The sequence below is a fragment of the Petaurus breviceps genome, unplaced genomic scaffold (genome assembly GCF_028583685.1).
Source record: "Petaurus breviceps papuanus isolate PSGF00001 unplaced genomic scaffold, PetGlider_PUasm1.0 209, whole genome shotgun sequence".
Taxonomy (NCBI): domain Eukaryota; kingdom Metazoa; phylum Chordata; class Mammalia; order Diprotodontia; family Petauridae; genus Petaurus; species Petaurus breviceps.
Window position 1 is genome coordinate 3,244,446 of NW_027185854.1, and position 144,179 is coordinate 3,388,624.

Sequence of the window (144,179 nt, forward strand, 5' to 3'; positions counted from 1 at the left end):
AATCTAATGGGGGAAGACAACAAGCAAATATATACAAACCACCTATATAGAGGATAAATAGGGTATAATTAAGAGAGGGAAGATGCTAGAATTAAGAGGAGTAGAAAAAGCTTCCTGAAAAAGATGAGATTTTAGTTCGGATTTGAATCCAGGTAAGTCAGGAGGAGGAGATGAAGAGGGAAAGCATTTTAGGCATGGGGAAGAGTCAGAGGAAATGCCTGGAATAGAGGAAGCAAGGAAGGAAAGAAGGAAGGAAGGAAAGAAGAAACCCCACAAATTAACATTATTTATGTTGTATTGAAGTTTTTTATTTTCTTAAACATTTCCCAATTACATTTTAATCTGGTTTGGACCCCACTCAGGAAATCAGTTGAGCCAAGATCTGCCTATTTGTAACTTCCACCCTCTGGTCTTAATTCTGCCCTTTGGAGCCAAGCAAAACAAGCATATTCCTGCTTCCATATGATGTTTCCATAAAGGGAGGGTATCTGAAGGAGGCAAGGGGAAAATGTCATAGAATAGGACAAAGACACCATCTATAGGATCCACTTGGCCTCCTGTATAAATGATCCCAGGAAAGATTTTTTTCTCTGCCTCTATCTCTATCTTTCTCTCTCTCGCATGCCAACTTTTCATTTGGGTCAGTTCACTCCTACCATTGCTTAGACTCTCTCTTCTAGTGCTGTTCAAATTACTCTATGCAGGAGCTCTACAGGTTGCTTCTGTAATTGCTTTACCCATGGGAAGCACTGCTACTGAGACCGAAGTCACCTAAGCATTTCCAGTTCTCACACATTCTAGACATATTAAAAAAGAGGCGGCCCCATCCCAGGCATAGGTTTTACCAATGCAGGTCAGAGGACTGCTTCTGCTCCCCCCACCCCATACTCTAGAGCAGCAGTATCGAACTCAAATAGCAATGGATCTCTATGGGTTGCATATTGACTTAGAAAACCACAAATTAACATTATCTGTGTCATATTTCATTTTTATTTTGTTAAACATTTCCCAACTACATTTTAATCTGATTTGGGTCCCACTCAGGAGCTTTGTGAAGGGACCTCAGAAGACATCGAGCCTAATACTCTCATTTTACAGATGATTGCACTGGGATCCAGGGAAGGCATCTTGCAGAGGACAAGAGCTTTGTTTATCCTCTAGCTGACAGAACAGAGGATTGATTCCATTTGGATGCTTTTTTATATACCAGCAGTAGAGGGAGCTAGAGAGCAAAACATGTTCTATTTCCATTCTTATTGAAACAAACAACATGTTTTTGTTGGAAAGGTGTAATTTTTCATCCAGTCTTCTTAATGGAAGGGTTTTAAAGCTAAACTGTGGCAGAGCTGTCAGTCTTGCTGCCTATGCACCGGAAGTGGCCTGCAGAATTTCCAAGTGCAGACTGACCCAGATTAAAATGTTTAAATAAATAAAAATACAATGCAACATGAAAAGCATTAATTTGTGATTTTCTTTTTTTCCCACTTTTAAAATTTTAGACAAATACGAAAACTTAAATACATAATAAGAAAAGAAAAAGAAACATTATAAACTTAATATCAAAGAAATATAAAATAAAAAAATAAAAATGTCACACGCGCTGCTGAACATAGGAGAGGACTCAGAATATATAGCAATACTTATCATTTCAAGGAAACCTATATGTTCAATACTGTGCCTTATGTTGAAAGCTGTTCGTCTTCTTTGCTTCCTTGTAGGTTTTCTCATGTTCTCTGTTGTATACTTTTTACTTTGTTCTTCCCCCCCTCCCAAGGCTACAACTGAGGAATATATTTATATGTAGGTTTTGATATATACATATACATATATAAACATATACTTTCCCTGAGAGATTCTACTCCAAATCTAATTTTTATGTTTGTGCATATCTCTTTTTTCTTTTTTCCTATCTCCTCTACTTTGCTTCTACCTGCTACCTTGCCTTCCTATTACTTAACCTACCTCCACTCCAGTAATCCCTCCCTTATCCTCCCATTCCCCTAAATCTAAAGACCCTTCTACCATGTTTCCCCGATAATAAGACACTGTCTTATTATTTTTTTTGGACAGAAAAACACCAGAGGGCTTATTTTCAGGGGAGGGCTTATTTTAATGAACATTGACAGCAATTTTAATAAACAGGTAAATGTGAACAAAAAAATGTACCTTTATTCAATAAGCAAATCACTGGGGAAGAACAGGATGATGCGCTCACTGCTGCAGCTCTGATTGGATGCAGCTTGGAGCGCGGCGTGCGTTTCGTGGGGGGGCACGGTGCATACAGAGGGTACCGTAATGTAGCGTGTAGCGCAGGGGATCACCTTCACTACAGCAGCAATCTCAATAGGGCTTATTTTCGGGGGAGGGCTTAATTTAGAGGAATCTTACACAGTAAGGAGAGGGCTTATTTTCGGGATAGGTCTTATTATCGGGGAAACACGGTACATCCCACTTTTAACCTATTCCCTCACCCTCCCCTCTAAAGATCCCCCCTTCATCCTCTCCCCCCCATCCCATTAGAGTTTTATTTCTTTCTAAATTTAGAAGACTCATACACTTCTAAACGTCTATGTACTTTCCCCTCTTAAGCCCATTCTTGATGTAAGCAGACTTCCAGAATTAACAGCCCTCCCTCCCCCATCTAATTCCTCTGTATCAGTTTTTCCTTTTGCACCTCATCTGTATAAGATAATTACTCTTTTAGCCATTCTTGAATGGTTTTACCTTTTGAAGTTATATCACACTCAGGTCTACCCCAATCTTTCTTATAAGCTACCTAACTACTAGTAACAATCTGAGACATAAGTTTTCCATTTTCCATTAAAAGGTAAACTTTCTATCCTTATTTAGTACCTTGTATTTCTCTTGGCTCTTGTATGGTATTTCAAATCTTCTATTGAGTTCAAGTTTTTTTTTTTTTAACAGAATCCTGAAAGTCTGACATTGATCATTCAGAACTATGCTTAGCTTTGCTGGGCATGATATTTTCAGCTGTCACCCCAGTTCTTTTGCTCTTCAATTAGTGTCACCAATGCTAGGTCTTGTGTGATCCTAATTGTAGCCTCATCATATGTAATTTTTTTTCTTGTTGCTCGTAATATTTTGTCCTTGATCTGGGGGCTTCATAATTTATAATATTTCTGTGAGTTTTCCTTATAGGATCTCTTTCAGCTGGTGATCAGTGGATTTTTTTTTCTATTTCTCCTTTCCCCTCTTGTTCTAATGCTTCAGGACAATTTTCTTTAATTGTTTTTTGCATTATTGTATTAAGATTATTTTTTCGAGCAGAAATTTGAGGTAATCCAATTATTCATGTTTTCTCTTTTTGATCTGCTCTCTAGATCCATTATTTTTCTTATGAGATGTTTCACATTCTATTCTTTTTCATTCATTATATTTTGTTGGGTTTAAAAAAATTCTTCATCTCTTATAACTTCACTGGCTTCCCCTTTCCCAATTCTGGTTTTCAAGGAGTCATTTTCTTCCTTAAGATTCTGAATCTCCTTTTCTAATTGGTTGACTTTCTTGTCACAATCTTCTTTTTCTTGTATTATTGTTATTTTTCTTTTTAATTTTTCCTCAGTCTCTCTCATTTTATTTTTAAAGTCTTTATTAAGTTCTTCAATGAATTCTTTTTTGGGCAGGTGACTCTTTGGGGTAGAAGAGGGTTCCTTTGCTTCTGTATCCTCCTCTGAAGATGAACCCTGGTCTTCCCCATTGCCATAGTAGCTCCCTATGCTTGGATTCTTTCTCCTTCACCTGTGCATTTGGGTAGGGGATTGGTTTGTTTTTATAATCCCCTCTAGTCCTGGGGGATGGTGCCTCTGGTCTTTGATCATCTCTCCCATCTGACCTTGAACTCAAACCAAGGCATCCAGCCTCCTGTAGGTACCCGCACAGCCTGGGGCTTTCTGCCCCACTGCTTCTGCACACACTGGGCATGCGCTGCTTCCTTCTTGCCCCCGCTGCTCTTGGCAGCACAGCTGGGTCTGGCGCTCCTGGGCAGCACAGCTGGGTCCGGCCCTCATGGGCAGCAAAGGTTCTTCCATAACCAACTCCCGTCACTGTCCCAGGGGCAAATGTTCCTGTAGCTGGGGCCGAGGTAGCCCCTCAAACCAACTGACCCCAGGGCTTGCTGCTTGTTGTTAAAGCAGACGCTAACCCAGAGGTGTTTACTCTTCATGGGGAGTAAACCTAGTCCTGGGATTTTCCTTCCAGTCTTCTCAGATTGTCCCAGCAGGACCCCAGTTCTGCACTTCTCTTATTTGTTTTCAGTGCTCTATGTTCACCCAGAGGTGCTATCTTCTCTCTTTTGTGGAGGAAAATCTCGAGAACTTGAAGCTTTCTGACCTACTCTGCCATCTTCCCAGAATCCTCTCCTAATTTGGGATTTTCTAGGTCAATATGTGGACCCCAGGATCAGGTTCTATTAGCGATTGAGACCTCATCATTTGCACTGGCCTGAATGGGAATAGACATCTAAACAAATACAAAAGAAATAAATAAAAGCTGGCATTTATATGGTTCTTGAAGATGGCAAAGGCTTTACAAACATGTAATAGGAATGCAAATTTGGAAGATCTTCCCTGCCCCTAGGCTAAAATGCACCTGAAGCCTGGGGAGGGAGGCTTGTTTTTCAGTAGATACTTCTTGATTGGCCAGTGAGTCAATAAGGTTGTTATATTCTCTGAGCCAGGAGGCTATATAAGCCCTGATGTGTAGCTTTGTTTTGGGGCTCACTTTGAGAAGTGTTCTGTGATTTGATCTGAATTCTGGGAAGCCGTTGTTGAGAGTCCCCCGGCTTTGAAAAACCCAGATGTGGAAACCCAGATGTTGACTGGGTATGGATGTAATGGTTGGACAGTTTGGAAATCTGTCTACTTGATCTGTTTCTGTCTTGATAATTCTGCCTGTATACTTTGAAGTTTGGGGTGTTGACCTTTTCCCCTGAACAAGGTAAACGATATATGTCTGACTGATTAAAGTAAGCTTGTTAACCCATTTTGAGTTGCTTTCCTTTAACAAAGCAGATCCAAGAACCTGTATGGGCGGCAAACCCTGAGGACACTTGGGGTGCTTGCTGCTACAAAACATTAACTCATTTAATCATCACAATAACTTTAGGATGTAGATGCTGTTGTTATCCCCATACTACAGATGAAAAGGCTGAGGCAGGCAGTGCTTATGTGACTTGCATAGTGTCATTTAGTTAGCAAGAATCTGGGGTTGGACTGGAACTCTGATCTTCCTGACTCCAGATTGAATTGAATTCTACCTCCCAGGGTTGTGATAAGGATGACATTAGATACTATTTATTTTGCAAACCTTTAAGTGTCATATAAGTGGTGATGATGATGGTAATGTCGAATTGTCAAGCGCACTGACCATAGGGGACATATAATAATGGATATTTGGAAAATGTGGCCCTTTTTCTTCTGTCAGACACTCAAATTCCTCCAATTTAGGGATATTTTGGAGGCAGCTTGTATTGGCTTAGGAGACCAATGGCTAAATTTTCAGTGTGTGCATTTCCACCTCATTAATTGGCACACATTATAAATCAGGGATTAATTTACCGTTTTCTTGATTGTTTAGGCTTTAAAAAGTGCAGAAGAAAATGTTGATAATGTGGATAAAACTAAAAAAGTGTGTTGTGAATACATTTCTTCCAGAGAGTTGGTTGTTAAATATTTAGTAGCACACCACTAAAGCTAGTTGGGAGGAGAAAAAAAAAAGATAAAGAATAGCCAAGAAAAAGAAACGTTACCTTCCTTTTTGATATTCCAGAAGGAGATATCCATCCACTTAATATTCAATCAAATGAAATTCATTTCTGAAGAGAGGAATGCTATACTATACTATATATTATAGTTAATAGTTATAATAGCTCATCTTAACTTTCAACTTTAATGGCTTAAATCCAAGTCTCTGAGGACACCCGTTATCAAAGAGATTGAACATGGGGGTTGTTCAAAATAGTCAACCAGAGGATAAAAGGAAAGAAAAATATTAAATAATCCACAAATTGGATCAACACCTGAACATCCAAGCAGGGATACATAATGTTAAGTCATGTATTGTATACATTATGTATGTATGTGTCCCACAATGACACACATCATTTTATTCAGCCAAGACTATTAAAAAATGAACTTCAAAAACTTTATAGAAAAACAAAAAAAGCTTTCCTGATTATCAAAGTCTACATTTACAACTTCTGAATAATCTATAATTTTATACTATTGTATACATATTATAATAAATAGTATATACTATAAAAGATATAAAAGATGTATATCAAAGTATTATACTTTTTGTTGTGCAACTTAAATATGCTCATTGCCACATACTGAGAGTCTACACATATTTGTCATTTTTAATATTTAGAATTTTAGATCTATTATGGCAGTATGCTATCATTTACATGGAAATGTTTGCAAGTCTCCTCTACGGAGAATAGCTATTTCTGTGGCTGTTGTATTTTTAAACTTCAAGTATAACATACCCTTCATCATGATGGTATCGTGAGTGCAAATTTTACAAAGATGAATTGACGAGCAGGATAATCATTTGACTATCAAGGGATGCTGTAAAGGGTGCATCGAGGGGGAAGTTATGGACGTGGAAGAAGAAACCTTGAAGTCTAGTGATTCAATGAAACAAAACAAAGCCAACTTCTTTCAACATTTAATCCAGTTTTATTTTTTCATTATAAATGCCAACTTTTTATTTTTCAGAAAAGAAACTTTAAAAACTCTTAAAGAATTTATCAAAATACTACTGTAGTTGGTGGAAATGGATTTCCACCAAAAATCAGGTTTCCATCAAAAACTTGGGGTGAGGAGGGGAGACAGAAAGATTGTCAAACCATTATAAAATTCATCTTTTTTTAAAAGAACTCATTAGGAAGAGATTTCACACTAGATTAAAAAAAATGATCTTCAACTGCACATTTTCCAGAGGTTTGGTTTTTGTTTGTTTAAAAAGCAAGAGATGCTGGCAATCACAATATGAAGAACGCAGCCAAATGAAATTTCCTCCCAAATTGATTTCTTAACATTGGTGCAGTATTCATTGAGGAAAGTTCATTGGAGTTTTTAGAGATCCTCTCCAAGGTTTAGGCTTTATACATTTCTTTACACACACCCACCCACGTTTGCACCCTTCCAACTGTAGTACTGCTCTTGGGACCAACATACAGCACCCAAGGGTCATCAGTCACTTCCTGTGCCCACCTCTGAATTAAATAACGCTGAGTTCTAGAACTTCTGGAGAACTCACGTGCAAAATGCATCATCCAGGTTCCCTCTGGCTTCCACTGCAGCATATGCTTGCTCAAAAACTTCCCAGGGGCTTTCCCTATCCATGACTTTCTATCTTCTATTCAGCATTGACTCAGGAGTGCTAATGGAAGTTATTATTTTTGTTGTACAGTCATGTCTGACTCCTCGTGACCCCATGTGGGGTTTTCTTGGCAAAGATCCTGGATGAGGAAACTTAGGCAAACAGGTTTAAATGAATCGCCCAGGGTCACACAGCTAGTAAATGTCTGAGGCTGAATTTGAACTTAGATCCTCCTGATTCCAAGCCCAGTGCTCTATCCACAGTGCCACCTACCAGCTGAAAGTTGCTTTACTGTATTTCCTCCTAGTGAACACTAACAGGACAGGTGGAGAAGCAGGAATAAGCCAATTAAGTGAGGTGATGGTGGTGGTCTTTTCCATCCTGCTGATTTGCACACCAAGTGCTCGGAAGTCTTAGCTTTAACTCTAGATATCTGACATTGCTCATTCACATATACCCCAGCAGATCACTTAACCCTGTTTGCCTCAATTTCCTCATTTGTAAAATGAGCTAGAGAAATGGCACACTACTCCAGTATCTCTGCCAAGAAACCCCAAATGTGGTCATGCAGAGTTAGACAAAACCGAACTACTAAGGTAACAAAGCCTTAGGTACACTGTCTCTCTGATCCTCACCATAATCCTGTGAAGTAGGGATGACAGGCAAAATTACATATTCATTTTACAGATGAGGGTACAGACTTAGAGAACTTCTAAGTAACTTGCTCCGGGTCACATGGAGAGTTGGCAGCCATGCTAGATGGTAACCTGGGTTTTTTTAATTCCAAACCCAGGGCTCTCTCCTTTCTACTGGGCTACCTTCCTTGTTTATCATAGGAAAGCTTCTCAACTTGAGATTTCATTTCAAATATTTTACAGGAGTCCTCTAGCACTAATGGAACATATTTAAAGGGGATTTAAGGAGTGCAGGAAAGGTTACTGGCCCCCATAACTTTTTGGACCAATAACATTTAACATTATTTGTGACAGAATATTTGGAGTTTGTTGGGAGAAATTGACAGATGGAAGGAAAATGCTGGGAAATTTAGAAAGATAAAAGACAGCAATAAGGTCACAGCGTTCTCATCCAGCCATTTTAATAACTTCTGAACCAATCACACAACATTCAGTATAATTACACGAAATTCTGAATCATGACATCATAGAAATGGACGGTCTTTCTCATCAAACAAGATCCCATGCCAACAAATCCTCTGTGGTTCACACTCCTGAATCATCCATCATTTGGGCTATGAATCTCTTCAGTTGAATCCCTGGGGAAATCAATTCATCCTGTTTCACTTCCTAAATACATGTTAATGTCCAGTGACAGTGCAGAATCTGCTTAACTTTCCCTTTTCTGCATGTTGTCTGAGAACAGAGACTAGAAATATATGGTTTACAGAGAAGAACTACAGATGGCATCCTGTAAATGGTCTAGGAAAGTAAACTAACTTCTTATTAGGAAGCTCGAACTATCCCATGTGCAATTTGAATGCGTTTCAGTATTTACCTTCCCTTCAGTTATGACTGAGGAAATGAAACACTTCGACATGAGAGATCATGGTGAAAAGGGAAATATTTTAGAATAAATCTACTCATTTTTGGAAGGAAAAACAGTTAGGAAAAATAGAAGTTAGTTATATTTTGATGAGGTTATCTTTTAAATGGAGCAAAACCATTGATGAAGCCACATGTCTTTGTAAAAAGCCATACTTTTGGCTGAAAATATACGGTTTTACAATTTTTAAGTAATTTTTAGTTTTAAAAAAGATTTTAGTGGCTACAACAGTTTTTAAAGTGTATTTTAACACACTTTCTCCCAATATTTAGAATTCTCTTAAATTAAGTTGGTTGTAGAATAAAAGCTTGCTTTTAAAATGATCTTAAAAGTTCTTTCTTCACCAACCTGTCAACCAGTAGCTCAAATTTAGTATAACCATATTAAAAAAATTTAATTCTGCCTACACATGAGGATTATAAGTGTGGACGACACCTTCTTCTGGTGGCACAGATAGCACTGTTCTAATGCCAGGATATTGCCAACTGAGTTACCTCGCCATATCCTCCTGCTGGTAACTTCTTTCCTGAAAGTTAGTGCAATTGGGGGGGGGGGGGAGGGGGAGAGGGGACGGGGGTTTGCATAGATACAGGATCACTTGGAGAGGACATTAGCTATCCAGGTCTAGTTGCATTAATTCAATCTAGTAGCTTGCTACTCACTAAGAGCAAATCAAATCTGGTTAGCTGGGTTGTAGAAAACTCACATTTCATTAAAGAAAACCTACTTCCTATTTTTTAGTGGGGTGGAGGAAATAAAAGTATTATCGGCTAATTTTTGTTGTTCAGTCATCTCAGTTACATCTGACTCTTCATGACCCCATTTGGGGCTTTGACAAAGATACTGGAGCAGTCTGCCATTTCCTTCTCCAGTTCATTTTACAGGTGAGGAAACTGAGGCAAACAGGGTTAAGTGACTTGCCTGGGGTGTTTGAGGTCAAATTTGAATTCAGAAAAATGAATTTTTCTGACTCCAAGCCTGGTGCTCTATCCATCATCCCATCTAGCTGCTTTTATGTGCCAATTATGCTATCTGAAAGCATTTCTACAGCTCCCCAAGAGACTGAAAGACAGAGAAAATGACCAAAAATTGGGGTAAAACTTATGATAATATTTTTCTATTAAAAAAAATTAGATTCGGAAGGTTTTGGTTCCATATTACATAAATAGTGAGTGTGTGCATATATATATATATATATATATATATATATATATACACATATACATACATAGATATATGCACTTATATACACATGCAGCAAATATCTCTAGATCACCATATTTGCCTATGATCTATGAGTTGGGTTATTATTTTTGATCTAGACCTGGGTTTCATCCATTTGAGGGTAATCCTGGAAACTCCCTCCACTGAAACATCAGTAACTTATAACTTAAGAGTCTCAGAAAATTGCCTAGGGTTGCTGGAAAATGGAAAAAATTGCCCACAATTACAAAGAGTGAAGTGTTTGGGACGAATTTGAACTTGGATCTTCCTTTTCACTAAACCATGGTGCTTGTCATTGCTTATGACTGGAAGGCATCTATCTCTATATAACTCTCCCCATCTATATGTATTTATCACTATTTGGATATGTATATCTGCATGTGTGTGCACACATGTATATATGTATACACATATATGCATGCATGTACATTTGCACATATCCATACACACATATCCACAGAGACATATGGATGGAAAGTGTGTTATACAGATATATACATCTTTTGGGGATGGTATGTCTACTGCCTATGAGTTTTTTCTAAAGTCTCAGAACAAAATCTGACCACCCTCTGCTTGGATCCCTGAGAATGTGAATGCCCTGACTGTACGGTTTGGGTAAGTCTGGGTATGGAGGGATATTTCACACTGTTTGCCTAAGTAGCTCTAAGGAACCTTGCTCTTATCCTCTGGCCATCTTTTTTTTCTGGCCCCCACCCCACCCTAGCCCTTCTGTTATCTGTATCACCATTTTAGAGAAAAATAAATAAAATAAGTAGACCTTTCCATGACTGAATGACTAACTTTTCACTATTTGGCAAATTAAGAAAAACAAACCAAAACCCTATGTTTATAGTGCTCTAGTCCCAAAATGTTTTCCAGTCTGAACAAAAGACTATATAGATTAGGTCCTCAATGAGGCATTTTAATGCCATGTTACATTACAGAAAAAGACTTTAAAATGTATACTTCCTGAAAGCGTGCCTATCAATTTTATTATTTATTTTTGCAATGTTGCATACAACAGAAGGCAAAACACAAAGTTCTTTATAGGAAGAAGCAGATATATTCTTAAAGAACTAGATAAAGATTAAGATAAATTTGTGTTTAAGTGACATATTTGCAATTTTGAGAACTCATCGTGAGCAAACATCAGGATATGGCAGAAAATTTTTATGTCACTAACTACAGATCATGCAAAATGGAAAAATTGAATGTTTTGAGTTAACAGTTACTAATTTTTCTGTATTTAATTAATTAAATTAAGATTAAAAAGCTCAATTCTGTACCTCCCTTCTCCCCTTTCCCCGAGTTTTTTTTGTTTTGTTACATATTTTTTGCAAGTAAATAAAGAGTTTGTACCCGTACAATAGTTCAGCAACTGGGGAAGAGGTAGACTTTGAGGATCTCTCTTCTTAGATGCAGGAGTCACTAAATAAATACACCAGGGGTCCCCTTATCCCCTAATGAAAGACTAACCATGCTCCTACCAACAGTAGCAGATGAAAGCAATTGATTATAGACAAGTAAAACACTGGTATACTGAACACAAAATAGACCTGAGAATCCCAGTAAAGAAGCAAAAACAGGAACTATGTTACTAGCAGGTGCTTAAAAGAAATAGGAGATTTCCCTAGATCCTCTGTACCTTAGAAAAACGAATCTCTTTGGATTCGGAGTCCCCAGTTACGTGATCTAAAACAATTGTACGCCATACATTCCATGAATAGAAAACTTTGGGGTTGATTTTTAAAATGGTGCTTTGGGGGAAAATGGGAAGAAGGGAAAAGATTTTTAAAGAGCATGCAAGTTTTTCACCTCTCCCAAATACCCTGTTCTAGAGTTTGTGCAATGGCCTAAGGCAGGAGATTTGTCAGTCAATGTTCCTCACTTATTTCCTCCCACAGTGAAGAGTAAGGAAGACTCAGTCAATGAAAAGAAGTTAGTGTTAAGAGGGGAAAAAAATCCACCTCTTCAATAATGCATCTGGGTTAATATGTTTTAAGAACATGAATCAAAGTTGGTGGTGAGGATATTTCCAGACACTTACTTGATGATCTTGGTCTGAAAGGTCAAAAGGGAGTGAAAGCCATTTAAAACCAGAGATCTCAGAGAGCTAATGGGGAAGGGGAGGGAAGGGGAAGACCACCACTCAACTCTTCCAGTTCCAAAGACAAGTTGGGGATGGTTTCAGTGGCTGCCTCTCCCCACATGACCATGGACATGAGGAACAGCTCAGTAAGTTAAAGGTGGTCACTCCCAGAAAGCACAAGCTCTTCATTGTTACTCTTTTTTACCCATGGGCTTTAGGGCTAGCTGAGGCATTGTGTATATATGTCTGATGCATAGATCCTCCGCTCAGTTTTTCCTCTTTTCAACTCAAAAAAAAAAAAAAGGAATTAAAAAAAAACAACTTTTCATTCAAAGTCCTAAGGAATATTTCTTTCTCATTATTATTTTGAGATGATGCATCTCCATCCTTAGCTCAACATTTATCCAAGCACGTCTGAAGCCGTTCTGCGGTGGGAGGAGACAGGGTGTTCAGCAGGCTTTCTTCCACAAGCACACAGCTCCGCTTCAGCGACGGGCATGCTTCCAGCTCTGGAGGGAGGGCCTCCAGGTGGTTCCCAACGAGCTCTAGCTGCACCAGGTTCGTCAACTCCCCAATGAGGGGGGGCAGAGAAATCAAGCTATTCCTCCCCAAGAGTAAGGTCTGCAGCTTTTTGCACTGAAACAATCCATTGGGCAGCGTCTCGATCTAAGGAGAAATAAAGAGAACATGGAAACTGAAGGCTCAGCTCACAGAGGGAGAGTCTCCCTTGCTCTAGGAAAGACGCCACCCAGACCAGCCCCTAGAGTGAGGACCTTAACCTAGGGTCTGGGAACTTTCTGAAAAAAACAAATAAACAAACAAACAAACTTCAATAGCTGAATTTCGATACAATTAATTAACTTTGCATTTTACTTTATGCATCTAAAAACATGCTCACGGGAGTCCATGATGACAAAGGGTCTCTGCCAGCAGTCTTTCCTCAAATAGGGGTTGAGGCAGAAAGCAGAGGGGCAGGCTTGTGTGTTAGTAAATATGTGGTAGTCAGGAACCGAAGGGCTTAACTGAACTCACACCTGGCACTGATTCCTTGCCTCATCTTTCCATATTTATTGCATGTTATTCTCCTGTTCATGTACTGTGTTCCAGACACAGGCCAGACTTCTGGCTAACTTCCCATACAAGGCATTCTACTTCCTGCCCCTGTGCTTTTGGAAGCCTGACCCCCATTCTGGAATGTACTACCTCTTCACCTCTCTCAGAGTAAGAGTAAATAGCAATGGTTTCTATTCTGGCCAGAAACCCTGAGAGTCTTCCCCTCCCATGTGACTTTTTTTTTTTTGTGACTAGTTAAAAGAGGTCATTCTTTGCCTCATTTCTTACCTAGCCTTAATCACTGAATGGGTGTTTCCTCAATCAAACTGAGACCTGGAAAGACCTTCGTTTAAAAAAGACCAAGGGACCATCGCCAGTCATCCTGATCTATATATCTTGCCCCTGAACTCAGATGGTTCCAGAGGAGAGAATGAGGCTGGTGACCTTGCACAGTCCTCCCTCACTTAAATTCAATTCACATGCAAGTCATAGCATCACCTTCATAGTCGTCTTCAAGAATGAAGGACAGATAACACCACCTCACCTCTGTCTTTCTTCAAGGCTCAGTTCAAATGTTCTATGTTCATAGAACTTCAGTTCTAGGAGTCGATCTGTCTTGATCTTTCCCTACCCCAGCAGTTACTGATGTCCCACCCCATCTCAAAATTACCATAAATCAGGCTTAGAAAGGTACTAGAGAAACCTGTGATGTCATTAGGGAAAGTAAGGAACTTCCTCCACCAATGCCATTAAGGGCTTTCTCTGCCACTTGGCCTCAGAATTAGCTGTGGCACTGAGGGATTAAATGGGCTAGAAGCAAGACCTGAAGAGAGTCCCTTCTGTCTCTGAGGCCAGCTCTTTACCCATGCTCCCTCTGAACTATGCCTGGGCTAGGAAAGTCCCAGCTTTCACTCTGTTTCCATGAGATTCTGCTAGCATCTGCAGAGGTAAAAAATTTGTTCCTCCTTCTTTCTTCTCCATACTCTCAATTTTATCCACCCCAGCCCTGCCTTTCCAGTCAACATCCTCTTCCAGACTCCTTCTGCTTTGTGTACTTCAGAACTCCTGGACAAGATCCCCATCATCCAGCTAAGAAGAAAATGGCAAAAACACGCCAGTATCTGTGCCAAGAAAATCCCATGAACGAAAGTCCAGGGGGTCATGTAGAGTCAGTCATGGCTGAATGACTGAACAACAATGTCCAATCCAGCTTGTAGTCAGTCATTTATAGACCTGTGTCATTCTTTTTCCAGAGAGTTTGATGCCTGGATCACACTCTTCTTTCTCCTCCACCTTAAACCTTATGTTGATATTTGGGATGTCGAAGGGGCATCAACACTAATCATATCCACCCATCAGTCCCCATGACCTCAAGCTTCACTCCATGCTCACAACCCGGACCTCAACATTACTAAGCTGTCCCCTTTCCCAGACTTGCCTATCTCTATCCAAGGCATCACCATATTATCTTCCTCTCTTTGCTCTCCTTCATTCCACGTACCCAACCTGCGGCCAAGTCTTGCTGTTTCTCCCTTTGCAGCATCTCTCAGATGAGACCCCTTTTCTCCCCTCATGCAGTGACCACTCTAGTTCCAGCCCCTTCCACTTCTTGCCCAGATTATTCCAACAGCTTCCTCCCTCTGCTCCAGTCCATCCTTCACACGGATGCCAGAGGAATTTTCCTTTCCTGCAGATCATGATTCCTCTACTCAATTTACCCTCAATGGCTATCTATTGCCCCTAGGGTAAAGTAGAAATACCTCTACCTAGCTTTTAAAGCCTTTTCTGACCTGGCCGCAACATGCCTTTGCACCCTCACTGGATTACACATTGTGTGATCCAGACAAACAGCCCTCCTCTCTGTTCCTCCTGAAGGACATTGCATCTTCCATCTCTGCACCTTTGCACTGGCTTTCCCCCCATGCCTGCAGTGCACTCCCTCCTCTTGGCCTCCACCACACAGAATCAGTCTATTCCTTTAAGACACAACTCAGGCACTGTCTGCTCCATAATGCCCTCCCTTCCAAACTATCTTGTGTTGGATCTATTTATATTTATTACATATTTAATATCTTACCCATTAAAATGTAAACTCATTAAGAGTAGAGATTGTTTAATTCTTTACAGATACCCCCAGAACCTAGCAAAGAAAATGCTTCATTAATATTTGTTTCTTGATCAATGATCTGAAACTCTGCAATTCCTCTATGATTGTAAACTCCTATTTGGGCATCATTCTGTTGAACTTATTCTTCCCAAACACAGGTGAGACTTGGCTGGAAGGGGGCTGTGGAGGCCATTGAATCCAAGCTCCACATTTTACAGGTAAGGAGGCAAAGCGACTTATTTAGCATCATACAGCTAGCAAGTATCAACAGCAGGATCTGAGCCCAGGCCTTCCTAGCTGCAAGCTCAGAGCCTGATCCACTGTACCAGGAGGCCTCCCACTGACATGATCTTCATCTTCCCCATGGCTTCCAGTCCTTCTCCTCATGCATGTCTTCTCCAACCACATCCCACCTTCTCTTCTTGAATCTCTCGGCCCACTGTCCTTCTGCATTTCCTGCCTTGCCAAACCCCAACATTCAGTCCTCTTCCATTCTCCTACTCAAATGCTGTTGAACACTGCTATAGAAGCTGAGTAACCTCTCCTACTAAGTTTGTAATGGATTTACATTATTTAATTTTAATAGGGCCGTCACTGCTTCGTGACCAGCCCTTTATCTTTCCCTGGCTGAACTCTGCACAACACCTATTACAAATCTTCATCTTCCTTATTCCCTACCGCATGGTTCTTTTCTCCTAGAAAAAGCTGTCTAAACTACTTAACCCTTTCACTTCCAGACCTCCCTCTTAGCCCCTTGCAATCTGAATGTCTCTAAAGCACTTCCAAAGTCAATATGTCTGGCCTTCTATAGTGCGGGGTGGGGAAGGAGGAAGGGAGGGAGATAGTGCAGAACTTAAAATGCAACAAAAATAAATGAATAATTTTAAAAAAAAGCAACAAATTCAACACATCCAAAGCAGACATCATCGACTTTCCTACTAAACCCACTCTCCCAAACTTCCTTATTCTTGCTGAGGGCACCATCATCCTTCCAGTCACTCAGGTTTGCAATATTGCTGTTGTTTTCAATCTTTTATTCACCCCCTATATCCAGTTTCTGGGAGGAGGCAAATTGTTGGGTTTTATCTTCTTAACTATCTGGTCATTCTTGTATATTTTATTGGGAAGTTTAATCCATTGACAAAGTTATAACTGTTGGATATTTATTTTCTTCTACTTAATTATATTGTATTGATTTTTCACTTTCCTAGGTCTCTGTGATTAGCTTTGCTTAGGATAATTTGATTCCAGTCTCCATCTCCTGGCTTTTCCTATCTCCCCCTCCTGTTTCTTGCTGTGTCCCAAGTTCTTGAATTCACTTAATTTTTTTTATTTATTTATCCTTATAGTCTATTTCCTTTTCAACAATACAGCACAATTCTGAATCCTTAACATCTCATTCCATCCCCACCCCAGCCAATCATTCCTTTTATACTGAGTGACATTCACTTGTGGCATCCTTTCCCAGTAAGTATTAATTAACTTCTCTGTGTTTATTTCTTTCCACTTTGGTCTAATCTGAAATCTAGCTTGCCATTCACAGCATCATGGGACCTTTTTTAGAGCTTACTCTGAGAAATGTGTCTCCTGAGATACATACCCCCTCCCCCAACAAAATGAATTTTTATCTCACTCTTCCATATTCCCAGGCAGGTCAAGGAATCCAAAGGATAGAAGAGACTGGCTTTGTCCCACTTCCCCTACAAACACAATGATGCATTTATAATGTAATGTAGATTTTAGTGCCCAGATTATTAATTACATTCTTTATCCTTTGTGTGGCCTGATTCTTTTAAATAGTTGTAATGGGAATGTAAATTTTAAAGATCTTCCCTGCCTCTAGGCTAAAGTGCACCTGGAGCCTGGGGTGGGAGGCTTGTTTTTCAGTAGATACTTCTTGATTGGCCAGTGAGTCAATAAGATTGTTACATTCTCTGAGCCAGGAGAAGGCTATATAAGCCTTGATGTGTAGCTTTGTTTTGGGGGCTCACTTTGAGAAGTGTTCTGTGATTTGTTATGGAATCTGGGAAGCCGTTGTCTGGAGCGCCCCCCTCTGCCCCCTGCTTTGAAAAACCCAGATGTTGAAACCCAGATGTTGACTGGGTATGGATGTAATGGTTGGACAGTTTGGAAATCTGTCTACTTGATCTGTTTCTGTCTTGATAATTCTGTCTCTATATTCTGAAGTTCAGGGTGCTGACCTCTTTCCTCTGAACTAGGTAAATGATACATCTATGGCTGATTAAAGTAAGCTTGTTAACCCATCTTGAGTTGCTTTCCTTTATCAAAGCAGATCCAAGAACCTGTGTGAGCAGCCACCCTGAGGACGCTGGGGTGCTTGCTGCTACAATAGTCCTCTTAGATCTTTTCTCTCTCTCAATAGTGGATAGAGCACTGGACCTGGAGTCAGGAAAACCCAAGTTCAAATCTAGTCTCAGACATTTACAAGCTGTGTGACTGACCTAGAGCAAGCCACATAACTTCTGTCTGCCTCAGTTTCCTCAATTATAAAATGGGGATAATAATAGTACCTACCTTGTAGTATTGACATGAAGATCAAATAAGGTATTTGTAAAGTGCTTAGCACAGTGCCTAGAACACAGCAGTGGCTATATAGATGTTTACTCCCTTCTCTTCCTTTCCCTTTTCTCATTAATTCTTCCCCCATGTAAGAAAAACTCTGAACAATAGCCTAGTCTTGATCTAGAACCACGAGTTAACTTTCTTGCTTAGTCCTTCTCTGTTGATGGTACTTACTTAGCTTTCTTATGTTTCTCCTCTTTAAAATGTTTACATGCTGAAGTCTGTTCACCTGTGGTCTCTTTCGAAGGAATGACCTATTTGTTGAATGTCTATTTTCATTGGAAAGAATATTCAGCTTTAAAAGATGTAATTTTAGCATGCATCTCATCTTTGGAAAAAAAAATCATTCTGAAAATTAATCCTTTAAGTTGTTATTTCCTTGTAGATAAACAGGTATCTTGGATTATGCATATTTATTTTCTTAATAATTAAGGGCTATCTTAATTATTCATAATACTTTTCATTTTGACACAAGTATAACCACTGTATTCCCTAGTGACTGAACCATAAGGTTATATTCTTTAGGTGATTTGTGGATTTTGTGAATCAGAACTTTTCTTTCAGTTTTCAACATTTCTGGGCAATTGTCTTGTATTTTTCTTGTACTTAGGCTCTCTACTTCATCCTGTTTTTTTTTTTTCCATGAGACACAGGTCTCATGTTATTTCTGAATATACTATCCTCAATGTTGGTAACTTTGATTAGAAAATGCATGTAATTCATCCAATTTTATTTTTGCCAAATCTTCCTCTGAAAAGTATTTCTGAGAACTATAGTTGCATTTTGTCTTCAAAGTCTCTGTTTTGAAAACATCTTCTGCTATATGTTCTAAATTACCTATTATTTGCATTTGTCTTATTTTTCAGATTTCCCCTGCTATGACATTCCTTTCCTTCCCTATCTTGACCTTTTTTTCTAGTAATGTCTGATTCTTTGTGACCCTTTTGGAGTTTTCTTGGCAAAGATACTGGAGCGATTTGCCATTTCTTCTCTAGCTCATTTTACAGATGAGAAAACTGAGGCAAACAGAGCTAAGTGACTTTCCTAGGATCACACAGTCAGTGTCAGAGGCCAGATTTGAACTCAAGAAGATGAGTCTTCCTGACTCCAGGCCTGCTACTCTCTGCACTATGGTGCCACCTAGCTGTCTAATCTTGACCTTACAGTTAACTTCACCCAGTCTTTCGCTCTTGAATTTCTTGCTCTCCCTTTCTTAAACTCCAGCCCATATGCTCCTCCACTCCTGTAATCACATGCTGAATCAAGCCAGAAGTCATGAAAGTGTATATACTTGGTGTGCTACAAATCCATATTCATCCAACTTTGACTGGGTGCCCTTAATACAGCAACGGAATTCTCCCTAATTGATTTGCTGCTTCAATCCCCAAAGATGCTGTATAACATCTTTTTTCTCCTTTCAATTACTGCACTCAGGTAAGTACCTCACCTTCTCTTCCTCTTCCTTAGCTCCTACTTCCTCTCCTCGACCCTTTTCGTTCTATTTTCTGACCTCATCATTCAACTGAAATGCTCCTTCCAAAGTTATTTTCTCTCAAGAATTAACTAATAGTATTTTCTCAGGTCTCACAATTAAAAAACCCAAAATTTCTTCTATTTTTCCTGTTCTCCCTTAGTTCTAGTGCATTCCCTTTGAGATGACCTGCAACACATCTTGTATGCACCTAATTATTTGCCCATTGCTTCCCCATTAGGTCGTGAGCTCCTTGAGGACAGGGATTATTTCCATATCCCCAGCACTTAGTACCTGGCACATAGCAGCTGCTTGAGAGATGCTTGCTGATTCGACTCTGCCCTAGCAGTTGGGGCCCAAGGAAGGGTGGGTGAGGAGTTGGAACTGGGACAACCTCAATGTCTACTAAAGCAAATTCCAGAAGTGAAGGTTGGTTGTTGATTGGTACAGAATGATGGAGGGTGTTCAGGTGCTTCAAGTTACTCAGGGAAAGCTCCTCAAAGAAGCAGATTTTGAGCTGATTTATCAAAGATGAGAAGAGTGTAGCAAAGTGGCCAGAAGAAAATTGGCTTGGTTGGGGCAGTAACGCCGACTCTGGAGAGGAGGACAGCAGTTAAACTCATAGGAAGAATGGGAGAGGGATGCCTTAAAGAACCATTGACTCTGCACATATCTAGTGTACATTCAATTGTTTACATGTTGTCTCCCCCACTGGAAGGAGTTCCTTGAAAGCAGGTTCTGTTTTTGCCTTTTTTTTTTCATTCATCCAGCGCTTAACCCCATGCCTTGGCACACACAGTAGGTGTTTGGTAAATGACTGGTTGACCAAATGACTTTGTATGGACATATCTATTCTATTTCTCTATATAGCCTCCTTCTTCGATGATAGTTTCTGAGGCAAGAGTCAGACAGTAAATAATCTGAGAGCATCTCATCAGCCCTATGACTCCTACAGGCGTTTTCCAATTTGAATCCATAAACATTTGTTCAGTATTGATTGTATGGGGGCCCTGTGCTCAGTACTGGGACTGATGCAAAATCACAGAGAAAAGGTGTCCCTTGTCCTCATGCAACTGAAGGGTTTACATATGGGGACATGACACAAATACAAAAATGCCTATAACAAAAACACTACACCATTTTTCTTATGGTCATTTATGGTCCGCAAAGCACTTGGCAAACACCTCAATAATACCAGGAAATGAAGTGCCATTATCTTCATTTTTCAGAAGAAGAAACAGAGGCTAAAAGGCTGACCTTCCAAAGAGCACACAGAAAGCAAGTAGCGGAACTGGGGCTCGAACTCAGCTCTTCTTATTTCAAATCCAGAGCTCGCTAAGTTATATGGGAGGTGGAAACAAAATGAGATATGATGTCAGAGGGAGAAAATTCATTAACAGTTGGAAGGCAGCATGATGCAGTGGGAAGAATATTAAATATGGAGTAAACGTAGTCAAATCCTGGCTTTGCCATATCTCTCTGGGCCTCAGCTTCCTCAACTGTAAAAATGAAGAGGGCAAACTAGCTGGCCTTGTTTTAAGGGTCAACAGACCCTATCATCAAGGAAGGTTTTACGGGATCAGATGGCATCTAAACTGGACTTTGAAGGAGAAACATTCAATGACTGGAAGGTGGGGGGGGGGGGGTAGGGAGAGAAGAATATTCCAAGCATTCAAGGCAGCAAGACCAAAGTATGAAGGTAAGAAAGCTCAGGGTCTAAGTGGGAGAGGGAGGGTGGAAGGTCATGGGATCATCTCCTTGGAGAGAGGACATACAAGCAACACTGCATCCATTTTATAGAGGAAGGAAAGTGTGGTTGAGAAAAGGAGATGAGTTACTGACGGTTGAGTGTTTAGTAAATGTCAGACCTGGCCCTCAAGCCTTAATCTTCTGGCTACAGTTTAATTCTTTTCCCTTCTTCTAAAATAACCAGTAATCACTGGGTGGTAATGCCATATAAGCCCACATGTTCCTAAGGAGAATTCTGCCTTAGGGGATCAGTTATTTGGACAAATGAAAGTACACTTGAATGGAAGAGCCACATTTGTTCAAGGTACTTTTTTTTTAATGAATATATGAGGATCCTATTCCCATGACTTTCTCATAGAACATAAAAGCACATATTCTGATGGCCAATTCAGATTTGAGTCTTTGAATTTCCAAGTTTGGCAAATGTCAGTTACTCCATGGGCTAAATTCAGCCTAGGCTCAGATAACAAGTAAATCAATTGTAATTTATGAGTTCTGCCCTGATGACAACAAATTCATGTTTTGGTGAGTTTCTTGTAAAGTCTCTCTGAGATCCCCTTGGGAAGTGGTGCATATCTAGACAGAAAGCCCCTGAATACTTAAGCTTCCTTGGCTGGGAACCCCTCTCCAGGCCAGTCCTAAGGAGCTTTAGAACCCTGTAATCTTTTAAACTCTTGAATTTTCCTTCTATTTTCAGAACAGCTTTGCTCTTTCTTTTTAGAGGACCAAAGTGTCAAAGGGATAAGATAACTTATCTTGCCTGAAAAATCAACTTTAACATTTGCCTTCCTAATTTTCTAGTAAATCTCTTATGTTTCATGGCATTCTCAAATTAACTGCATGGGGATGATGCACAGAAACACAACAGAGGTGGCTTAAAAAGGAGACATTTTGGAAGACAGAGCAAGGTGCTTCTAGTGACGTTTTACAAAAAAGGCAAAACAGTCATGATCATATGTCAGGTCTGGGATCCTTTTGATGTAAGAATTGTAAGAAGAATCCTTTGATTCTCCTACTGAAGGACAGACCTGAGCTCAGAATACTTTCTACAGCATGTACTCTAGGCTGCCACTCAGCACCTCATTGCAATGAAGAGAATGCTGGTCCTGGAGTCAGGAGGCCCCAAGCTCACATCAAAGCTCAGACACTTACAAGCTATATGACCCTGGGCAAGTCACTTCATCTCCGCCTGCCTCAGTTTCCATATCTGTAAAATGTGGATAACAGAAACACCTACCTCCTATGGGGTTGTTGTGAAGCTTGTAAAGTATTTTTTTAATTAATTTTTTTTTTTTTTGCTTTTTGGAGGGCAATCGGGGTTAAATGACTTGTCCAAGGTCACATGGCTAGTTTTTGTGTTAAGTGTCTGAGGCTGGATTTGAACTCAGGTCCTCCTGACTTCAGGGCCAGTGCTCTATTCACTGCGCCACCTAGCCGCCCGTAAAGTATTTATCAAACCTTAAATCACTACAGAATTGCTGTCACCAGCTCCTAATGCAACAGCTCTCAAATTCAAAGTATCCAAAACACAGCTTGGAATCTTCCCCTCCCTCCTTTCCTACTCCTAACTATCTCCACTATGTCTGTTGAGGGCATCCTCAGCCTTCCAGTCACCCAGGTTTTCGACCTTGGGAGTCAAACTCCCTGACTCTTCCCCTTTCTCTTCACCCCTCATATTCAAGCAGGTGTCAAGTCTCAGCAATTCTACCTCCATAATATATCTGTCTCTTCCCTTCTCTCCTCTCATATGGTCACCACCCTCTTTCAGACAATTATCTGGTCTACTGCTATGATATTCCTAAGAGACTCTCCTGAATGCCATCTTCTCTCCCCCCCGCTCCCCACCTTTCATTTCGTCCTCCAATCCAATAGTAGGCTGTTATTCCTAAAGCAAAAAGTCGGATCATCTCACTTCTCCTGATCAAGAAGTTCCAGTGCCTTCCTATAATGTTAATGGAATAGGAAGATCTTCCCTGTCCATTAACTGGCCTATGCAACCCCACATCAATCACAGATGTCTTCCTGCTTTCACAGCTGTGATACATCCTGAGTCACACAGAGCCCCTTGGGGGAGAAGCTTGCTTGGCGGGGCGGGGCTTGCTTGCAGGAAGGCTTTCACACCTTTTGGTACAGAGCTAATTAGGCACTGAGCCACCTTGGGTTGTGATGCCTTCTGGCTCTGAGCCTACACTATATACTGGAAGGTTGGTATTTTACTTTGGGGAGTTCACTTATGAGGACTTCTTGATTCCCTGGACAGGACCCTGAGTAGCCTTTGTTAAAAGCTCCCCCCAATTACTCAGAGGTTTGCGCTCTCTCAATCTGGTGGTGTATGTAGGTGGTTGTATTAACTTTGTTCAGACAGTAGGAGCCCTGCTTGTTGAATCTTTGTGCTAATTTCTCTGCTTGTATTTTCTACTTATCTATAATTAAAGTAAGATCCTTAATCCCTTTAAAGCTGAATTTCCTTTAGCAACTTGTATCAAGAACCTGTGCTAGCAGGCCATCCTGGGTGTGCTAGGGTGCTTGCTAATACATATTAATATATAATAATATAATATTAATACATATTAATATAAATATAATATATAATACATATCAATAAAACATTAAATTAACTTATTATTTAGTTTATTCAATTAAATTATTAATTAATAATATGTATTAATAAAATATTAAAATGTATTAATATAATATATACTACATATTAATATATAATAATATAATAATAGCATTTCCCCCTTTGGTTTAAGGGTCTGCTGTTGTTTTTGTCTGGTTGTTTTTCATTCTTTGTGGCCCCATTTGAGGTTTTTTTGGGCAAATATAATGGAGTGGTTTGCCATTTCCTTCTCCAGCTCATTGTACACATGAGGAAACTGAGGCCAACAGGATGAAGTGACTTTCCCAGGGTCACACAGCTAGTAAGTGCCTGAGACCACATTTTAACTCAGGTCTTCCTGACTCCAGGCCTGGCATTCTAGCTGTACCCTCTATGAACTTGATGGTCTAAGGCAAACAGGTCTAAATGTTGCACCTTCCAGATGACATTCCATCTCCTCCCTGGCCCTTTGCCTAGGCCACCCTTGTGCCCACAATATAATCTGTGTAGTTTCACCCTTAGCTTCCTTCAAAGCTTAGCTCCAATGTCACTTCCTAGAGAAATTCTATTCTGATCCCCTCCCTTATTAATGAGTGTCCCCCACCCAGAAATCACCTTGTACTGTACAAATTCTAGCATGCATGTTCATGCTGTTTTCTCCCACAACTAGTATGCAGTAAGCATGTAATAAATGCTGATTGAAAGACTCTTCTGGAGCAGGCCCAGAATTTTCACATCCCCTCACTAATATATGTGCGTGGCATTCCTCCTCCACCTTTTGAAATTCTACCCTGATTCAAGACCTAGGCAATGATACTTCATTCATAAAAAGGGATCTCCCCCTCGGTTGGCCTCAGCACTCTGAGCCTTTATCACACTCTGTCTGGCATCACCTTTGCACAAGCCCCCTTCCCAGAATGGAGGTGTCTTAAGGCTGAGGCTTAAGTCTAAGGCTGTATCTTCTTAATGACAACAGCTTGCATTTATATACATAGCAATTTAAGGCTTGAAAGTCCTTTCTTCACAACAATCCTTTGAGCCAGGTAGAGTGTTCTCCCCCATTTTATATGTGAGAAAACAGGCTCTGAGAGAAGCCCACGGCTATACAAGGTTCCAGATTTTAAGTCTCACACTTTCTTGTCTAAGCCATGCCCAGCTGCTACTCACTGATGCTCATATCCCCACCAGGCACAGCAGCAAACACAGGAAGAACCCAGGCCTTCCTGAGGGCCAGGATGTCCACCCCCAGCTGGAGCTCACAAGCCAACTGTGACCCCATGGATAAAGCCTGGGGAGCTGCTGGAAGCACATAAGGCTTAAGTGACTTAAACACAGTCACACAGTCAGTGGCAGAAGTGGGGATTTGAACCTGGGTCTTTTTGGGTCAAGCCCAGCACCCTAACCCCTGTGTCATGCTGCCTCGATACCCAGGACACATCTATGTACCAGATATCTGTTATTTCATCAGTGTGGGACACTTCAGGTGAAGAAACTTCCTCTAGACAGAGCTCTGGAATCTCTGGGTGACTCAGAGATATCCGGGGTTAAGTGACTTGGGCAGGACCACAGAACCAATGTATGCCTGAAGGAGGACTTAAACCCACATGTTCCTAACTCCCAGGGTCTGCTCTTTATCCATTATGCCACTCTGTTTATCAGCTGGCACTGTCTACCTACCTGCCTACTTTTCTGTCAATTTATTTGCCTCCCTCCCCACCTATCTGCCTCCCTTCCCAAATATCTGCTTCCCTTCCCAAATATCTGCCTCCCTCCCCACCTATCTCTTTCCCTTCCCAAATATCTGCCTCCCTCCCTCCCAATCTTCCTCCTTCTCCACCCATCTGCCTCCCTCCCCACGGATCTGCCCATCTGCTTTTCTGCCTACCTCTCTACCTGTTCACCTGCTTAACCTATCCACCTATCTATAGTGCTGAATACCTTCCCTGGTCTTACAAGGACACTGGTTAAGTGGTGGAAAATAATGCCAGAACGCTGGGAAAAGGAGTGAGCCAAGCCACTTACATAGTTGTCTGTCACTGCAAAATACAGCAGGTTGGTCAGGAACTGGATCTCCTCGGGGATGAAGGTGAGGTTGTTGTAGCTGAGGTCCAGGTGGGTCAGTTTGGTGCAGAGGAAGAGCTGCAGCGGCATGTTCTCGATCTTGTTGTGGTCCAGGTACAACTGCTCCAGGTTGGCGAGGGTGCCGATCTGGGCGGGAATGTAGGCGATGTGGTTGTGCCACAGCTTTAAGCAGGAAAGGTTCTGGAGATGCTGGAAGCTGATAATCTCTTCGATGGTTTTGAGATTGTTTTCTTTCAAGTTTAATTCGTGCAGATGGATGAGGCTGAAGATGGAGTGAGGAATGCGCTCCAAGTCACAGTTGATGAGTTCCAGACTTTTCAGATTTATCATCTTTTTTAAATTATTCAACACCACCAGCTTGTTTCCCTCATTGTCAAGGGACAATTTCTGCAGCGCAGGCAGCGTGTCGGTGATCACCTGGGGGATGCGGGACAGAGTACTCTTTAGGTAAAGTGTCCTCAGGCTCTTGAGGTCCTGAAAGCCCTGGGAGGGGCTCTGTACTGGGCTCAACGGGCTCAAGGTGTCAGATATTATGTAGCCGGAGAGATAAAGTTCCTTGAGGTTTTTAAGGTGAAATATCCAACGCGGAATCTTCCCCCTCTCTGTAAATTTCAGGCGCAGTATTTTCAAATTGTCTTCCAAAAAGTTCAGCGCAGGGCGGTCCACCAGGAGGGAGGAATGGTAGAGGTTGAGCTCTTTGAGGTTGACCAGCGTGGAGATGGAGGGCGGCAGCTTGACCTCGGGGATCAGCTCCAGGGTGAGCACCTCGATCTCGGTCAGCTCGAAGATGTTGTCGGGGAGCCCGCTCAGCATGAACAGATGGAGTTCCACCTTGTCCTGGGCGTTCCGCACCAGCTTGTTTTTCAGCTTCTCCATCGTCCATTCGTTATTGAGGTTGATCTGTTTCAGCTTGTTCTCACTCACTTCCGAGAGAAAGATGGAGAAGCGCTTGGAGTAGAGAGGGTCGTATTGGTCTGCCAGGTGAAGGATGAAGGCGAAGTCATTCTTGACATCGGGGATGTCGCTGTAGTTGCTTTTCTCTCGCAACGCCTCGAAGGAGTATTCCTTGAGGGAACTCCTCAGCATCCACCACAGGCTGTATGAGGACGTGAGACCGTAGAAGATAACCATGATCACGTAAAAGGAAGCGAGTACCTGGAATATCTCCGCTAAGGCATAGACGCAGTGGTAGCGCTTATAGCCCGTGAAGGCCTGCATGTCAATGATGCAGTCGATTTCTAGGGTGATATAGGTCAAAAAATACGGGACATAAGCTATGATGATGATGAATAAAATGACTTTGATAATGATCTGCCTCATGTACACTCTATAGATGACGTCCTTCTGTTCCACGTGAAGTCGGAACCTTTTTACTTTTTCAAAGATGGCTTTCGCCTGCTCCCCTTCTTTTTTGTCCAGGACGCTGGAGGTTGGGCTTTCGAGACCCGACTCCATGCTTGCCTGCCCGACCAGTAACGACTGCTTGCTAGTATTGATGTTTGCAGCTAAGCCAGAGGTTGAAAAGAGACCCCTGGACTTTCTGAGCGGGACACTCACAGACTGTTCAGCTACGGTTTCCGAAAGGGCGCGAGTGGTCCAGGGAGAGTCGAAGCACTTATGAAGGATGGAGACGAAATGCTCAATTCTGGAACTGGTGCTGGGGTAGTGAAGCCAGAAATTACTGCACGCGGCAAAAATGAGGGTGTGCAGGAGCACCAGGTAAGGGAAAAACTTGGCGAACCAATGGAGCTGCTTCTCGTAGCACACGGCATCAATGTAGGAGTACTGCTGCCTGTGAAGGTCGTTCTGGATCCGGATCGGCGGCGTCACTTGGGACAGGGAGCTCGAGGGGGTGCTGTTGAGTTTAAGCACATCCAAAGGCACTACACAACGATTGTTGAATTCTACTTTACAGGGAAGACAGCACAAGATTTTGGTATCAGCAAGCTGAAGAGCTCCAGACAACACCGCAACCAGCAGCATGATTAGGGTGAGATAGTACCAGAAGACGTCCCACCATGGTTTCAGTATGTGACAGGAGGACTGGGCGTCTGCTATGTATTTGAGCTCTGATAGTGAGAGCATGGCGTTCACTTGGAAGGAGACAGCAACTGGAAAAGAAGAGCAAAGGAAAATCAGCGCAGCAGGGATCTCCATCGCTTCCAACCACATGAGGTAATCATGGACCTCCATAACTAGCTATAGACAGCCCTTTAAGGTCCACAGGGCGCTTCACAAAGATCATCTCGCTTGGTGCTCACGACAAACTGGTCTGTACGTGCTATAATTATTCCCATTTTTGAGATGGAGAAACTGAGGTTGAATGACACAAGGTTAGGATATGTCAGAAGCTCAAGTCTTTCTGGCTCCAAATCCACCAGTCTATCCACTGGGCCACCTAGCTGCCATAATGATAATTGATGATAATAATAATAATAGCATTTATATAGTGTTTTAAAGTTTTAAAAAAGTGCTCCAAAATATTATCACCTTTTATCTTCATAACAAATTTGGGAGAGAGGTGCTATTACCCCCCCCCCCATTTTGCAGATGAGGAACCTGAGGCAGGCAGAAATGAATTAAATGACCTGCCCAGGGTCACACAGCTAGTAAATGTTTTGAGGATGGATTTGAACTTAGGTCTTCCTGACCAGGGCCAGAGCACTCTGTTCACTGTATCACCTACCCCTCTCCTCCTCTTCTTTTCAGTTTTTTTTTTTTCCAGTAACGTCTGACTCTTCTTGGCAGAGATACTAGAGTGGTTTGCCATTTCCTTCTCCAGCTCATTTTACTGATGAGGAAACTGAGGCAAACAGGGTTAAATGACTTGCCCAGGGTCACACAGCTAGGAAGTATCTGAGGTCAAATTTGAACTCTACCCACTGTATTATCTAACTGTTATTATCAATCCCCTACATCACCTACCTGCCTCTAAATATAATCTTTACATCCCAAAAGGAGATGATGGGATAGCTAAACAAATTTTTTATTAAATACATCACCTTTTTAAGAAGGAATAAGTTGAAGGCAGGTGGATGGGTTGACTAGCCAAACCACTTGCCTGGTTTTTACTGGGACTCTCTCAAGGCTGTCCTAGGCAGGTCAAGTCCTCTAGAAAGAAGAGGCCAGACTTGGCTTGGGGACCTTGGGAGAGAGCCTTCTTCTTACATGACCAGATCCACACCTGAGCCTCTGGGCAAGGAGGAAAGGGGTGGCACTTGATAACGGACCCTTTACCCTCACCAAATTCTATTCACAGTTGAGCTTCTAAAGAAACACAGGCCAAACTTTTTTTTTTAATTAACAGTAGGTACGTTGTTCTCAGAACATTTCCAGTCTATTTTCTTTTCCTTGAGGAGTCTGAATAAAATCCTCAGAATTTGGGGTGTGTTATCCCCCATGAGCCTGACCTTCACTCAACCCAGGGGATCTCCTCTGCCACACACAGCCCTGTGGAGCAGCAATTCTCAAGCTGGGGCCCAGGGACAAAGTCCATAGAAAGAATTCAGGGGGGTCTGTGAACTTGGATGGGAAAAAATTACAATCTTATTTCATTACAATCGGTTTCTTTGACAATCCTGTATATTTTATTTTATATATTTAAAAACATTTTTCACAGAAGGGGGGCCATGGGCTTCACCAGGTTGTCAAAAGACATCCAGGCCACAAAACTATTAAGAATTCTAGCTCTAGAAAGCTTCCTCCCAGCTTATCAATCCACTTAGCACATGGTCTCATTTAAACTATACTTAGGGAATACATCACAGTTCTATTCTCCTCTGAGCAAGTGATCTTTGAACATTCTGGTTCCACGTCAAACTTCAGAGTCTTTGAAAGCTTGGAAATAACAGGGTCAGCCACCAGAAGGGATGGAAAAGAGTGACCTGCCCTGAACAAATGGCTGCACTCTGAGAAATGTCTCTCATGCACAAAATTGTCTGCAGCTTTGAAGATGAGACCACTGCTTCTGAGTCACAGATTTTGACAAATGATTAAGTGCTTGGCATAGCTGTTATTTAAGTGGTGTTTTCTCTTTAGGAAAACAAACTGGATTTTCCAGCCCAAAGTTAGAAAGTTATTTGTTCAATACAGAGAAGAAAATGCTCCTCCCCCTTGTTCTCCCTTGCACTCATTACTAGCTCTTCCAGAATCATTCATTCCTCAAGGCTAAAGACCACCACTCACTGGCATGTGGAAAGATCAATAAAGTGGAACATGGGATGCCCAACATCTAAGTCTACACATGCAGCCCCAAACTGACCGCAGTCCCACAGAGTGGGTCAGTGAAAGATGTAGGTTTGGTAAGAACTCCCATCATAACTGTGTTCTCAGAGGATGGGTGGTTAGGGAGGGGTTGAGATTTGCACCGCAGGAAGGCACATCCCCACGGATGAGATCTGAAATCCCCTGGAGTCCTGGACTGCTACCATTGATGTCGGGCTAAAATTGCACTAACATTTTGTTTTTCTGTCTTCACAGATACTGAGGGCTCTTGGATGAGGTTTAAAATGTACAAAAGAATAAAGGAGAAGCAACGCCGAGGCCCCAAATGCCCCAAACTGGTATTAGCCTATGGTAATACTGCCAGGAAGGCAAAAGCCTGCAACGAGGTAAGGCTTGTGAAAACAAGAAAAACGTAAAGGGAACCAAGAAGAGGAGAAGTGAAAAGACCAATGGCCAGAGAAAACAGCATGCAGCATAGACAGAGAAAACAGAAGGCCAACTCTTATATTGCTTGATCTTCCAAATGGGACAAGGAGGAAATGAAACAAGTATGTCTATGTGCTAGGCACTGGGCTAAGATCTCTACAATTATTATCTCATTTGGTCCTCATAATGACTTTGGGGGGTAGACACTATTATTATCCCCATTTTACAGAGAAGACAGCTGAGTTAGAGAGAATGTTAAATGAATTGCCCAGGGTCATACAGTTAGCAAGAGTCTAAGGCTGGATTTGAACTTGTCTTCTTGATTCTAGGTCTAGTGTTCTATACTTATTAACATGAAATTGAAGCTTAAAATGGGAGAAAAGAGGGTGTCCAGCCACTTTAAAAATGCCCAAATGTTTAATAATAGGTGGCATTTCTATTGGACTTTAAGGTTTGCATAGCTGTATATGTGTGCGTGTGTATACATACCCCCCCCCCAACACACACACACACATTCACACACATTTCCTGCTGGATATACAAAGAAAAACATGAAATAGTCTCTGATCCCCAAAGTACTTATCTTCATTTGGGAGGCATCAGCATATACACATACAAGTACATACAAAGGAAATACAAAGCCATTTTAGTGGGTGGAGAGTGCCAACAACTAGAGAGGTCAGGAAAGGCTTCCCATAGAAGGTGGCACCTGAAAGGAGCCAGGAATGGTGGGAGATGATGGTAAGCAAAGGAGAGTCCCCCAGGCCCTAGGGACAGCCTTTACAAAGGTACGGAAGTGGGAGATGGAGCTCCCACTTCTGTGCAGCATGCATGCCCATGTTTGTACCCGTGCGCACACACACACACACACACACACACACACACACACACACGGCATCCTCAGCTTTATAAGACTTTTGGGATACCCTATATGACCTTACTGAATGTCAAACCCAAATGACTCGGTAAAGATAGGAAAGACATCTTTAAGGGTTTGAAGGACCGTCTCCTAGAAGAGAGGTTAGATTTATTCTGCTTGGTCTTACACCATAGAATGGAGTGCAATGGGCAGCAGATGTTGCTTGTCCTTCATTCTCTAAGAGGCCCATGTAACATGTAAATGAACCTACTTGCTTCTCCCACATGGAAGCCCATCTCCTACTTGCCTGGGTCTTGGCGGCTTTCTTTCCTCTAGGTCATCTTCATCTCTGACCATCCCTGGTTTCCTTCAGGCTCATTCAGATACCCCCTCCTAGAGGAAGCCTTTCCTGACCTCTCCAACTCTTAGCACTCTTCACCCACTGAAATGACTTTGTATTTCTTCTCTGTGCACATGCTGACACCTCCCAGAGGAAAGCAAGATCCTTGAAGACGGTGGACTTTGTTTTTGTTACGCAGTGCCTAGCACAGTTTTGCCAAGTGCTCAATAACAGGTGCCCAGTAAATACCTATGGAGTTGAGGGAAACCTTTCTACCTGAGTTATCTAGGTCTGGTAGAGCTGGCTGCCTTTAGGGGGTTTCTGTGCAGTTGAGGTTTTCAAACCAACATTGGGTTATCACTGGATGGGATGGACAAACAGCCCATCGTAGACCCTTCCAACTCCATAATTGTGCACTGTATCCTGCAAATGGGACAAAACAAAACCAACTGGAATATGCCATCATATGGTATTTGGAGAATATGGTAATTTGGAGAAAATTAGAGAGAATGGGAAAGATGTAGTTTTGCCATTCAAGGAATGTCAAAGGAAGAGAGAGAAGATTCCAGAAATTTTAGAATGGTAGTTCTAAGATTCATTTCTGGAAAAAATTCTACAAGGAAACAGAATTAAGTTGACTAGGAACATGACATGCCAAATGAATACCACTGGCCCCTACTCTAATATCCCATACTTATGGCATGGAGGTAACCTAAAAAAAAAAGGGAAAAGGAGAGTCCAGAAACTTGAGAGTGGTAATCTTGAGATCTGCCTCTAGAAAATTCCAGAAGATGCTGGAACAAACTGATTAGAAGATACCATGCTGTGACTTTTCAAAGCATGAAGTCTCAGTCTGAGATTCTAGAAGGCTTTGCCAATGGAATTTCAGCGAGGAAGGTTCTTAGTACTTTATGACCTAGAACAGACTGCGTGTCTACTATCTAAGGAGCAGCCTAGCCATATTTAGAGAGGTTAGCTGCAAAGAGATGGCTTTTTATTTTGGCCATGCAACTCTTGAAGGTCAATGATGGCTTGTGATCCTTTACTGAGGGACAGAGGATCCCTATTTTCAATTCTTCAAGGATGGGTGATTTTGGAAATGTGGGTAATTCTCCTGCTGACCCTGATCAAAACTACAAGTAGCCTGGTAGATTGTAAGAATGACAGAGATGCAGGGCACTTGATTTAAACAAGACCTAGGAAAATGTCATGGTTTCTTTGTGGGAAAAGATGGAGAAATGTAGGGAAGAGAAGGCAAGGCAAGAAGAATTTCTTTATTACCTGTGGTGTTAAGTACTTTGCAAATATTATCTCGTTTGTAAAAAGCACAATGTAGACTGGATGAAAATGCAATCAGCTGGATCTGCTGCTGCTTTACTCGAAAGAGGGCTGCTTAATGGACTGATATAAGTCTGGAGGGCTGTGGAGTTCTAGGGCTCTTGTCTTGTTTATCATTTTGTTGGATGAATCACATTAACCAAATTTGCAGACGAAACAATGCTAGGAGTGGTAATGAATACAGTAAAAGAGAAAATGAGTATTTAAAAACTTGGGCAAGCTTGAACAAGCCCAGAACAACAAGATGGATTTCAACAGGGATAAATCAAAAGGCCTGCATGAATTCTTTAAGTACAAGATGGAAAGGCCTGAACTGGACATGGGAAAGAAGCCTCTATGATTTAACTGAGTCCATATAAGCTGGCCGTGTGATGTACAAAAGCTGATGCAATTCTAGAAAACAAAACAGAAGTGGAATGTTCAGGAAAAGGGAGCATACACTCTACATTGGTCGGGCCACAACTGGAGATGGGCATCCACTTTTCAAGAGGGTCACTGACAAACTAGAGTGCATACAAAAGGAGGACCCCAATGGGACTTAGAGGATTCCCAAAGACATCCTCCATGAAATAATTGAGGAAACCAGGGTTTGGTGTGGAGATAACAGAGCTGTCTAAGCATCTGAAAGGCTGTTATGTAGAAGGAACCGCAGGCTTATTCTGTATTGAAGTGCAGAGGGTACAAGTCAAAAGGGAATGACATCTCTAAAAGAAACCAAATAGCTTTAATACTGATGATGGCATATACCACATATTAACTGTTCAATAGTGATTTTACTAAGTGTCCTCATACATTATTGGAGTATAGGACAGCACAGATGGAAATGGACAGAGTTTCAATAGTTATACTTACTATAATGGTAAAAGGGAGAAAAGCAGGTGGACTACTCTTCAGTCAGGAGGTCTACACCTTTTGAAGTTTCTTAGGCACACCATCTCTGCCTTTGTCTTCATTCTAGATGGAAAAAAATAGAGACGCCTTGAAGTGGTGACAATTGGAACAAATTTATCATTTTTATTGCAAGGCATCCCCTGCAAGCCAGGCTGTAGAGAAGAGAAGTTCTTCTAGTTTCATTTCATCTATACATGACACACCTTTTGGGAAAGTTGTTTCTCCAGAAACTTTCCCTGACTTCCATTGCACACCCATAATCAATGTTTTCACATGCAAGGTCAATTTCACTTCAGGATCCTAACATTCTATACATGAGCTTTCTGCTTATGTCAACAGTGATCATTTTCCCCCCAACCCCCCATTCATTCCCAAGTAAATTACTTGACCCACAATAGTTTTTGAATATGTGATCAATCCATACAATCTGAGGCCCTCCTATGGGGCACACGCATTAAAATCCATCACCCAGGGAATTCCTAATTCACCAGAAATCCTTGGCCTTGAGTATTTAACCAAGCACTTCTTCCTTCAGTCTGGCTTCTGACATGGAGGAGACATTACTAATTGGAAAAGCCTCCTGGAGAAACTTTTTCAGATTCAGAAAATGGAAGCAGGGACCAACTTCTGCTCAATGAATAAAGATGTTACTATCACTTCTTGTGTAAGGGAGCCCTTAATTTTTTTTAATCAGTCACTAGGTCAAGAAAGAGTTTCTAGACCCCTAAATATAATTTTTATATTGTCTGATTCAATTAAACAAGTACTTATACTATAAAGCTATTTTGAAAAAGGCACCAACCATGCTATGAGCTGAGGGCTGAGTTAATAGGGATCTCTGATTATGTCTGGTCCATTCCAAATGGGAAGGAAAATTCCAAACATTGATATGGCAGTGGCCTATGGACATTTGTAGACAGAGCGCTGAATCTGGTTAGATCTGGCCTCAGATCCTACTAGCTTGTATGACCCTGGGAAAGTCATGTAATCTCTGTCTGCCTCAGTTTTTTCGCCTGTAAAACGGGAAATAATAACAGCACCTACTTTCCAGGGTTGTTGTGAGGATTAAATGAGAGGATTTTGTGAAGTGCTATGTAAACCTTAAAGCATTGTATGAAAGTTAACTACTGCCCCCACCACCATTACGTTCAATAAAGTACTCAGTGTCATTTAGACTTAAGTTGAGAGACATCTCCATTCTAAATGTTCATACAGGCCTTTTGTGCCCAACCTGTGGCAGAGCTTTCCAAGCTTATGTTGGTCTTATTAGACACATTTGGACACACTGTCCATTGACCTTGACATAGTGATACCATTTTGGCCCTCTTCAATTATGAAGGACAACAACTGGTATCATTTAGAGGTAAGAGGATAGATTTTCTGCCCAAACCTGATGTCTAAAGTGAAGAGTTTTATAATGCAATGATTGTTTTCTCTCTTTAACACTAACTTGTGCATTTTCTCTGTCCCAATCTACTAATTGCCAGACTAGGAGTGTCTAGAAAGCAGAAAGTCCATTTTCCTGCCTTCCCTCAACCCCATCTAAACCCCAGGGGCCAAGGGAGCTGGCCTATAACTTGATCAAACGTTTTTTTTCTTTTGTGTGGCCATCAGGATTAAGTGACTTGCCCAGGGTCACAGAGATACTAAGCATCAAATGTCTGAGGTCACATTTGAACTCAGGTCCTGCTGACTCCAGGGTTGGTGCTCTACCAACCTACCACCTAGCTGCCCCGATGAAGCATTTTTTAAAGGTAACTTTAGCAATTCATATTAGCTTTTCATATTTGTAAACATTTCAAAGACTTAAAAGTGACAGTCATACCATTTCAAGCAATAATACCACAAAGTCCTACCCCTGGATAATGTAAACAGAAATATGTTAAACCTTTTCTCTTCGTTGGACAGAAATGAAAATAGCTCCTCTTCCTAACAGCATGAACAAGTCAATAAATTTGAGAGCAGAGCTCTCTACTTAAACTAACCACCCAGTGCCATCCTTGAATGAAAGCTAGATCATAGGACAGTACTGAACGGACAACAGCAGCTAAGGGCCCTCACAGAAGCTGACATTAGCAAGCTCTTGTACTCAGTTATCCTGACCCTGTCAGCCTCAGTTCTGTGGTCTTCAGGTAGGACACAAGACTTCCCAGTCACCTCCCAGGCTGACAGAAGGCTGTAAAGATTAGATATTATCTAGAAAGCACTTCAAGAGTTGGTCCAGAAGTCAATATATGAATGTATATACCAAAATAATACTAATGCTCAATTAAAAAACTTTATTAAGCCCTTTGTAGGCACTTAATAACTTTATTGATCGCAAAACTTTCAAGAAACTCAAAGCCCTTTGCAGTGAGGCTAGCTAGGAAATTTTCAGGCCATTAAAAAATATTGATTTTCTTTAAGTTATATAATTGAGGGAAAAAAAGAAATCAACCTAGGCAGACCATGTCAGAATTAACTAGCTGGAATTGATTGCTAGAATTAACATCACCTAGTTGACTTTGAGATCTTTAGGTCATATTTTTTTAGACTTAGAACAAAAAGCACCTCCTTGAAAAGGTGAAGGAATTAGACCTGCCTGGTTTTTTTTCCTCCCAAAGAGAAGCAAGAGAGCTCTTTTAAATGAATCTTTGTAATGAGCTGTGTTTATCTGTCTATCTGCACCCCCACAGAGACTGCCTTGGGGCTGATGATGTTTCCTTTGGGAACAGACTATTGCTTCAGTATGGTCAGCTGGATTCTGATAATTCCCTTGGTTGAGAATGACTGAGCCAATGTTAGAATTCAATTCAATTCAACAAGTATTTATGAAGTGACTTCTATGTATGATGCTGAGGACTGAGAATACAAGGACAGAAGGAAAAAAGTCTTTGTTCTCAAAGAGCTTACATTCTACTGGGGAGGGAGGAAGAGAAACAATATTTACATGGATTAACGATAATGATAGCTAGCATTTATATAGCATTTTAAAGTTTGCAAAGCACTTTATAAACATTACTTTAAATAAATAAAATAAACATAATCTAATTTGAGGAGGCAGAGTTCACTAAAAACCATGGGAGAATCTTTCAGAGGTGTTGGCATCTGCATTGAATCCTTAAGAAATCTAAAAGTTCTAAGAGATGGCACATTCCAGATGTGGCAGGCACAGTCTAGGCAAAGGTCCTGAGGTGGTAGATGGGAGAATCTGCTACAGAGCTGGCAGAGTTTGGGGAAAAGCAGTTTGGCCATATTGGTTGCACTATTGAATTTGGAATAAGGAGTTGTGTGAAATCAATATGGAAAATAAGGCTGGAGCCAGGTTGGAACAAAGAGTTTTTGTACCTTTTCCTAGAGGTGAGAGGGTCAGTAAATATTGTTCTTAAACAGAGGAGCGATGACATCAGACCAGGGCTTGAGGAGATGGATTTTGACAGCTATGTAGAGGACAACTGGAGAAGTCAGGCAGGCAATAAATATTTATTAAGTACCTACTATGCATCAGGCCCTGTGCTAAGCACTTAGGACACAAATACAAATAAAAAAATAATACTTCTGCCCTCAAGATGCTTATAATCTGAGGGGAGTGAGACAATACACAAAAAGAAACTGAAAAGGGGGAGGGAAAGAAGGTCCCTGAGGTCTCTGGGGGCATGTTGAAGTCCAAAGAAGTCCTAAAGCAGTGGAACTGGTGGGAAAAGGGGAGAAGATTGGGTTAAGACCCTTCTTTAAACAGAGGACCTGGAACCCATGGCCCTGCCTATCAGTCAGAGTAGCAGAAGGCGCTGATAAGCTGTGAGTACAAACAGAAGATGAAGAACCAGAACAGATGCAACATGGAGTCTGGTGAGATCGCTACTGGAATAGTTCAGGTAATTATACTTTTATGGCTTGTGGCCTCGTTTGCAGCCTTTTCATAGAGCAATAATATTTAGGAGCAGCTATTGCTAATAGTCTCCTGTTCAGGTATTAACTATGGGAAGTTTTACTTTCTATTCATAGAAAGTAAGACTAAAATTTTCTAGGTTTTGGTCCTACAAGGATGACTAACCATAAATTCTAACATTCAGATAAACTAAGTGAACAGAACCATGAACTGACCTCATTTCACTGCCTGTGAGAATGACCACAGAAATAGATACACTTAGACACACTAACAGTGCTGACTGCTACAGAGGATGCACTTCAGACATGGGCACCCTCCTTGGGCACATGGGAAACTTCGGAATCTGGTATAATGTAGCCTTGGAGGGATTCATTAAGGCAAATAGACTATGACTTTAAAATTCTTCTTTTAAAAATGGTGAGTGGCAAAAGTTCTAGTCACAAGTAATGCTTTAGCAACAGAAAAACGATATGGGCATGGGGGACACTCAATTCACGTGTTTCCCCTAGAGGGGATCATGTTTGGAACAAACAGCCCACAGAGTTTTAAGGAAGGAAAAAAACTGGTCAGGGCATTCACCATTTCCCTAATTAACACAGGAGTAGTAACACACCTCTGACTATCTGAGACCACTACCAAGAAACCAAAGAATGGGATGAAAATGACAGCTTTACTCCAGCTACAGCCTCTCATTCTCTTGCTGAAATCATCTATACAAGGTGCTATGGATTCCACAACTATGCACCACCCCAAATAAATCAACATCATCTATATAAAAACCAGGTTGTTTTATTACTCTGAAAACCCTCCTCAAGACCACTGTCATGGGGCTGTGGTCCTCACAAGAGGGAAGAGATGTTGGTTATGACATGCTTGAATGGTATTAGCTATCATTTCATGGAATTAGTTTAAATAAAAAACAATGTCCAATCATACGCATGTATGGAGTGTGTGGCAAAGACATTTTGGAATGGGAACAGTTATTGCACATTGAGTTCCATAATGGAGACCAAAGATAATTAGTGCATAAATCTAAAGTCTTATGTCTTATTTGCTCTTTGCTTTCTTCAATATATTTGCTTGAAATATATACTTTCTCCAAAACATGATTCTCTCTCTCTCTCTCTTTCTCCCTCTCCCACCCCAACACAACCTACACTAATAAGAGGGGAAAATGAGCTCCTAAAAACTGGTGATATTCTCAAATGATCTTAATGAGATCACACTGTAAACTGATCTGCCAGGGAACAGGATAGGAACAAAAAACCCCGGGGGATGCAATCTGAGCAGTGACTTTCTCCAAGCTTTCCTTTCACCAGGTGTTCCGTGTTAAATGTGTGTGTGTGTGTGTGTGTGTGTGTGTATGTGTGTGTGTGTGTATTAAAATAAACTCCTACATCTGAACTCCCATTGACATGATCCTTTATCGACCATTGCACAAGATACAGCAAAAACCCAATGTAAATCTCCCCAAGGTTCTATAGGATTTTAGCCAAATAAAGTGTTCCACATATGCAGTCATGTGTAGAGTGCACCTCTCTCATTAAAATAAAGGAAAAGTGTAAAAATGCTGTCATCCTTGTGACTCAACAACCATGTGTAATGGGAATGCAAATTTGGAAGATCTTCCCTGCCCCTAGGCTAAAGTGCACCTGAAGCCTGGGGTGGGAGGCTTGTTTTTCAGTAGATACTTTTTGATTGGCCAGTGGGTCCAAAAGGTTGTTATATTCTCTGAGCCAGGAGAAGGCTATATAAGCCCTGATGTGAGGCTTTGTTTTGGGGGCTCACTTTGAGAAGTGTTCTGTGATTTGATATAGATTCTGGGAAGCCGTTGTCCAGGGCCCCCCCGGTTTTGAAAAACCCAGATGTTGATTGGGTATGGATGTAATGGTTGGACAGTTTGGAAATCTGTCTACTTGATCTGTTTCTGTCTTGATAATTCTGCCTGTATACTTTGAAGTTCGGGGTGCTGACCTTTCCTCCTGAACAAGGTAAACGATATATGTCTGACTGATTAAAGTAAGCTTGTTAACCCATTTTGAGTTGCTTTCCTTTAACAAAGCAGATCCAGGAACCTGTGTTGGCAGCCACCCTGGGGACGCTGGGGTGCTTGCCGCTACACCATGGCATAACAGGTTTTCTACTCCTGGAGGAAAAAGAATTTGGATGTTGTATTTCATGTGTTATGCCCATTAATACAGGTGGCCTTAGTAGGTAAGAGTGTTGGACTTTGGAATCAGGAAGACCTAAGTCCAAGTCCTAACAGTAGATACTTATTAGCTGTGTAACCCTGAACAAGTCACTTAACTTCTGCCTGCCTCAATTTCCACAACTGTAAAATGGGAAAAATTCTAGCTGTGTGACCCTGAACAAGTCACTGAACCTCTGCCTGCCTCAGTTTCCTCATTGGAATTTACCTTCTAGGTTTGTTGTGAGGATCAAATGAGATATTATATTGGAAAGACTTTACAAACCTTGAAAGCTTTCCATAAATGCTGGCTATTATTATTAGATTATATAGTATGCTCTACTTTCTCAGTGTAGAACCACTATTTTACCACAGAATTCCACAATTCTTCAGAATTAAGATTTTATTTAGAATTTAATACTGTGAAGAGCAGGGATTTTGTTGGTTTGGACACTCCCTTTCACCAATACAGATCATCTCCTGCTAGGGGCTTGGTAAAAGGTTTTCAAGAGTCAGCTTGGCTGAAAGTTTCCTATTCCTGAAGATGACCTGGCAATGAGCTCCTCTGACCTTTGTTAGGTCCTTGGACCACAGAGATATAATCTCTTGCCAGGCCCTTACTCAAGGCTTTTTGAACTTGGCACAGACTGTCAAGGCCTTGTGCTCTTCTTCTGACATAGACTTTGAGGTGCCAAGGCTTTCTTCTAAGCCATGATTGGGCATCAACCCGGATCTTCTGTAAAGTCTCCAAGATTTTAATATTTAAAAGGATGTCCACCCCAGCTGGATCTGATGCTAGATAACAAATCTTAGAGACCTCTGTAGTCTATCTGATGCTTGTTTCTCATTCCAGCGCTAGTTGGAGAGTATTCCAAAAATACCCTTTTCTGATCTTGCTGCAGTTATTTAGTTCCATGTTTTTAAGGCACTCCCCCCTCCTTCCCAGCTCCCAACAATATCTTAGCAAGCCACCAGGATTCAGTCCAAATCAGATCTTGATTGTGAATATATGAATGTACTAAATCAGATCAAAGAAACAATGTGAAGCGAAAGGGGTTTTGTGGTCTTAATCCTATTCCCTTTACTTTTTGTCTTCATTATAAAGCCATAAAAGCTTTTCAAAGTAACATGAATGCATTTGGCAGTCTCACCCCTCGTCTTTCAAACCAGAATAACAACAATAAAGCAAGGCATATTTATGTCCCAGTAATCTGTACTTTACAGTAAAAACTCTCTAAAATAATCAAAGAAAAAATACACAAATATGAACTACAAGTATTTATATTCATAAGATCCCAAGAGCTTAGGGCAACTTCAAAGATCATTTAAGTCTCGGACCCTGGTCTCTAGTCAAGGCTTCAGCAAAACAATTCGAGGTAGGTAGCATAATGGTTACAGTGCTGGACTTCTGAGTCAGGAAGACCTGAGTGTGACCCTGCCCTCAGACACTTACTTGTTTGACCCTAGGCAAAGTCACTCAACCACTCTGTATGCACATCGGTCTCCTCATCTGTAAAATGGGGGAGTTGGACTCAATGGCCTTTAAGTCCCATCCAACTCTAAAACTATGAACCATCAAAAGCTGTTTACTCTCATCTAAGGTTCTTAAAAGATTTAAAAGTAAGAAGCTTACTATCAAGAACTCTTCTTGTATCACCTTATTACATTTCTCTAGACCATTCCCTTAGCCCCATCCCTCAATAGATCTTTCCTCTTTTCAATAAATCTACAAGTATTCTGAAATCCATGCAATCTTCTTCCCCTCCTTCTTGCTATGATGTCTCTACCCATCTCTCAGTTATTCTCTAACCTTTCTCCATGACTTCTGGATTTGGATGATGGCTTTTCCTCACCACCTCATCCATCCCTTGATCCCTGTCCTTGATGGACCCAAAGTTTTCACATCAATAACCCTGCTCATATCCTGACCAGAAAGCTCAAATCTAACCACCTCCTTTTCCCATCTTTCTTCAGCAATTCAGACGTGATCATATCTATCTTAAAGTTCACCCTCTCACCTCCAAGATCCAGAATGCTGAGATGTCACTCTTCAAATGCAATCTTCTCACAGTTTCTTCTCTCCCACATTCTTGCCTTAAGCTTGCTCACTCTTTACCCTTTCCAGTCTAATCTCATACTCTGGTCTCTATCCCAGCTGGCTTACCTTTTGACCTCGGAATGCATAGAGGGCTTTCCCATCTTTATATATTATTGCATATTGTTCTTTACCTTCGGTTCCCCCTAGTCCCCTAAATTACTACCCATCCTTCAAAGCTCAAGCCACATGCTGACTAGCTACTCTATAAAGTCCAAAGCCTACTTCCACTGAGATAAAGGCATCTACCGAACTTATGGCCTTTTGGGCAGAAGGATGGCATGACTGGAGTGGTATATTCAGTGGGTTGGAATTGGAACAGACTGAAGGCAAGAGGACCAAACAGGAAGCCAACAACAGAAGAGCAGAGTTCCTGTGTTTGATAAGCCTCGAGTTCAAAATTTTCCTTACATCCCATCCAAATTCTCTCCTGAAGAAAATGAATCACAATCCTTTCTGTTCAGTATTTTGTGGAGACGGAGAGCAACAGCAAGTATTCTCTCAATAGACTTTCATTTTCTTAAATGTCATTACTCAGTTATCCTTGAGGAACTTATTTCTCATCTCTGCTAAAGACCCTTCTTGTGGCATGGATGGGACTCCAGTTTTTCAAAGGTTTATAAAAGAAAAATACACATTCTTTTTTTCAGTTCAGATTAAGTAAGACCAGAAAGAAAGTGACAAATATGTATCCATCCCCTGAGGCCAAACTCAGATAGGAGCATCAGGATAGAGGTGATCATCAGATAATAAAAGGACCAGGGGCAATTCATTTCACTTGCATGGGCCTCTGTTTCTTCATTTCTAAAATAAGGGGTTTGTAACAGATGAGCAATGCAGCCCCTTCAAGCTCTAAATCTATGGTCCTATGAATTTTTTAAAATCATAATTCATGAAAATCATCTACTAAGATATAGAAGTATTGTTATTTGTAATCACAGAGAGAGTACACACACCTGTAAAATTATAGTTCCTTTAAAATGGAATTTTCTTATGCAGATATTAGAATTAATATACTAATTAATTTGCAAATACAGGCCTATTAGTTATTCCAGATAAGCTATGTACCCAGAGACAATACATTGGCTCGATGTGTGAATTAACCAATGACCTGCCCAAGTATTGCCTATAAAATTTAGTCTTAGGAACTGGCGATGATCCCAACCTTCTGGAAATAAAGTCTGTCCTAAAATACATTTCATAAGATATGTACAAGCCTGAGTCATATTTGAATTTTCCTATTAGAAGCATGGTCACGATTTCCAAAAAATAGAAATAATCAAGCTGCACACAGTTATAGAGAAAACCCTAGAAGCTTTCCAAGGTCTGTTGGGTATTTGCAGGCCTTCTTAGGAGTTGTGTATTTGAAATAAGGTGCTCCCAGAGCTCGGAGTCAAATCAGGCTTTTGATGCCCAATATTTTTCATAAGCTGTTGGCACTTGAACACAATTTTCCAAAATGTTTGAAGCCAATGTATAAATCATTCATCATAATAAACTATAAACTTTTGTAACAGAATTAAAGGAAAGATTCATCTTTCAAAACTCTAAAAGCAAAATAATGCTTTAAAGAAGTAAATCTAAATGACCCAGGATTTGTACCTTTTCCACACTGTCCTCTACAGCTGGGGGAAAGCAAACCAATAGTTCTCAGACAAAGAGCAATGCCCTTAAATCATGAGTCATGATGATGGGAGAGTTGGTTCAGGCCCTTCTGACGTTTTAAGTTTCCCAGCATTTTAAATCTTTTAAAGCAAGTTTTCAAATGGAATGACTTTTTATAAAGTAAGGTCATATAGCTGACTTCTTTATTGAAACCTAAGTAGATGATTTTTTAAAAAAGCAATTGGGGTTAAGTAACTTGCTCAAGGTTACAGGGCCAGTTATTTCTGGGTGTGGTGCTGAGTGTCTGAGCCTGGATTTGATCCCCAGGTCATCCCGACGCTGGGGCTGGTGCTCTTACTCGCTGTGCTACCTGGCTGCTCCGAGATGATTTTTTTTAATCCCAAGAGGTTTATTCAAAATCTCTTCAAAACAGCAATAACAACTATTAACTAACAGTAATAACTGAATGGTAAAAAAAAAAAAAAACAAATACAACTAATCAGTGACTTTGTATACCATGAATTCTTTCAAATATCATAAGCCAGTCCTCACACTAAGATTACAGAATATTAAAGTAGCAAGGATACACACACACCACAAAGTAGAATGTAAGAGAGGTAACAAAGAAGTATAGCAGGTGAGGGTAACCAAAGATCGTGTGTGCGTGTGTGTGTGTGTGTGTGTGTGTATGTGTTGGGGAGGAGCTGAGAAGTCAATATCAAGGAAGTTTTCAGGAAAAAGGCAGCATTTTAGCTGTGTCCTGAAGGATTATTTCAACAGGCAGGGACAATAGAGAGACTATCATAAGTTAGGGCACAGCTAGAACAGGGCACTGAGGCAGGAAAGCAAAATGTGATCATGGAATTTTAAGTAATCTAGTTTGGCAATTGTGTGCCAAAAGACTTACTATTTTAGGTAATAACCACCATCATCATAACTGACTTTTATAATGGAGAGGCTGGTTGTAGCCAGACTGAGCATATCCTTTAATGCCAGGATAAAGAATTTATACTTTATTTGGTGATAATTAAGAGGTAAGGTTATCTGCTTGGAAAGCAAATTTGGAGGTTCAACAAGAATGGAAAAGATCTGGAACAGTCACTGTGAAGAACGCATTACAGAGTCTATAAGAACAAAAGCTTGTTTGAACAACAGTGAGGGCCCAGGGGAGACCAAGACAAATTTTCAGACAATCAGTTTCAGGGCAGGTAGGTGCAGTGAATAGAGTATCAGCCCTGGAGTCAGGAGGACCTGAGTTCAAATGTGACCTCAGACACTTAACACTTACTACCTGTGTGACCTTGGACAAGTCACTGAACCCCAATTACCCTGCCTTCCCCCCTCCAAAAAGACAAAAAAAAAGAACCAGTGTCATGACAGAGTTACAGAGTTGAAAGGCACGATCATTTAGAACAATATCTGTGAATGAGTTGCCTCTATAATATTCAACAACTAGTTCCCCAGTTTGTTCTTGAAGATCTCCATGGAGGGGATACCCACCATCATCTGAAACCTACTATTCCACTTCTGGACAGCTCAAAAATCTTTACACTGAATCAAAATCTATCACTCGGTCAAACTTCTACCCTCTCTGGCTCCTAGGTCTTCCTTCTGGAGCAAATTAGGATATAATCCTCCCACATGACAGTCCTTTAAATACTTGAAAACCATGACCAGATTCCCCTAAAGAACTTTATTCTCTAGGCTGAACAAAAAAAGGAATAATTCCTGACCCTAAAGAGCTTATATTCTGGCCAGGAAAACACATACACTTATAAGTTGATATTAAAAATATACAAAGTAAATATAAGATTTTTTTCACTCATATAGATGATGGTGCTTCAGCTGACCTTTGAAGGAGGCCAGGGATTCTAAGATCTGGAGATGAGGAGGTAGTGTATTCCAGACATGAAGGACAACCTGTGAAAGGACATGGAGAAAGAAGATAAAATATACACTAGTGACAGCAAGCAGGTCAATGTGGTTACACTGTAGAATGTATGAAGGGTATATCATAAAATTTGGAAAGGCAAGCAAAAGTCAGTTGGGAGAGACTTTTGAATGTCAAGCAAACACATTTTTATTTTGATCTGAAGAGCCAATGGGGGCCAGTGGATCTTCTCAAGCAAGAGAAGAACATGATCTGATATGTGCTTTAAGAATATCATGTGGCCAACTATGCAAAGAATGGATTGGAGAGAGGAGAGGATGGAGGAAAGGGGACCAATCAGGAAGCCATCATGATAGTCAAGGTGAGGTATTCCAAGGGCCTGAAGTAGGGTGGTGGTTGTGTGAGCACAAAAAAGGAGAAAGATGTGAGGGATGTTGTGAAGAAATGAGACAACTTGACAACTAATTAGATGAAAGGGTTGAGGAGTGTGAGTTGAGGATAATTCCAAGGTTACAAACCTAGAAGATCAGAAGAATGGTGCTGCCTTCAACAGAAACAGGAAAGCAGGAAAGAGGAATGAATTTGGGAGAGAAATATGTGGAGCTATTTTGGACAGAGTGAGTTTGAGATGCCTGGATAACATCCAGTTGGCAAAATCCAATAGGCAATTGATGGGGTAGAACTGAAGCTCAGAAGAGATTGGGCCCAGATACACAGCTCTTTGGGGAACATCTGCACAGAAGTGGTAGTCGGATCAATGGAAACTGATGAGATTGCCATCAATTGAGAGAGTGTAGACAGAGAAGAGGTCCCAGGACAAAGCTATGGGATGTGCCGACAGTTAGTGGGCCTTAGCTGGATAATGTTAAAGCAAAGGAAACTGGGAAGGACTGGTAAGAAAAGCAGGAAGAAAATCAAGAAACAGTGCTGAAAAAACCCAGGAAGGAGAGAAAAGCCAGGAGGGTTATGTGGCCAACAGTGTCAGATGCTAGAGAGGTAAAAAAAAGAATGAGGATGGAGAACAGGTCATTTGATTTGGGAACTATTCTATTGGTAACTTTGGAGAGAGATTTTTCAATTGATTTATGAGGTTAGATACAGTTTAGCAAAGGGCTGAGGAGAGGAAATGGAAACAGTGTATATTTTCTTCCTGGTTTTAAAGTGAGGGAGTAGAGATGGGATGGTATCTGGAGATCTGGCAGGTAGGATCAAGTGCTTTTTTTTTTTAATGGGGGGGGGGCGGAGACCTGGTTGGTGTGCTTGCAGAGAAGGAGCCAACAGATAAGGAAAAACTGGGTCTCATCTTCCCCATTAGATTATAAAGTCAAGGAAGCCAAGGACATGCTGATCCTTGTGTCTCTCTCCAAGTATCTGCCGACCTCCCGGCTAAACTAACACCTGCTTTTTGCTGTATTTGTGTGCTCATACGAGTGGGGGTGAAGCATACATTTGTATTTCCTTGTTCTTTTTCATGGTCAGTGAGTACAGGGAAGTTAGATAGCAAGTAACTACGTAGGAACATTAACAGAACATTCCCGAACCTGCCGTATATTCAGGAGGCTTCCTCCTAGGCAGACAGTGAGCCTGAGATTACAGAACGGGCCAATGAGTTCGATCTAAAACAAAAAAAGGATGACTTCATCCATCTCAAAAGGCGGGGGGGCGGGGGTATTTTGGAAGGGAAAACAGAATTTCTCTTCTGGTTCACAAGAGATCCTGACACTGGGATGTCGGACTTCTGACCCACAGAAGATATTGAGTGAAGCTACATCTGGGGAACTTGGGCGAGGCAGACTTGGAAAGTTTATCTACCTTGACGTAGTTTTCCTGTATATGCACATCTAATTACCTTACCAGGCCATTCCATTTCTAATTTGTTTTTGCAAATAAAATATAGCAACACATTTCTTATGATCTTGAGTGTGTGGTCTCAGGGGATAGGCGAGGATAGAGATACACAAACTGAGTACAGACTTGCAGGGGCAGTGGTGGCAGAAGGGGGGAGCTATTGGGTTTGTCAGCTCTCTGAACTCAAGAAGCTAAGCAGACCCAGGGACCACAAGTTTCAGGAGCTCAGACTCCTCAAACTGGGGTTTGGCAGTAACGGCGAATTTGGGAAAAAAAAGTGAAAGGCAGATGGCCTTAGAGTCCCCTCAATGATAAGCTGTGGATTCCTTGAGTAAAGGGGAATACTGTATCTTTGTAACTTCAAGCCTAATAGGCTGCCTTCTATACAAAAGATACTTATTAAAAATATCTGTTGAATTTAAAGAAATCTCAGAAAGTTGTCTTTCTTTAGGCAAGGCCTAAGGGGCAAGACTAGATCCCTCCCAAAAGGCTTTTTAGTTTGCATTTCCTTATTTGCATGTGCCTAATCTTCTGCTATTAAAAGGTTTCTTTGACCCTATTGGGGTCCAGTTATTGATCAGAGACATATAGGAAACCAGTAGACAAGATATAAACTGGGAAAAGTCAGTGACTGATTTTTATATGTTGGAAACTCTGGAACCCTAGAGATTCTACTGGGGGGTGAAGCTAGTAATGGATTACTCCAGCAGGTAGGCAAAGTTGGGGGACCTGTGAGAAACAAGGTTCTGGTGTAAGTCTGGGGCTCAAGAACAAGGAATACAATTTCCCTTTCCCTCACTGGGATCCAAGTTCAGTCTGCTGGACTTACCCTCTGAATGTCGTTCAGCTAGAACCTCAACAATTACAGTTTCTGCTGGAGGAATTCCTAAAGAGAAATCAGAGGCATGTTGTTATATTTTCTGTATGCAGTACAAATATCAAAGACAATCTATTTATCTGCCTATACAACAGCTTTAATTGTGATAAATTCATAAACATGTACAAGTGTCGGATTTTAAATTTCCACTATTTCTAAAGAGCTCACTACCTCATTCTATTTTTAAAAAAAAGCTTTTGAAATGATATGAAGGGTGTTTCCCTAAATAAGAAATCATTGAATATACTATGCTAATCTAATTCTGTAGGAATTTTGAAGGTTTTATCCTCAAAAAAGTTGAAATAAGACTAGATTATTCATGTAGAACATTACAACTAATAAAGTATGCATTATGCTCCTGAGGCCCAATCCATTCTGAAACTGCAGGGTCCAGCTGCTGTGCTCTCAGACATTTACCCCTATCCACAGGGACATTTTGCTGGGAATATATGCATAATGAAGGCTTTCTCATGGTGTTGATAACCCATCATCCCAGCTTCCGGATATTACTCTCCAATGGCAGAAACAGTGAAATGTGGCTCCATTTTCCAATTAAGGTTAATATTATACCATGTGGCCTAATTTTAAAATGTCTTGTTGGTGCCTTTTGTCTGTACATCATTGTCATTAGGAGGAAATCTGCTCTCCACCCCACCCTTCACACACAGACAGACTAAACTTCCCCCTTACTCCATAAGATAAAAATAATTAAGGAGAAATATCTGATACAGTAACCACATCTGTCTGTATAACATTCGGCCCCAGTTACTACCCTGCTTGCTTTAGCTTTGAAGAATATAAATGCCAGCTATATGCAACCCACTTTCAAAAAGCCACAGCAAATCATCACCCCTCTCTTCTTCCCCTCACCAGTGACACACATAAAGTAAAAAGAAAGGAAAATTGAAAAGTCTGCAGATACTTGTGGTCACACAAGAATGAGAAAAGAATACAGCGGTCCCAACAGAATCAGTTGCCTATACAGTCTGCCAGAATGGCTATTCTGTTGCCTGAATGCAATACGTTGGAGTCAAGACTGCAGAAAAACTGACTTTAGCCAATTCACCAAAAGAAATTAGGCGAGGGAGGGAGAGTTTGTTTTGTTCAGGGCTAAGAGGCAATATCCCAAATGACTAACTAATATTTATACTGGAGGATCTGTGACTGATGATCAGAATGCCACCCTTTTCAACATATTACCTGTTGTTTTCAAGTTGCCAAATGACACCCCAAGGAGAATAGCAATGCTTTGCATTAGCTAAGGATAAGAAGGCCACAGGAGGCTAATCTGCTTTTGAGTAGAACACCAGGCCCAGGTACCTTCATCGGGAGAGCTGAGAGATCTGCCTTTGACACCTGCACCTGCTTTTTTCTCACTGGCTGAGATCCTATGAACTGACAAAACCTCCTGAAACCCAGCTCCACATCTTGGAGAAGGTTCTCCAATACTAAGCATCTGTCTTTTAGTTTAAGTTTGGGAAATCTTGCAAGACGGAGGGCTAGAAGGCCCACGAGAATGCCAAAGAGGTCTGAATGCCAAGTGAATGGATGGGTCTCTCCCCTCCATCTCTTCTGTCTGGTGTAGAATGAACAATCACCTAGAGTTCACAAGCTCTTCTGGGTTAACCAAGGGGGCTAACCAACTTACAGGGCCATTTACTGGCCTTTAAAGGTTTGCACAGTGTTTTCTAGGAAATAATCTTCATGGATAAATAACAAAAAGATTCCCATAGTAGCTCTATTAGATTGTTAGAATGAAGAGTTGAACTTTGAGTGGAAAAAAAACTTGGCTTAGTAGAGGAATTTTCTTTGCTGGAAGTTCCCTCTACCAATAAAATCAGAGGTCTAGTTAAAAAAAAAATTACCTGTCATGATGATGAAATAAGGTGAGTCTCTAAGCTGTAAAACTTAAGAGTTCACTAGAAATGTCCACCTCTCTTATTAGTGGGTAAGCTGACTGCCTGCTCTAGGCCAGGGTCTTGTACACCACAGCTATTTGCCAGCTACTCATAACTAATTAAAGGCAGTTTTGTTGTTTGCTTAGACTGCATGGGTTTTTAACCTGAGGTCCATGAACTTTTTTTTTTTGCTTTTTGGAGGGAAAAAGGCAGAGCAATTGGGGTTAAACGACTTGCCCAAGGTCACACAGCTAGTAAGTATTAAGATTTGAACTCAGGTCCTCCTGACTTCAGGGACGGTGCTCTATTTACTGTACCACCTAGCCACCCTGTCCATGAACTTTTAAAAAAATGTTTTGATAACAATATTTCAACACTTGGCTTCCCATATAATCTTATTTTATTTTATGTAATTGAAAATGTTATTCTGAAAAGGAGTCCATAGCCTTCACCAGACTGCCAACAGGGTCCATGAAACAGAAAGCACAAAAGTTAAGAACCCACAGCTTAGAGATGTTTGTTCTTATTCCCTTCCAAAACTCTACAGGAGTAGGATAAAGGTGTAGTTAAGACCCTAAAGGAAGGCAAAAGAAAGGAAACTTGGTGTGGTTGCCAAGGTGCTAAGGGGCCAAGAGGGACAATGACAGCTGATGACCCACCCTTTCCCCCCATACCCAAAAGAGCAGTTTGTTACATCAGTCCATAGGGGAGTTATTAGTGAAGACAAAGAAAAAGACTGAGGGTCTTATTTTCAGCAAGTATGGAGAGCACAGTGGATTCTGTAGGTATCTGCATTATGTGATGCTAGTGTTTCTGATATGGTCAAGTAACTCATGGATATCAGTGCATTGATGTGATTCAATGGAAAGAACATGGAATTTGGAGTTGGAAGATCTGAGTACTCCAGATCTCCCATGTAATGCTTGTGTGATCTTTGGCCAATCACTTAAGTTCTGAGGTTATAACTGCTGTGAGAAGCCCATTCCCTCACCTAACAAAAGAGGAGCTTGGACTAGATGACCTCTAACATACTTCTATAAGTCTATGATACTGTGACTCTCCCCCCATAAGAGACTATGATGAGGCTCAAGGATCGGCCCTTGCGTCTGAAGATTGCGAGGGAAAGTGAAGAATTCCTTAAGTGAAAACCAAAGGGAAGCAGGAAGCGTTTCAATGTGAAAATGAGAAGAGATAGAAGGGAATCCTGACCTGTGTGAAATGGGGTGAGTGTGTGTGTGTGTGTGCACACATAGGCATGTGTGTGTATACACACAGGTGCCCACACACATCATAGTATGTACTGGTTTAAATAAGAAAAAGAAAAGCCTTAAAGAAGAAATAAGAAAAGATGCCCAGGATCAGAAACAATGGGGAGCAGTTTTTCACTCAACAATTATTTTGCCTTTGTTTCCTGTCAGGAAGAATGATCTTTGAACTGGAAAGTTAAAAATGACTAATAGGCAGCTGAAACTCAAACTAAGTAGGGAGATGGTAAGAGAGCACTCAGTTGCCATAGTAAGGAAGCACTTAGTTGCCCCTGATGAGTTCTGAAGTCTCCAGATGCAAATAAAATTACATCCTTTGGTATTAAAAGAACTGGTGGAGAGATGAGTGCTGAGCCATTCCCTGGGGATGCTGGAAGTACTGTCAAGAACAGGAGAGGGACTGAAGGATTGGAAATGGGCAACTGTCCTGATTTCCATCCCCACCCCACTCCCAAAAAGGGCATGGGTGGAGTAAAGAAGAGATTCTAGGGGCAGCCAGGTGGCTCAGCAAGTAAGAGCACTGGCTCCAATGTCGGGATGACCTGGGTATCAAATCCTGGGCTCAGACACTTAGCACCACACCCAGAAATAACTGGCCATGTAACCTTGAGCCAGTTACTTAACCCCGATTGCTTAAAAAAAAGAAGAAGAAGAGATTCTACAAACTAAGATCAATGAGTTTGATTTCAATTCCTATTGGTGGGTCCATGGGCCAAGAGGTCCAGTAAGGATCAGGCCATTATAAACTTTTTACAAAGGGTGGGAGAATACAAGCACTGCCAGCCTACCTCCCATGGCATTATTTCCCACAGATCTGAAAGGATACAACCTACCAAATTCAGTACCAGTGATTCCAGTAAGCCAATGGGCTGACCTATACATAAGGGAAGAGATGCCAGGACATTTGTGAATAATCTGTATAACCTTAGCATGAAAATTAAGATTAGGGAAATCCACTGTCAGAGCAGCAGAGCAGATAGTGGCACTCTAGGGCCAGGAGTCAAGAAGACTCTTTGTTCCTGAGCTCAAATCTGGCCTCAGACACTTACTAGTTGTGTGACCCTGGGCAAGTCACTTCACCCTATTCACCTCAGTTTCCTTGTCTGTAAAATGAGCTGGAGAAGAAAATGGCAAATCCAATGTCTTTGCTAACTCCAAATGGGGTCACAAAGAGTCAGATATGACTGACCAATTGTCAGAATAAACATGGAGGCAGCATTGATCCCACATCCCAATGAATCATGTTTTGACTAACTGGCTTCCTGAAAGTTCCAGCTAAAATCCCAGCTTCTAAGAGAAGCTTTTCCTGATCTCCCCTAATGCTATTGCTTGTCTCCCCCTTATCACCTCCAATTTTTCTTCTAACTTTTCTGTATACAGCTGTTGCTTTCATGCTGTCTTCCTCATTAGACTGTGAGTTCATTGAGAGCAGTTTCTGTTTTTTTTGCATTTCTTTGTATTCTCAGCATTTAGCACATAGTAGGAGCTTAAGAAATGCTTACTGACTGGTAAAGTGCCCAATATCTCTTAATAAAGTTATTAAGTTTATAATAAGACTGCACGTGGTTTAGCTTGGTGGTTCAGTGGATAGAGTGCCAAGCCTGAAGACCTGAGGTCGAATCCAGACTCAGGCACTTACTAGCTGTTTGATCCTGGGCAAGTCAAAAACCACTCCAATGACTTTGCCAAGAAAAGCACCAAATGGAGTCGCGAACAGTCAGACCCAACTGAAGTGACTGAACAACACGTAGAAATGTATAAGACAATAGGGGATTTGGTTTTCTACCTGACTTAGCAACTTCCATGCTGAGATTCTGACACAATTATTTCTAATTCACCTTACAAAATGCATAGTGTAGGCAGTTAGTGTTTGAATTAAATGATTTCCAAAGAGCTTGGCAACATAATCCACAGTGATAGAAGAACAGCCCTAGCTATGTTGAGGCTTCATTGTAAAAAGGCTGGTGACTAGGTGATAAAAATTTAGGCTCCAGCAACTCAAGAAACTACCTACTAAGGTTTGGAAGAATTTTAGGTGGAGATTATACCCAAAGTTGTAATGAGGGTGAAGTGATTAGGGCTTTGCCAGGGTAGGGTGGAATATTTCGATGGCTCCAATGGTACCATCTGAGGAGTTCTTCCTTCACTGACAGTCCTGCCCCAGCAGCTACTTTCCCCATATTCCGAAGCTCCTAGTTAGAGCTTTAATGTATATGTATACATGAATGCAATCTCCCATCTTTACCCACACAAAGACCCACGTACATCCCACGTTCCCCTAGAGCCCTGCACCAACCCATTGAGATTACCTTGGTTTTTCTAGGGCAGTCACAGAAGGGTTGAAAACTGGCAGATCATATCAAAAAGCGGGAGTCAAAAGAAACATCAGATGTCATCTTGTCCAACCCCTATAACATTCATTACAAACAGCCATCTTACCACTCTCATTCCTTCCTCTTCTCCCTCCCCTCCCCTTCCCACTGCTTAAGGTCTTATTCATTTATAGCACAGTGCTTGCCACGTAATAGGCACTATATAAATGTTTATTCTCTTCAATTCCCCTATATTTTAAACATGGAGAAGTAAACTTACTGCCTCACGAGTTAGCCCATTCTACTCTGGACAGCTCCAAAGGTTACATCCTCACCTTTGGATCCTTGAATGTGGGTGTTTCCCTAAAGGTCTGTTCTTAACCCTTTCTTTCTCTATTTTTCATGGCAATTCTGTTCTTCCCTCTTTACTACCTTTTCCTTCCTTTCTTCATTCTTTCCCTCCCTCTTCCATTTTCTTTTTGAGACTAAGTCCCCCCTCCCCACCCAGGCTAAAATGTAGCAGTCATTCATAGGCCAGTTCCATCACTGACTGGCACAAAACTTTGACTCTTTCCAATCTGAGCTGGTTTATTCTACCTTAGGCAGCCTGGTTCCCCCTTGTCTGCCTCCTCCTGTTTTCCCAGATTCTCATCATATCCATACCAGAGACTGAGTATAGATGCCTGATTGACTTTGGTCCTGCCACAACTTAGAACTCTAGAGTTCAAAAGATCCACCAGCTTTAGCCTCTCCAGAAGCAGGGATTATGGCTGTGGGCCACCATTATTGGCTATGGCAGTAGCTTTCACTTGCCATGGTCTCAACTACTACCCTACTGCAGATGACACTCAAATCTTAACCACAAGCCATGACCTCTCTGAGCTCCAGGTGGTTTCTAAGACATATCCACCTAGATATACTATAACTCCTTCAATTCAGTAACTAAAACCAAGCTCAATAGATTTTCTACCAACTCTTCTCTTTCTCCTTCTCAAATGACTATTTCTGTCAAACAGTGAAGGCAATAATCTCTTAATTTTCCATGTCTGTATCCTCAAGAGGTCATGATTGTGACCCTTCCCTTCTCTCACTTCCATTCAACAAATATATATTAAACACCTCTATTTAAAGCATGTCCAATCAATGACCAACTCTTGGTTATCATTTTCCACATCGGTCTTTTCCTTTCTAGTCCTATGTCCACTACCCCAAAAAAGGCCTTCATCACCATCTGTCTATGAAAGAAGTTTTCAAACTTTTTGGTCTGATGACCCCTTTACAGGTTTAAAAATACCAAAGCCCTCAAAGAATTTTTGTTTGTTCAGGTTACATATATTGATATTTAAAATGAAAAAATTTAGTATTATTATGAAAACAATTTTGGCCTTGGAAATCCCCCAGGAGTCCTCAGACTTACTTTGAGAACCATTGACCTAGATTATTGACTCTTTAAAGAGCTTCTGCCTCAGTTCTCTTCCCACCCACTTCCAATCCATCACTCATCAGCCTAACAGGCCAAGATGGCATAAGCCTATATCTGATTTTGTCAATGAATGTTTGAAAAGGGATTATTAAACACTTCTGATGTGCCAAGTATTCTGCTAAACTCTGGGATACAAACAGAAAAGGGGGACAGGCCTTGCCCTCAAGGTCCTTATGATATAATTAGGAGGCAACACATATAATAGTTTAGCTGCTGAGGACCAGAACTTAAAAATTTTGTCATTTCCTATTAACAATCAAGCTAAGTTCAACTTCCTTTCCCTGGCATTCAAGGCCCCTTGTGATCTAAAACAATTCTACCATGGATCCCCTCCAAACCCTCGACATCCAGCCAAACAATGACTTTGCTCTCTCTTACATTCCTGTGCCTTTATTTACAGAGTTCCTTTTTCCTAGAATTCCCTTTTTCCTTCTTCACTTGTTGAATTTCTATCATTTTTTTTGGGGGGGGGAGGCAAGTGGGGGTAAGTGACTTGACCAGGATGACACAGCTAGGAAATATCTGACACAGGATTTGAACTCAGATCCTCCTCTCTTTGGGATTAGTGCTCTATCTACTTAGCTGCCCCCCATCCTTTAAATTTGAATTAAAATGCTATCTCTTTCAGGAAGGCTTGCTTGCTTCCTTGGGTCAGTAATAACTTTTCACTTCGGACTTCACATCACACACTGCCCTTCTCTCACACTTACTAAAGCTGGCTACAGCACTGGGCCTGGAGAAAGGAAGACTTTAATTCCAATTCAACCATATGTGAGGTCTAGTTACCAGCTATGTGACTCCAGACAAGTCACTTCATTTCTGTCTGCCTCAATTTCTCCATCCATTAAACAGTGTTAATACTAGCATCTACTTATCACTGCTGTTGGGAGGAGAAGAGGTAAAATGCTTTCCCAACCTTAAGGTGCTACAGAAATGCTCCCTCTTATTCTATGTGTGGTGCAGTGAATACAGCACTGAGCTTCGAATCAGGAAGACTCATCTTCCTGAGTTCAAATCTAGCCTCAGACATTACCTACCCATTTGACCCTGGGCAGGTCACTTAACCCTATTTGCCTCAGTTTCCTCATCTGTAAAATGAATTAGAGAAGAAAATAGCAAAACACTACAGTATTTTTGCCAAGAAAACCCCAAACGGGGTCATGAAGAGTTGGACATGACTAAGACAATTCAACAACAAATTCTAAGACAGCGATAGGTAACTACTCCCTCTATTTAACTGTAAGCTCCCTGAGAAAAAGGATGTGGACTTCTCCCTTGCTCTTTGGACAGCACTCTCTCAGAATAACAAACATTTGTTGTTATTTATTGTATGTCTTTGGTGTTTCTCCAAAACACCCAAAACCTAACTGCGAAACATCAAATGCTTAACTACTGTTGTTGAAAAGCATGACTTCTTGTGCCCATCCACCCAATGGAAATGGGTGTGGAAGAGGTTAATTCCCAAGGGCAGCACCTTAATAGGTCCTTGTCTGGCAAAAGGCCCCCTTTGAAAAATAGTTTGAACAGGAGATTGTCTATGACCTTGGGGATTTATCTTGAAAGGAAAGAAAATTGTTTAGAGAATGAAATTTATTTTCAGAACTTGGTCTCCAAAGAAGACAAAATAGCTAACATCTCAAGGTCAGTGTCATTCTCTAGCATCTAAACTCTTAACCGGAGTCGAAAGAAACCTCCCAAGGGTTTAGCCAGAAAGAGAAGCAGCTCCTTCTTTCACTGTTAAAATCCAACAATTTCTGGGTCATTCTGCTGCTCTTCAGCCCACTTATGCAGGGTAGTCACAACAGGCCATTATTTTTCTTAAATGTCATTTCATTCAATCAGATGTTTTTAAATCCCCAATTTTTCTGGCTCCTATCATCAATGTTTCATGCACTTGTCAAAAACGAGTATTGGCCAGTGGCTCTTAACTACACCAGAAAATCAAAGTGACTTTAAAAGCATTTTCCTGAAAAAATTGCTCAAACCGATACTTGCACATTAAGTTGACCAAATGGGAATGACATATTGGCCAGCATTGTACTGGAATGGAAGTCAGAACCTGGGTTCAAATTCTTCCTCTATCACTTCCTAGCTATGTGACTGACCTTGGGCAAGTCACTCAAACCCATCTTTGGGTTAAATAAGAGGGTTGGAAGAGATGTCCCCGAAGGTCTCTCCTACCTTCAAACTGGTAATCTGATGACATCAGCAGGAATTGCATAGGTCAAGAGGGCACATTGGGGGGGAGGGGAAGCCCCCACAGAGATGAGCTCACCACCTCATCAAGGTATCCAAGGATGTTGTTCATGAGGTAAAACCAAATCAGGCCCTGCCACTTCTTTACCATTTCCCAGAAGGAAAAATATGGAGAGGTTCTGGGTATGAGCACTGGGTTAGAAATAGGTCACCAAGGAGAAAGTATGCTTCTATGCCGGGTAAGCTTTTATCCTCTTCTAAGCAATCAGTCAAAGCTGCACAGCTATCTCCTCTCTGCCTAATGGACTGCTTCACTTTGTCAAAATCACTGGTTCTCACATTACTGCTCCTGCTGGGTCAAGAGTACTTCTGGCTTCTATAACAGTGAGGCTAGGTTTTTCTTATACAGAGTTTTTAACATGGCATTATGCATGAAAATTGCCTTATTTAAGAGTTCTCTGAATTCAGAACAGCTGACTCACTGAGATGTGGTGAATATGGCACTGGACTTGGAGCCAGAAAGGCCTGAGTTCAAATCCTGTGTGCTCTTGGATAAGAATCTCTTTGTGTTTCAGTTTCCTCTAATGTAAAACAAGAAGGTTGGACTAGCTGTCCCCTATGGTCTTTTCCAGACCTTAATCTAGGACTCTTTAATCAATCCTATTCTATAAACTATTCTTTTTAAGACCACATCCAGGTCTCCCCAATAACTGCTTAATATCTTCAATTATTTATTTATGTTAACTAAAATCTGATCTCTCAGAAAGGCTGGAAGATGGCAAACACCACAATCGCTAAGGTATCTGCCACAACAGTTTACTCTCCTCCATATTGACTTCCTTTAGTGTTCATCTAAGAATAATACAGGGAAGGAGACATAGGAACATGCTAGAAATATCCAGGGTTAGTTCTATGGAATTGTTTGGGATAGAACTGGTCTGACCTGACAGATGGGCAGAAGGATGTTCAGTTCATACCAGGAAAACACAAGTAATTAAAAGAAGTCAAGGGACCAAACCCATTGGCACTGAGCATCAAGTATTTGGACAAACTCTTGGATCTCTCTGCAGATGACTCCCAAATCTATCTGTCTCACCCATATCTCTCTGGTGAGTTCCAGTCCCACATCTCTAACCGTTGGCATGACATGTCAACCTAGATGTCCCATTGGCATCTCAAATTCAACAGATCCAAACAAAATCCAGCATCTTTATTGTAAGTTTCCCTCTGCCCCCTAAGTGCCTTCTTTCTATCCAGGTTGCCACTATCCTTCTAATCACTCAAGTTTGCAACCTTGGAATCATTCTTGACTTGGCACTTTTAATCATCTCCACAACCAATCTATTGCCAAGTTTGCCGATTCTGCATCCATAATATCTCTTGTATCTTTCCCCTTTCTACTCTACCACCCTAGTTCAACCCCACCCCCTTCACCTGCACTACTGCAAATAGCCTCTTAATTGGTCTCCCTCTCACTAACAGTCTCTACTCAGCTGCCAAATTCTTATTCCTAAAGCCTAGACATGACCATGTCACTCTCCTGCTGACAAAGTCTTAGTGACTCACTCTTGCCTCCAGACTCAAGAATAAATTCCCTGAACATTTAATGCTTTTTACAATATGACTCCAAACAACTTTTTCCCGTATAATTACATATCACTTCCCTCATGAACTCTATGTTCCAGCCAGATTAGCCTACCTACTGTTCTCCATATATGACATTCCACCTCTAGCCTCCACAGCTTTGTCCAGGCTGTGCCTTATGCCTGAATTGGTCTCCAACCTTAGGTGCCTTGAAGTTTATAAGTCACTTTAAGACTCAGTGCAAATTGTACCTTCCACCTAAGGTTTGAGGGAAGGGGATTAGAGCAGCAAGTGGTGGTTGGAATCGAGTGACCCACACTGACTTCATTCAGTTCTGGAGCTAGCTCAGTTCTCCATTCAATTATGGGTCTAGTTCAATTTCTGTCCTATGAGAAAAGTTTATTCAGTTGTGGAAATTGGAAGAAAACCCTATAGCATTGTTTGAACCTAGCCCCTGTTTGGCTGGGAAACTGCACCACCTTTCTCTGCTGTTTAGAGACCCTTGACCAAGGACACAGGTTATGCTGACCAGAAACACATTTAGATCCAAAGACTGATTCAAGCAGTTTTCTCACAACTGTACATCTCAAGCAATCCAAATGGCCTGCACTGATCAGTTATCCCCAGCTCCTTCAGTCATCACATGGCAAAGGTGCTAGTCATCATCCTGGTCACCCTCCTCTGGACACTGTCCATGTAGTCATTGTCCTTCATTCAGTGTGGTGCGTGGAGCTGAACACAATTCTCCAGAAGCGGTAGAATCACAGTAGAGTATTCTGGGAGAATGACTGCCTGTGGTCTGGATATGATGCCTCCTTAAAGGCAGACTAGAATCTCAGAAGCCCTTTGAGTCTCAGCGAGACTCCTGCAATGACCTTCCAGTTGGTCTATCTCACACCAACCCATCCTCAACTCAGCTGCCAAAGTGATTTTTCCAAAGGGGAAGATCTGATCATGCCACCCTACACCCCCCCATTCAATAAAGTCCAAATATAAAATTCTCTCTGGTCTTTACTGCCCTCCACAATATGGCCTGGTCCCTTTCTGTCTTTTCAGCTTCTTCATGCAGTCCTTTACTCTTAATTAAGTCAAGTAGTCCTTCTTCCTATTGCACACATTCTCATTCTGTCGCCCTGTGTTTAGTGGACATCCACCATCAATGGACTACACTCGTTCCTCCTACCTTTCTACCAACATTTCTTAGAAATCCCTTACTTCTCCAATACTCAGTCCAAGTACCACCTTCTGTACAAAACCATTGTGATCCTCTCTCAAAATTATCTCGTGTGTGTGTGTGTGTGTGTCTTCCTATGTAGAATATAAGCTCTTTGAGGCCAAGGATTGTTTAATTTTTATCCCTGTATTCCCCCAACATTAAGCACATAGTATGTGCTTAATAAATGCTTAATGGCTGACTGGCTATCTGTTAAGCCTAACATCAACTGACCACAACATATCATGGCAGGTAGTTGGAAAAGGGTCCCTTCATTCTGAGGGCCAACCTGGGAGCTATGGCTGTGGAAGGGAGCGTAGAGGAAGAGTCTCTCCACTTGCACAATAAGTTTGGGATGACCTTCCCTATATAAAACCATCTAATATAGGCGTTACCTGGAAATATAAGCACAGGATTTTGGAATCAGGGCAAGGTCGTGCTGTGGTGCAGTGACCCAAATTAAGACATGGAACACTAATGACACAACTCTGGAAAATAATTTATCTTCCCTGGGAACTGATGCCCAGTGATTGCCTAGGAAACAGATGTGTGAGGAATGGGAATTTTTCCCCCAAATTGCTATGACATACTTCCTTCTGTTTTCATTTGTCTTGACTGTATAATCCATATTCAAGAAATATTTTTCTATTTATATTTGAGAACACCATCTGTTTCCATTCTCCTTCTCCCAGAGGAGGGCATTGGCTGTGGAGGGTCGGCTTCATCTTTACGGGCTGAGCTGGTGGGATAGAGCTGTGTGTGTTAGCCCCAAATGTAGCCAGAATCATAGCACCAGGGGATTTTAGAACTGGAAGGACCCTTCCGAGAAGAGCTAGCCTAGCCTCCCTCATTTTACAGACAAGAAAACTGAGTACTCAATAGATGAAGTGCCTTGCTCAAGGTCCCCCAAGAATAGAAGGTTGAGTGCAGGATTCAAATCTAGGTCTTTTTGACCTTGGATTTCATGCTCTTCCACTAACCCCGGGGTGGGGAACCTGCAGCCTGGAGGCCACATGTGGCCTTCTAGGTCCTCAGGTGTGGATTTTGACCAAGGCCAAGTTTTACAGAACAAATTAAGAGGATTTGTTTCATGAAGTTTGGATTCGGCCAAAGGGCCACACTTGAGGACCTAAAGGGCCACATGTGGCCTCGAGATCACAGGTTCCCCACCCCTGTGTCCAAAATTGGAATGGACTGGGTCTCAGGATGTAGCAAGTTTTCCATCACTGGAGATCTTCAGTCACTGAAAGGTTGCTTGCAGCACAAATCCTAGAATCACAGAATCAGACACTGAACAGCAACACTTACTATTCTGTGTTGAGTGCAGCAATGGGGGAGAGACAAGAAGTCAGTAGTCAATAAACACTTATTAAGCTCCTACTAACACACACAGGGCTTAGTTCTCATAAGACATTACCTGACATTATGGAGCAGAGGAATGCAGGATTGCAGGTTAGAGCGAGAACTCTGAGGTAGTTTAGTCTAGCTTAGCCCAGTCCAGTCCAGTCTAGTCTAATCCAGTCCAGTCCAGTCTAGTCTCATCCAGTTTTCTTATTTTACAGAAGAGGAAAAGGGGGCCCAAAGAAATAAAGGGAGCTGCTCAGCGTCACACAGAGGCAGATCCAGGATTAAAACCAAGGTCACCCAGAGCCTCAGAATGCAGGGTTTCTTCCAGTGCCACTCTAGTCTGGGAGGGTGTAATGATAATGGTAATTTGAAGATCTTCCCTGCCCCTTGTATTCGCAATCAAACAGGTACTTAGCCTTTTGTTCCAAGTTCATGATTATGTCAAGTATGAAGACCCAGAACTTGGAAATCCCACAGTGGGATGGACTTGTTGACATAACAGGAAGGGTCAGAACAGGGAGGAGCTAATACCATATATAAGGAAAAGCCCAAGGGAGAGAGGCCAGAACTTCTAGGAGCTTGTAAGCATCTGGAGGCTGCGTTGCTATTGCTGGAGAGAGAGAAGAGAACTGAGAACTGAATTGAGAAGAAATGAGAAGAGAAATGAGAACTGAGGACTGAACTGAGAATTGAGAAGAATTGTGAAATGAGAAGAGAGGAGAACTGGAAAAAGGCACAGCTGTGGTGCTAGAACTTTGTCTGGCTGTTTTGATGTTACTTTGTCAGATTCGTCTCCTGATAGAAGATGGTGCTGTTGTTAGAAGCCCTGGGACCTTGGTGCTGATTCAGAAGCCCCGAAAGAGGCTTTTCTTGTTGTATGTTTATAGAAATCCTGGAGGAGGGTCTTCCTGATGTTTTCAGGGGCCCAGGAACTATACTGATGATTTGTATTGATTCCTCAGACCTTGTTGTTGGGTCTATGTTGATTTCACAGGCAGAAAGTAAATTGATGAGGATGCCGGCAAAGTATATGAATGTTATTGTGGATTTGTTAAGCTTTGTCTTCCCAGGAATAGAAACTGTGAAGGACTTGAGGTGGACCAGACACTGTGAGCTTCAGTATGGAACAGGAACTGAAAAAGAAGCTGGACAAGGAATTGAGAGCTATCTGCCTTTGAATCCAGGTGGCAGTTAGATAGATTCAGGCAGGAGCTGGGACCATGGAAGAAGAACCATGGAGGCTGAGAGCCTGCCTCAAGTCAAGATGAAAAGACCTCTCCTTGGGTATTTAATGCAAACTGAGAAAATCGTGACTTACTGTGGCCTAGGGGTGGAGAACTCTGACCTTTGTACTTTGTGTCAATTAAGGAGGCAAGCCTCCTTAAGGATGGTTGAATTAAGGACTTACTAAATGAATGTTATCTTTTGCTTAAAACTATGTGACCACTTTGGTGAAAACGATGTGGCTACTTTAGTAATAAGTTGTTAAGTTATAACATTGTGAATGCTGTACTTTGATTTCTGTGAATGTTTTGTCTTAGTTTGTTACTGAATAAATAGAGAGTTCACTACACTGCATAATCAGAATCTTGAAGCTGTTCATAGCAGCAGTACTCTGGAAAGCTGCCGGGTTAATACACAAACATTGAGGGGAACAGAATGCACAGCCCTATGTAAATGAGGGTGTTACTGCACCTCAGGGATAATGGAGAAGGTCCTAGGTTACTTAACCAGGAAGGAGCAGTCAGAAAGGTGGTGGCTTTCCAATGGGGCTTGAAAGGAGGAGTAAGAATGCAGCAATTAAGTGACTCAGAGCAGGGCCTGGAGTCAGGAAGACTTATCTTCCCGAGTTCATATCTGTCCTCAGACACGTACTAATTGTGTGACCCTAAGCAAGTCACGTAACCCTGTTTGCCTCAGTTTCCTCATCTATAAAATGATCTGGAGAAGGAAATGGCCAGCCACTCCAGGATCTTTGCCAAGAAAACCCCAAATGGGGTCAAGAAGAGTCAGATGCAACTGAAAATGACTGAACAACAACAAGAATTCAACAGATAAAAGGAAGGAAGGAGTCTTTAATTTAAAATGGCTGACAAGCAACCTCCTGGTGCTAAGCCTGGAGGATGCAAAAAGAAAAGTGAGGGCTTCTGCCCTTGAGGAACTTACATTCTAACCTGTCTAGACCCATAAATCTCTTCAGCCTCACTCCCCAGCTGAAATATCTATGGCCTGCCCACAGAGGAGAAACTACAAACTGCTTAACCCGACATTGAGAGCCCTCTACAATCTGGCTCCAGATTCCATGACCAGCTGCATTTCATCCTCGTCCCCTTCATACAGCAAGACTAGGCTACAGGCTACTGTCAAAACTGATTAAATTGTTAACATGATGTTAAAATGTTAGAAGTTGGGAACTCCTGCTCGAGACAATCTAGGTTATAGATCGGGGGAGGGGGCTGGATGTCAACTGGGAGAATATGGGAAGGATTTCAGGGAAGAGAAGATGGGTCAGGTTTTGAGAGATGGTTAGAATCTGGGTTGTTGTGGAGGTGGTGGTTGTTATTATTATTGTTCATCCCTCATTCTCCAAGAGGACAATGATATCCGGGAGGTGATGCCATGACAGAAAAGGAGGAACAGGGGTACAGAAGATCTCAAACTTCAAGGCATCTTACAGACCCTCTAGAGAACCACTGCTCTTTATTGATGAAGAAAACGAGGCTTAGACAGGTTCAATGATTTGCCTCGCATCACAGGGTAGGATTTGAACCCAGGTCTTTGAATCCAAAGTCATTATTCTTCCCAATGCATCATGCTGCCTTTCCATAAAGGCCCAAGGGGTATTCACTTGGCATCAAGCAGGACAGTTGGTTAGAAAAGGGTTTCTTGGGGGTGGCTAGGTGGCACAGTGAATGGAGCACAGGCCTTGGAGTCAGGAGGACCTGAGTTCAAATCTTGCCTCAGACACTTAACACAAAAAACTAGCTGTGTGACCTTGGGCAAGTCATTTAACCCCAGTTGCCCTACCTTCCCCCCTCAAAAAAAAAAAAAAAAGAAAAGGGCTTTTACAGAAAGGAAACAGGAGATATGGTTGGAAAGAGTGCCTGGGGTCAAATACAAAGCTTAATAATAAACGTTTGGGACTTTTTTCTCCTTTTTTTTTTTAATCTTTAAGAGATGGAGCTCTAGAAAGGAAAGGTTCTCTGTGCTTCTTCATTGAAAAAATGTAGGTGACATAAAAAGCAAAAGATAACAATTAGGAAAAAAATTAAATTTTTAAAAGTAGATGCCTATTCCTTGAGGAAGGTTTCAACAAATTATGGTAGAGGCACAGGATGGAAACAATAAATACAATGAAATTAGAGAAGCCTGGGGAAACTTACATGGACTAATGTAACTAATAAAGTCAGCAGAACCAAGAAAACAAAATGTACTGTGACTATGGTGATGTCAAGGGAAATACCACCATAAAACAAATCAGTTAATCGATTAACATTTAAATAAATCATCAATAAACATTCAAATAAATGTTTATTGACTGATTGAACAAATGAAAATGCATGTTGAAAAATTACAAAGAATTGGAGCTTGGCACCCCGATGAGATTGGAAAAGATAACTGTCCTATTAGCCTACTCTTTTGCAGAAGTGGAGGGGTCCAAGGCTATAGAACAACCACACAGAATATCAGATGGTTTCCTTCCTTCCGGCTTTTTGGAGGGCAATTGGGGTTAAGTGACTTGCCCAAAGTCACACGGCTAGCGTGTCAAGTGTCTGAGGCTGGATTTGAACTCAGGTCCTCCTGACTCCAGGGCCAGTGCTCTATTCACTGTACCACCTAGCTGACCCTTTTCTCTTTTCTTTAAAAAAAAAATCCCTTGCTATATAAAGGATGGCTCTCCAGGAAAGGAAGGAATAAGCATGGGTTTTGTTTGTTCTTTGGAATTTTTTTTTGGAAGGGGGAAAGCAACGCAATTGGGCTTAAGTGACTTGCCCAAGGTCACACAGCTAGTGTCAAGTGTCTGAGGTTGAATTTGAACTCAGGTCCCCCTGAATTCAGGGCCTGTGCTCTATTCACTGTGCCACCTAGCTGCCCCAATAAGCATGTTTTCAAGTGCCTACTATATGTACTTTATGTACACTGTGCTAAGCAATTTACAAATATCTCATTTGGCCCTCACAACAACCCTGGGAAGTAGATGCTATTGTGATCCCCATTTTATAGTTGATTAAACTCACCTGGATAAAGGTGAAGTGACTTGCCCAAGGTCACACAGCTAGTAAATGTCTGAGGCTGGATTTGAAGTCAGGTCTGACTCTAGACCCAGAGTTCTTAACCACTGGGAAACTTAGCTGCCTCATGGGAAGGCATGGGGTTGGGAATGAGCCACAGAGGTAAATTTAGGTGATGTTAAGAAAGAGATAACAATAAAATTTATTTTTAAAAATGAAACGAAAGGTTTTAAAATGAATTACTGGGAAAGTCTTAAATGTGATGCTAAGAAGCTTGGCTTTTTCCCCTTTGGTGATAGGAAGCTATTAAAGGCTTTTTAATATTGGGGCAGTGTGACCACGCATGAGAAAGATGAGCCTGCAGGATGGATTTCAGCAGGTAGAGACTGGGGGCAGGGAAGAGGCCATTACAGGTGTCCAACTGAGAGATAAAGCTCAGAAGATCAATAAAAATGACAGTCTTCAAGGAACCCCTGCAGTTTAATGTCTGTGAACACAGCAAAACAGATGTGCTGAAAAAAGTAAACTTTCAACAGGATCATGAAAATAGAAGGGTGGAAATAGGGGCTTTTTTTTTTCTTTCCAAAAAAAGAGTATTTTAAAGCATCGAGTCCTTCTGATGCTTCCTGCCTGTGTAATCTTGGGTCAATCCCTTTTAACCTCCAAGGGCACCAGTTTCCATGTAGTTCTAAGTCAATAAGCACATGTTAAGGGCCTATTATGTGCCAGGCACTGTGCTAAACGCTGGGCATACGAAGAAAGGCATAAGATAGTCCCTGCTCTGAAGGGGTACACACAGTCTAATGGGAGAGACAATATGCAAACATCTTTGTACAAACCAGATAGAGACAAGATAAACTGGAGATAATCCAAAAGGGAAGGACCAGAATTAAGGGGGACTGGAAAGGCTTCTTGTAGAAGGTGGGATTTCAGCTGGGACTTGAAGGAAGCTGGGGCAGTCAAGAGGAAGAGATGAGGAGAGAGGGCATACCAGGAAGGGGGCACGGCCAGAGGAAATGCCCAGAGTCGAGAGATGGAGAGCCTTGTTTGAGAAACAATAAGGAGGTCTTTGTTACTGGATTCCAAGAGTATACGGTGAGGTGTAAGGTGTAAGAAGAAGGGAGGGGCCTGTGCATGGGGAGGGGGAGGGAGTGACAGCTGTGCTTTAGGAGGATCACTTTAATAGATCATACAAGGATGAACTGGAGTGGGGGAGAGACTCAAGGTAGGCAGACCCACCAGCAGGCTGTTGCAAAAGTCCAGGATCATTGTGATGAGGACCTGTCCTGCACCAGAGTGGCAACAGTGTCAGTCAAGACAAGAGGGAGCATCGGAGAGGTATTACAAAGGTAAAATCGACAGGCCTTGGCAACAGATTGGATATAAGAAAGGATTGTTCCTGGCTACACAGTTCTTTGATACATGTTAGAATTAGGTATCTTGAACCCTAGCTTTCTTGACTCAACAGTCAACACTCTATGCCCTATGGGGCCTATGCCAACCTTCCTTCTGACTTTTATGTTTACTTTAAACCCCTCATAGAGGGGAGGCTAAGTGGCGCAGTGAGTAGAGCACCGGCCCTGGAAACAGGAGGACCTGGGTTCTGATCTGGCCTCAGATACTTCACACACACACACACACACACACACACACACACACACACACACACAAACTAGCCATGTGACCTTGGGCAAGTCACTTAACTCCAATTGCCCTACCCTCCCCCCTCCAAAAAAAAACCACTCATAGACCTGAAACAACACCCCCTAATTCCAATAAGTACAACACCCTCTAATTCCAATAAATACTCAACAATAGCAACACATAGGTCACCTTTGTTTACGCATGGACACTCTGTCACCATGAAATATCCTTTTTCACCGTTGCCAGGATCAAGTTATAGACATTGTAATTAGGTAACCAACATTTTATTAGTTTCGGCAACTGGTGCTTCATCTAACAGCTGTTTGGAGGAAGTGATGGTGATTTTACAAAATAAAAGTAATTCACTTAAGGGCCCTAAGAAGAGATTTTTTTTTTTGATGATGGATTGGGTGGTTCAGGTTATCTGAATGCTGAATTCTGAAAAATTATTGCAAAAGAAAAAATCCACTTTGAACTATTTTGAGAAGTGAAAAACAGTTCCCTTCATTATCTCACATTTCATTTCTCAGAAGGCCTGGGGTGGGGTGGTGGGGGAACCAGGAAATGAAAACAGAAAAGTCTATCCATTGTGAAAACCAAGTCAAATGAAAGAGGGTCTTTTGAATGAGCTAAATCACTGTTAGATTTCATTTTAAAATCCATTTCCTTGGAAATATCAATTTAATTAAGGCACTAATAAGAGGGATTCAAAAGACCAAGGTTTTGTTTTGTTGTTTTGGCAAATCTCCTATCGCTGAGAAGCATCCTTGCAAATTCTCTTTTCCCCATAGCATAGAAGGAGTCTGCATGACAGAATTCCTTGGCTGTCCTGGATGTGGCCCTACATGCCATCTTATTTGGTGATTCTATTGTGAATTTCCATGAGAAACCAATTTTAATTAATAACCTAATAATAATACAGGACTTCATGAATTTGCCAAGCATTTTCCTTAAGACAACATCGATCACCATTTATCAATCCCTGCCTACACTGGGGCACTGTGCTAAGTGCTGGTGGAGGCAAAGAGACACAAATCAAAAAGCAAGCACAAAGACAGCATAATGTCACCCAGAGGTGCACAAAGTAAATATGACCGGCATTCATCCACCATAAAGACACTTCAGGAAAAGAGTGCAGAGTCAAAGAAAAATCTAGGGAGAAATACTGGTACATCACCCGCCTGCCCCTTGTCACACAAGCTCCCAGCATACCTCAGCACTGTCTACTTCTGAAAACTAAAGGAAACAATTTCCCTGTCAAACCAGCGAGCTCCTTACCGGAAGAAAGACTAAAGTTAATGATGAGAGCTAAGGAATTACAGTCAGTTGTGCAGTTGTTTTCTTGCAAGAGAGATCAGAACACAAAACTCATCTCACTAAGGCTAGAAAATTAATCTTTCCTTGCTCAGTCTTCTATTGCCGACTTACCTCACTTTATTGTGCTTCACAGACAGTGCAGTTTTTTGTTTTGATTTTTTTTCCAAATTGAAGGTTTGTGGTACCCCTACATTGAGCAAGTTTATCAGCACTATTTTTCTATTAGCTTATGCTCCCATCATGTCTCTATCACATTTCAGTAATTCTCACAATATTTTAAACTTTTCCAGCATCATATATCTGTTGTTGTGATTTGTGATCAGCAGTCTTTGATGTTACTACTGTAACTGTTTTGGGGTGCTGTGAACTGCACCCACAGAAGGCTCTGAATTGAATCAACAAATGTATTTGTTCTGACTGCTCCACCAACCAGCCCACTCCCCCATCTGTCTCCCTTTCCTCGGGCCTTCCTATTCCCTGAGACACAACAATAAGGAAATGAAGCCAATTAATAACCCTACAATGGTTTCTAAGTGTTCAAGTGAAAGGAAGAATCAATTGATGGGGCAAACTTCATTGCTGTCTTATTTTAAGAAATTGCAGCAGCTACCACAACCTTCAGCAGCCATGGCCCTGAGCAATCAGCAGCCATCACTGAGGCAAGACCCTCCACCAGCAAAAAGATTATGACTCACTGACAGTTCAGATGATGGTTAGCATTAAGTAATAAAGTATTTTTATTTAAGATATGTACATTTTTAAAGATACAATACTATTATACACTCAATAGACTATAGTGTAAATATAACTTTTATATGTATTGGGAAACCAAAAATTTGCATGACTATCGTGATATTTACTTTATTGCAGTGGTCTGTAACTGAATCTGCAATTATCTCTGAGGTATGACTATACTTTGAAGCTGATGGTTATAGAATTTGTTGGGGCTGGCATATAAACTGACCAAGATTATAGATATGGGGGTGACTAGGTGGCACAGTGAATATAGCACTGGGCCTGGAGTCAGGAGGACCTGAGTTCAAATGCAGCCTCAGACGCTTAACACTTACTAGCCATGTGATCTTGAGCAAGTCACTTAACCCCAACTGCCCTGCCTTACCCCCTCCAAAAAACAAAACAAAAATAAAGATTATGGATATGGTCTACATTGGCCAATTATATTCATCAGGAAGATGGCTTCCAGTCACCCTTGGTTTCATCTTGATGGGACAGTCCCTCATAACACTACATTCTCATGGCAAAGGTGGTAGAGTCTAGTGGCAGGGAAACAGACCAATTAGGTGGTCACAAAGGTGTAAAAGAATGGCTCTATTATGACCAATGGGAGTTGCAAGGAACCTTCAGTATCACTTACATTAGTCCCTGACTCCAAATACAGAGCTCTTTGCATTATACCAATTTGTGTCTTCACTCTGGGCTATGGTGGTAGCTGTGGGAAGAGAAAGGAAGGCGAAGGATTCAAAGAGATATGATGAAAGAAGATTTGGAGATAGATGAGAAACTGGTTGGTGAGGAGCAAGGGAAGATTTTTTTTTAAAGAATGACTCCACAAAGTTTTCACCTTTAATGACCAGGAACATAAAGACAAATGTTAAAAAAATAAATATACATAATACATACATGTACATATATATGTCAGGAAAGGCAGCGACTTAGTTCAGTTTTAGACACTATAAATTTGAGCTGGCAACAACACGTATAAGTGGAAAATACAGAGGGAATTTGGCATACTGCTGTGCTAGCCTGCATAAAGAAAAATCATGCAAACCAGGCAAGAGTTTGGGGGCTCTGGTATTGAGTCAATGGAACTATGGACTATGTGGGCTATACCTTTAAGCCTGGCCAGCCTGTGTGCAAACATGTACCTTGGAACATAGGGGAAGAACCAAGTGAAGGATTGTGGATAAAAATCTATAATCGTTGCTGGGGAAATGACCCCAAAATTCAGGTTCTATGGACAGTCTTGCTGTCACTGGATAATATAAAGGAGGAAAGACAGGACAGTGGTTGGAATGAGCAGTGGACTTGTCAGTAGAAGAGAACCAGCTCTTCCATTTAATTAGCTTGGTGACAAGTCACTCTTAAAGCTAGAAACTTGGAGGTCATCTAGTCCTGCCCCCCATTCTATAGATGAGAAAACTCTAGGAATCAAGGTCACAAATGACACAAGTAGCAGGGGTGGGAGTTGAACCCCAGTCTTGGAAAGGAAGAAGAGTGCTAGCTTTAGAAACAGAAGATCTGGATTCGAATCCTAATTCTGACAATATTTGTCTGAGCCTCAGTTTCCTCACGTGCAAAAGGAGGAAGTTGTACCAAATGGCCGCCAAGACCTCCCTATCTATGACCCTATGTATTACCCTATATAAACCAGGGTTTATATTATTGCATCCCAGTCACTTAAGTTCTTTAAGACTCTGTTCCCTTAAGTGCCAGATGGATATGATTATGTGGTCATTATTTGGAAAGCATTTTGTTAGTTATAAAATGCAATGTAAAGATGATTGTTATGCAGGAAGACACTTTCATTTTGTTCTTGGTCATCAGGGAAGAAGGATTTTTGCACTCAGTTGCGCTATCAATATGGTCAAGCCAGGAGAATGATCCTGGATGCCAACTAAAGGGTTCACATTTGAAGCAACAACTCACCATTTTAAGCCCTGTTCCCATTGATGTTACTTCCTTTCCTCCCTGCCTGTTTTGGCCTTTCTACTATCACGGTTACAGGAATCAGAGAGAACTCACCTTCCACACTGCCTAAGTTCTGGGACTACAGGACACCAGAGGTAACTCTAGATCAGAAAGAAACAACATTTGATGGCCCCGAGAATTGCTGACTGTCAAGCCCCATAAATCTGGAGAAAGCTATCAAATCAAGGCAAGTCAGGAAAGGAGAGGCTGGGCGTGCTAAATTCTATTTCATTTTTTTTAAAAAAGGAAGTTCTGTCCTTCTCATCTGACCCTCTGAAGCAGATTCTGTAGGAGTATCTCACTCTTAGCAGGCTCACCTATGGGTCCTAACTACATGCCCTCCTTTCCTTGGCTACATAACCCTTGCTTCATCATTAGGTCCAAGGAATCTTGTTTAGGTGAGGGTGTGTGGGTAGGGGTGGGTAGGAGGGTCATAATCTAGAGGCACTCCTGGGGAAGACTTCCTCTAGGTCTGGGAGCTCTAAAAGAAAAGTGGGTAATGACTTCTTCAGAGACACTGAGTTCTCATAAGACATTTTAAAATGACTCCAAATCTTGAGTTTGTGACAACACCAGGGAAAGAAAGCTTGTGCATGTGGGTGATTGGGCATGTGCAAACAAGTATAGCCTAAGGGTGTGAAAGGTACTAGAATATAGCTCAGACAGATTTCAATGTCCTTCACTTCAGATTCTTCTTTCTAAAGAAGGAATTGTCTCTCTCTTTTTTTTTTTTCTATCATGGATCCCTTTGGAAGTCTGGTAAAAAAAAAAACAAACACCAAAAACCAAAAACAAAACCCCAACCCCAAATTTCAGAATGTTTTTAAATACATAAAATAAAATATATAGAATTACAAAAAAAGCCAATAATATTGAAATATTTATCAAAATATTCAAAGTTCAAATTCATTGATCATCTGCAGATCTCATGGGGATCCATGGATCCCAGATTAAGAACTTCCATTCTAGGATATCTAATCATGGTCAAGTCAACAAGCAATTACTAACCAAACAGACTATTTGACAGATTTGGGCAGCTAGGTGTTGTAGCAGATAGAGCACTGAGTCTGGAGTCAAGGAGATCTGAGTTCAAGTCTCCATCTTAGGCTCTATCCCCTAAACATAAAAAAAAAAAAACCCAAAGGGGGGAAATGGGGGGGGGGGGGGGGGGAGAAGGAATCACTAAGCTGAAACTTTCATGAAGCTATGCTGAGCCATCTGGGACACCACCTGTTTCTATATGTGATGGATTCAAAGTGACCATAACTTCATTGCTTACCAAAAAAAAAAGGCAGTAGCCTTAGTCAAAAATTTCTTAGGTACTGAACCAGATTTCTACCTCCTGTTCACTGAAATTCTGCTGCCAAAATCTTTCGATAAGATCTTATCATTCACTTTGGAAGCCATTATTTTCTTAACTGGCTCACACAAATGAGTCTGGGTTGCAAAGCCTGTTTTCTCATCAAATAAAATCAGGACATTGCTATGTTCAGTTTACCATTCCATCAGGCAGAGGAATCAAGCTACAGACTCCCTAGGGTGCTGGGAGAAAAAAAATGTAAAAACCAAAACAAACTAAGAAAACCAACATTTTTCCCCCTTCTTTGCAAAGGGGATCGGGGTGGGGAGAGTCTATCTATGTATGCAACCCCAGCAGCGCTAGGCAGGAAGAATGAAAGCAAGTTACTGCTCAGCTAGCCGCAGCCACTCGACAGCTGTGAAGCCCTCGGATTTATTTTCAGTTTAGCAGAATTGAATCATTGCCAAAGGAAAGGAGCAGAGCTAGGCCAGTGGGAAGTGTGGCTGTCAAGAGAATTGTCTTCTGTGCAGATGGCCTTATCCTGCGCCAACGACTGATGGGTCTGGAAATGAGTCAGGCTATAAATGAAATTAAGGCTCCATCGGAGGGACTGAGGTCATAGCTTAGTTTACATACAGTCCAGGTTTTCAGAGAACATAGCAGGGCAACAGGTCTTTCTAATTAGATGTGTGGGCATCAGAGATAACTGGAATGCATTCCTCCTATCTTATCAAGTATAATCAGTTAACTGAATGGATGTATCTTTCTCTAACATTCTGTGAGTCTATTTCTTGATATGAAACTCATCATATATGTAGCTTTCCATCCAGAAAAATTAGCTTCTTTATATAGAATATAAATTCTATTTATATTTACCCATATAAATTCCAGTTACCTAAGCAAAAAGCATGCTGGGGAAGGAATGGGATACTCCCATTTTACCAGATAGGAATATAATAAAATTACTTGCAGTGGTGAAGAATCAGGGCAAACAATATCCTTTGAGACAATGCATGTCTGTGACAGAGAGATCCGAGACAGTCATAGAGATACATGGATCTTGTACAGGGGATGCTTCCTGCTCAACAATTATGGCTGGAAGGTAGGGTAATGTCCACAAACAAGAATGGGAGAACTCTACTGTCAAGCAATGAATGGAACATCAAGAGTTGTGTTCAGGTCACCAGGATGGAGTGAGAGAGAAAGAAATCAGGACAGGTTAAAGAAGATATATAACCAGAAATGAGGTCAAGATCACTGGAGGTTAGAGTTCAGAAGGATAAAGGAAAGACCAGCACAACTCAAAATAGATAGAATATGACTTGTTTTTCAGTCTTCATGACCCCATTTGGGGTTTTCTTGGCAAAGATACTGGAGTGGTTTACCTTTTCTTTCTCCAGCCTATTTTACAGATGAGGAACCAAGGCAAGGGTCACACAGCTAGTCAGTGTCTGAGGCCAGATTGGAACTCAGATCTCCCTGACTCCAGACCAGCACTCTATCCTCTGCACCCCTAGCAGCCCTCATAGAATATGAAAGGATCAGAGAATTAAAACAAGAGTAGAAAAACTGAAGGTTCTTCAAGACCTGGCTGCTTCAATTAGCATCTTCCTGGTTTGAAGGTTAAAGACTGTGTGCCTGGCTCTCCTCATACCCTGTAGGGTGCTGACACTGTGAGACACAGAATTCCTTTACAAGACACGAACAGAAACTACAGGAGGTTATTAGAAAGCAGCAAAGGAAATGAGAGTGAAGCTCTAAAGGTCATTTGTGTTCAAGAGAGACAGCTGTAGTGGAGTAGAAAGAACCCCAGCCTGGGAGCCAAGGGAACACGTTTCTAATTTCATCTGGTCACCAGGCTGGGTGACCTTGGGCACTGCACCAAGTCATCTTGGGCTTTAGAGGATGCGATTTCTAAATTCCCTTTCAGTTTTATGGTTCTCTAAGTCTAACTCATCATATATATATATATATCTAGTTGAGTAGGGGTGCCCTAATTGATACAAGAAGCCACACTGGATTAGGGGGGAAAGTCTGATCTTGGATTACCTAAGAATATATTTTTTCAGCTCTTATATTATGAAAGAGAATGCTGCCAATTTTAATTTAAAAAATTTTTTTACACCCACAAATGTACAGACTGAATTTGAGATTCTGGAAAGTTTTCTAAAAACCTAGTAATACAATTTATCTTAAGTACACTTTGTAACTTCCCCATGCTCTACAAACAGCAGGGCTTAATAAATGCCTGCTCTTGTGGTCTATGTGAACAGCCACTAAAATGAAAAATACGACATGGTGCCCTAGAGTCATTATGATAAAGACAAACTTCTCAGTCTGGGATCTAAAGCCCTCCCTAATCTAGCCCCCACTTACCTTTCTAATTCTTTTTTTTTTCTTTTCATTTTATTACAATACAAAGGACAGAGTCAGGAAGACCTGAGCTCAAACCTCATATGTTTCTTAATTGTGTGACCTTGGGGAAGTCACTGAACTGCTGTCTACCTCAGTTTCCTCATCTGTAAAATGGGGATAGTTCTAACAGCCCCTACCTCTCAGGGTTGCAAACTTGAAAGTGTTAAATGATAACAGTTATGACTGATGATTCCCCTCCAGGCCCTCTTGGTTTGGGTCAAACTGATTTGCTGTTTGTTGTATGCCCCAGACATTACATCTCACCCCCACACCAATGTGCAAAGGGTCCTCCATGTTTGGAACGCTCCCCCCACCCATTCTCACCTCCACTCCATATGATCTGCGGGTTCCCCTCAAAACAGAGCTCAGGCCCTGCCCTGCCCTGCTCCGATCCCTCCCTCCCCCCCCCCCCCCCCCCGCTTCAGGAGGCTTTTCCCAGGTGTCCCACTTGCTAGTGTTTCCTACCTCAGGGAACTGCTTCGTGTCTGCTTTGGTTTGTCGTGCAGAGAAAATGAGAATAGAGGTAGTGTTTTATAAACTCAAAGGTGCTGATAGCATTTATTGACTTCTGTACATGTACATCCCTTTGGTAGAATGTAAATCTACTCCTGGAGAGCGGGAACCTGTAATAATAGTGATAATAATAAAAATAACAACAATAACACTAACATTTATATGGCCTTTAAGGTTTACAAGGTACTTGCCAAATGCCAGCTCATTCATTCCTCTTGACAACCCTGAGAGGCACGTGCTGCTACTATCTCCATTCTACATATGAGGAACCGGAGACAGATAGAGGTTAAGCGACATGCTCAGGGTCACAAAGTGAGCATCTGAGGCTGGATTTGAACTCAGGCCTTCTTGATGTCGGGTCTGTCGCTCTCGCACTGTGGTGGTGCCCCCTAGCGGCCTTTATCTGCCTCTACACCTGTCTCTTTCTCTATTCCTCAGTCATGTTTCTACATGAGGGAAGGAAGCTCCAGTGTGTATGTATGTATGTGTATGTGTGTGTGTGTGTACATGTCTATACTGCCTCAATACCACAGGTGTCAAGGTTAATATATTTTAATGCCTGTGTACATATTTACACTAAGAAGCAAAGGAAAATCGATTCCCATTGCATTATGCTTTAACAAAAATGCTGCATTTACAATAAATGCTGGATTTTTAAATACTTTGTATTTCTCCTGTTGCTTCTGGATCAAGCTCAATCCAACATCCCATTGTTTATTATCCTTTGAGACAGAGCACATTACACAGCTGATGCCCATCCCACTAAAAATAAATGATGCGACCGACGTCAATAATCTTTTTTTAAAGATATGAGCATATAACTATGTTACCAGAGCAATAAACGAGGAAAGTTGGAAAATATGAAGAGTTAATTGTTGTAACCAAGTGAAACTCACACCAATGGTAATCTCACATTTTGTTGCATTGTAATTGGGCATAGATAATCTCATCTCATAAATTACAATAGGTCGTTTAAAAGTAATGCTAAAACAAGAATTCATTGGGCTTTTTTCTCTTCTTTTAAAATTTTCCCACTTTATAATCAAAGAGAATACTGGGGAATTTCCCCTTAATACCTCGTATACACTCAGCTACATAAAGTAAAAGATGATAACAATAACAATAAGCTTTTATGTGGTGCCTTACAGTTTGCAAAATGCTTTAATGTTATCTTATTTTATCCTAACAACCCTGAGAAGTAGGTGCTATTATTATTCCCATTTTACAGAAGAGGAAACTGAGTCAGGTGGAGCTTAAGTGACTTGCCCAGGGTCCCACAGCTAGTAAGTGTCTGAGAGGGGACTTGAACTAAGGGTCTCCAGAATCTAGGCCCAATGCTCTATTTAAGCCAACTAGTCACAAAGATATAGGACTTAGATCTAATATCTGAACATCTGGGGTCCGCTTCCCTTTCAGGGGCCCAAACACGAGATTTCCTGTCAAGACCAGTGAAACCACAGATAGAAGGTACTTTGCAAATGACTTGGTCCCTCCCCCTTATTTTTCAGCTGACCAACATGACTCACCCAAAGGTCACATGGGTAAGAAGTCACACAGCCAGAATATGACCCTCGGCTCTCTGACCCACTCTAGTGCTTTCTCTCCTCCAGCCCAACACTTTTCCCTTCCCCTCCCACACCCACCAATCCCCAGCCAAAAGGGAGCATGGATAGCAGGAGGGGGCTCTTAGGGTCCAGGGCTTAAAATCCTATCAAAGCCACATCAGATATGCTGAACTATCAAGCCTGGCTCAATGTGGCCCAAATTCATTTCATTTCAACTGGGAGAAGAAAGGAGAGCAGTCATTCAACAAGCATTAATTAAGTGCTGACTACTCCTCCTACTACCATTAGTACTGCTGCTGCTACAGCTGCTACAACTGATATTTATTGTGTTTACCAAGCGCCAAGCGTTGGTGCTGTTTGGGGATAGAAAGAAAGCCAATAACATGGTCGATGCTTTCAAGGAGATCAATCTAATGGAGGGAGACAACATAAAAATAATATGTACACGCTCCATATAGCGTAAATATGGGAGGTCATCCTAAGGGAAGGCTCTAGCAGGAGCTGGGGTGGAGGGAGGGATGGGAAAAAGCCTCGTCCTGCAGGAGAAGTGGGAGAAACCAATGGGTGTTCCTTTCTACAGTTAAAATCAAAACTTAAAATGAAAACAACTCAGGAAAGCTAGCCCACTGCAGGAAATGTCAGTTGCTGGGTCCTTGCCTCTCATAATAATGAGGAGAGTAAATAATGGAAAGGTATTAACAATCTGTAGGGGCAAGGGGAGGGCAATAAAGGAGGAAACAGGCAGAAAATGGGAATGTTTTGAAAACAAATTGCTTACTTCAAAACATTACTGTGACTTCAAATGGGTATTAATGGTTTATCTTCAAATAGGTATTAATAAATATAAAATATCTCCCAATACAACTTCTTTCTAGAATACTTATGCTTTCTGGAAGGAATTATGGCTGTGATCACAGGAAATTTATTGCCAAATTTGAATTATTCAAGGAAAATGTTCAGGAGGGAGTGTTCTAAAACCATCTCCTCAGAGATGGAGATGCAGGTGGAGTTGTATTTATTTATTTTAAATTAACAGACAAAACTTCAGACTCTTTGGCATAGCTGCCTAGGAGCCAATGCTGACTTCACGTCTTCAGCAGGAAAGGACAATTAGCAAACCCACCAGTGTTCTGTTTACATTTCTATTCCCAAAACTAATTATTTCATAAAGGGAAGCTGCTTTATTTATAATCATTAGTAATTTACAGTGTTTTCATTTTCATAAATTTTGCATTTGACACCAGAAAGTCAGGGCTTAGATCAATACTATTATACTTTTCCAGTCTAATTTTTTAATCTTTCATTTTTATTGTTTTTTAGTTAACAAACATTTATTTTCTTTCCCTCCCACCCCACCCCCAATTTATATGAAAATAGAAAACAAAAACCCCGTAATAAGTATAAAGTGGCTTTTCCAGTGCTCCATTTGCCTAACATGGGGGTTGCTGTCTCCTAGCACATGAGTGGGACAGTCTGCTTTCCTTGGCTGCCCGCATCTTAAAACTGGTGAGGCGGGGTCAATCATTTTTAACATCTTTTGAACAACTCCACCCTGCCTCTCACACAGGGTAGGGCTTTCATGTCCACCAATGAGGAGAGCTTTCCATATCAATGGGCCTTGGGATTGGGGTTACATTCCTCCCTCAAGCAAAAACTCTTTGCAATCTCTTGCAAAAATCATCTGAGGAAAGTCCCAAATCTGCTTTGGGCTCTGGTTCCAGGCACCCTGGCTTCTCAGGTTTTCTATGGGGCCTAGCTGGCTGCACCACCCATCCGGCAATGCTAGCTTCAAGACTGCCACGACTCAAACTCCCAGTTCCCATGGGGATCACCTCCAGCACCAGAAACTGAGGACAGCAGAACAGCCAGAACAGAAACAACAACGTCCAGACCATTTCTTGGAGCCTGGGTAACAGTGGGAGACAAGAGGACAAGTCCCTCCTCCTTCTCGTTGGTTCAGTTCATGGCTTCCATGCTGGGCACAGCAGCTGAGAGCACAGCCCAAAAGATGGTGGAAGACAGAGAGATGACCAGCTCAGTCTCAGCAGTATTAAAGAGACAACTGTTTTTCAGTCGTGTCTGAGTCTTTGTGGTCCCATTTAGGGTTTTCTTGGCAAAGATACAGGAGTGGCTTCCCATTTCCTTCTCCAGCTTATTTCACAGATGAGGAAACTGGGTTAAGTGGCTTGCCCAGGGTCACAGAGCTAGTAAATGTCAGAGGCTAGATTTGAACTGGATTTGAATCAAAGGAGGTTATCCCATTCATGTATGGGGACACACTGGGCTCCATGCAAACTGAGTGCACTCAGAGCCTAGTTATACATGTAAGCAGTCCAGCAAAAAAAAAAAAAAAACAAACCCAAATTTCCATGCCCCAAAACATGTCCCAATCTGCAATTTGAGGTCATCACGTCTCTGGCAAGAGATCGGTGGCACACCATCAGATCTCTGGAAACAAGCTTGGTCATGCAGGAGTCACAGTTCTTAAGTCTACCAAACCCAGTGTCTCTAATATTAAGGCATATAGCTTTCAACTCATAATTAGTATTGATTATAGGAAAATGAAACAGAGACAGAATTGTGAATTTGCTCATTATTCTTTCTTGTTTTGGCTCCAGTCTTGGTCTATGTCCTCCAGATAACTCTCTTTCAAGATTATAACTTGTGGAATAGTTGCTGTTCTGAAGTGGTAGAGGGAGTTCCCTCAACAGGAGTTCCTTATCTTAGGTCCCCAGGAGGAAACCTGCCTCTAGGTCCTCAACAGCCCTTTGACTGAATTCAAACTTCACAGAACAAATTGCCTTAATAAAAGGATTTGTTCATAAAACTTGGACTCACTCAAAAGGCTGCACCCAAGGACCTAAAAGACTAGACTATGGATATTCGTCAACCTTTCCCAATAGACAGCATCCTAACAAAACTCACCTCTCCCTTCTCCCTTTTTGGTATCACATCAATTACCGTAGACTGTTAATTTTTCCTTCTTAACGTAATTTGAGTTTTCCAACCTTTCCTTTCCAATCTCAATGTCGTCAGGCCAGTCTGGGCCTTCAATATCCCACCCAGTCTTCCTGCCTTCACTCTTTCCCAGTCCCATGTGTACTATATACAACCACTGCATTAATTATCCTGAGATATTTTCAATATATCCTTCCCTGCTAAAAAGTCTATGTATGGTAGCTCCCCATCATCTTCTGAATTAAGATGATATTTTTATGCTGGCTGGGCCCTACACAATCTGCACAACTCCTGCCCCACATTATCTGGACAAGCTCTTCTCCTGCTCTTCCATAGTGTGAATCCTCCCTTCAAACCATATCTCTTCACAGAGACATCAAGCTAAAAAACTACCTCTCTCCCTTTTTGCTTATGCATTTCCCAACCTAGGATGTTCTCTTTCCTCTTCTTTGCATATCCAAATCCTACTTAATCTTTACATCCAATTTTATAAAGCCTTCCTCTATCTAAATCCAACCACTTTAGCAGAGACTGGCTTTTACCATCTTGAAAGACTATTTTTAAGTGAACAAGCATTCATTAAGTTCCTACTATGGACAACCATTGTGCTATGGCACAGGTGGGGAACCCATGGTCTCAAGGCCACATGAAGCCCTCTAGGTTCTCAAGTGCAGCCCTTTGAATCCAACTTTCCTTGAATGAATCCCCTTAATAAAAGGATTTGTTCTGTAAAACTTGGACTCAGTCAAAAGGCTAATCCAAAGACTCAGAGGGCCATATATGGCCTTGAGGCTGCAGGTTCCCCACCCCAGTTAAGGGAGATATAACTATTGCTGCCTGCCCTCAAGGAGCTTAAAATCCAGTGAGAGTGGTTATATACGTACACATATACATTTAATACCTAACAACTACTGGGAACTTCTCAGCCTTTCTCCTTAGAGCAATCTCCTTTCCCAAATGACAATGACATTTTTTTCTTTTAAATGTCATTAATGTTTATGTTTTTTTAAACTAGTCATTTTCAGATTTCTGTCTCTTTCCTATACAAAGAAAAATCAAAATCAACTAACACAGAGAAGTATGTTTCATTACCATGTCCTCTGGGAACAAGATTTATAACCATGTAATAATAGGAGAGCAAGGAATTGGAGTTCAGTTGGGTCCCTTGGTCAATCTGCCTGGGGGCAAGACTAACCCAAACTGCCACGGATCAGCACCAAAAATTCCTCACATGCAATTGATATAGCTGGGGTTAGGAGAGTATAAATGTGGATGTGATGGGTCAAGAAGAGGGGCTACTTCCTATCTATCTGATTTCACCAATATCCTGACCCACAACTGATTCCTATTGGACATCAATTCAAGATGTACACAAGGCAGCTGGTGATATAAGACTGGAACTCAGGAGAAAGCCCAGGGTTGGAAATAGAAATCAGAGCACCATCTACATAGAGATAACTAAAACCATGGGAGCTAATGAGATCACCAAGTGAGATGGTTCAGAGTGAAATGAGAAGAGGGTCTAGGTGAGAGCCTTGGGGGGAACCATCCACAGTGCATGATATGGATAAAAAGCCAGCAAAGGGGCTTAAGAGGGCATGGTCAGACAAAACTAAGAGGGAGTAGTGTCACAAGAACTGAAAGAATCTCCAGAAGGCAGAGAAGCCAAGGAGGATGAAGACTGAGAGAAGGCCATTAGCTTCAGTAAATAACAGAACATTAGTGACTTTGGGAAAAAACAGTTTCAGTTGAATGACGGTGTTGGAAGCCAGACTGCAAGGGGTTTAGGAGAGGGTGAGAGGTAAGGAAGTGGAGGCTTAAGTATGGCCAGCTTTCTCCAGGAGTTTAGCCACAAAGGAGAGGAGGATGATCTCTAGCTGGGATGAAGGGGGTCTAATGAAGTGTTTAAGGTTGGAGGAGACATGAGCATGTCTGTAGCAGCAGAAAAGGAGTCAGGAGAGAGGGAGAGATAAAAGATAAGAGTGGTGATGAAAATGGAGTCAACCTGCTATAAAAGACAAGGGGAATCAAGATAGTATGTAGAGGGCCTGGTTCTAGAGAGAAGAATGGAGTGAAGGAGGAGATAGTGGTGGGGAGGGGGGAGATGTTTGAAAGATGTGAGATGAAAATGAGGAGAGAAAGGAGAGATCTCCATGAATGGTCTCAATTTTTGCCATGAAATGTGAGGCCAAGTCCTTAGCTGAAGGGGAAAGGGGGGAGCATGCCATGGGAGGCCTCAGGAAAGAGGAGAAGATTTGGACCAGTCAGTGTAGGGAACAAGATAGCAAACAGATTGTGATCTGCATTGGCAGGAGTTCCACATGCAAGACAGTGTGTATTCTCATATTAGCCTGGTAGATGAGGGTCCAGGGAATATATTTTAATTTTACATATCATTAATATATATTGATTTCAGCAACATATGTAACAAAATTTCTCACGATATCTTAATGGTTAAGATGGACAAGAAGAACAACTAGATGACAGCATAATTGGTGAATTCATATATCGTTATACATCTGTGCCCAAAGATTGGGGATGAATTATTGACTGTTTGGAGGGAAGGCTCTAGTCGCCAAAGAGGTTTTTTTTTCCTTTTTTTTTTTTTAAAGCAACAACCCTGAAGATATAGAAGACATGTAACTAATACAAAGTTGGGGGAGAACAAAATTATCAAGATAAAATTTGGATAGGGAAAATTTAAAGTCTCTCGTTAGATTAAATGCCTACGTTTAATAGAGAGGGAGATCTGGCTTGGCAACTCTTCATGTGAAAGGTGAGGGTTTTAACAAGATCTCCTTAGGGTATAAGTCCAATAGAAGCATTGCTGCTGGGCAAAAAAGGTTAAGTTTAGGGACTTTGGGCACATATTCCAAATTGCTAGGCCAATCTACAGCTCCACTAAAAGTGTAGCAGCATTTGCTGATATATTTTAAGAAGGCCATTGACAAACTGGAACCCCTACAGAAGAGAGCAGATGTGAGCTCTGGATGAGATCTGAAAGAAAGCATGTCATGAAAGGAATGGGTGAAGGAAATGAGGGTGTTCGACCTGAAAAAGAAAAGGCATCAAGGCGTGACAGCTGTCTTTAAGATTTGAGAATTCTGCTGTGGGAAAGGGTTTGGGCTCTTCAATCCAAGTGACAAGCTAGAAATGATGGGAAAATAGACAGCATTTGATAAGTATGAAGAGTTCCAAGGATAGCAGCCCCTCCCCCAGCTCTCAGATCATCAGCCCAGCCCCCACAGCCACAGTCCAGGGAATCAATATGCAATTGTCTTTGCAGGGGTTGAAGCCCTCCTCACCTAAACATCCAGACGACTAAGAAAATTCTCATTATCAAAGTCCTTGACATCATCAAATGATTGGACATTAGAAAGAGATATGAATTTGTCAATGAAAATGACTTTAAAGATGGTGGATCATCATCTGCTTTGCTGCTGCACCCTAAGGGCCACTGGGCCTTTCAACTTGCAAATGAAAACTCTTACAAGTCTGGTCTCCCTGTATTAGAGTATGAGCTCCTTGAGAGAGGAATTGTCTTGATTTTTTATGGGTATTCCCAGCTGGGGAAACTGAGGGAAATGGGGGGATTGAAACAGTAAGTAGTGGTAGGACTCCATCTTGTGACTCAATTCTGGAGCTAACTCAGTTCCCTTTTATGGGTCTAGTCCAATTTCTGTCTTGTGAGAGAACATTTATTCAATTGTCGGAATTGGGGGAAAAAAAACTCTGTTGCATTGTTTGAACCCAGATCTGTGTGGCCAGGAAGCTGAATCACCTCTACCTGCTGTTTAGAAAACCTTAACCAAGGACGTAAGTTATGTTGACCAGAAACTCAGTCAGATCCAAAGAGTGATGTAAGGAGTTTTCTCCCAATTGTACTTCTCAAGCAGCCCATATGTCTTATTTGAAAACTGTTCCATATTGATCAATCAGTTATTTTTCAATGGTCCTTTGTTTACAGACACTTTAGGGAGTGGGACACCTCCTTTTTTGAATTAAGGGAATGGCACCTGTTCACTCTTCTCCCAACTTGGAAAGTCCCTAATCTTTCCTCCAATTAGAGATCAGATTAGCTAATATTATATTTTATTTCCTTCTAATTAATTGGTCTTATCAGATTAATTATTTTTAATGTGTAACAGTTTGTCTCTCTCTGTATTTGGGGTCCAGTGCCAAAGCTGAGGAAGGTACTGGCCCCAATTTGTTGGGCAGTTGTCATGTGTTGCTTAATAAATCAATATGTCCTCAGTCATTTCATCTTTTACTCTCCACACAGCACATAGTACAGTGCCTAACACATAGTAAGAACTTAATAAATGAGTTAATTTATTCATTCATGGGCAGCATAAGGACTAACAATGAAAACTGAATAGACTACATCATTAAATAATGAACTTCTGGGCAGGATCTATGAAAACAGAGAGTGGATAATTACCTTTCAGGGACACTGCTGATCCCTGAATGGGGAAAGGTGGGATTAGACAGCCTGCATGGACCATTACAACTACATTGTAGTTTCTATTAGTGATGCCCCAAATCAAAGACAAAAGCTAAATAGTCTACATCATCAAGAAACCTAAATTCTAATGTGGAGTCCCACATTTATAAATAATTGAAGAAATAATTGGGGAAATTGGGGAACTATACAAAACACACTCGGAATAGTTGAGTTCAACATGAATATTGAGACCTAGAGGAGGTCGGAGAAGGTAATCCTGTTGTCCTTTCAGGCGAAGTAAGTCTCACGTCTCTCTCGTTCACACCCAAACTCCCACAAAGTTTTTTATACTCACTGCCTCCATTTACAAACTTTCACTACTTCTCAACCTTTGAAATTTGGCTTGGGACCCAAAATGACTGAAACTGTCTTCTCCAGAGTTGCCAGTGGTCTCAACCCTCCATCAAGTGGTCTTTTCTCAACTGCCCCCTAAACTTAGATCCTCTGAATCCAGGGCCAGTGTTTGTTCCCCTGTGCCTACTATGTATATTCTGTTCCCCCCAACCCACCCCCAACAATATTAGCAATAACTCAAGGGCAACTACTAAATTGTGTATTTTAGGGGGGGGGGAGAAGAATGTTGAAGGGGATAAATACCATCCAGCACCAAGTACAATCCTAAAAACAAAGGATCATATAAGCAGAGCTGGAAAGGGACTTAAGGTTCCTGCTAATGTAACTCATTCACTTAAATGAGGATAAGAGAGGAAATGACTTCCTGTGACAGTCAGGATTTTAATAGGGACTCCCTATTAAAGCAACTAGCCCAATCAAACAAACACACAAAAAATCCTTGGCATTCCCAGAACAAAGATCTCAGCATCGACATCTTTTGTCACTTCTATGAGACACCCATCGAATCATTCAATTTTATTTTTCCTAATATTATCATTGCTCATATGACTGGCTTTCCTGCCTAGATTATAAAAAAGTTCTTTGAGAGCAAGGCTTTACCTTATTTTCTAATATACCTAATTCTGAGGCCACTGGTGGCACAGTGGATAAACAGGAAGACTTAAGTTAAAAACCAGCCTCAGCCACTCACAAGTTGTGACCTTGGCCAGGCCATTTCCTTCCCTTCCCCTTATTTTTTTCATCCATGATCTGTCTCGAAATGCTGGTAGCTGCTTAATACACTTTCAAATTAACTGCTAATTTCTCCAGGGTTTAGATCAAATACAGCTTTTTTTCTTTCTCAAATGTGATACTAACATTTTTAGGGAGAATCTTCACCAGTCATCTGTGCTAGAAATGTTTCAAGAGAGAAACTGGCCTGGCTGTTGGCCTTGGAACACAGGGGTCTTCTATTGCTTTGGGCTCCCCAAGTTTCAGAAAAGCAAGAGTGAGAGTATCAGCAGAAAAGAGTGTCAGATGAGTCTCCCTATTAGTCAGGACTTAAGATCTACAATGGTAACAGCAGGTTTCCTAAGTGATCTTGGGGCTTCAGAAGGGAGAACAAAGGGACACACATAAGAAACACCACTCTAGACAACTATTTGATGCCTGGTGCACCACAAATTATACAAAATGCAAAGTTCCTCAACAGCTGACTCCCATTTTCCCTAACATATTAGAAACAATGCAATTAGCATCCCCGAGGCATTTTCCAGTTCTTTGACTTTCAAACTCTATTCTAACATATTCACTCTCTTTTCAAAAGCAATCCATTAATATCAAAATACAAAATATAAAAGCTGCCAGGTGATGCCTTCATCTAGGAGAGAAGACAAGAAATAAGTTTTTCGAAAAAGCTTTAGAAATCACATTGGAGTGGTTTGTATGGAAATTAGAAGGCTGGTTGTCTTTCAAAATAATAATAGCAATCATAGGAATAGGCTTTAAGGCTTGGGAAGCACCCCAATGTTATCTCAGCTGATCCTCATTAAAAATGCTGTGAGGTGGGTGTTGTCATTACCTCCATTCTAGGAAACTGAGGCTGACAGCCTTTAGGTGAATAGCCTCGCCCATCATGACTCAACTAGTAACAGGTCAACTTAAAACTCAGCTCTTCCTGACTCCAAATCAGCACTCTATTCACATTGCCATTCAGCTGCCTCAAAAAAGAAAAAGAAAAATCATAGATGGTAGATTAAAAGGTGGTGGAAGGGTCTCAGAAGTCACCTACCTCTCTCCCCAATTTTATAAATGAGGAAATCAAGACCCAGGGAGATGAAATGACTTGTCTACCAAGGTCCCACAGATATTCAGGTCTTCAGACTCCCAATGCCCTATCCCTAACCACTGCACACCACCTCTTATCCTCAAATTTTAGTAATGCTCTTCTTATAAACTGGAACAAAAATGCTCCAAGTTGACAAAATCTATTTTGCAATTATTTTAAAAATGGGAGAAGCACTCACATGTTCTAAAACAAAACAAAAACAACAACAACAAAATCCAAACCATAGCTATTATGAGGCTTGAACAAGATGATATTTCAGCAAAGAAAACTGGTGGAACTGAATACCAAAGAGAAAAAACAACAGCTGTTTGACCAGTAAAGTCAAATGATATTAGCAGGTCAAAAATGAGAAAAGACACACGAATGTCAAATTCCCAGGATGCTAAAAATCCAACGATTAAAATGGACTCTCATGAGTGAAGGAAACACATTGTTTAGGGAAGCTGGCATCATATTTTATCTTGCAGAGGGCTTCCTCTAGGGGAAAAGTACACCAGGACTTTTTCCAAAATGGTCCTTCCCTTGATTATATGCTGAAGGAGCAAGTACTCTTGAAATACACTTAATACAAAAGTCAGAGTTTCTGTGAAATGTGAAAAATGGTTCTAGGCTCTAAAGTGATTAGCGGCTTTTTTAATTCATGTCTGGGATGGCCATTTATTTTAATGTGTCCTAAGTGTTCCTGTTAGGTCAACAATTAAGCATCTCTAACTTTTTACAGCACCAAGTAATTTGGCCACACTTCAAAAACAACCTAGGAAGATTAAATAAAAGCATGGTTAAAAAAAAAAAAAGGCAGGTTCTGAATCGAAATAAGTAAATCCATGAGAACTTGCCCAATAAGTCAGGGGTAAGGTATGTGCCGGAGGAGGTGAAAACAAAATCAGTCGAGGATTAGCATGTACATCCAAAAAACATTTGATGAGAATCTGAAAGAATCAAATAATCCCATGTTTAAAGGGCCACCCTCTTAAACAAATGAACTCCCCTCAGGAACGAGAGTACCATCATTAATCAAAAGATGATACAGTAAAAGGAAGGCTGGATCTGAAGTCAAAAGCCTCAGTTTCAAATCTTGTCTTACAATCCTTCTTTACAATAGGTGTGGAATTAGGCCAGTCATTCAACTTTTCTAAGCCTCTATTGCCTCAGGTGAAAATGAGGAGATTGGGTTTTAGATGCACATAACAGTCCTCCCTTCCAGACCTAAAGCTAGGACCTCTATGGGACAATTTGAGGAAAGAAGGGCAGAATCTAGACCACAGAACCTAAGAGGGTCCAGAACAACAGGTACCTAAACAAAAATCCCCATCGACCCTGGACACTAATCACCCACCAAGCCTTTTTTTGAAGGTCTCCAGTGAAAGGGCAGCACCATGTCCAAGTCAGCCCATTTCACTTGTAGACAGGGTCAGAATGTTAGTAAGTTTTTCTTCCACAACAGCAAAAACATGGAGGAGCATGTTCATGTCTCACAAGCCAAGACACACACTAAAGTGAGTCACAGGAAACAAAGGGAAGAAAAGCAGCCCAGGGTCATGTTATGGGAATGGGAATCTAAGATCTTCCCTGCCCCTTGGCCCATTAATAGGCTTAAATGACTCTGAGAACCTTCCTTGATTTGAAAATATACTCTTCCCCCTAATAGGTTGAATGTGGTCACATGAAGCCTTGTTTTTTCAGGAATGCCCTTACCTTATTACTTTGTGATTGGGCAGTGGGTCAAGAGGGTTGTGACATTCTCTGAGCCAGGAGAAGGCTATATATACCCTGATGTGAGTTTTTTGCTTTGGGGCTCACTGAGAAGAATTGTGTGATTTGACCAGATGAGATTCTGGGCAGCCATTGAGCCCCCCCGGCTTTGAAAACCCGGATGTTGGTGCTTCCCTCTCTGGTAACTGACTAGGTATGGATGTAATGGTCAGACAGCTGGAAGCCTGTCTGCTGATCTGTTTCTCTGTCTGTATTTTTTGTCTGCTTGTAACTTTTGTCTGTATTCTCTGAAGTTCGGGGTGCTGACTTTTTTCCCCTGAACTAGGTAAATGACATACATGTGTTTGATTAAAGCAAGATTGTTAACCCATTTTGACTTGCTTTCCTTTAGAAAAGCAAATCTAAGAACCTGTGTTGGCAGCCACCCTGGGGACGCTGGGGTGCTTGCTGCTGCAGGCCAAGAAAGACTGCCATAACTCTCTAGGCTTCTCAGTTTGTTTACAGGCTCATAGAGATAATTGCTCTTAACCCTGCCTAGCTTCCCAAATCAACAAAGCCCTTCCTTTAAAAGTGGCTAATTACCACTCCCACAGTTCCAGGATCTTCAGGTGGTGTTTCCCAGAAAAGGGAGCTCCACCTGGTGATCCTGTAAATGTGGCTTCCTGTTCATGCACCTCCAAGGACCCAAAGCCTGAGACTTCTCTACCTTGCTTCCAAACTCACCCCACCTCCCTTTCAGTAGGGTTACTTGGGATTGAGGGGATGCCAAAGCCAGTCTATATTAATATTCTTCAGCATATGATCTGGTAATCTCTGTGTAGCCCTGTGGACAAAAGAAGAATTAGGGGTTGGATGATAGGACAGTTAAGTGGCTTAAGAGCTGGCTGGACAACCACACCCAAAGAGACTCAATACCAACACTATCTCAAATCTCTTATTGCACCATAGGGGGTGATACTTGGCCTTGTCTGATTCAACTGGATGATTGTTCCTTCCTATCAATTTCATTGGCACAAATTTGCAATTTCAAAACAAGCATCATAGCAGAACTAAATGTACAAGCCTCACCATGCTATTCCCTTCCTCAAAGAAGCTTCCCCATTGTCTTTCTAGTGTTTAAGGCTCTAAATGGTAGTCGTTGAAATGGACAGACATAGAATACCGGGCCTAGAGTTAAGAGGACCAGAGATCAAATCTGGCTTCAGACCCTTACTAGCCCTGTGACCCTGGGCAAGTCACTTCACCCAGTTTATCTCACTTTCCTCTTCTGTAAAATGAACTGGAGAAGGAAATAGCAAATCATTCCAGTATCCTTGCCAAGAAAATCCCAAATGGGGGTCACAATGAATCAATATGACTGAACAACATTGAACAGGCACCTAGGCAGCTCAGTGGACAGAGTGGTGGACCTGGAGTCAGGGAGACCTGAGCTCAAATCCAATCTTAGGAACTTAGTAGCCATGGAACTCTGGACAAAAAGAAAGAGTTCACTTTGCACTAGAATTTCCCCCTCCTTTCCCCAGTAATTTCAAAGTTAAATGACATGACTGAAGTTCATTAGAATAGGTCTATTCCTTCATTGTTATATTCATTATCTCATTAATTGTTAACCAAACAGAGTTGTCTGCCACCCTTTTCCAAGGGCATATAATCTGTGGGCCTGTGGCCATGATTGTCTTTGGCATTCCAGAGTGCCACTGACCTCTTTTATTAAAATGCTTGTCTTATTAATAAAATGACTAATTGCCCAGAAATTATGTTTCTTGAACTTCTGAAACATCACAATCCTGTAGTCAATTTTCCTTTGCTGATTTAGAGATACAAAACCATCACAAAGAAACTGAGAGGAACAGAATAGAAAGGACAAGAAAGGGAAGGAAACCTTGTAAATTTTTGCTAAGAAAGAAGTATCTCCGGGCTCCTGCATAAAGACAGATCAGTAAGACCTTCATTTCAAACAGTCACACAATGAGATGAATGGTTTTATTTTTTTAATTTTAAATCATTTTATCAAAGTCTTAGGTTACATTATTTGTAACTTAAAACCATGAGTTTTTGTCACTTTAAGCAATGCTGAAATTATAGACTGAAACTGTAATTCAAGGTGCTCTTTTGTTTCCAAGTGGACACTCAATGCTGGTGGCCTCAAACTCCTTGAAATAACACGTAGGCTTTGACCTGACTAAACATACCCTCTAGGCTGTATTTTCCTCACACAGAAAACAAGATCTCTGCCATCAGTTACTTTTATGAACCCCAAATAGAAAATAAGTCAGTGTCCTGGTTCCATCTGACTTCTTCCCCCCAAAAATTATGTCGGTCATAAAAAAATAGACAGTAGCATCTTTTCTCCCATTTCCTATTAGTTAATTTTAGGGGAGAATTTTTCAACCAGATCATTCATCCAATGTTTTATTACTGCCTGCTACATACACATTCACTATCTGATATTCAGGGGTGAGGGTGGTGAGGAAGAGACCCAAAGTTTAGAGAAGAAATAGCCTCATGCTCAAGGAAGCTTGTAGGCTGGGTGGGCATAAGACTCAAACACAAATAATGATCATATACAATATTAAGTAAGTTCATATGAAAGCCATAAAACCAAATGCTATGAAAGGCTTAAGGAGAAAGGTTGCTGCTGAAGGAATCTGGAAAGGTTCACAGAAGAGGTCATATTGGAATTGAGAATTCAAAGATGATGAGGAAGGCAATACATTAAGGTAGCTGAGGGTAGGGCAAGAAAATCTTAGGTATGGGCAACAGTGGTTACAAAGGTGTGGAGGCCAGAATGTGTAAGGCATGCTAGGAAGTTGAGTGGTTGGAGTATAGAATGCCCAGAGAGGAATCATATGACCTAAGTCTGAAAAGGGAAGATGGCCCTGGGCATGGGAAGGCATGGAGAGTGGCATCTGGGAGCCACTGAACATTGCTGAATAAAGACCACATCCATCCCCAAGAAAGGTTATTTTGGCAGTGGTATGAAAGGCAGAGGCCAAAGTAAAGAATGTTGGATAAGTAAGGAAGACAGGTTCAAATCTTGTCTCTGACACGTGCTGGTTATATAATCCTAGGTAAGTCACTTAACCAGTGTTTCAGGTAACCACCTGAGATTATAAATTGAAGGGAAGGTGACAACCTACATTAATAGAAGGAATTTCACCTCCAAGTTCCCTAGAAATGAAATCACAGGATCAGTCCCTATCCCATGAAAGAAAGACTGGAGGCAGGAAGACAGTGAAGGCTGGAAATTGTGATACTCTGATAAATACTCTGGTGACTTGAAAATTGAAGACTCTGGAAGTTCAAAGGACAAAGATATGTGTAGAGTAATTCTGAGAGGGAAACATCCATGTTGGTTCTAAAGGTGGTGGTCACTCCTCCATTTAGAACCATGATTTATGTCTAGCTCCCTTTTATTGAGGAAAGTGAGGAAAAATCTTGGCTTGGACCATGCAAACCTATTACTTAACAGAATGCACTTTCTAAGTGTGTGAATCATTTCTGTGTTTTCTTCTCTGAAACTTCCTAAATCTTATATTTTTAAGGCAACAATCACTATTCAGCATCACAGAATCTGAGCTGAAAGGACTCTAAGACACATCTTGTCCATCAGCCACTCAACAAATATTTACATGTGCCAAGTGCTTGAGATACAAAGCAAGGCACACAGTCCCCACTCTCAAGCTCATAACTGAATTGGAGAGAAGACAAGCAAACAAGTATGTACAAATAAGGTATAAACAGCCTAGATTCAGCATAGTCTCAGCTTGAAGGCACTAAGATTAAGGAGGAACGGGAAAGACTTCTTGTGGAAAGTGGGACTTTAGTTAGAGACTTAAAGGAAACCAGAAGGCAAAGGTGAGGACACATGCCACACTGGTACTGATGGACTATCACAAGATCAAGAGGAAGGCCTCCATCATACAGAGTGAACACCCTATGGCAGGCTTACAAGAGGAAAGGGATAAGAACAGTACAGGTAGCTTGTGACCTGCATCATTTGAGGGAAGGACCACATGGATGAAATCATGGATCTACTGAATTATCTGACTATAAACCACTGAGGGAGAGAGGGAAGGAAAAAGGGAGGAAGAGAAGGAGTGGAGGAAGTAAACAAGGAAGGGAGGGGAAAAGGAGGGAAGGAAAAGCATAAGAAGGAAGGAGGGAAGGAAAAATGGAAGGAAGAAAAAGGGAAGGAAGGAAAAAGGGTAGGAAAGAAGAAAGGAGGAAGAGAGGGAAGGAGGAAGAAAGGAAAGCCTTCTTTGTTGTCTTCAGCAGGTCTGGGAGCTCTTGGTTCATAAACGATTCCTGACTGTATTCTTAAAGGTTCAAAATATTTCTTGACCAGTGTCCAACAAATCAGTCAGTCAATAAGCATTTATGAAAGCCTTTACTGCGTAGCAGGCACTATGCTAACAACTGAGGATACAAAGAAAGATAAAAGAATAAATAGTCAGAAATCCAGGTCTTTGCATGTTAAAAACAGGACTCCTAATCCATGCACTCAGTGTCCTGAGAAACAAAAACAAAACTACACAAACAGAAACCACCCTCCAAACATATGAAGCTCAGCAGCAACAGGGTTAAATTTCTTGTGCCCAGCGAAGCCCACACTCTCAGTACTCCCTGTTCCTGCCTCCCACTGCCGAGCTCAGGCTGCTTCATTCATTCAACAAGGAGGAAAAGTCGCCCAGGGGAGACAGAAGCACTGAGATGCTAAGTAGATTTCTAAGTGGTTTATTAAGCAAAGTGCTGGGACAGGCCAGATGATTCCAAAGAGATTTTGGTGGCAAGTCAATGCCTAAACAGTCCCAGTGTAGCCTCCCCAAGTAAGAGCAAAGGTGCTACATGCTGAGTTACAGACCTAAGAGTTTGATGGGACCCTGAGAACCTTTCCTTCTTGCTCTCACTCTGGAAGAGACATGCAACCTACTTCACATTAATTTCCATTTTTTTTAAACCTGAATTGCTTTTTGTTAAGGGTTTCCATCTCAGGGTATGTATACCAAAAGGGGGGACAAGAAGCTTGTCAAAGGTTATGGGAAACAGCTGAGAAATAACTACATTACCCAATTTAAATTAAACTACTTTCTCTTGTAGGTATGCATGGTAAATTCTGGAATTTTTATATCCTTTTGTATTGAATAAGGGGCATGGGAAGGAAGGTTGTACCGAGAGCCAAGAAGTAAGGGAACAGAAAAAGTCTGGGAGCTCCTGCTTTGGAGAGTAAACCTTGGTATCAGCAAGATCTGGGTTCAAATCCCACCTGTGACACATACTTGAGGTATGATTTCTCATTGACCTAGTGCCCCTGAGCTAAAATCCCCTTCATAGAATTCCACTTCAGTCTACTAGCCGGTATGTCAGTCAACTATGGAATGAGAAGCTGCAGAAGAGGGAGTGATTTGCATCAGCATGAAGGGAGTTTCTACATTAGGGCTCCCTGAGATCATTGCTTGAGATCTCCACTACCCAACCCACCATACACACATGCAACTCCAAAAATGAAGTACCCTCTATCGAAAAATCATTTTTGTAACTGATTTAAAACTTCAAGCGATCCCATAAACCCTAAAAGATATGTTAAATTTAATAAATTCAAAACTTACTCCCCCCCAAAAAAAAGTACATCTAGAAAACAAAAGGAAGTGAATGAAATATTATAGAAAAGAGGCGCGTTCATAAAATCTTACTAAAAGATCACTCATTGCACATTAACATTCACGGGGTTCTTGAAGCATTGTGCTTCTGATGAATAAGGAAAACTATTAATAAGATTGCTATTTTGAGTATAAAATTGCTCAGGTTACTTCTAGAAAAGTTACTTGTGGGTAATTAATCTCCACCCAGCCTTTCAGCAAGATGGTGCCTTTCTTTGTAACTTTCCCCAGCCCCTTAGAAATATTTCATCAGATTCCAAAATGAGCAGAAATCATGGCTCTAGCCAAAACTTATTAGTAATTTACCAGGTCTATAAAAATCCTGAGCCAGGCCTATAGTCAATAATGTTGATCTGATTCACTAAAGGAACACAGATGTCTGAGAGGGGAAGGGCCCAAGTTAATAAATGGTCTTCATTTGCTCACAATTGGACAAAACATGAGCAACAGGATGATAGAGAATGGGAGGAGAGAAGGGAAGTTGGTGAATCTCACAGCCAGTCCAAATTCCACAGCATCACTGCCCCAGTAGGACCAGGTGGCTGAGCACTTGGGTTCCTTCAATGGGTAAAGGAGGAAAAGTCAGTACTTAGCAATCCTCTAGTCACTTCTATGCATCCTGAGGGGAAGGGTGAGGTGGTTCTGCCAGGGGTTTCCCACTATCCCAATTATGCCTGTGCTCTAAAGCAGCTATATCCAGCTACACCGGTCTAGTGATACCACCGAGAAAGAACATGTCATGCCGAAAAAACCTGATCTCTTTTTAGAATTGTAAAACATGTTGGGAACATATATTCCATCTGCTTTGTTCTCTATTTCTATGGTGCCTATCGCCATAGTAACAAGGCACAAAGATGGAACAGCAGGCTAGAAATACCCCCAAAAAAGGCACAAGGGAAAAAGTGAGCCAAAAGCTATGTCTAACCGTGCAGGAAAAGGACTGAATCCAGTCGATTCAATCTGTAGGAGTTTTAGAAGCACTGGAGGGAAGTTTGGATGAAAAATCAATTCAATTAAAATATTTAAGTACAAGGAACTATGTTTGGCACTGGAGATTCAAACACAAAAACAAAGTCATCTCTGCCCCCAGGGATCCAACATCCTACTAGAGGGGTACAACATGTGTTTATGTATAGCTATATTATATAATTATAAATATACATACATGTGCATAGGCATACATATATATAGACCATGTGTATACACCCACATATGTATGTGTATGTGTGTGCATATATACATACATATATAATATATTGTCTATATCTCTACATACACACATATACATATACATTTTTTGTTTCTGCTTTTTGGATGAAATAACTTGCCCAAGGTCACGTGGCTAATAAGTGTTAAATGTCTGAGGCTGGATTTGAACTCAGGTCCTCCTGACTCCAGGGCCGGTGCTCTATTCACTGCACCACCTAGCCGCCCCACACACATATACATATATACAAAAATATATATAAAGATAATTTAAGAAGGGAGAAAACATTACTTGAGGTGGAGAGGGTAGTAGCAGGAGGAAGAGGAATCAATAAAAACTTGAAAGTGGTCCTAGGATGAGCCTGGGAAAAGGTTACAGATTTTAATGGACAGAGGTGAAAGAGAAGCATATTTTGGGCATCTGGAGAAAAGCCTGGAGGTACAAGATAAAATATTAAATTCCATTAACAGCTGGGACATAGAAAGTGTAAGAGAAGTGACAGGTTTAGGGTACAGAATGTATCTTACATAGTTTTATATATAACCAATGAAGAACTTTGTTTTTTCTTGATGATGCATATTTGTTGTGAGGGGTTTGTTTTTCATTTCTTTTTTTTTTCCAATGGGGTGGAAGGTAGGAAAGAAAATAGATTTCTGTCACTTAATTTAAAAACAAATCAAGAGGGTGGGGGGGGGTACTACAGGTGTGGAATGTTGCGTGCACTTTCAGATGAAGTCATTGTACTGTTAGTTTTGCTACCCAGGGGTAGGCGAAGCCGAGGAGGTGTTAAGTTTCAAGATGATGAGTTTTTTGGGATTATGAAGTTCAGCAGAGGAGCCAGGTGGGAAACGACAACAAAAGTGACCAACTATAACTCCAGAGTCCCAAGAGGAAACATGCTACCCACCTCCTGATAATAAAATTGATGAGCTCAAGGTGCAGAGTAAGTCACACATTTTTGTAAGTCACACATGGCCAGCGTGGGGATCTGTTTTGTCTGACTGTGCTTGCTCATAAAGGTTTTCTTTTTTCTTTTTCTTTTTCTAGTGGGGAAGGAGTGGGAGGAAAAAGGGAGATATCTATAAAATCACTAAAAAAGGAAAGAAAAAAAAAGAAAATAGGGTCATTGAAGCATTTTTTAAATGCACAAAAGGGAATATAAGGCCAGAGAAATCACAGACAAGTAGGATAACTTTGATAATTATAGGTTGAATTTATTATACATTTAAAAGCAACTTTGTATAAGGATTTGCAATTTCATGCACAAGCAACCCTCTTTTTTGTTCTACTATATATATGTATGGAAATGTTCATTTTATTTGGTGTTAATTTCAGAATAAAAAATAAAATGAAAAATAATTTGGATTGGAAAGAAAAAGGAAAACAAGGTAGAGATGATTTAGGAAGCCCCTGAAATAAACCAGGCAAGAGGCGATAAGTGTCTGAAGCAAGTGAAAGGAGAGAAGGAAACAGAGATGGGAGGTGTTTTCAAACATAACTGACAAAACTTGGCAATTGATTGGATATCAAAAGTAAAGGATAAGGAAGATAAAAGGATAACACTAAGATGACTAAGGTTAACTTGAGGAAGTTGAATGATAGTGCCATTAAACAGTGAAGTTTAAAAGACAGTTGGATTTAAGGGATGTGCTAAGAGCTGGGTTTTATCTTGTATCCCAAGTGCTGAATTCACTTTATTGTTTTTGTTTTGTTTGGGGGTTTTTTTGTGAAGTAATCGGGGTTAAGTGACTTGCCCAGGATCACACAGCTAGTAAGTGTCTGAGGCTGGATTTGAACTCAGGTCTCCTGACCCCAGGGCCAGTGCTGTATCCACTATGACACCAACTGTCCCTCACTTTATTGTTGATTCTTTGGCCACTTCAACGATGTGATAGGCAGTTGTCAGCGCAGAAAAATTTGTGAAAGGACATCAACATACATAAAACCAACATGGAAATCTGACTCTGCTTTCCTTTTAAAGTGGCAATAACAAAGCTCAATTTTTTAAGGTTACATTGATAACTCAGTCCCTTTAATCAAATCTACATTGGTTCTGATTTGAATCAACCAGTACAAGAGGTAAGGAAGAGTGGGTTCGGCTTGAGGCAGGCATGGATGTGTCGGACGTGGTTTTTTTTTTTTTTTTTCAAGAAAGGCCTGCTTCCATTTGTATTCTTCAAAATGCCAGTCGTGTGATTAAGCTGTACCCACTTTTGGGAAACATGTGCCTCACTGCGCTAAAAAGAGATGAGTGCTGCTTGGGATTCTTTACTTTCGAAAGGCTAAATACTAAAGACATCTGTAAAGGAAGTGTGCTTGGGAAGATAAATAGATACAATGAATGCTTTCTTGAAGTTAACAAATTTATCTTCCAAGTATTATTTTTGGATAAAAAATGTGCATATTCTGCCCAAGAGGAAATCGGCTGGTTGGGGGGGCGGGGAGGACACCTCATGTTTCATTTTCAGATGAAAGTCACTGAAATTCAGGAACTCACTCCCCACCTCAAGTCCCTTCAAGGCCCTCAGATGCATCTACAGCTGCAGAGTAAGCATCCTGCCTGCAAAGCCATCAGTTACTCTCCATTCTCTTAAAGAGATTAACTGTGGACTCTATGAAAGGAATAGAAAAAAACAACTCTCTCATTCCCTCTCAAGATCTGTCTAATTATGCCATTTCTTTGCCATTTTTCCTTCCTCTGCCCACACTCAGTTCTTTCTTTGGTCATGTTTTTCCCTGAAAACATCAAAAATACTTGGGAACCAAATGATAGTTGACTTTACTGATTCCTATAATGTCTGACTATAATGTCTAACTAGGAAAAAGAATGAGTGAGCTAGATACAAATTATTGAAGTTTTATATTCTGAACAGAATAAAATGGACCCACAAGAAAAGGGGACAATGACTCTCTACCAGTCTTTCCTAAACTACTTTGGCCAAGGAACACTTCTGGATTTGAATTATTTTTATACAACTCAGAAATATTGGTCTGAGAAGGCTGGAAGTATGGAATACCCCCTAAGATAAGAGGAGGGTCAGGAAAATTTTAGTTCAAAATAAAGGAAAATAAACCAATTTTCAAATTAAAAAAAAAGACCACATTCTATTCTGTCCTCTACACATCATTTCAGACTTAATAGCAAGATACAAAAAAGAAAATGCTGCCAATGTTGAAATTCTCCCATAGACTGTTCACATTCATAACACACTGAACACCAGGGCTCCATAGAGCACACTTTGGTAAATGTGGCTCTATAATAATTCAGTCTTTTTTTTTAACCTCCCATGTCTGCCAAGACAGTATGGAATGACTCCCAGGTCACTGACTTTGGCAGCTCTAACTTAAAGCATTTCACACTTTGGCACTTATAAATATAAAATGGGAGAAAGTGTCGATGTGTATGCATGGAGCAGGGCAGGGAATGAGGATGATTTTATAAGTTAGAGATAGGTGTTCTTATGAACTTAAGAGACAAGAACTTCTAACGAAGGATTTCTCAGCTTTTTTGTGTCATAGACTCCTTTATCAGTCTAGTGAAACCTCTGGGCTTCTCAGGATGAAGTTTTTTAAATGAATAAAATACATAGGCTTACAACGAAGACCCATTATGATCTATAAGTGATCAAAATATTCTTAAAAACAAATGGACAGATTCCAGGTAACAAAACCCTATTCTAAGAGTAAGGGGTGCAGGAAGTAGCTCAGGTGGTTTAAGAAAAGACCAGAAGGTTTGTGACAGCTTAGATGAGCTACTGTGGTAGGTATGATAGAGAACCAAAAAGGTAGGGGAAAAAAGGGATGCCATTCAGCAATGAAGGTCCAGTTGAGAATAGATAAGGCAATGTAGCATGATGTGTTGGAAAGAACACCAGAATGGAAGATAGAAGACTTTCTGGTCCTGCCTCTGCCATTATATGACCTGAAACAGATCATTTCAACCTTGGGCTGCAATTTCTTCGAGGGCTGGATTAGAATCTCAGCTATTCAGGCCACAGAAGCATAGATCTTTTGAATGCCTTCTGCATCTTTACAATGCATTTTTTATTTTGTTCTCAGATCAACAAAGTGAGGCCAATTTAGCTGTTTGACATGATAAATGTGATTATTATAGTTAAAAACACTGGTTCTAGCCTTGCTTCTGAAACTTATGCAGCTGTGACCATGGGCAAGTCACTTCACTTCAATGTTTCCTTGTCTGTAAATAAGGGGAATGGACTACATGGTCTCTTGGGTCACTTGGTACTCTAGACCTAGCATCTTGCCATCCCCAGCAGCTCTAAAGCTATGACCCTTCCTCTCCTGTCCCAAGTCCTGTTCAATACCACCCAATGCATTGCTGCCCAAGCACTCTTCTGCATAAATAAATGAAGAAAAAATGAAGAAAGACCATAGCTAGCTAAGAATTAATGAACCTAGTGGTGGCTACGGGCCCTGGAGTCAGGAGGGCCTGACTTCAAATCTGACCTCAGATACTTAACACTTACTAGCCATGTGACCTTAGGCAAGTCACTTAACCCCAATTGCCCTGCCCCCTCCAAAAAAAAAAAAGAATTAATGAACGTAGCATCCAAGGCTCCTTTCTTCTGTAATTTGACTAGATGCAGCCTTTGTATATTTCTCATCTTCATGCTCTATTTCACACCGACTACATTTCAAATTGGATTACTACTACACCTCCTTCTTCCTCATCTTTCTCTTTCCCCACTTCCCTTTCCTTACTCACACATGTCTTCTTAAATGCCTAAAATGAACTTCTCTTCCTCTCTTTCTCTTCATCTGTGGGCTAGAGTACTGTCTTGGAGGAAGGGGGAGCCTAGTTCAAATACCAGCCCCAGATAATTGCTGACTGTGTGACTCTGGGTAAGTCACTTAAAACTCTTGTCAATTTAAGTTTCCTTATCCTAAAGTGGGGATAATAATAGACTTACCACCTCCTAAGGTTATTGTGAGAATCAATCAGGTGACATTTGTAAAGTATTTTGTGAAACCTTAATGTGCTATACAAACACTAGCTCTTATCTATTGACATCCTTTCTTTCCTTCAAACCCCCAATCAAATGCTACCTATTCCCCACGATGCCACCCTGACATGTCTAAGGACCAGCTTAGCTAAATTGGGAGATCATCACTGGAAAAGTTAACTACTGTGTGATCAATTTGTTTTGGACACATGAAAACTTGCCAAAAGAGCATAAAGAGACTGCAAACAGCACAAATCCTTGTAGTATTTAATATTTAAGTAGTTCAACTATGTTAATGATACTACCCTAGAGTCTGGGTCTAGGGGAGCAGGAGAAATGAAACACAGTAGGGGTAACCTTCATTTACATAATTAACCTTAGGCAAGATTTTTCAAAATGAAATGTGTCTTCTGCTTGCTAAGACTTCCCTTCTTTTCCATTCTTCCAATCTCCCACGTGCTGGTGCCTTTCTCATCAGGGTCCTAGGGCTGGTATACTACCCATCCTAAGCTGCGTGAAAGCATAAGTCTCAGTTTCATCTGCATAGTATAGAACACAATGCCTGTCCCACCTAGCTCGAAGAGCTGGTATGGAACAAATTCAGTAGCGGATATGATTATGCATTGGTAAAATGCTATACAAATGTAAGGCATTATAATGATCTTTCTGGCAGTTCTGGTGAGAGGACCTTTTTTTTCCCTTTAAACTAGGTAAGCTGTCAGTAAAGGCATCACTACACAGAAGGTACATCTGAATCTCAATTTCCCCATCTGTAAAATGAGCTGAGGCACCAGGAAGATTCTTCTGGTTCATTCCAGCACTAAATACTCTAATCGGCTTCTTGACCCTGACTGCAGCTAATCAGCAGATTAAAGGATTTTGAGTTGGAAGCACCTGATCGATCCTTTGGTCCAAACCCCCTTATTTACAGATGAGAAAAGTGAGACCTAAGTCCATCCCCTATGGTGCTCTGACACCTTCCTGTGTGGATAACTTACCTAATCTCTTCTTTATAAGTATTTTCACTGCCTGAACACACAAGTATAACACAGCAATTCCACTGAACTTTTTTTTTATCAATGCATGTTACAGTTATCCCTTCTGCATCTCGACTTTCTCCATGAAAGTTTCCATGTATCACATGAAAGTTTCCATGTATCACGGGTAGGCATAAGAAATTAAATGGGAACTTGGGAGGAGTTTTTCATTTCATTTTCTTAATAGCCCCATGAGAAAGCAAGACAAATATTACTGAGCCAAGTTATACAAAGAAATGTTAATACAAATAATGGGACTTATCTAGCTAGGTGTGAGGATGCAAACAAACACACACATGCTTAGAAATAGCTTAGGGCAGCTGGAAAGCTCTGGGAGCCTAGGAAGAAGGGCAGGAGGAGGAAATGTGCACATCAAGGCTGGCTGATGAGTGGCCAAGATAAAGAACAGTCTGCTTCAGGCTAACCCTGTAGCAGAATTAATAGGATCACAGATTTAGAGCTCAAAGGGGGCTTAGAGGCCCAGTCTAACTTTTTTTTTTTAAGTTCTCAGAGGAAACTAAGGCATATATAGGTTAAGTGACTTGCTCAGAGTAACACAAATAGCTGAAGTGCAATAAGGCGAAATTTGAACCCAGGCCTTTCAAGTTTCCTAAGCACTATGCCTTGCTGCCTGTGATGCCATCTCAGAAAAAAGGGAGGAAATTCTCTTCCTCCTCCTGATTATGCCCCAAGTTCCTTGGCTCTGAAGACTCAGAATCCAAATTACTAGTGTTAGTATAGTATGACCACTTTTTAAATATTTAACACTATCTGATTTTAGTTGTGTGCTTACATTCTCCACCAGTGCTTGATGACAGCCCCCTTACGCCTCTAAAGATGCATGAGTCCTAGAGCAGGATGATCTGGGTTCAAGTCTCTGCTTGCCACTAACTACCTATGTGGCTTTGGACAAGTCATTTTACCTTCTAGGGGCTTAATTTCTTTACCCCAAAAATGAAAAAAGTGATTGGTTTAGATTAGAGGTCTCAAATAAGGCTACATGTGGCCCATGAGACTTCCCAGTGTAGCCAGAACCAGATAAGAATATCATTGGGAAACATTTAGTTAAATAAATAAAAATACAATGTTACATTTTACAACTAAGTCAATATGGAGCCCACAAGGATCCTTCAGTATAAATTAGTGCCCCCATTTCTACCTGAGTTTCATACTATTGGTCTAGGTGGTGTATAAAATTGCATTTGTCTCTATCTATTATCCTATGTGTGTAAAAAAAAATCATACTGCAGCCAGCTCTCTGATGGTGAACCTTTCCAAATTTAGCCATTCTCATCCTCAGTCAAAATTCAAACATATTATAGATTAAATGGGCTTTTGTGGGATTAGCCTGAATTTAACCACCATTTACAATATTATTTTTATGGGATGGGGTGGGGAACACACTTCATGTTGCAAGCAATCAGATTACAGAGTGACTTTTGCAACACTATCCATTCATGAGTTGGGGACTTAACCCAAGACCTCCTGCAGGTGCATGTACGTGCACCCATACACAAATACACACACGACAAACCTCAAAGAAACAGTTCCAAATGTGGGTAAAACATTAGGTATTCAATAATTGAGAGAAGAGGTCATGTTTAGCTGGGATGGCATTTCTTTTATCATCATGGATTTTTGACAGGTTGAATAGGAGGGAACGTTACTTATTCTAGAGTGAGCAAGAGAGGACAGAGAAGAGTGGGGGAGTGAAAACATCTTGAACAAAAGTAGAGGAATGAAAACAGATGGTGTGTTGGGGATGGGGCAGTAAAGTGTATCACACTTAACCAGGAGCAGAAGATTTACATAGTACATTTGTGGGTGATAAGGATGGAATGAGAAGGCTGAAGTCAGATCACAGTGGTCTTGAATTTGTTAATCGAAGAAATGTGAGCATTTATCCTATAAAGGGGGTTGGGAACCATTGGATGAATGTCATGAGGGTAGTGGGAATGAGTAATCTAAAAGCAATTTCCAGAAGAGATTGGAAGCTGAAGGGAAGGAAGACAGATTATGAGGTTAAGTGAAGAAAACTATAAGCTTTATTCCCAGCTATAACAGGGAAGGCCTTGGGAGCCTGCCATAATGCTTCTGAATATCCTGAAGGGTGGCAGTCTTCATTCTTTGCAGGGGGTGGGAGGGATGTGTGTGTGTGTGTGAGTGAAAAAAGCGAAAGAAACAAAGAGAGACACAGAAAGAACTTTGAGTTTTAGCAAAATCGGGTGAATATCATCCATCTGTGTTAAAAAAAAATCTTGGTTAAAAAAAGGGGGCAGTGACTATAATGAGACCACTTTTTTTTCTGGCATGACGTGCAAGATCTTTCTAAAGACTATTCTAAAAGAAGATGGCTAAAAATAGTTAAAGCAGTGGCAGCATCATCAGAGTAAATGTATAGCCTCCCAAAGAGAACATTTGAAAGACAACACTCTTTTGGTTCCGTAAGTGCTGGGGTGCTTGTTCAAATAATCTCATTACTTTACAGCTATGCTAAGTAGAATCCGACATTGTTGTATAGGAATAGAACATTAGACTTGAGTCAGAAAGACCTGGGTTCAAACCTCCACCTTTTACTCTTATCAACTGTGTGCATGAGAGCTCTTTGTATCTCACTTTCCCCATCTGTAAAATAAGTTAAAAACAAATCCATTTTTGTAGCCATAGCACAGAAATGCTGGAAGGAGATCGTGTATGTATAGTATTCTGTGAAATTTACAACTCATGTTGTGTGTATGTGTGTGTATGTGTGTGTGTGTGTGTGTGTGTGAAAGGGGGGGGGGAGAGACAGACAGACAGGAAAAACAGTAATCACTAGGCTTTACTAGTAGATTCAGGCAGATTTTGCCCATAAGGAGAGCGGAAAGGACTAACGTATTTTCCTAGCCCTGGGCAATATGGCAGACCACAATATTCCACAATAGCCACTGACCCTATTCAGTACTCAGCCAATCTCTATGAACAAGGTGGGCAAGTAGGGATTGCTGTTCCCACCTGACAGATGAAGAGGTTGAGCCCCAGAGAATGTGACTGAACCAATTTTAAACATGCAGCTCAGGACAGCACAAGAGCACATGTAGCCCAGGGAGAAGAGCCTTAGGAGGTGGAAGAGCAGTACAGAGAGTGAAGAACCAAGAAATTGGACCTATTTTAAGATTTTTGCCTAAGGCCAAGTAGCTGGGGGAAGTAGAGGCTCTCTACAGTTGCAGCTGACACCAAACTGGTGGGGGAAACACTAGAACTGGATACTTCAGGAACCTTGCTGCCTGCCAATCGATGGTGACTCTCTTCCTTTGATATTAGCAGACCATAGCCACAGTCTTACTACCGAGATACAGGCAGGGCAATAAGTTCGAAACCAATGAGGTAGCAAAGGGGATACACCAAGCCAAGCCAAAATCTGGGGCTCATGTAATCTGTACAAAATGGAATGTCATGTGTGAGGGAAGCCAGGTTGACTGGACTATATAACGTGAGTTCGATAGATTAAGTCTGGAAAAGTGGGGTGGCACCAGGCACTGACGGGCTTCAAATGCCAGAAAGAAGTCTGTATGTGAATTAAGACTATCACTTTGGCAGCTGTGTAGATCCACACTGTAGAGGAGAAACCGGAGATTGGGACACACTTGAGTCAGGGAGACAAATTAGGAGACTGTTGTAATAGGTGAGAGGAAAAGAGCCTGAACAAGAGTGGCTGGAGTGGGAGTGGAGAAAAGGGGACAGATGGAAGACATGTTTGGGCACGATCTGGTAGAAAGAGCACTGGCTCTCTGGGCACAAGATCTGCATTCAAAGCCTGTCTCAGATATCTACTGCACATGTGACCTGGGGCAAAGACACTTAACCTGCCTGAGCCATCAATAAGATGAGAAGGTTGAACTAGATGTGGCCTCTGTGGTCCCTTCCAGATCTAGCTCTAGTATCCCAGAATCCACTTGACATCTTATTGGGTATGGGAAGTAAGAAAAAGGGACACTGAATTTGATGTTGAGAAACTGGGTCAAGTCAACAACGATTTATTCAGCACTTATTATATGCTAGGCACTAGTCTAAGCTTTGAGAATGCTAAACAAACAAACAAACAAACAAAAAAACATAGTCCCTGTCCACAAGTTCAATGGGGAAGATAACATACAAAAAAAAACCCCATGTAACTAAAAGAAACATACAAGGTAAAAAAAATTAAGTGTCCTAGACAGGAATAGGGCTGGGTTTGGGGGGAGGAGATACAACGTTTCAAATGACAGCAACAGTTCTTCATACAACATAGTTGGTAAAATTTGATGCCATCTAGAAGGCCTACTCAGCTCTACCCCGATGGGTCTAGTAACTTCAATCCAGTCAGGGAAAAATCTAAATTCAGTCTGTGGAACTATCCTGTGTGCTCCTCAGTTGGGGAAGCACATGAAATGTGAAAGCAGATTGAAAACAACCTCCCAGAAACCTACAGTAAGAATGCTTTCACTTTTAATCCTATCAGTTTCTTCAACAGGCATATATGCTGGAGAGGGACTGGAGAAGGGAAAATAGGTGACTGGATGGATCCATTTATAAGAAACTAAATCTATACCAGGGAGTGTAGTTGAACTGGTCTTTGGTGTCTTTGAAAATATGAAAAAATACAAAGAACATAAGTAAAGTGTAAACACAGTTATTTCTAGACCCACACCAAGGAAATGACACAAGCCCCTGATGACAAATACTCAGGCCAAATTAATAGAAAGGATGTGCCTGGTCAGGCATCAGAGAATTTCAGATATTTAGATATTTCAATTTTCTCCTAGGTTCTTAGACAAGCAAAAATGTTTCTCATTTCAGATCAGTACCAGATAAACAGGAGACCTTAAATACCAACACAACTTGGTGTCTCTATTGCTGGAACAGGAAGGTTTTTATTGTGTCAGTGCCCTCCTTTTGAGAATCCTGGCAACTGAAAGAGCTCAAATGAAGAATCCCCTCCCTTTTAAAGGGCAACCAGTCAGCCACAATCAGCCAATAAAATGTGATAATGAAAATTCATCTTAAGGATAGACATGTTAGAACATCTTTCCAATTCTAAAAACAGGTCTGGTTTCCACCAGCTGTGGAGTTTGGGGCTAATTTGTTATTAAGTGGTTATTTTGAATGATAATGTAAAATACAGAAGGTATCTAGGAGACTATTGGAGCTCAACTGATTAGCTCCTCATTTGTGCTCCTGGGCTGTCTGAACCAGCAGCTGACCCTTTAGCTAAAATAAATTTAAGCTTTCACAGATAGCACTGAAAGCCTTGAATCAGCTGTCACCTTACTCTCAGTCCAAGGAATGGTCCAGAGGATAGAAATGAGTTTCAAGGATTCTAGCCAGGGCCCATTCAGCAACCACAATCCAAACTGATCAGTTTTTACTTGGAGTGTCTAGGGTGTAAAGGGTTGCTTGTAGAACAACTGGAAGTCTTTGTGATATTCCCTACTTATATTACAGTGAAACTGCTTTTGTGTCCTGAAATGGTAAATAGGAGTGGTGATGGGAGAGAGGGAATGATTTGCTTTGGAACATTGGACTATTGAGGTCCTGTTCTTAGAATATATTGGGTACGCTGTCTATTTTGGTTTCAAAGGATATGGCCTTAATATTTCTTACAGATACCGGTTTACGGGCACACTTTTGAAGACTTTAGAAAGAAAGAGGATGAATCCATGAAAGCTTTTTTTTTTCTTTTTTTATGAACAAGCAAGTTATGTACAAGTATCATCTGAACCTAAAGACAACCTATGGACTTTGAGAAGTCAGTTGAGGACACAGGGCTGTGAGCCAACACCAAGCTTTTTCTTCTGACCCCCAGGCACCTGCTTTCAGCAAAACCGCAGCAGAAGGGTTTTGGGGATGCGGGCAGGTAAAGGGCCAGGACTCTATAGTAATCACGGAGGTTTTAATGTGTGATAAATAGTGGCTGCTCCTTAGCACCACTCATATACCAACAACAAACATTAAAATAACACAAACCTCACCAAGTTGTGGGTGGACGACTAAGACCTAGAACAGAAGTTGTTTATCTTCAAAAAAGGACCTGGGTCGGGATACAGGGAGCGGGACCACACCTGGCCAGCATCCAAAGCCGCGCTTAGCTCACCTGCGCCGGTCAAAGATGCAGCGGACGAGTGGACCCCAGTCCCGGGGATCTCACCTTAGGAAGCTGGGGGAGGGTAGGATTGCGGTCCCAGGACCTTCGTTTTGGGGGTTAATAACCTGCTCTTCTCCTCCTACTGAATCCCTCAGGTTCTTAGAGAAGAGGCACTCTTTCCCAAGAGGGGAGGGGGCCTCCCCTAGCTCAGCCGCATCCCTGCACCCCAGCCCGAGTGAGACTCGCGGGAGGTGCCCGCAGGCCCCATGCGCACCCAGGTGAGACACCAGCAAGTAACTGCAGCAGCACCTGCCCAGCCGACCCACCTGCTGCTGCTGCCGCCGCCGCCGCAGCTCCAGGTCTCAGTGGTCCGCCCTTCTCCTCCTCCCTTTTCCCCACCTCGCCTCCGTGCCTCGAGCCCCGGCCCCCTGCTCCCGGTTACCTGCGAGCCTGGGAGGGCTCCGGCCCCCAGCCGCGCCGCCGAGCTGCGGCCGCCCGCTCCGGGGCCGGCGGGCGGGCAGGCAGGCAGGCTAGAGATCGGGCGGGCAGGCTGCGAGCCCTGCGCCCGGCACTTTCCCCGGTTCCCCGTGGCTTAATGGGAAGCCCCAGCGCAGCCCGGCTCGCCGCCTCCAGCCGGCTCCATTGTGACGCGACGCGTTCCAGCGGCCAATGGGCTTCGGGCGGCGCGAACCGCTGACTAAGTTCGCTGTGGGGGGTGTGGGAAGGGGAGGGGACGCGGAGGGGGGGAAGAAGGGAGGAGGAGGAGGAAGGAGCAGTAGCAGCAGCGGCGGCGGCGGCGGCGGCGACGGGGCGGCGCAGGCTGGGAGCCAGCTCCCTGTTGCTGCTGCCGCCGCCGCGGTTCGTGCTGCAGCCCGGGAGGACGAGGGCAGCTGCCCGGCCTGGGGGCTGCGGGGGCTGGTGACTCACTCGCTGCGGGAGACAAAGCGCAGCTGCTCTCCTCCTGGGGCGCTCCACGTGCCTCCCCAGGCTCCTTGCGCCTTCCGAGCAGCAGACGGGCAGGTGGTGGCAGAAAGCTACGCATCACCGGAGAGGCAGTACCGGGGGTTAGTGGGCGGCTGGACCCTCCTTGTGCCAGGCGAAACAGCGTTCTCTCTCTGCCCACCTCCATGTCATGTCATGGCCTCCACCCTCCGACAAACATACATACACACACACACACACACACACACATTACCCTCCCCCCCCTTCCCAGGGGGCCACAAAAGAGTTACTAAAAAACTTCAGTTCTTTATTTAGCCTTCACTAGACACAAAGAGAAAGTTGTGGATGTCGCCATTTGCCCACGGGGCTCCTTTTCCCACTCCCTTCCGATCTGAGACCTTGGTTGAAGGGGAAACCCACTGAAGGGGTAGTCTCTTCCGCTCTGGGACAACTGTAATTGTTCGGAAGTTTTCCTTCTATCAGAAATCTGCCTCCTTGTATCTTCTGGTTCCATCCTGCTGTATAAGTTAAAATCCTGGGTTTCCAAGCAAAAAATGAGAACTTTTTCCATTCCCAGCATACTTCTCTCCCCACAATAGTCCTTTCTATACATCTCATGGTGGGGCTAAGCATGGTACTTGAGCTCTTACCCATGCCTAAAGGGAAGCCATGTGATATACAGTAGAAAGAACACGTGCTCTTGTGTCAGAGGACCTCTGCTGAAATCCAGCCTTTGGTACTTATTTACCTTTGTGATTTAGGCTAGTGACTTAACCTTCCTGGGCCTCAGTTTCTTCACCTGTTAAAAGGAAGGGGTTTGACTACAAGGTCTCTGACCTTGTATCTGTGACGTTATGATCCAGTCCTTTGATTCTGTCTCATATTTTCATGAGAGTAATAGCAGAGAAAGTTCAGCACCATTGGCTGCAATCCTTTATAGGAGTCCTTGAACTGAAATTGTATATGGGGGGAAATGGCACAATTAGAGACCATCTCCATCCACTAAGAGCACTTAACATTTCCATCACCCACTTTCCTATGATTCTAAGTCAGGGATTTGCTTCTAGTTTCAGCTCTGAAAGTTCCTTCCCCAGAGTACAATCTACAACACAATAATTCAATTAGTCAAGATTTATATCTCCAGGTTGCTATGGAGATTGACTCTCCATGTGTATTCAGGGACTCTCCCAAGAAAGAAGATACTGGTTTTAAGGACTCAGCATTTGTGGGTGGATGGGGCTGGATTAATTCAGGTAAATGAGAGGAGAGTCCAAATTGTATCCTGAAGAGACAAGGTTTAGAATAAAGACCTCAAACCCAACAACCCTAGAAATAAAACAAAAGAAAACAAAACTTTCTCTGGGGGACAGCTACATCATTCTGGGTTATCTTCTTCAGTGCCTTGGGGAGAAGGGAGGGAGAGAGTGCTATGAGCATTCTCTCCCCCATCTCAGGCTACTAAAACCCTCTCTTCCTTCAAGGTCCATCCCAGATTCCACCTTCCCAAGTTGCTCTCCACAAATTTTCCCAGACTCTTTTGTCTGTCTCTCCTTTGCTAACACTTTCAGCCTTGTGTTATGCAAGTGCCTGGCACATAGTAGGTGCCTGATAAATACTTGTGGATTAAGTGATATTATATGACTATTTAATAAAGTGTGAGGAGCAAATGAGAGAATATTGGTAAAGTGTTTGGTAACCCTTAAATCAAATGCTAGCTGAATACAAAAAGGGAGGTAGTGTGGTGAAGTGAAAAGTGGTCTGGCTCTGGAGTCAGAAGACCCAAAACCTGATTCTTAGGAGTCCTTGTGTTGCAGTTCAAAGCCAGGGATGCCAAAAATTGTTGAGGTGGGGGCTCTGCCCACCCAAAAACTGTTGGGGTGTCATGATGTGTTGTGGTGGAACTGTCTCCAAGAATTCGTTAGACCACCTAGTCTAATCCAAATATAGGCATTTATTGAGATTGATGCCTCTCATGAAGTGAGCTAAATTCCAAGAGGAACCAGCAACTTTAGAGAAAGCAAGATGGATTTGTATAGGATAGAGATGCAATTAAGAACAGAAATCATGAACATTAAAAAGGCAGGAGGGGTTTGTTAATGGATTAGGTAATGGAGGAGGGGTCCCATATATGGTTATGTGGTTAAACATTCTGGACATGCTGCCCTCCAATTGGCTAGCTATTGTGATCCTGTCTGGTCAAGATAGATAGTTAGGTATTGTGGTCCTGTCTTGGACTAGATGGATGGTGTTATTGTGATTGAGTACAAGAATACACCTGTTTCTGTGGGAATGGGTCTGGGGGCAGTGACTAGGTAGAGGCAGTAGCTGGGTTCCCATCACATGGACACACCTGCTGTTTCTGTGGGAACTAAGAATTCAGGGACACACCTGTTCTAGTGAGCAGTTAGGCATATATGAAGAAGTTAGGACATTGGTGGGGGGTGGGGCTAGGTACAGTGGGGCCTATAATGAAGTTAGAATATTGGTGCCGGGGGCAACTTTATTAGGATTCCATCACATAACGAGTCACTTTTGGGGGTTCAACGAGATAACTTCTGAAAACTCATACAGCTCTAAATCTTTGATCCTCTGGCTAGCTCACTCTCTCAGTGGTCTCATCAGCTCCCATGGATTCAATAATCATCCTTATACATGACTCCCACAGAAATTTTTAGATTCAAACTGTCATGTCCTTTTAGAGTTCCAGTTCCAACTTCCTGCTGGACATTTGCACTTAGATGTCCCACAGACATGTACAAAACAGCTCATCATCTTCCCCGCTGCCCCCCAAACTACCATCCTCTAAGCATCTGTTTCTGTCAGGAGCCATCCTTCCAGCCACTTCAGAATCATCCTTGACTTCTCATGCTTCCTCAGTGCCAAGTCCTCTTCATTCTAGCTCCATGACATTTCAAGCAATACCCTCTCTTTTCTCCACTGCTGCAGTGGATGACCACCAGCCATTGTGACTTTTGTCTTGCTGATGGACTTAGATGACTGTGGAAAAAGTGAGACTGATGGCTTTGTGCAGACTGGCCTCACTTCAACTCAATTCATGAGTAAGTCAAGACATCACCCTCATGATGTCCTCTTAGAGAAGGAAGGACAGCCACCATCACCAATAATATCAACTTCCTTAGGAATACTAATTGGTTTTCCTGCCTCCTCTGTCTAGCTTTTTCCATTCCCTCTCCAAACCATCCTCTTTGAAATTGATATTCCTAAAGTATAGGTCTGCCCACCTATGTCACCCCACTACTTAAGAAGCTTCAAAGGCTCTTACTTCAAGGCTAGTACACAAACTTCTCTGTTGGGCATTCAAAGCTTCCACTCCAACCCCTCACAAAGTTCATGTCTAGTTGGATGGGCCAAATGGCCATTTCCTACACCTGCAGTCCTGTTCTGGTCACCTCTTTGCCCAGGCTGTCTTCCCTACCCAGAGTGTTCCCTCTCCTCACCTCTGACCTGATGAATCCCCAGTTCTTTCAAAGCCCAGCACAAATGCTGCCTTCTACAGCAAGCTTGTCCTGACACCAGGCTGCCACTGTTCTTCCCCTCCCCTGAAATTACTTTATATTTGCCTGCATATATATTATATATTCTTCTGTGTACATGTTTCCCCTTGAAAGAATGTAAATTCCTTGAGGTCAGAAATTACTTCATTTTTGTCTTGGTGTTTTTAATGCCTAGCACATTCAGTTCCTGATGCCTTCTAGGTACTTAATAAGTGCTTGCTGAATTTAATTTGATTGCATGGGCACATGACTAGTGAATGGTGGAGAGTAAGGACTTGTAACAACCTGGGTCTTTCAGATGAGGGCTCTCGCTTTAACCACTGAGCTGTGGAGCCAGAGACACTGTGATTAGCTTCTCTGTCTGCCTTCAAGACTCAGATCAAATCTGCCCTTATTCAAGACATCTTTCTCATGCTTCCTATCTCCCTCCCTCCTCCCCACAACTGCCTTTTCTCTTAGTTTACTTTCCACTGTCAAATAATAAATTTAGAGCTATAAGGACCCATAAAGGTAATCATTGCCTGAGCCTTCTAGGACTATTGAAAGCCTAGGTTAGGTAGGGCTACCAGGCTAAAACTAGGACCTTGGCCCAGCCACAGGCCTCTTGCCATCTGATGGTCTATTCCTGAGCCTTACCACCAAGTCACATGGACAACAGGTTTAGTCAAAGACTTGCTTCTTCTTCCTCCCTAGTTGGAGAAAAATCATCAACAGAGCTGGGCCCTGGAGCTGAGCTGACCTCTCTAATGACTGAAGGGAGAGTAAATCAATCATGGACAGCTAGGTGGAATAGTGGAGAGAGGGTTAGTCTGGAGTTAAGAAGACCTGAGTTAAAATCTTGTCTTGGACACTATCTGAAAGCTAACAAGTTCTCCTTTACCCAGAATCCTTGATTTGGAGTTCTAAACTGCCAGTTTTAGTTCCTTTTTCCTGTTGCTGCAACTCACACTCCATCATTCCACCCATAACCACTTCTGGTTTCCTATCCCCAGTACTCTCTTTCCATTATAACCTGTGGAACATCACTAGATTGTTCACAAAATGCCTTTATATTCATTCACACTACCCCTCTCCCGTGTCTTCCTTTTTCTCGCAATCTAGGAAAACACCCAAAAGACCATGCATTTTTGGTCATCATCACACACATTTGGCCCAGTGGGGAAGAGGGATGCTTCCTGTTCCTCCCTGCCACTTCCAAACTCTCTCCCTAATAGTATCAATGAGCAGCATCTCCTCCTTTGTGGTTCCCTCAATCTGGATATGTTACCAGATCCCAAGCCTATTGCAACTATCTGCTTACCCTCCTTTCTCAAGGAATTCAATACATTATGTAGTTTGTATGCTGAGCATGTATGACATAGCATATACTCATGAGTTTTCTAAATATATAAATATATGGCCCCAAGGGAGGTATTAAAAGCTATGAACTGAGGTCTTTAACCACTCCAAGGAGAGGAGGAAAGCTAGCCTCATAGCTGCCATGGGAATAGAGGGGGAAGATCTGGAAAACCCCAAAGTCCTGTCAGAATGGGCAAACTTTCCTGCAGTCTCCAGTGGGAAGTACCAGACTAGAATCTGTTCCCCAAAATATTCCTCGTCTAGGAGTACAATAGCTTTGAAACAAAAGCTCCTAGCTTCCCTGGCCACTGTCCCTTAAAGGAAGAAAGGTAACCTCTTGGCTTAAATTCATCGGGTTGTCTCCACTAAGTACTAGGTTGCACAAAAGCCAATCACAAATAGTGAAAGGCAAGAAAACCAATTTATTCAAGCGAATATAAAACAGCAATCAGAGAAATCATCCAGATATACCAGAAAATACACAATGAAAAACCTTTCTGCTCCTCAGTGGAAGCAGAGACAGAGGCTTGAAGGGAATCACACCTGAAGGGAAATTTCCTGAAGTCTCTAGGGGGACAAACTGAAAATCAGGGACATGGGGGCGGCCAGGTAGCACAGCAAGTAAGAGCACTGGCTCCAGTGTCGAGATGACATGTGGATTGAATCTGGACTCAGACACTTATTACCCACTCAGAAACACCTGGCCGTGTAACCTTGAGCAAGTTACTTAACCCCAATTGCTTAGGGGCGGCCAGGTGGCTCAGCGAGTAAGAGCACAGGCTCCAGTGTTGGCATGACCTGGGGATCAAATCCGGGCTCAGATACTTAGCACCACACCCAGAAATAACTGGCTGTGTAACCTTGAGCAAGTTATTTAACCCCGATTGCTTTAAAAAAAAAAAAAAGAAAGTCAGGGACATGGACATGTTGCAGAGCTAGCTTCCCCTACACATCTGTTACTTACAAAGTATTTTCTCTTCCCCATGTGTCTAGAACCATAGATGTTTCTCTCTAAAGCTTTTACACTGACTCTGCCTCTTAGGTATCTCCTGGTCCTCAGCATTCTCTCCACTAATCCAGAGTCCCACATGCAGCACACAAGCCAGAGTTGTCTTGAAATCCAGGTTACATTTATTCACAGTCTTCTCTGCCTCAGCCCCTGCCCTTGTCCTTGGGGACTTCTATTTAGATGATGTTGTGCCCTCAAACTCTCTGGCTTCCCACATTACCATCCTCCTATATTCTCTTCAGTTGTAACAACTCCATTTTCGCCAAATAAGCTATGGTCATACCCTTTGCATCATCAACACCCACAAGAGTTCTAACATCAACAACCCTGAAATTGCTCATTCTGACCATAACCTCCTATCCTTCCATCTCTCCCTCTGCCTTACCCTTGGGAAATGAATCTTTTATGTTCACTACAACCCTAGGTTAGCTACCTTTAAGGACTGTTCTCTCCGGGGACTAATCATTTCCACTCACTCCTCCATTCCTACAATGCCTTGCCAGGGCCCCAATAGCTGCAGCTTCATCTCCACCATGGTAAGAGCCTGTGTTCTTAGTCACCCCTAGCAATACTGAAATTATCAACTGATATCCAGTTACTTCCCAGCTGTTTAGAATGTGAAGAAGGGAGTATAATGACTTACTCTTCCCCCAGTCAGCTCCAATCAGAATAATAGGTCTCAGAAAAGTAAGCCGTAACATGAGGCACGAGAGAAGATTGAAGAGGCAGTTTTCTGTCACTGCAAGGGCAAGACCCCTTTCAATCAACATAATGTAGCAACAGCAGCAGCAGTTGGCATTTATATGATGCTTTAAGATTTGCAAAAAGATTTACAAATGTTATCATATTTGATCCTGATAATAACCCTGGGAGGGAAGTGCTATTATTATCCTGATTTTCCAAATGAGGAAGCTGAAACAGGCATTAAATGACTTATCAAAGGTCATACAGCTAGTAAATGTCTGAGGCTGGATTTGAACTCAGATCTTCCTGACTCCAGCTCTAGTAGTCTTTCTATCCCCAGTAGCAAATTTGATGCCTCTATCAACTACACTTGGAAAAAGGTACCTCCATGGACTCTTATGGGGTTGCAGATTTAGAGCTGGAAGGGACATCAGTGAGTAGCTCACCCATTTTACAGGTAAGGAAAGTAGGGTCCAGAGAAATTAAGTGACTTATCCAGATAGTAAGTGGCAAAGGTGGGATTTAAACCTGGATCCTCTGACTCCAAACCCACTGGTCTTTCTTCTGAACCATATCGCCTCTACCCCTGTACAGAATGTATAATGTGTACGGAGTGGACTAGTACCTCTGGTGAGAGGGCATGTTGAGCCCTTTTCAGGGCTGGTCATCCACCTTTGGTGTTCACCTATCACCCAACTCTCACTTGTGGCTCCAAGACGATATTGCATTTGCAGCGGTCACACTCTGGTAAAAACCATCTCAGTAGACAGGCTAAACCAAACTTGAGGGTAACTGATAGGCCTTAAGCCAGTCAGAAAGTTAAGGGAATGCTTACCCCAAGCATGCAAAGACTTCCCCTGGAGGAATGGGTGGTGTTCTAGTGACCATGAAGGTGGTTGAAGCAGTCTTGGTGGAACACTGAGAGCTTGGTGAGACATTGAAGAAGCCAAGGTCATTCACTGCATCCTGTGGTGGGGAGCAGGGGGCATAGACTGTTGTCTTGCCTTTTTTTTTTTTTGCTTTTTGGAGGGGGAAGATAGGGCAATGGGGGTTAAGTGACTTGCCCAAGGTCACACGGCTAGTATGTGCTAAGTGTCTGAGGCTGGATTTGAACTGAGGTCCTCCTGACTCTAGGGCCTGTGCTCTATTCACTGTGCCACCTAGCTGCCCCCCTTGCCTGTTGTTTTGCCACTGAACTTGGATGACTCAGGAAGAGAGAGTGATGCTGATGACTTTGTGCAGCCCTGCTTCACTTAAACCCAATTCATGTGCAAATCAAGATATCACCAGCATCCATTACTTTATCATCATGATGTCATTGGTCCTCTTTGAAAACAAAGGATGAATGACAACAATAATAATGTCACCTCCAACCTTTGTAGATCAGAGCTGAACAGGCCTGGATCCTATGTAGAAGGGAACTGACCACAGCCAATGTACCGGCAGAGCTTAAAGGCATGGGTCGTCTTAAGATTCTGCTTGCCTCCTCCTCTTCTTCTTCCTGGGTAACAAAAGCTCATTCCTTAGCATTTCCCCTTTTCTCTGTTGTCCACAAGGGGGACAAGACTGGAAGTAGGATGTCATCAACTCTCACCTTCCTTTTAGGAATACTTGTATGTCTGTCTCTCAGCTTCAAGTTATGCTCAATATCATGTTCTCGTTTTATGGATGCCATATTGATGAACTGTAAAAAAGATCACATCCTTGCTGGTCTTCCCTTTTTCATCTCCTACTCAGAAAAATCGACTTTAGTTTTATCAGAGTTCAGCTTGATAAATGTCCCATTGTCCTTGGATGAAAAGCTCGCAGGATAAGAGGGATGGCATTTCAGTCAACCAATCAGTTAGTCTGTCAATAAATACATATTTAGTGCTTACTATGGCCCAGGTACTGCTAATGACTGGGGATTCAAATAAAGGCAAAAACAGTCCTTGCCCTCACGGAGTCTACATTCCTATTGGGGAGACAACTTTTAAATAACTATGCTCCTGCAAGGTAAAGACAGAGTAGATGAAAAGCAATCTCAGAGGCAAGGCACTAGCAGCCAACTTATTAACAATTATTTATTAAATAGTTACTATGTACCGGGCACACTGGGGCTACAAATGAAAAAAGAAAACATGCTTGTCCCCCAAAGAGATTACATTCTATTGGGGGAGACAATGTATATATGTGTGAGTATAAACAAAGTAAATACAGTGGAGTTGGGAGTGGGAAGGGGAATGGCAGGTAGGGAGAGAGGGATCAGAAAAGGCCTCCTTTAGGAAATTTCATTTAACCTGGGCTTTGAAAGGAAACTAGGGATTGGAAGAGGTGATAGTTAAAAGGAAATGTATATGGATAACCAGAGTGGTTCAGTGTTTAGAGAACAAGACCTGGCATCAGGAAGACCTGAGTTTAAAACTGTCTTTGGATACTTACTTGTTGTGTGACTCTGGACAAGTCTTGTAACCTCTGTTTGCCTCAATTTTCTCATGGATAGAATGGGGATTACAAAAGCACCTATCTCCCAGGGTTGTTGTGAAGATCAAATGAGATAATAATTGTAAAGTACTTATCACAGTGCCTGGAACATAGTAAATGCTATTTAAATATTAACTCTTATTACTACCTATCTCCAGTGGTATTTGGGAAGATACAATGAGATCATATTTGTAAAGCACCTTGCAAACCTTGAAGAATTATATAAATGACAGCTGTTATTATAATTATTTGGAATGGTAAGTGATTTGGCCTAAATCGTATAGCTAGGAAGTGTCAGTTGCTGCTTCAGCTTGAAAATGCTGTCTCAGAAGTCAGCCCTGTCCTCCTCTGGCTTCCCTGTCTGATACCCTTCCCTGCTACTTCTACCTTCTCACCATGGACTTCTCTGCCCTATTCACTGTAACGGCCTTTATAGAAAAGACCTAAACTTAATTTATTTCCCTGGGTACTTTATATAGGACTTAACAGTTTTTTAAAGTTATTTTATTAATAGTCTCCCTATCTCACCCAGAAAGGAAACACAGGAGCTTTTCAAGGATTCAGGGCCACTTTGATCAGCATAGGATCTTTGACCTGCTCTGTTTCCAATGTGGGCCCCTTAGGGGGCCTAAGGCTCCTTCTTAGGCAATCTGGTGGCTCCCAAGGTCTTAGAACTCATTTGATGCCATAGACACCTATCTTATTGGTTACAACTGCAGAAATAGAGCTCAAGAGATCCATCAGCCTCAGTCTCTTCAGGAAGAAAGATTATACCATGTCCAGTTTAAAAAAAAATTATGATGAACTTATGAGACAACAACAAACATGATCATTTCCAAAGACAAAGGAGAACAGAATGAGAGAATTCCCATGTGAAATCATGAATACCCAATAAATACTGCTTGGGTTTTTAAGTATATAATAAATTTCACATAGCAATTCCAGTGCTGTCCTCATTGTCTGTGCCTCTTTGTGGGCTTCCTCTTCCTCTTTTCTGTTTGTCTTAGTATAATGGGAATTTAGTAAATGTTTGCTATTGTATGACCCTGAGCCAGGGCCTCATCGACAGCTTTCCCCCCTCCATTCTATCTCCAGTGTTGCCTCCCTTATAGACATCAGAGAAAAGGTGAAGTGCTAAGGAAGGAACTTTTATTGTCCAAGAAGAAGGGCATTTGTCAAGTGGTATGGTAGAAAAGATCACAGGCTTTTGAATCAGAGGACCTGGATTTAAATTCTAACCCCCACTTACTAGATCTAAGATTTTGGGTAATTTATTTAATCTTTCCTTGCTTCAATTAATTGACAAAATGGAGATAATGATACCTGTATTACCCATGTTGTGATCCCAAAATTCCACTCCACTGTGCATTTTCCATTATTTTGATAGTGGATTTTGACAGGATAGTGAGGCATTTTCCGGTTATTTTAGGAAGTCCAGAGGTCCCTCATGGATTGAGTCCAAGATCTTCCTCACAATCAGGGACCCTTCCCCTTGGGTGCTAACTACTTTTATGTACTTGGGAGAGCACTAAAAATGGAAAGAAGCAGTACAATTTCATGATTGGTTAGCACCAGAGGCAGGGGAATCTCTATGATTGGTTGAGGTCCATCAATCTTAACCATTTTGTCAGCTGACTGTAATGCCAAGCAAAAGCAACTTCCCAAGGTTCAGAATACCAGCATAGGTGCTCTCCATTTTATTCAGTGACAAACCAAGAACAGAGAAGATCAAAACATGACATCATTCCAAATACAGCATTTACTAAGTGTGATTCAATAATCTTCAAGTACTACCCCACCCCTGGACATTACATTGATTTAATCAATCACAAAGTCCCTCTTCTAAATACTGCTCCACCCCTAGGCTGTACCTTCATTTAGTCCACCACAAAAGCCCCTCTTCTCAAATGGAGATTAGTTTCCAATCATAAGTACATTCATTTGTTTAATCACAGAGCACAAAAAAGGTCAAAAGTTCCCCACCCTTGGATCACAATTGAATCTACCCCAGAGTTACAACAAGTTTAAGCACAGCACTTAATACCCAAATGGAGGTCTGTTCTTCATCTTGACAGAGGCAAGTTCTCAGCAATCTTGTTCCTGGGGAGACAAAGCTTAGCAAGGCCACAAAATACATTGCCAGTGTCTTCATTAATTCATTCTCTGTCTGCAGAACAGTCTTAGGACCCCTGAAAACATTAGCAAAACCCTCTTCCAGGATTTCTATAAACATACAACAAGAAAATCCTTCTTCAGGGCTTCTGAACCAACAGTAAGGTTCCAAGACCTCTGCAACAACAGCACTGTCTTTCACCAGTGGACAGAGCTGGCAAAACAACATCAAAACAGACAAAGTACCAGCATAACAGCCATGTCTCCTCAGTCCTTGGCAGCTCTGGGTGGCAGCTCTCAAAAGTCCTGGGCAATTCAAAGTGGCCCTCAGCAATCCTTTCCGTCTCTCTCTGCCTCCAAGATGCTGCTTCCAAAAAGTTCTTCTGCCTCTCTTCTTGTGTCTCTCTAAATTTACATCATCAGCTCCTCCCAGTCCAGCCCTCTCTTTTCAGGTCAACAAGTCCATCCCACAAGTGGGATTCACAAGCTCTGGGTTTTAACACAATCAATTTGAAAACCAAGCCAATACAGGGGGGGATCTTTATATTCCATTACTATTACACTGACTTCTGAGCTATAAAATTACAGGTTTCCACCTGCACCTCAGTACAGATTTTCTTAGGAAATTAGACATCTGGTGTTTTAGTCAGTGGTATCCTAGGAAATAAGGAAGTGGTAGGCGAAAGGAAAGGTCACCATGCAGTAGCGGCTGTGATTCATAGGGGTGAGGGGTGACACTGATGTTATAACAAACTTTAGGGTGAAATGTAATGTGCTACTCTATAACAGGCAGTCATATGATTTTAACCCATAATCTACAATGATGCCATTAATACATAATATCAATATCACTAATACATAAGAGGTTATATGGTCCTAACTTATATAACTCTTCTAACAGCATTAACATTCATTACTAACTTAAACGTGATCCTATTCTACTTAATTCACCATACAATCACTGATACCTAGCAAATCATAATAAACTGAATAAATGCTGTTTTTAGTAGGGGATATCAAAATTATTGTCGTAACATTATGTGGTTATTTTAAGGATCAAATATAACGATGCATATAAAATTATTTTTTAACCATAAAGCACTATTGTTAGGTATTTTTATTGTGGCTATGATCCTTTCTGGAAAAAAGGTACCCAGCATCAGTTCCAAGAAATTCCCTTAGAAGAGATATCTGATACTTGACAGTGGTGTATGGATAAATACTTTATAACAATTCCTTTTTTTTAACGTGTAATTCAGGATGCAATGGGGACAGAAATTCTGATTGTAGACAGTAAAGACTGCAAACAGCTCTTAACTGACTAGAAAGAGGAGGGGGGAGAAAGAAAAATGGCTGGGAGTTTGGATCTTTTTTTTTTTTTTTTTGCAAAGTCATCTTTTAGCTATGAGAAAGGTAAATATCTTTGGCCCCAAACACTCCAGAGTGTGGCAAACCAGATTCATATGTAACTGGGAGATATTTAGCAAAACCAATAAGAACACAATAGAACATACATAATGTTAACATATAGTTTTCTAAGTCAATATGTGGTCCCCAGGGATCCTTATATGTGGTTTGGTTTCTCTCCTTCCCCCTCCCCCACCCCCCATTTTCTCTTTGATTTTCACTCCACTGGAACATCGTACCTGAGTCTGAATCTGAGTGATAGCTAGTCTGACTAGCTACATGAATGTGGGCAAATGAATTCCCTCTCTGGGCCCCAGCTTCCTCCTCCTAATAGGACAAAGTTGGACTCAATGATCTCCAAGTCCTTTGTGGCTCTAACATTCTGTGATTTGCTCATTGTACCTGAGGGCAACTACTGGTGGCTGGAGTATATTAGGATTGCCTGCTAATTACTAATGATTAACTATGATTAGTATCATAAGGTTGATCCTTGAGGGCCTTTGATATCTCTGTGTCATTAAAATTGTACTTTAGTATCTTCTTAGGAGATGTTGAAAGGGGGGGGGGATTGGAGGGGGCAAGAGGGACTTCCTCAGAAAACTTTTTCTCCCTCTTATTGTGTTGGGGGGTCACAACCCCAGGGAAAGTAAGCAAGCAGCTAGATGGCTCAGTGGCTAGAATGCTGGACCTGGAATTAGAAAGACTCATGTTCAAATCCAGCCTTAGACACTTACTAGCTGTGGGACCCTGGGAAAATCTCTTATTCTCTGCTTTATTTCCTCATCCATTAAAAAGGTGTAATAGCATCTACCTCCTAAGGAGTTGTTATAGGGATCAAATGAAATCATCCTTATAAAATGCTTTACAAACTTTAAAGTTCTAGATAATGCTATCATCATCATATATATATTACATATATCTATTTAGAGACAGAATCATGAAATTTCAGAATTGGAAATGACCTCAGTGATCATCTATTACTAGAACCTCTACTTAAAATAATCCCTCTGTATGACACACCAGAAAAGGAGTCATCCAGCCTACAAAGGAGACCCAGTACCCCCTGAGGTAGCCCATACACATTGGCATAGCTCTAATCATTAGGAGGTATCCTGACAACTTAAAATTGGTCTCTTTGTAACTTCTATCCATTGCTTCTAGTTCTACCCTCTGGGGCTAAGCAGAATAAAGTCTAATATTTTCCATATGACAACTTTTCCAATGCTTGGGGACAACTGTCCTATCATGCCTAAGCCTTCTCTTCTGGATGACATCCCAGTCCCTCCTACTGATCCTCATTTAGCATGGACACTAGGCCCTCACCCCTCTGATTGTCCTTCTCTGAACTCCTACTTATCAAAGTCCTTTCTAAAAGGCGACTCCTGAACACTAGAGCATTGTTGTTGTACTTTGGTCTAATCATTCTGGAAAGCAATTTGAAAATAAGTTTTAAAAAATGACTAAAATTAATTTTAAAAGTGATTGGGTGCCCTTTGACCCAGACAACCCAATTCTGGGCACAGGAGGTCAGGGATAGGAAGAAATTTTGTCTTTCAGTTTTTTTTTTTTTTTGCCTTTTGGAGGGCAATTGGGGTTAAGTAACTTGCCCAAGGTTACACGGCTAGTTTTTTTGTGTGGGTGTTAAGTGTCTGAGGCCAGAACTGAACTTGGGTCCTCCTGACTCCAGGGCTGGCGCTTTACTTACTGTGCCACCTAGCCACCCCCCATTGTTTTTCAGTCTTGTCCAACTCTTGTTCAACCCCATTTGGCATTTTCTTGGCAAAGATACTGGAGTGGTTTACCATTTTCTTTTTCAATTCATTTTACAGATGAGGAAATAGGCAAATAGAGTTAAGTGACTTACCCAGGGTCACACAGCTATTCAATGACTGAGGTCCAATTTGAACCCAGAAAGATGAGTCTTTCTGACTCCAGGTTCAGCACTCCATCCAATAAGCCACCTAGTTGCCCATAGAAAGGTCCAATATTAATAAAATACTTATAGTGTCACTTTTTGTGGTAACAAAGAACTGGGGAAACATATATGTTCATTGATTGGGGACTGATTGATTATGGTACATGAATACCATAGAATTTTGCTGTGCCATAAGGAATGACAAATGTGACAAATACAGAAAAGCATGGAAAATGTTAGATTAAATGATACCAAATAACAGAAGGAGAACCAGAAAAATAATCTTCACAATTAGTATGAGGCAAGTAGAAACATCAGCCACAGCAACAGCTACAACTTGGAATTACCCTATGTAATTATTGCAAACAAGTTTGACACCAAAGGAGAGATAAGAGAATGCACCTCCCTTCTTTGCAAAGAAGGGCAACCATAGGTGTAGAATATTGCACACATGGTCAGACTTTTCTGATGATTTAATTATTTTTGCTGAACATAGTTTTCTCTCCTTTTCATATTTCATTAAAAGGAATGCCTCTAGAAGTAGGGGAGCAGGAAAGGACATATTTGTGGGTTTTTTTTTTCAATACTTAATTTAGTTTTAGTTTTCAACATTAACTTCCATAAGATTTTGAATTTTAAATTTTCTCCTCCTCTCTTCCCTTCCCCCTCCGCAGGATGGCATGCAATCTGATAAAGGTTCTAGTTATATATTTATATTAAACATATTTTCACATTAATAGTGCAGTAATGAAGAATTAGAACTAATGGGAGGAACCACAAGAAAGAAGCAAAACAAAACAACATAAGAAAAGGAGAGCAAATAGTATGCTTCCATCTGCATTCAGACTCCAAAGTTCTTTCTCTGGATGTGGATAGCATTTTCCATCATGAGTCTTTTGGAGTTGTCTTAGTCCTCGAATTCAGTTATCGCACGATGTGGCTGTTACTATGTACAATGTTCTCCTGGTTCTGCTCATTTCACTCAGTGTCAGTTCATATAAGTCTTTCCAGGTTTTTCTGAAGTCTACCTGCTCATCATTTCTTATAGCACAATAGTATTTCATTAGATTCATATACCACAAGTTGTTCAGCCATTTTCCTCAATTGATGGATATTCCCTCAATTTTCAATTCTTTGCTACCACGAAAAGAGATGTTATAAATATCTTTGTATACATGGGTCTTTTACCCATTTTTATGATCTCTTTGGGATATAGACCTAGACGTGTTATTGCTGCATTTGCACAGTTTTATAGCACTTTGGGTATAGATCCAAATTGTTATCCAGAATGGTTGGATCAGTTCACAACTCCACCAAAAATGCATTAGTGTTCCAATTTTTCCACATCTCCAACATTTTTCATTTTCCTGTTTTGTCATGTTAGTCAATGATCATGATAGGTATGATGTGGTACCTCAGAGTTATTTTGATGTGATTTCTTTAATCAATAGTGATTTAGAGCATTTTTTCATATGACTAAAGATAGCTTTAATTTCTTCCTCTGAAAACTGCCTATTCCTATCCTCTGACCATTTATCAATTGGGGAATGACTTGTATTCTTATAAATTTGACTCAGTTCTCCATATATTTAAGAAATGAAACCTTTATCAGAGACATTGGATGTAAAAAACTGTTTCCTAACTTTCTGCTTCCCTTCTAATCTTGGTTGCATTGACTTTGTGCAAAAACTTTTCAATTTGATATAATCAAAATCATACATTTTGCATATCATACTGTTCTCCACCTCTTGTTTGGCTATAAATTCTTCCCTTCTTCACAGATCTGACAGGTAAACTATTCTTTGCTCTCCTAGTCTGCTTATAGTATCAGCTGGCACTATCTAAATCATGTACCCATTTTGACTGTACCTTGGTATAGTGTATAAGATGTTGGTCTGTGCCTAGTTTCTGTCATATATTTTCCATTTTTCCCAGAAGTTTTTGTTAAGTAGTAAATTCTTTTCTCAGAAGCTGGAGTCTTTGAATTTATCAATTAGTAGATTACTATAGTCATTGACTTGCATACCGAACCTATTCCACTGATCCACCACTCTATTTGTTAGCCAATACCAAGTGGTTTTGATAATTGTTTCTTTGTAATACAAATTGAAGACCTGGTACAGCTAGGCCACCAGGAAGGAATGTATTTGGAAATGAAAATGATGGTAAAAAGAAAAGATTATTAATTACAATTATCACCACCACCACCACAACAACAACTACTACTACTGCTGCTGCTGCTGCTGCTACTACTACTACCACTACTACTACTACTACTACCACTACTACTACTACTACTACTTCTAGTACCACCACCACCACGACCACTATTACTATTGGTACTGCTGCTGCTGCTCCTGCTTCTATAACTTTGGAATCCCAAAGATCACTCCTGAGGTCATTCCTGGTTTCCACAATGAGAATAAATTGCTATAAAAATCCTAGTATATGTGTTTCATTTCAAGTCTCTTTGTTGTCCTTCACGTTTTATCTCCAGATGCTTTCCAGAGAGTCTAGTTTTTAGCTAGATCTTTTGCCAAGTTCTCTTTAAAGTTTGTATTTACTCAGTTTCTTTGTGAAATTTTGTCAGGCAATAGTGCTTATGCTAACATAAGGTTTTGCAAATGAGCTCATAGTCTAAACTTGTATTTCTGTTGGCTAACACATATCCACTTAGCAAGGCAGATAAGTGCTTATAGATTGAGACGGCTTCTGAGCTCTTTCAACATACTCAATGTTGCAAGTGTTTTGCCTCAATTATACATCTCTTAGGAACTTGTGATAGCTAGAGTCCAGGTCTTTACTTTAGCTAGTGTCCTTCATTGTTGAATCAATAGCTTGTTCGCTACCCTGATGAGGTTTTCCAGACCACTGGGCCTTGTCATCCACCCAACTGTTTCTCTCTCTAGACTATAGCCTTGCTATCTGTCTTGTACTCTCCTATAAGTGTTCTTTTCTCCTATTAAAATATAAGCTCCTTGGGGACAGAGACTGTTTTACTTTAGTATTTGTTTTCCCAGTCCTTATCTCAATGCTTTTCATTTGGAAAGTGATAATTCTTTTCATTCATTCATTCATTCATTCATTCATTCATTCATTCATTCATTCATTCATTCAAATAAGTGAGATTGGAGCCGTTGTAAAACCACAAAGTACCATCTTTATCCTTTCTTCTAATTTGTTTTTTTTTTACTTTGAGTTTTTTTCTAACAAGCCCATCATCTGAGTAAACATATTTTTTTTAATTGACTGTTATCTCTAAAATTAAGCTGTACTTGTCCATTGAGACATAGCTAATTTCATTTAGAGGGGAGTAGGGATAGTTGCCACATCCTGTACGATTCAACTCATAGAGGACAAGTATTCGAGTGATGGTCAGAAGAAGTGATATAAAGACACTCTCAAGAACTTTGGAATTGGTTATGTGACATGGGAGACACTGGCACAGGACCACTCTGCATCGCGTGCTCACGTCAGAGAAGGTGCTGTGTTCCATGAGCAGAGCAGAATTGAAACAGCTCAAAGAAATGCAGGATGTGCAAATTTAGAGTATCCACCCCAAAAGATCACACATACTATTTGTGTCCGACCTGACAAAGAGCATTCTGAGTTTGCATTGGTCTGATCAGCCATAGTCAGACTCACTGAAACTTGACGTTAGCATTGTGAGGTCATTTTGGTCCTCTTTGAGAATGAAGGACAACAACCAACCAACCATTCAGCTCTCTTACAATGCCAATATTCATGACATGCGAGTAGAAGGATTCTGAGTACTATTTAAGCCTTCGTTCTCTTTATTTCTTGTTTGTCAACCAGATTTTCCAATATAATTTTTGCAAACCTTTTCTGAACCTATTACAGTATTCAAGTCATCAGATATCAAAGAGTTTACATAATCTGGAAGATTTTTCTAAATATTCTCCATTTCTTCATCTTCTGTGGTTGGAGGCAGACAAGCTCCAATTATTTTCATAGAGGTCTCTGTGCATACATTCGTCATGAACGTGGCACAGCAAGATGGTCAAGTATTCTAAAAATGATGGTTCTTGTGTGTACAATTAAACCAACCTCTAGTTTTGTTTATGGGAAAACATGTCAATATGGATGTAATTTAATTTCTCCAGTAATGTGTCAACTTATTAATCATTGGTCAATTATCATGCATAGGGAAGGCCAATGATTTAATTAAGGTTTGCCAAGAGTCTAAGAATGACATTATTCTTGGTATGTTCTTTCTCCTTTTCTGTCATTGCACTATCACTGGAGAAGGAGAAGAATGCCACATAGAACTGATAACTGTTTTGCATTTTTGCTGTTTCATTAATTATTGTAATACTCCCTTCCTCCCCTAAGAAAATCAAAGGGGATATTGACCCCAACTATGAAAGATTATACATAGTACTTTTAAAAAATAAAAAATGGAAACCAAGAGGACTTGAATTGTTGTCTCCTCCATTACTAATTGTGAGCTCCTTGAGAGCCAAGGACTGGGTTTTTTTTTTGCCTCTTTTGAACCCTCTTTGCTTAGAAACGTGCCTGGCATATAATAAGTGCTTAATAAATGTTTAATAACACTTAAAGGCTTATATTTAATAACAAGTACTTAATAAATTCAAAATAAACCAACAAACATTTATCAAGTGCCAAACTCGTTATCAACTATTATCCCATGTCTACTTTCTCATCTTTATAAAATCTTTACAAGAATGGCCTTTGTAACCATCAAGTCTATTCTCATTTAAAGCATGGGAGGAGAATGGATGGGATGAGTTGGATCTAGTTGTGATGGAGTGGGTTCAGCTTTCTGGATATCTGCTGGAGGTAGTCTCTCTACTGAAGGAAGAGGGACTGATTACTTCTTAACTTTCCTTGGTGATAGTTTCATATTTTTAGAGGAAGAGAAAGTAACAAAGGGAAGCTGTCATTCTAGATCTGATTATAACCAATAAGGAAAAACTTTTTAGTCAAGTAGAAACAATGGGAATCCTAGGAGGCAGTCACCATACCATCTTAGATTTCACAATAGATAAAGAAAGATTATATTGAGTATAGTCTGACATGTATCCTAGGCTTTGCTTAGTCTTGATATGCCTTAATTTACTCAAGTATAAATGGGATATAATAATCCTATACTATCTCAAATAGTTATTATAGGGCTCAAAAATGATGATATGTGAAACTATTCCAAAACTGTGAAGTGTCATATAATTTTAAAGTATTCTTACTGTAGTTATTCTGCCTGGGGAAAAAGATATCTCAAGATTTTATGAGAGTGGTTTCAAGGGGTTAAAATATAGGATGTTTAGGATACCATGGCCCCAGACTAACCACAGAAGTAAATTATGCTCAGGAGGCTCCCAGGAATGAAATTATAAATATGTAACTATAGATGATCTCTAGGAAGAAGAAAGGGGGAAGGTATTAAAAGAAATCAGTTGGGCTGTCTATAAATGAACTAGCTCAGATTTTGAGAGAATGAAAGTGAACTGAAGATGAGACATATTCCCATGGGAACAAAGTCAGGAATGAAAAGAGTCATTCAATAAATACTAAGGCAGACAAAAATTACTTTAAATGAAAGCTCTGCTGGTGAATAAAGAAAGAATAAGAAAGGTCTAAGAATTGTTATTTGGTGTAGATTGAACAATAGTAGATGACCAAGGGGGAAAAACAGTGCAGAACACAACTTAACTCTTTTCCCCAAGGAGTTGGAAAGGTCCTTGGTCACTAGTCCAAGCCACACCTGAAAAGGAATTCCCTCTATGCAATAGACCCAACAAGTGGCACTCTAGACTTTCCTTGAAGACCCCAAGTAAGGGGGAAACGGCTTCTTTTAGATATAGTTCATTCTCTCTCTCTCTCTCCCTCTCTCTCTCTCTCTCTCTCTCTCTCCCTCTCTTTTAAAGCAATAGGCGTTAAGTAACTTGCTCAAGGTTACACGGTCAGTTATTTCTGGGTGTGGTACTAAGTATCTGAGCCCGGATTTGAACCCAGGTCATCTCAACACTGGAGCTGGTGATCTTACTCACTGTGCTACCTGGCTGCCCCTGTTCATTCTCTTTTTTTGGGCAGCCCTACTTGTTAGGAATTATTCCTAAGAACTGGTTGTCTGGACTCTTTCTATAGCTCAATTATTGCTTTCAACCTCTCAGTCCCTTCAGTTCATGTGTATTAGTGAGTAGTGGGGAAAAAAAAATGATACTGGGGCAGGCCAATCTTCAGCAGCATGTTTCCTGCCCATTTCATATGCATGAGGGTATCTCTGAGGGTCAGTGTGATACTTCTCTAATGCTATCACCCCAGGGTGTCTCCCCAGTACTAACTTCCAAGGATTAATGCCCCAATTGATTACAACCAATTAACATCAGTTGACTTTTACAAGAGATATTCGCTGACAAGATGTAGCAGGAACAGAAAAACAAAACATTTTCTCCCCAAACCTGGGGCCATACTCTTGTCTAGATCACCTTGATCCCTAGGGAGAGTAGGCTCAACCTTGAAGCAGCTTCTGCTTCTCATTTGCCCACAAAAGTTCACTTCATATTTGCCATAGTTGATGTACAAATCACTGTAACTCACCCTTAGTTGCCTGGACCTATTCTGGACCAAAGGGGTGACTCAAAACTTTGCTCCTTACCATCTGACTTCTGGCAAATTCCAGCCTGGATTAGGGCTCCCAGGTTTCTGGGACTTGATATTCCAACCTTATGGAGCTCATAGGATCACAGCCATCTCCAACACTTCTTCACCAAAAGCAAGAAACAAGTGTGAAGAAGCAAAGAATGGGAATTCATATTCAGGAGCCTTGTGTGCGCCCTAGGTGGGGAGGGCCTGAGTGAAACCTCTGCCTCTCCCTCTCTGGAGCCTCATAGTAGTCAGGCAGGAAAGAAAAACGGCTCACTTTGGTCAGTTTTTACCTTTTGAATTGGTTCCAGTTCCAGGTTAGAAGCCAATCAGAAGTCTCTCTCTTCATCACATGGCTAGTAGAGCAGAACCAGTTACAGAAGGTCTGTTTGTTCATGTGGGATTGCATCAACTGCCCACAGTACATATGTCCATAAGGACTGGACTTGGCCAGGCTTGTTATAGTAGAATTATGGGTCTGGGGTTGGACCCTCACTTTATATATGGAGAAACTGAGGCATAGAGGACTTGTGCAGAGTCGTGTAAGTAATAAATAACAATGATGGAATTTGAACCTGGTCACTATGGCTTCAAATTCAGCGCTCTTTTCCATCACCATCCTCTGTCCCTCAGACTGGAGGGTGGGGCCATGAAATCCAAAGCTTCCATTTAAGAGGGGAGCTCATTTCTATGGGACTTCGGTAACTTTTCCATTATGCCCCCAAATTGGATACCTCCCCCACCCCCACCTTTTCAGCTTTCTTTTGTGTCTTTCATTGTCTTCCCTCATTAGATTGTAAGCTCCAGGAGGGAAGGGACTATCTTTTCTTTTTTTTTATATATTTATACCATTAGTATTTAGCACAATGCCGGTCACATAGTAGACTCTTATTAAATATTTATTGACTGACTGAGTATGCCAGCCTCCCTTACTGGTAGTGAAAAATGAACTTTGAAAACCTTAAAGTACTATATAGACATGAATGATTGTTGTTGTTGCTGTAGCATACTTATCAAATGATCAGTTACTAGGAAACTGGGAAGGTTGGCTAATATACTGGATGATAGAAGTAGGATTCACAAAGGTCTCCATATTTCTTGTAATCTTCCCTTTCTCTCTATTCCCACTAACTAGGCCATAGCCAAACTGTCAATCTGCCTGTCTCTATTCCTGTACCCCTCAAAAGCATCTTTGTATTATAGCCAAATCAACCATCAAAATAATTCTTCTGCTCAAATCCTATAAATGCACCCCCCTGACTGACTGCTAAATAAAGTTGAAACTCTTTTTTTTTTTTTTAAGCAATCGGGGTTAAGTAACTTGCTCAAGGTTACACGGCCAGTTATAAAGTTAAAACTCTTTACCCTGGAATTTGAGACTCTGCAATTTGAAACTTATCTTACAACCACATCTCCCATTACTACCATTCTTTGCTCCCATTAACTTCGCTTCTGCCCAACTGGATTATATAATATCCCTTGTATATTTTCTTAAACAATTAAGGGCTCAAATAATTTCGTAAGTACAGGATGGGGACAATATGGATAGTAGAAGGAAACAAGTATTCATTATACACTGTGTTAAATGCTTCATAAATATTATTTCATTACATTCTCATAACAACCCAATGAAGTGGAGCTGCTGTTATTATCCCTATTTAACAGATGAGAAAACTGAGGTAGTCAGTACTTAAATGATTCACCCAAGATTGAAAAGCCAGTAAGAATCTGAGGCCATATTTCAGTTCAGGTATTGCTGCCTCCAGGGCCAGTGCTGTACCCATTGTACCACTTGGCTGCCCCTAAATGACTAAAAAACCATCCATGTAAAAACCGCTTAGGTATTTTAGCAGACTCAATATGAGTAAGTAGGGAGATGAGGCTGCTGGGAAAATGAAAGCAAACTTGAGATACGTTAATAGGAGTGTAGTTTCTAGAAGAAGGGAGGTGATAACTTTGCTCTTCTCTCACTCGAGTCAGGCCACATGTGAAATCCCGAGACTAGTTGTGGCTCATTGGTATCTAAAGTATTTTCTCAATGGTACCAATAGTAACTGCTGTGTTGTGAAGGTCCAAGCTGTTCTGATACTTGACAATTTGAGGGGCCTCCCCAAAACTAGTCCATTTGATAATTGCAATTTTATTGGATTAAATTTATATTGTGGCTGTTTATTTTCCAGGAACTGTTTTTGCCTTTCCTGGTATTCCTAACACTTAGTGCCGTACCTGGCAGGCAGTACGAATTGAATAAATGCTTGTCGACTCGAATAATTCAGTCAAGACCCTGAGCAAGACGAACCTAGGATGGAGCTTAGCCCAATCTCAAGAGCCTTCGTTTCAAAGTCAAAATTTCTTCTTTTTTCTTTTTTTTAAATTATATTTTAGTTTACATCATTTATTTCCACAAGATTTTGAGTTACAAATTTTCTCCCCATTTTTCCCCTACCCACCACCCCAAAACAGTAATCCCACTGAATATCCCCTCCCCCAATCTGTTCTCTCCCATATATTCCCCCATCCCCCCTCCGACTTTCCAGTAGGGCATGGTGAATCTCTATGCCCCAATGCCTGTATATCTTATTTCCCAGTTACATGTCAAATAATAATAATATATTTTAAACATTTGATTTTAAAACTTTGAATTCCAGATTCTTTCTCTACCTCCCTTGTCACTCACCCTTACTGTGAAGATAAGCAATTCAATATAGGTTGTACATGTGTAGCTATGCAAAACATTTCCACAGTGGGTATATTGTTAAAGACTGACTATATTTCCCTCCATCCTATCCCACCCCCAACTTGTTCGATTCTTTACTTTTTTTTTGATCCTGTCCCTTTTCAAAAGTGGGTGCTTCCAGGGCAGCCAGGTAGTGCAGTGAGTAAGAACACCAGCCCCAGAGCTGGGAAGCCTGGGATTGAATCTGGGCTCAGATACTTAGCACCACACCCAGAAATAACTAGCCATGTAACCTCGAGCAAGTTACTTAACCCCAATTGCTTTAAAAAAAAAAGTGGGTGCTTCCAACTTCCCTCCCCTCCAGCCTGCCCTCCCTTCCATACCCCCCTCTCATCCCCTTACCCCCTACTCGCCTGTAGGGTGAGATACCCTATTTAGTGTGTATGTCATTCCCTCCCTAAGCCAAATTCAATGAGAATAAGGTTGACTCATTCCCTTTTACCTTTCTGTTCTTCCCCTCCATTGTAACAGTTTTCCCTTGCCTCTTCTATATGAGATAATTTACCCCATTCTATCTCTCGCATCTTCTCTCATTATATTCCTCTCTCATCTCTTAATTTCACCTTTGAAGTATCATCCCTTCCTATTCAGTTGGTCCTGTGCCCTCTGTCAATGAATACTTGTACACACACATATACATACACACTCACATATGTATTCATATGACCATATACCCTCCCATATAGACATACATATATATATATATACATTTCTATTCCCTTCAACTATTCTCATACTAAGAAGTTTCATAAGTTACAATTATCATTTTTCCATGTAAGAATGTAAGTAGTTCAACTTTGATAAGTTCCTTATGATGTTTTCCCTGTTTACCTTCTCATGCTTCTTGCTTCTTGTATCTGAATGTCAAATTTTCTATTCAACTCTGGTTTTTTCATCAAGAATGCTTGAAAGTCCTCTATTTCATTGAATGACAATATTTTCCCCTGAAATATGATACTCAGTTTTGCTGGGTAGGTGATTCCTGGGGGGGTGGAGTCAAAATGGCAGAGTAGAAACAGGACTTCTGTGGGGCTCCAGCTTCCACCGCCTCCAATTCATGTAAAACATGACTCTGAAGAAACTTTGGAGCTACAGAACCCACAAAATGACACAGCGAAGCTAGCCTCCCACTGAGGACAGCCCAGCAGGGGAGAAAAAGGTCCCAAAAGAAAACTCCTAGGAATATTATAGCCAGGTTCTGGAGTTCCCAGATCAAGGAGAAGATATTACAAGCAGCCAGGAAGAAACAATTTCAATACTGTGGAAACAATCAGGATAACACAGGATCTGGCAGCTTCTATACTGAGGGATCGAAGGGCTTGGAATGTGATATTCCAGAGGTCAAAGGAGCTGGTCTCCCTCCCTCAAGTCTTCCCCGACTCCAAACCATTCTCACTCTGGTTCACCCTAATCCGAATTCTTTCTCACTCCTCATATCTAAAGTGTTGTTAAATCTTGTCCTTGGGGGCAGGAATTGTGTTTTTGTCTTTCTTTGTATCCTTGGCACGGTGCCTGGCACATAGTAATCACTTAACAAATGCTTGTTGATTGAAAAGCAGGAAGGTATTGGGCAAAAATCCCCAAAGCAGCATCCTACAGGGTTTGGACAGGAGGGAGTTACTATAATGAATGAAGAGGGTAAACAGCTTTCTCCTGTAAACAGTAATGGTGAAATAATGGTGACAGTAAGGGAAAAAACACTATTAGAGACAATTTCAGGGCCCCTTATGAGATGGAGAGAAAGCTTTCTTCTTTAATGTATATTTGATGAAGTAAGACCATAGGGACCATTTTTTAAAATAGTCAGTTGGACTTGAATAAGTTTTAAAGAAATCCAAGTCATCAGTGGGTAAAAAAGAGTGAAACTGATGCTGAAATTATGAAGTTGCCGCCAAATTAGGCTTCGTTCCATTAGTTTTGTCTATTGAAAAGACAACAACATTTGAGCAATCCAATTCAATGCAGTACAGTAAGAATTTATTTAGTACTTTGGATGCACAAGATTCTATGCTAAGTACTGTGGAATATGAGGACGAATGGACAAATGGACCCTGTCCTTGAGGAACTTACAATATCCTGGAGAAAGCATTAGCTCTGGAGCCAGGAGGATTAGGGTTCAAGTCTTGCTTCAGATACTTAATAAGCTGTGTGACCCTGGGCAACTCACATTACCTCCACCTGCCTCTATTTTCTCATTTGTCAAATGGGGATCATACTAACCCTTTGCTCACAGGGTTGTTGTGAGGATCAAATGGGATAGCATGTGAAAAGTGCCTCTCAAATTTTAAAGCACTATAGAAATGCCAGTTATTATTGATCCAGATTAATAGAGCAGAATTTAAGGAGGAATAAAATACTAATAAATGGAGAGATCAAAAAAGGTTTCCATTAAGACATCACCCTTTTTGTATCACTGACGCCTTTAGCTGTCTGGGGAAGTCTATGGGCCTCTTCTCAGAAATGTGCTTCTAATGCATAAAGTGCATAAGAATACCAAAGAGTCATGTTGGAATAGTTACAGAAATATTTTTCTAAAATATTCAGAGACCCCAGGTAGGAACTCCTGGTAGAAGGATTGTTAGATGCAAATATAGTACAAAAAGCAATAATATATAATATTAGAAGAAGCAAGTGATCCGACTTCATCAGCGTGAGGAACACCTAGTATTGGAACTCTTTCTACCATGATCCCCAATCTGTTTGTTACTTGGTAAATGATTCTTATGGAGTTGTCTGAGACCAGGGGTCATTAAGTTGCTTGAGGTCACATTGCTAGTAACTTTCAGAAATAGGATTTGAAATTTTCTTCCTGACTCCAAGTTCAACATTATTCAGCTATTTCATCTTGCCATTCATAATAAGCAATATTACATAAGGAAAGAAGAGAGGAAGGGGGGAAGACAAGAAGGAGGGAGGAAAGGAGGAGGGAGGGAGGGAAGGAAGAAGGAAGAAAGGAAAGAATGGAAGGAAGAAGGTAGGGAGGGGGTGAAGGAAGGAAAGAAGGAAGGTGGAAAAGAAAGGAGGGAAGAAAGAAGGTAAGGAAGAAAGGAGGGAGGGGAGAAGGAAGGAAAGAAGGGAGAAAAGGAGGAAGAGGGGAGGGAGAAAGCAAGGAAGAAAAGAAGGAAAGGAAGGAAGAGGCAAGGAAGGTAGAAGGGGAAAGAAGGGGGGAGGAAGGAAGGAAGGTAGGAAAGAAGGGAGGGAAGAAAGAAGGTAGACAAAGAGGGGTAAAGGAAGAAAAGAAGGAAAGGAAGGAGGAAGCAAGGAAGGAAATTAGCATGAGGTGTTTATTATTTGCCTGGCACTGTATGAAGTGCTGGGAATACAAATTCAAGCATTCAAAGTTTATCACATTTATCACATTATCACATTTCTTGTCTTCTTATACACCTCTTACAAGAGATGGGAACTGAAACCCGGTCCTTTGACTTGCAATCTAGTACACTTGAGACTTTCCCACACTGCTGGATGCCCTCTGAGGTCCCTTCCAATTGAGACTGTGTGGGTGTAATGAAAGGAGACTGGAAAGGTAGGAGGCACCAGATTATAGAGGCGATTGAGGGATTATTTAGATGAGCTGCAGACTGTTAGCCACCTCTACAGTCTCCTAGCTTTACCATATGGGGCGGGGGTGGGGTGTCTTTATCAGATCCTAAGTTCCTAAGCAGGTATGCCAGGTTGCCTGCCCACATTTCTCTTCACACTCAGCTTTGGATATAGCATGAGAAGATATGAGCCCAGAGCTCTCCCTCAGCCTAAATAGGGAGAAATCCCATTGGCATTCAATTGTGTCTGGTGGATGCTTGTGCCTGAGGCCCCAAAGGTTTGGGTTACTCTGGGGAACTGAAACACTTCTTTTGTCTTGAACCCAGAAACCTGAGAAAGTCTTTCTACCGAGGGCTGGCAGCAACTCTTACTTGGAAGCACACTGGCCCTAAGGTTCACGTCAAAAGGCTTTATTAAGAGAAAAAGAGAATTCACAAACACGAGGGATTTTGACTATATAGGAAGAAGGTAGGGAGGGGTGAAGGAAGGAGAGAAGGAAGGTCGACTGGGGACTATATAGAATCTCTGGTTCCCTTAAAGTTCTAAATCTATGATCCAATGATGTGGTCCCATTTCCAGAGTCCTGAATTCATCCCTCTCTAATTATTTAATGTTCATTATTAGGCAGACATATGATATGGTAGAAAAAAGTATTGGCTTTGGAGTCAGAAAAAATGGATTCAAAGCTCTATCCCTCATTAGCTGTGTGACCTCAGATAGGCTATTTCACTTCTGTGGGCCTCAGTTTCATTACATAGATTCAAATCTCAGTTCTTATATTCGTTACCTGGGAGGCAGCATGGTGGGTGAACTGGAAACAACATTGCCTTGGGAGTCAGAGAACCTGGGTTCAAGTACCACCTTTGAGGCTCAGTACTTGTGAGACCTTGAGCAGATCTTTTGGCCTCACTGGGCCCTAGTTTCTTCATCTGAAAAATGAGAGGGTTTGATTGTGTAGCTTCTGAGGTCCTTTTCTGCTCTAGATATATGATCCTACCTATGTGATCCTAGAAAGTCACCTCTTTTCTTGGGGCTTCAAATGCAGGGGACAGCAGGGCAGGTTGGACTGGGTGGTCTATATTGTGATGGTTCTTAGGAGATGGTGACTTAGGTGAGGAAAGGACAGTGAGTCGATCAGGTAGGAAGTTTCAGAGGCAGGGATTAGTTCTGAATTCTACCCTCTCCAATGGGGCTCAGCAGTCTGTATTTTTAGCTAGGAAAAGGAAGACATCACCTGAGCCTTGAAGCTGTCTTCCCTATTTCTCTTAGAGGTGAGTTTCCTTAAGGGACTAATCCATAGAAATCTAGGGACTAAGAAGCATCAATTATTCTTCAGTATATTCTCCTTAGGTAAAGTTAAATCAAGTCAAGAAATATTTATTTAGTGTCTATTATGTACTAGATACTGGGCCAAGCTCTGGGGATATAAAGAAAGGGAAAAATAGTTCCTGATCTCAAAGTGCTCATATGTCTAATAGAAAAGACAATATGCAAATAGCTATGTGCATACAATATGTGTATATACGTACATAAACACACAGGCATGTATACATATATGTACATATTTTATACTTTCATATGTAGCTATTATATACAGATATGTATAGTATGTACACGTTTGCATTTAATATAGAATAAGTTAGAGATAATATCAGAGAGAAGGTAGCCAAATCAATCCCTGTGGGCCTATGTTTTTCAGGAGCAACTAAAGTGTAAACAATATTGCCAGGACTTGCCCATGATTTTGTTCAAACCTAAGCTTCTGTCCACCATAATCTTTTATTTTTCAGTGTGAAGAATGGTAATATGAGCAAAGCATATCTTGATTCCTAAGGGCAGGGTTGGAGAAGAGAGTTATAATACTGAATTTTTTCATGACCAGTACAATTCATAGCCAGTACCAAGACAAAAAAAAAAATAAGATTTAGTTTAAGATTTCCTAAAGGAGTTGCTGGAAAAGACTGCCACACAGACGAGAATCTTATTCCTTTCCTTTCAGTTCAGTTAATTCAACAAAAAGATTATTTGTTAAGTACTGATTATGTGCAAGGAACAGTGCCAATCCTTAGAGAAACAAAGAAGAGAACATACAATTGAATAGGGGGAATGCAATAAAGATGATACAAGGTCAAATGTCAAAGGGGTAAAGGAGAGAACCCAAAGGGTACTAAGAAATTTGGAAACAGACTGGATGGTGACTTATTGGGTAGGTCATGGATGGGATGCTTTTCACGAATGGGAGTGACTAGATTGGCCACTGAGATCCAATTCTAGGATTCTGTGACTGCAGAGATCACTTTCAGCTTAGATAATCTGGGATGGTTTCATGAAGAAGATGGCACCTGAGCTGTGCTTAAGACAAGAAGAGGTATATCCATCTCTCTTGTCTCTGTCTCTTTCTCGTCTGTGTCTCTGTCTGTCTATCTGTCCTGTTTGTCTATTTCAGTGAGCTCCCAATAAAAAAGGAGATATTTGGGGTGCTATATCTGCAATGAGTCAGTCATTTTATAGTTATAGAGTGGATGACAGCACTGGAGTTATAAAATTAATCTGCTGGAAAAGCTTTAAAAACATTGTCATATATAAAATAAACCCAGTGACTATATGAACACAATTATAAAATACTTTTCACATGAATAGTGACAGGTCTAAACAACTGGGAAAATATGGTTCATGGCTCATGGGTAGGCTGAATCAATAAAATAAAAATGACAATTCTATCTATGTTAATTTATTTATTCAGTGCCATACCAATCAAACTCCCAAAGAATTATCTTATCAAGCTAGAAAAAATAACAACAAATTCATTTGTTTTGTTACCTCAACATACCATATAAATGCTAATGATTATTTATTATTATTAATATTATTGTGATGTAGTATGGGATGTTTGGATTTCAAGAATGCCAGAGTTTCCAGATATCTACAGAAAACATACATAGTAAATAAAGCATTGGTCTTGGGAGTCTTGAGACCATGGGCAAGTCAATTCTCTCAGTTTCAATTTCCCACTATGCTTTAAAATAAACTATAAAAGAAAAAAAGTGAGATGTTTCCTATTAATTCTTATTACAACGTAATTACTTTATTATATTATAACATTTATAATATTTATATTATATATCATATAAATATATTAAGTACAATATAATGATTATTATAATATAATAAATATTTTTATTCTATTGGTCAGTCAAACACTAAGCTTTCCAGGTTTTACTCAACTTTTGTTCATTAGTGCTGTACCCAGAACCAGCTTAGGGCAAAGTTTGTCTTAAACTACCTTCCATTCCTCTTTCTTTGCCCCTCACTTTTTTTTTTTTTTTAAAGCAATTGGGGTTAAGTAACTTGCCCAAGGTTACACGGCCAGTTTTTTTTTTTTTGTGTGTGTGTGGGTGTTAAGTATCTGAGGCCAGAACCGTTCCGGGTCCTCCTGACTCCAGCGCCAGTGCATTTGCTCACTGCGCCACCTAGCCGCCCCTTTGCCCCTCACTTTTTCAGTTTCATATTCACCTAACCTATCATCTGGTTAGTTGTCCTTTGTTCTCAAAGAGGAACAAAATGACAAAATGTTAGGTCAAGGTACAGACTGTGGCTGATTAGACCAATCAGACCAATATGAGCTTGGAAGACTTTACCACAGCTAAGGCACAAATAGTAGGCACTTAATAAATGCGTGTTCCCTTAATACAGGCTTAGATTATAGGAGTATTGTAAAGGTTTAATGAGATCATGTCTCTAAAGTGCTTTGCAAACCTTAAAGGACTGCATAAATGTAAAACTATTATTACGGTATTCTGATGAATCAGGACTTTTCCCAGAAATCATAGAACTTTTGGTATGCAGATCAAACCATCCAGCTAAAGTGAAGGAAGTAAAGAGTGGAATAATTTTATTTTTTAATTGATTATGAGAAGAGGAAAGAGAAAGGAGGGAAGAAGCTGAGCTCTAGAATGCCATTAATTTTCCTTTCCCTTCCTGTGGTCCCCTACTGCCATCTGGTGGCAATGTGCACAAAGTTCAAGAACAATTATACACAGGCATCAATTAACAAGCATTTGCTAAGTACTTACCATATGCTAGGCACTGTGCCAGACAACAGGGATATAAAAACAAAGAATGGAAAGAATGAAACACTTCCCGCTTTCAATGAATTTGTATATGTGTGTGTATATCCACATTTACATATACATATACACATGCATACCCATGCAAATGTACACATACCTATATCCTTAAAAATACAGACACAGCCCTGGATAAACATACACATAGACTTAGACCCAGACACAGTCACAGTCATAGACACAGACATAAACATAGACATAGGGTTGGGGGAAGGGATGCTGATTGTCCAGATTTTAAAAGCTGAAATCGCAAAACAAAAGTCATCAAGTGACAACCCATCTCAATGTTCTGCTGCTGCCAAGAGTAGGATCACAGAATGATGAAAAAAGTCCTTTTCTAAAGATAATAATAATAAATAGCTAGCATTTCCATGACACTTTAAGTTTTGCAAAGCACTTTATAAATATCCTCTCATTTGATCCTTACAAAAATCCTAGGGGCAGATGCTGTTTGTCCTCATTTTACAAATAAGGAAACGGAGGCATATAGAGGTTAAGTGACTTGTCCAGGGTCACACAGCTAATAAGTCTGTGAGGTTGAATTTTAACTCAGATCTATTCACTCCTGCTCCTCTCCACTGGAGTGTTGTTTTTGTTTTTAAGGGGCAAATACCCTGATAACTCTTCCTTAGGTCACATCCATGTTCTATTTAACCCCTGTTACATATTTATCCTCACAAATATTATCAAATTAGGTCATATTTTAAAGTGCTTAGCACAAATCTCAACTCATTGTAGTCACTTAAAACATGCTTGTTCACTCTATACCTCCTCCTCTTTCACAGTCAAAGTTCTAGGAAAAAAAGCTCTCTTTATCCATTACCTTCATTTTTTTGCAACCATTAATTTTTCAACCTCTTGGAATCTAGCTTTCAACTTTTATGATACAACTGAAACTTCTTTCTCTGTGAGATTGCTAACTCTCTTTTTAAAAATGTAATTAATTTCTTCAATGAATGAAATTTTCTCCAATGAACAAAAATCTATATTCTATTTTTTCAAACTCCTCCCACATTAAAAAGGAGAACAAAATCTTTGTAACAAATATGTAGTCAAGCAAAACAAATTTCTTTATTGGCTATGTCCAAAAAACAGGCTTCTTTTTCTTTGTTTTAGGTAGTCCAATGATTTTTCAATTATCTTTGCTCAATCTGTTTTCCAGGTCAGTTGTTTTTTATATGAAATACCTTATGTTTCTATTTTTTCAGTCTTTTGACTTTAATATTTCTTGTTGTACCATGGAGTCATTAACTTCTGTTTGGATGGTTCTCATTTTCACCACATCTTTTGAACTAAACTATTGATTCTCTTTCCTTTTGTCCATAGTTCTTTCTTTTATGATTCTTTCCTCTAGCACTTTGGCTTCATTAATAGCATCATTTAAAAAAACTATTTTTAAAACTTTCACTTCATTTCTTTTAGGGATTTGAATGATTTTGTATTCATAGTCTATTTTTATTTGGGGCTTTGCTTTAGATGTTCTGGAATTATTATCCTCTTCTTGGTTTGGATGTTAGGCTTCCCTGGCATCATAATATATCTTTATCTTTGTTTTTATTGTTTATTCAATCTTCTGATCTTCTTTCTGGATTGGGACTTTGTGTTCGACCTAAACTCTGTGCACTTGTGGTGGAACCATAGGGATATGAATTGCCTTGGACCTTCTTAACTGGTGACCCATTGCTGAGATCAGAAAGTGCTACAGTCCCGTTCTGCTACCAGGATCTGGCTCCAAGATCCTGACCCAATCCTATACCATAGTTCTTGCCCTGGTCACTTGCCTGTAGTTGAATTTGGGACCTTGAGCTAAAAAGATGACTCATTATTGTTTCTCCTTGGACTGCTACTCAGTCTGACATTCTTAGATCCTTGTGGGAACAACTGTGTGGTAGTTCCAACTTACTGCTTTCTCCTCAGTCATCTTGGCTGATGTGCCAATTTATCAAACCCCCTAAGAGCAGCTGTTCTTACTAGATTCCAAAGTCTCAAAATTCAATAATATTATATAGAAACTTCCTCACAAAACCACCAATAACAAAAGATCCCCAATGACTACTGTGCTTTCTGTAGATTCTAGTACAATTTAACACATATATTACTAGGTTTGAGAGTTTTTAGGGTTACTTGTGGAATGTCTATTTGTGGTTAGTGGTCTGTGGTCTGTGATCTGAGTACGATACTCTAAAGCAAAAAACAATGTTCTATAAATTAAAGGTACAGACTCACCTGTCACGTTCTTGGATTAAAGGATTCAGTGTTTACTACAGCAGTACTGAGAGAAATGATTATTAATAACCAATGATTTGGGGAGAACCAGAGTTCCCCCTTTTTCTGCAGTCCTCATTTCAAAGTTCAGTCTCTTGAAGGACATTACTGATAATGAAGTTGAATTAACATTCTTTAGCAATCTTGTTCAGACCCCACCCAGGTAGGGAAGCTCATTGTGCTCTACTCAGGTTTGGGTGGGGATAAATTCTTTGAACAGATTGCCCAAGTCTGGGGGCAACTTAGAAGGAAATTATATAATCAAAATTCACTAGAATAGGCCTAGCCCTTCATGTAATATTCATTCTCTCTCATTAATTGTTAACCAATAAGAGTTGATTACCACCCTCAGGAACACCGTCCCACCCCACCCCCACATATAAGGGGCATATAAGCCATGAGTCCATATGTGCAAGCTATGATGGTCTTTGGCACTCAAAAATGACATTGACCTCTTTTTTAATTAAGATGCTGGCATTATTAATAAAATCAATAATTGCCCAGAAATTCTATCCCTCTAACTTTTTTAACTTCACAGTACATATACTAAAACAGGAAGAAATCATGGGAGCAAATAATGAGAGTGAAGAGTAGGTTTGAGTGGAGATGGTAAAAGAGAAGTGTAAAAAGGAAGGAAGGATGGAAGGAAGGAAGAAAGAAAGAAGGAAGGAAGGATTTATTAAATGTTTACTATATTCTATGCACTGTGCCAAATACTTGACCCTTACAATAACCCTGGGAGGTTGGTGCCAATCAAGTGACTTATCCAAAGTCACACAGCTAGTGTCTAAGGCCAGATTTGACTCAAGTTTCCCTGAATCCAGCGCTCTATCCACTGTACCACATAGCTGCCTAGATTAACAGAGGAAAAAGAATCTTCTTAAGCATTTCATTATTTCCTGGAGCCTTGCCTTCACTTAACGCATGAGGATTAAACTGATTCAGAGGAATGTTGTCAATTTGACATCAATCATCCTGCCTCACAACTGACCTGTGGAACATGAAAATGACATAACATGAATTATTCATTCAACAAATTCAGCTTCTCTGCTTGGCGTGCCTATCTGGGTCTGTGGTGCCTTGAATCCCTTTATAAGGCTCTTCTTCTACACCCAGTAGTACTTTTGAATAAATACCCTACAAGAACCCCAGAGTATTAGGCTAGAGGTGCATGGTTATTGGGCAAGCAAATATGAAAATGAATATTAGCAAAAACAGATCAATTAGAAGGTGATAACTTGCTTCAAAATAAGGACTCAGGACTGTGGTTTGGTAAAAAGAGTGTTGGCTTAGCAGTTTAGAGGACATGAGTTCAAATCTCGCTTTTGATGCTTACTACTACTCCTATGTCCTTCAGTAAGTCAATTCATGCTCTTGAGTATCCGTCTCCTCATCTGTAAAGGAAGGAATGGACAAAAGAGCCTCTGAGGTCCCATCCAACTCTACACCTATGATGCTGTGACTTACCAGAAGATTCTGTTAAATAATGATACACCCTAGTCCATTTAAAATATAATTATATGGGTGCGGTCAGGTAGCACAGTGAGTAAGAGCACCGGCTCCAGTGTCGGGATGACCTGGGGATTGAATCCCGGGCTCAGACACATAGCACCCACCCAGTAACACCTGGCCATGTAATCTTGACCAAGTTACTTAACCCCAATTGCTTAGGGGCGGCCAGGCGGCTCAGGGAGTAAGAGCACTGGCTCCAGTGTCCGGATGACCTGGATCAAAACCGGGCTCAGATAGATACTCAGCACCATACCCAGAAATAACTGGCCGTGTAACCTTGAGCAAGTTACTTAACCCTGATTGCTTTAAAAAAAAAATAAAATATAATTATATTTATAAAGCTTCCGTTTGCAT

At 41.1% G+C, this 144,179-nt stretch overlaps 1 protein-coding gene across 5 annotated transcripts; it reads right to left on the reverse strand.

Moving 5' to 3' along the window:
- Positions 1-11,098: 11,098 nt before the first annotated feature.
- Positions 11,099-108,272, reverse strand: LOC138165491 (volume-regulated anion channel subunit LRRC8B-like). 5 transcript variants are annotated; one of them, XM_069093882.1, is made up of 6 exons: positions 108,075-108,272; positions 48,264-48,320; positions 45,546-45,615; positions 33,901-34,002; positions 25,802-27,972; positions 11,099-12,883 (listed from the first exon to the last, which is right to left on the reverse strand). In XM_069093882.1, exons 5-6 carry the CDS (start codon positions 27,944-27,946, stop codon positions 12,611-12,613), a joined length of 2,418 nt encoding a protein of 805 aa, XP_068949983.1. In that variant the 5' UTR covers positions 27,947-27,972; positions 33,901-34,002; positions 45,546-45,615; positions 48,264-48,320; positions 108,075-108,272; the 3' UTR covers positions 11,099-12,610. The 5 variants fall into 5 exon arrangements, with proteins under 5 accessions (XP_068949983.1, XP_068949985.1, XP_068949984.1 ...); XM_069093884.1 differs by lacking the exon at positions 108,075-108,272 and adding an exon at positions 75,692-75,815; XM_069093883.1 differs by lacking the exon at positions 108,075-108,272 and adding an exon at positions 53,784-54,004.
- Between the last annotated feature and the right edge of the window lie 35,907 nt (positions 108,273-144,179).

Coding starts and splice junctions, on each gene's coding strand:
- LOC138165491 (XM_069093886.1), bottom strand. CDS start 27,946: ATGCTCTCACTATCAGAGCTCAAATACATAGCAGACGCCCAGTCCTCC. Junction 12,884..25,801: donor TTGCAGTGACAGACAACTAT/GTAAGTGGCTTG, acceptor ATTTCTCCTTAG/ATCGAGACGCTGCCCAATGG.